Below are 144,179 nucleotides of genomic sequence, written 5' to 3'. Positions count from 1 at the left end.
TCATACGTGGGACCTTTCAATTTTGTATTTTTATGTTGTAAGTAATGTATAATATTTAAATTTTTTTAATTGATTTCAAATTCAATGCCTTTGATGTTGATCTGTAACTCATAATTTGGTTATGTCAATTATATATGTTTTTTTACACCGTTGTTAATACTGATTCTCCATATTTTGTATTCTACAAGTTTTTGGGGCAGATCGGCTCAAGACCACATTCATATTATTTAAATTTCTCACCATTAGATTAGATTTAATGACTTATATATTTTTTCTTTTTAAAAGATGTTATGAAATTTCCACCATCGTATAATTGTAATCAATGTTCTTCGAAGAATGGAACACATAAAATAAGTCTTTTTCTCCGAACTGAATTTTTCAAGTCAATATTCGAACTCGTTGACCAACTAAACCAATCAATTGTTGGTTATAAATCAATCAATTGTTGGTTATAATTATATATGTTTCTTTGGGTTGTTCAGGACAAAAATGCGCTTATGTTCAATCTGGCTTCTCAATTGAAACTTGGCACATGGCTTAGCTGGTTATGTCATCAATCCCTCAATGACTTTGATTATGTTCAAACCTCAAGCTGTTTTTTGAATATTGTCTTAGAAGGAATGTTTTTATTTACAAAAACTTAACCAAATTCGGTATACATATCATATATCTCAACAATAAGAAAATTATTTTAGAAGTGGAAGTTATTTCTATTAGACTTTCTATTAGATTAGAAACAACCGTCAAAATTAATTCCTCGAATTTTGTAGGACACATAATAAGAAAAGATAAAAAGTTTATAATAAAAGAATGTGTATTTAATTTTTGTAATTTATGATTGGACTTCCTATCAACTTTTTACTGTTTTGACTGATTATCATGGATTTTGAATATTGAAACACATAATTTCTGATTCAACGGACCTGTCTAATTATCAAAGGGAATTTTTCACAAAGTTAGTAGTGTTAGAATTAGAGATACACAAATAGGAAAAGAGAAAGACGGCTAGAGTTTCAATAGAATATCAATAGCTTGACATTACAAAAAGGTTACTAGAGAATATATAATAAAACCTAATGGACTCTAAACTAACAGGCCCAATAACATAAACTATTATTTTATTATCTAACACCTACTCTCAAACTCATGATGCATCAACAAGAAGCATTATGAGTTTGTCAAACAAAATACGAAAATAAAATAAACTACCAAATAAAATAAACTTCTAACGTCACCCCTCGAGCTAAAGCTTACTAAGCTTTAAGCTTGTTACAAATTAGCCCCGACAACAAATCAATCCAATTAAGATCACGATCAACTAAGAGGAGAGAACCAAACCAAATTAATCCAACATCCAATCCAATGCAGTCCAAGCTAACCAAAAACCAAATCAATCGAACAAATTCAAACTAAACCAATCATAAGAATCAATAGGGAGAAGTGCAATCAATCAGAAGAAGTGCAATAGGGAGAAGTGCAATGCAATCAGAAGAGAAGTGCAATAGGGGGAGAAGTGCAATGCAATCAGAAGAAGTGCAATAGGGGGAGAAATGCAATACAATCAGAAAAGAAGTGCAATAGGGGGAGAAATGCAATGCAATCAGAAGAAGTGCAATAGGGAGAAGTGCAATGCAATCAGAACAGAAGTGCAATACGAGGGAGAAGTGCAATGCAATCAGAAGTGCAATAGGGGGAGAAGTGCAATACAATCAGAAAAGAAGTGCAATAGGGGGAGAAGTGCAATACGATCAGAAGAAGTGCAACAGAGAGAAGTGCAATGCAATCAGAAGTGCAATGAGGAGAAGTGCAATAGAATCAATCAAGCAAAACAAAGGGAACTAGACAAATCAAAACCAAACTAACTGTAACCAAAGAAACCAATTTAAACATAACCAACAAAATACCAATACTATGCACATAAATATTCCATCAACATTATGTGCCACCGTCTTCTTCATGACCATATACATGAATTCCAAAGAACTTAGATATTATGGCCTTTAAATTCCAACTCAGAGCCTTCCAAATGCCACCAAGAACCAAGAGTTCATAATAATTTTTTTTTTAATAATTCAAAAACTAACAATTTGCCAAACAAACCAAGCCACCGATATAGAGAAAAGCAACAGTATGAGATGAGAAACAATTTCTTTTTCATCAGATTCTCAACAACAACAAAAATTCCAAAAGCAGCCATAAACCAAAACAAAAGAAACAAATTCCCAATTCCCAAATCAAACTAATTTTGACAACTAACCCTAACTCAAAAATCCACAAACTCGATTCACGATTTCGTTCCCAAATTTTTGAGAACTCGATAGCGGAAGCAACAAACAGTTCAAGGAGGATCGAACCCTGCTCTTGATGCCATGTTAGAATTAGAGATACACAAATAGGAAAAGAGAAAGACGGCTAGGGTTTCAATAGAATACCAATAGCTTGACATTACAAAAAGGTTACTAGAGAATATATAATAAAACCTAATGGACTCTAAACTAACAGCCCCAATAACATAAACTATTATTTTATTATCTAACAAGTAGTTTTGTAAGCATCCTACAACATAATAGGATGTTGAATGAAAGGACCACCAACACATTTTAAATGTGGCTAAAGTACTACTTTTTGAATCATGTTTACCTAAGTTCTGGAACTATGCAAGTTTTTATATTGCACACTGAATTAATCAAAGTCTCTCCAAAAATTGAATACAAGACTTTTATTTAAGAAACCTGATTTTCCAAATATATCAGTGCAGTGGCGTCTGACATGTGTGTTTTATCGCCTTAACCGGCTTAGGGTTGAGGACTTGATGTAACCGGTCAAATATACGAAGACTGCTCTTTCGCCTTAACCAGCTTGCAGCCGAAAGTATCAATGTGAACCATCAAGGTACTAGAATATTTTGACTGCAAAATGAGTGATTTCCATTTTCTTTCCTCATTGCTAGGCTGTCGTCAATCAATGAAATACTCCCTCTCATTTCGAATATAAGCAATAAAAATGTAATTCACCGTTATTGAAAAATATTAAGTAATTTCATTTAACTTTCTTGGTGTAAAATAATAATAGTATGATCTAAAATATCTTTTATAGAAACTTGTTTAATAAGAATAAGAGGTTATTGAAGAATAAAATCTAAATTAGGTGAAGGGTATTTTCAGAATGATATTATCAATCATTGAATAGAATATAACTAATTGAAAGATATTCTTGTTGTTTATATTCGAAATCAGATGGAGTAATTAAAAGTCACGGCTAAAATTCGATCATTTATGGATACTAATGCGGACTGTTCTATACCCGCAGCTTCTACTGCTGCTAGCTTACCATCATCATCTACCACTATCAGATGTCCCTCTCTTTGAACTAAACACTACAGTAAAATGATTAATATAGTTAACATGATTGTCAATAATATACTAAATCCTTTAAAGGATGTAAAAATAAGTGTGTGTATATATACCTCTATAATTGCTTTAATCACGTTAACTTCTTGCGCTGGCTCCTCTGTAGATCTGTATTTATTTTTCTCATTTTGCAGTTCCACATACCATTTGATCAAATCTCGTCGTCTCATCTGTGCCAAATCAGTTCCTGCAAAACAAAGCCACAGAAAATCAACCTTTCAATATGTGGTCACATATGATGCTACGTAGTATCCCAGAAAAATGTTCATATAAATTAATCTTAGTCTACTCAAGAGACAAAAGGTATTCAACCTTCAGAACCTCAACAGTATATATTACCTTCTTGCATCACAGTCTCTTTGTGCTGTCTAGGGGGCACACCACACAGTCTCTTGATTCTGTCTAGGCCGTACCATAGTCTCTTCCTTCTTCCTAAGGTGCTCCACAGTCTCTTCGTGTTGTCTAAGGCGCACCACAAGTTCACACCATTGTGTTTTTGAGGTATGTCCGCTATGGACCTTGTTTGAACCCTCACGGTTTTGTCTTTTGTTGTTTCTGAGGTATGTCCGCTTTGAACCTGGTTTGAACCCTCACGGTTTTGTCTTTTGTAAAAGACATCTTGGTGTTTAGAAGAGTGTGAGTGTCATTTATAATAAATTACCTTTAATCTCAAAGTAAGTGACTAACTAAGGTGATTAAGACTTAATAACAGAATAGTGAATTAAACTAGAGTAGTTTAATCTAACATCTCTCCTCAAGTTGTACTGTGTATGGTACATAGGCCTAACTTGGACAAAATATTAGAGAATGATCGAGAATGTAGAGTGTAACATCTCAAACAGCTTTCAGGATAACCGACTGACCCCACAAACCAACACAAGTCTTTTCAGCGTGCTTTTGTCCTCACTCGCACGCTTTCCGGGAAACTTCCCAGAAGGTCACCCATCCAAAGACTACTCCAAGTCAAGCACGCTTAACTATGGAGTTCTTATCGAATGAGCTACCAAAAAGAAGATGCATCTTGTTGGTATAGGTAGTACCCATCAATCCTTATAAGCCTTCCTTCCACCATGCAATCTGAAACCTGCACAACATCAGGATCCCTCTCATTTCGATGTGATTCGTTTTTTGCCTAGAAGCTGCCAGGAGCCGCTAATTGTCATGCCTCATGCACCGACAACCACTCCCCGCCCTCATCAGCTTTTGGGTGGACAAGTGGTGTGTCTCTCACAAAGGTGTGTTACTCAAACAAAAATAGCGCCACATTTTCTAACTAAATATGATTTTTAAGAAATATCTTGGATAAAAATCCGGGATGTTACATTTGGTATCAGAGCAATGATCCTCGGACAAATTTTTGGGGTGGGAGCGATGTTTTATTTTTACGACGCATGATTTGATTGTTGTGTGGCCTATGTCTGACTTTGTTAATATTGATGTTTCTTAGTGTGATTTGTTTGAGATGATTGCGTGAATTCTTTTGTTTAAAGGAATGTCTTTTTATTGTTGGAAACACTATATTTTTGCAAACCGTTTCAAATTGTTACTCTTTCTACCCCCTTATTTTAAAGGTTCTTCAAGTTTATTTTATTTTATTTTTATAAAAAAAATGATTCTCTATCTATAGATGACGTATTTATTTGAAATCAGAGTGCGCAGCGAAACGATATTCTACTTCATTCTTAGATGCTCTTATATTTTTATATTTATTTAAAGAAGTACGAGTTTTTGAAAATTATACCTCCAATTTTTTCTATTGTCTTGTTTCGGGGACGAAACAAAATTTTTGATGGGTAGATTGTAAGACCCGAGAAATTTATTTTAATATATAGATAACTATTTTATTTACGTGTCGAAATAGTTTAACTTCGTTCTTTACAACAAGTTGTTTATACTATGATTTTATTGATGATGAGAACTTTACTCTAATATTTTTATTTTTCTAGTTTCGAGAACGAAACTATTTTTAAGGGAGTAATAATGTAACACCCCAATATTTTATATATGCATTTTATTGATTTATTATTTGATAAATAATTTCTATAGTAATATTAATTATTTTATATTCTATTTATTTTATTATTTGACGAGGTAATGGCTATTTCAATTATTATTTTGATAAGTCAAAATTGAACTATTTTGGTGCTACCAAGTGTATCAGACGTGAATGCCTAATAACATGACTACCTTCCTTCTATGTTACCAAAATGCACATGATGATCTCTTCTCCCTCTTTGATATGTTATTAAATATGCCTAATATTTCCAAATCATTTCCTAATGTTTTGGTCTAAAAATAATTGAGAAGATAATTTCCTTTAATTGTCTTCAATGCTAATACCCCATTATTTATTTGATCAAAATTATGATCATCTCTCAATATACACACAAAAATATATTCTCTCTTTACTTTCATGATGTTGATGAGATGATACTTACCCATCGTTCCATCTCTATTTCAATCCATTTCAACCTCATTTTTAAATTTGGAATATGTTCCACCTCTATTGGCCAACTTTATTGCAAGATATTAATTCTTTATTATTGACAATTATTTTCATTTAGTGATGATTGACCATTTCTTTTCAATCTCTTTCTTAATATCACATAAACCCCTCCCACACTATTATACTTTGTTCTAAGCCATCTCTCAAGTATATTTCTTTATTATTGACTATTATACCAAAGTCAGTGAAGCAACAAACGCCTACCCAGCCTAGAAACGTTTTACGGTCCTTGCTGGTACGAGCAACTTCTTCCCCTATTATTTAAGTGATCATCAAGTTTTGTTATAAGTCTCATTCTCCTCTAATTTTATTTGCGTAAGTTCTTGTCGATGAGCCTTTCTATACTATTTTCTATTTGTTTCATGAAAACTCCAATAATAGTTATATTCGTTTCCCTAGAGCCGTCACCGTAAAATTGTGATTGCGTCGTCGTTAACTGATGGATCGTTGAAACGAACTTTGGAGCGTGAGATATAGTGTGTGCATTGTAGCTGCGAACTTAGTCTATTATTGTGCTTGGAATGAAAGCGACTAAGGTAAGGGCTCTTTCCCCATACATTCATGCTACATAGGAATTTGTTGTGAGATAATGGTAGAACCTTTATCACTTAAAACAAACCGAATGAATCAACTTTATGAACATAAATAAATAGATAAATAAAATTATTGGAAATAATCACAAGACACAAAAGAAAATTAAAAGGGGCGAGGAATTAAATAGGTTCGGTTGATATATGATAGTGTTAATTGTAATGTTATATATTTACTTGTATGCTTATCGTAGTTTTGTGATTATGCTAATTGTTACATGTATCGTATACTTGCTTTCATGCTAGCCCATGTTTTCAAGTCTGTGTTGATTTCTTTGTTATATAAGCTACATATAAATGAATAATTTAACCGTTTGATATTCATATAACTATACTGTTGGTTTCATTACTTTTTGGTATAACTAAGAGCAGTGGCGACTCCAAGAATAATATTAAGCCTGGGCACAATTTTAACCACAAATATACAAATGTTTATTGGTTTAAAGTTTTCCGATCGGAATTCAACCGGATCGGACCGTTTCTAACTAATAAAATATATATTATTTATATACTGAAATTATAATAAAAATAATTAATTTTAAGGAATTAATCTAAATATTTGATAGTCATAAACAAATAAAGAAAATAAAAACAAAAAAGGAAAGAAAATAAATGAGTGAGGTGGGAGTTGAACACAAGTCCCCCATGTGAGAAACAAATCACAGTGCCACTGGGCCAGGTTACACGTTCTGTTTAAAATCATGCTTCCTTAATATATATAGGCTTTTATTAAAATAACCTTAAAAACTACTGTTCATCATCTTCAACCTCTAGACCAAAATAAAAAAACGATATTTTTCATTCTTGCACCAAACTGGACAAGTAAATATACCATTTTGCTCAGAATTTCATGAGGATTATGAATATGCACTTAAATTTTATTAATTCTTACTCAAACATTCGAATTTTCAGATTAAAGTAAGAACCCTAAAAAAAAAATTATATAATTGGGAGCCCAGGCACGTGCTGGGCATGCCTGGCGGCATAATCGCCCCTGACTAAGAGGAAATATAAATAAAAGTGTATGGAAGGCTAGTTAATTATGTCGCAGGTGAGTTAGGTCGAAGAAAGTGGAGTTTCATGCATCATATAGGATGTGTATAGTAGAGTTTCTATAGGTAGCCTTTGTGGCTTGGTTTATTTTTAGGGCCTGTGTGGCAGAACTTATTTTTAGCCTGTGTGGCAGAACTTATTTTTTAGCCTGTGTGGCAGGAGCCTGTGTGGCAGAATCTACTTTTAGCCTGTGTGGCAGAACTTACTATTTAGCCTGTGTGGCAGATTTTCTTATCCGGATCATTGTCTCATATAGGATTTGTCTTAGTTACATTGCATTGCATATAGAGAGGAAGAAAATTAACAATAGTAGATAATTATTCTGGACATAAAAGAACCAACGTAAAAAGGAAGAAAAATAGAAATGGTATAGTTGTCCGTAGTAAAACTGTGATCGTTGCTTCTCCTCGTTCATTTGATTTTGCCGTGCAATTTGTAATATGTGTAATTATGTTGTCTTGTTTATTACTGTCGTTTAACAATTATATGCTGCCTATGTTTGTATATGTGTATCACCAAAAGTTTTTATAATAAACTAATAATTATATTTTTCATAAGGTGAAGTGTTTTGTTATTGTTTTATGACATTTTCTTGTGGTGAGTATGATTCAATATGGATAAAGAAATTGACCCTTACAACCAACATTTTAGGTACTCAAGGAGAAAGACATGTTTGAATGTGATGCTTGAAGCGCGTACGTACGGGGAAAATTGGGTTTTGTAATTTGTGAATTTTTATGTAATAAATAATTCGTCGTTGTATTTTCTTCCGCTGGAAATTTTCAAACAATAATTCATTTTTAATTAAGTTTATATTACTCATCCAATTATCTTTGTAACCATTTTATTTTAAAAAGAAGAAAAAAATAGAGCCACATTTTCTAACTAAATATGATTTTTAAGAAATATCTTGGATAAAAATCCGGGATGTTACGTAGAGGCTTGGTAAAACCATCAGCTAACTGAGAGCTACTTGGAACAGGAAGAAGATGAATGAGTTTTGTTTGGAGCTTTTCACGAATCACACGGCAATCTATTTCAATGTGTTCCCTTCGTTCATGAAAGGTGGGATTATGAGCAAGAAATTGCAGATTTACCATCACAGAAAACTGAAGCCGGTTGAGCAAAACTGATATTAAGTTCTTTGAACAAGTCAACCACTGAATTTCACATGTAAGGGAAGCTAAAGCCCAATATTCTGCTTCAGTTGAAGATTTGGAAACCGTGTTTTGCTTCTTGGACTTCCAAGAAATAGACTTTCTAGTGTTAGGGCATCTTGCCCAATCCGAATCAGCAAAACCATTTAACACAAGGGAACAAGAACTATAGAATAAAATACCCTTTGCTGGAAATGTCTTCAAGTATCTTAGAATTCTGGTTGCAGCTTGATAGTGTGGTACCAAAGGATTGGCTACATATTGACTAAAATGTTGCACTGGGTACGAGATTTTATATTATTTCTAACACACCCCATCACGCAAGAGCTCACTTGGGCTTGAAGCGTGGATAATGCATAGGCCCACCTACCATATGCTTAAATTCCACTTTTTAATTAGAAAGTGAGTGGAGTGGGGATCGAACTCTAGACAACTTAGTCATAGAGGCTCTGATACGATGTCAAATAACCGATTATTTCAAAAACTTAAGCTGTTAGGATAGAGCCACATCAATGGTTTTATATTATTTCTAACAATATCATTGGTACTTAGGGACGGATCCAGAAATTGAAGAGACAGGGGGCCGAAAAATGTAATATTAAATGTTAAATAAGTAAAGTCTGAATTCAGTAGCAAGATGATTAAGTAAAGTCTGACAAAAAAAATTTCCTTCAAAAAATTGATAGCATAATTTTAAAAGTAGTGTATTCCATTTTTATTTCCTTAATCATTGCTACTGACCTTAAATATGACTAAGAAAGAAGGGAGTATAATTCTTTTATTCAATATGACTACACATATACTGGATTATTATTAGTATTGTAAGACAATGAACATGAGGGAGGGAGGGGCCCAAGCCCCTGCTTGCCCCCGCCCAAGTCCGTCCCTGTTGGTACTAGCTTGCTTCAGGCCATATAGAGACGTATGAAGTTTATAAACCATCGAAGGGTCATTGGAATAACCAGGAGCTAAGGACATGGATACTTCTTCATTAAGGTCTCCGTGCAAAAATGCATTATTGATTTCCAATTGTTCAAGATGACATCCCTTTATAGCTTCTAAAACTCTAAGGGTCCGTTTGGTGCGCAGGATAGGATAGTGATAGGATATGATATAAAACAGGATAAGGATAGGATATCAGCAGGATAACAGTTATCCTCAGTTATCCTATCTTGTGTTTGGTGTACACAGGATAACAAACATAATAACTATTATATCATGTTTTTAATACATATTTGCTCATAATAATATGATAAGATATATAAATTATTTAAATGACAAAATTACCCTTGTAATCAATTGTTATTTTTTAAAAATTATTTTGTAATACTTTGAATTTTTTAAATAAAAAATATAAATAAGTAATCAAATAACTTTATATAGTTTTAAATAAAAAACATGAGAAAATAATAAAGTTTAATTTTTTATATGAATCATGATCAAATAAATAACCCAATGATATATACATGTTAGATGAGCTAAATAAATATATGATATATCTCATACGTAAATGATAAAAATACCATTGCAAAATAATTATATTTAATTTCTTATAAAATTTAAATTAATATCCATATTTTACGATTTTTTAATAATTAGTTTACTTTAAAATATTGTAATTTTAGTATAATTTTGATTTTTTTAGATTATGTAAATTACAAAATTATCCTTGTGAGATGTATATTTAAAAATTAATTATTTTATTATTAATTTACTATCAAATTATTTTATTATTTATATTTTATTAATTTTCATTATTTTATTTTAAAATATATTTTATAGAATAAATCGGTAAAAAAAATAATTTATCCTATCCTGCTAATAACCCAGCTCAAATTCAGGATAAGAATTTTAACTAGAAAGACAGGATAGGATAAGCTACAGGATTAGCTTATCATATCCTGCTGTGTCACCAAACACTGGACTGAAACAGAATATGATACAATTATCATATCATGTCTCTTATCATGTGCACCAAACGGACCCTATCTGTTATAATTTTTGCCACCGGAGAAAAAGTGGCAAAGTAATCAATGCCCTCCGTTTGAGTGTATCCTTTGGCATCTAGACGGGATTTATACCTCTCAATAGAACCATTAGCATTGTACTTGACTTTATAGACCCACTTGCAACCAACTGGAACCTTGCGTTTAGGCAAATGAACTATTGACCATGTTTGATTTTCATTAAGGGCAATTAATTCAGCATCCATTTCCTTTTTCCAACAATCAAATTGTGAGGCTTGTTTATAAGTTTTTGGTTCTATAGTGGCTGATATGGAGCTACAGAATTTTTTGTATGTAGGAGAACATGTTTCATAAGACAAAACAGATGACAAAGAGTATTGAATATTTGAGGAACATGGAGAGACACAATCAGAGTATAATAGCAATGATAATCTTTCAAATAGCTAGGGCAGACAACAATTCTAGTAGATTTTCTGAGAACAATTTCAGTGGTGGAATCAGAAGGAATTGACTTAGAATTGCATCTCATATTTCATTTTATAGTGGCAATTTACATTTTAGAATTGCATTCATCTCTTATATTATGAATCAATTTCATATCAATATCTCATTATATTATGAATCAATTTCATATCAATATCTCATTTACATCAGCATCCAACTTTTACATTATGAGCAAGATATTCATGTTTCCTTTAGGGTCAAAATCAGGCATACCAACATTTCAAAAATTCATGGAACAAATAATATAAATGATTCATTTAAAATCATCGAGACATCTCATGTTTTGTCTCAAACTACAATTCTCAATCTAAGATTGTATAAGAATCAGAAAGCACAATAGATTCATCGATCCATTATTATATTTTAAAGGAATAAAATTTCACATGTCAAAATACCATTTAAGATAGCATCCAACTTTAAAATTATGAGTGTAGTGTTCACAATGTTTTCTTTAGGGTCATCAAAGCATCCAAATAATTGAAACGTTTATAGAATAAATAATATCCATAATTCAGTTTGGGTCATCGAGACATCCCATATTCCATCTATATGAATCAGAAGTAGAACAAATCCATCCCTTCAATGAATAAAATTCAATGCATATAATATAACATTGAAGGCATCAGGCAACGTTTAAATTATAAGTAAATTGAAAACTTCCTTTAGTGTCGTTGAAGCAGACAAATACTTGTAACATTTATAAAACAAATAATATCATTGATTCATCGAGTCATCGAGGAATCCCATATTTTATCTCACGGCGGCAGTTCACATTCTATTATTTCATTTAGGGTCATTAGATTAGATCTCAACGAATTCATCTCTTATATTATGAATGAATCAAATTCAATTCATATCAACATTGCATTGAAGGCACCATGCAATTTTTACATTATAAGTAAAAAGTTCATAATGTTTCTTTCCAGTCATTGAGTCATCCAAATATTAGCAACAATTTATATAGCAAATAATATTCATTGATTCTTTTCGGGTCATCGAGACATCCAATAATCCATCCCTTATATTTTAAATGAATCAAATTCAATTCATATCAACATAGCATTGAAGGCATCATGCAATTTTTACATTATGAGTAAAGACTTCATAATGTTTCTTTACAGTCATGAGACATCCAAATATTAGCAACAATTTAAATAGCAAATAATATTCAAAGATTCCTTTCGGGTCATCAAGACATCCAATAATCCATCCCTTATATTTTGAATGAATCAAATTCAATTCATATCAATGTTGGTTTGGTCACTGTTAAATATCAATTTTAATAACAGTTATGATATAAAATTTATTCATTATTGGATTTTCTACATGCTTGACAAGGCAAATAATAAGACCCTAATATATGGAGGGCTAGAAACATTAAGATTTTTGAAGAAAAGGACATACCAGTTCAAGAGATTATTGAAGCTGTTTCCCAGTGCGAAAGTAAACTAGAAGCAATCTTAAACCCAGCAAACAATTGCAGAATGGCGCATCAACAACATACATCGCCGGCAACAGGAAATAATTTGAAAAAGTCTCCAATCGGTTAGTTCAAGGCAAACAGTGATGCATCTTTGACCCCTGATGGATGGTGGGGGCTTGGCGTGGTTGTCCGTGATGAGAACGGAAAAATTATTGTTGCAGCGAACTGGAAAACTATCGAGCAGCAAGAGATATCTACACAGTGCTTGTTCAAAAAAAAGATATCTACAGTGTCAGCATCCATCCCTTATATTATATAACAATTAATATTCATCCCTTATATTAAGGATGAATCAAATTCAATTAATATCGATATCGCAAACGAAGGCATCAGCCAACTTTTAAATTACGAGTAAAGTGTTCAAAACGTTTTTTTACGATCAATGAGGCTTCCAAATACTAGCAACAATTTATATAACAAATAATATTATTCATCGATATCGGGTCATCGAGGCAGCCTATAGTCTCAAAATTTTGGCTCATATTTCTATTCACTGATTCCTTTCGGGTCATTGAGGCATCCAATCCATCCCTTATCCCTTATAATATGAATGAATCAAATTCAATTCATATTGATATCACATCGAAGGCATCAGACAACTTTTACATTATTATGAGTAAAGTGTTCATAATGTTTTTTAGGGTCAATGGGGCTTCCAAATACTAGCAACAGTTTATAAAAGAAATATTATTCATCGATTCCTTTCGGGTCATCGAGGCAGCCTATAGTCTCAAAATTTTGGCTCAAATTTCTATTCATTGATTCCTTTCGGGTCATTGAGGCATCCAATCCATCCCTTATAATATGAATGAATCAAATTCAATTCATATTAATATCACATCAAAGGCATCAGACAACTTTTACATTATGAGTAAATTGTTCATAATGTTTTTTAGGGTCAATGGGGCTTCCAAATACCAGCAACAGTTTATATGACAAATATTATTCATCGATTCCTATTGGGTCATCAATGCAGCCTATAGTCTCAAAATTTTGGCTCATATTTCTATTCATTGATTCCTTTCGGGTCGTTGAGGCATCCAATTCATCCTTTATATTATGGATGAATCAAATTCAATTCATATTAATATCACATCAAAGGCATCAGACAACTTTTACATTATGAGTAAACTGTTCATAATGTTTTTTACGGTCAATGAGGCTTGCAAATACTAGCAACAGTTTTATATAACAAATAATATTCATCGATTCCTTTCGGGTCATCGAGGCAGCCTATAGTCTCAAAATTTCGGCTCATATTTGTATTCATTGATTCCTTTCGGGTCATCAAAGCATCCAATCCATCCTTTATATTATGAATGAATCAAATTCAATTCATATCGATATCAAATCAAAGGCATCAGACAACTTTTACAATTCACGGCAAAGAATTCCATGATATTTCCATGAATTTCATTTTATCACGTTTCACAATATTACAGGAATTTCCAACTATAAATCGAAGGGGCAAATACGAAATTCCAATATTACAATTAAAAGATCGAAATTGTATTACCTGAGAAGATGAATAAATTGCTTTTGGAAACTCAGCGAACCCTAGCTTGAAGAAAACAAGATTCCTTCAACGAAACAAACCGAACACTTAGCGCTGCAATCTTCGAAGAGGAACGCAAATTTGTGACATTGCAAGAATTTGAAGAGAGATGATCGAGAAACACCAGATTTAGGGTTTAGAGATGATTGAGAGAAGAGAACCATCGTAACCTGTATTGTATTGTTCCAACCATCGTAAATCTAATCGCGTTTCTCTTCGCAACTATACTGGGCTTTTTCTATTTATAGACTTTTTATATTGGGCTTTTTTATTTTAATGGAATGGTTGTTCTCCGGGCCCAAATATCGTCTTTTTTGTTTTCTTTTGAAATTGTGAAGTTTCGGGTTGGAACTCAGGTCATTGTATTTTACCTTATAATTTCGTCATTTTTATTATTTGAATTCAGACTTATGGACGAGTCCAAATATCGTTTAATCCCACTATTTCTTAACCCATGGCTAAATGTTTGTGGCATTTATCTGCTTCTACTATAATAAAATTGATTACCTTCCAATTTACTAATTTATCCTTATTAGTTTTAACCACATTGCTAGTTTTGTATCGTTCATTGTAGTTTCATTAAAAAAACATAAAAAAATACAATAAAAAGAAGATATACTTAAAAATAGGAAGAAAACAAATTATACATAGTAACAAAACAGTCTATACATAAAAATAAGAAGAAAAAAAAGATTATAGAAATTTAGTTAATAAAAAAAATCATACAAAGAACTAGCGGCCAGACAGGGGGCGTTTTACGTCTGTCTGTGTCTATTATATAAATTTATGTAAAAAAAAATGTCTTATGTTATGGGAAGTTTGTTAATGAAATTTTTTTGTTGCTAAAAAAACATATCTTATGTTATGGTGAATTTGTTAATAAAAGATATTTGCTGCTAAAAAAAAAAATCAAAGGTATTGTTGGTATTATGAATAGTCCACACCCAAATTTTTTGTGTCATCTTTGTACAGAGACTAGCGACCAGACAAGGCGCGTTCCGCGCTTGTCTGTGTCTATTATGCAAACTTATGTCAAAAAAATAAAAAATACAAAAAAAATGTCTTATGTTATGGTGAATTTGTTAATAAAAATTTTTTGCTGCTAAAAAAAAGTCAAGGGTATTGTTGGTATTATGAAAAGTCCACACCAAAAATATTTGTATCTTTTTTATATATAAAGTACTCCCTCCGTTCCTTTTTACTTGTCGTTTTAGAAAAAAACAATAAATTAAGAAAGTTTATTTTTGCACTTTATCTTCCTATTATACCCTTATTTTAATTCACCAGTATTTTGTTTTTGCACACACATTTTCTTTCCAATAAATTTAATATATTATGTACCAAAAAAAAATTAATATGTTATGTATCAAAAAAAATTTAAAAAAACATTAGTTTTCATATATATTAAATCTTTTACGATTTCAACAACTACTCCTAAATATTTGGAATTTTCATGAGGGTATAATAGGCAAAATATAACCTTAAATTATCAAAACGACAAGTAATTTGAAACAATTTTTTTTTTAAAAACGACAAGTAATTTGAAATCAATATTTTTTTCTAAAACGACAAGTAAAAAAGGAACGGAGGGAGTATAGAAAAATAGATATAGAAGATATAGAGGTATAGATATAGAAAAAATAAGAAGAAACCGTATAAAAATAGGAATATATAAATAAATAAATAAATAAATAAATAAAACCATACTCTCTAAAAGAGAAAATCTTAGGTGAAGTCGAATCTAAGACAACAACATTAGGTAAATCGAATGACAATATGTCACCTCATTAAAAAATTAAAATCTATAATTAATATGGAAACAATTAATCTCCTATTTACCATTCAAAAAAAAAACTAATCTCCTATTTAAGTAAAAAAAAAACTAATCTCCTATATTTTTGCTAAAAAAAACCAACATACTCACATTTTTTTATTGCACCACTCACACAACACAGAACACAACCACTTGAAATCAATTTCCACAGAACCACACCAACCCATTAAGCAAATTGTCACAACCCTGGATCGAACCTCCATTGTCATTTGCAACAACCCACCAAACTTTTTTTTTTTGACACACAACCCACCAAACTTTAGAAGCCAAAACAAATGAGAATAATTTTTTATTTGTATTGCATTTAAAGTGTATTTTATTGGTCACTGTTCTTACCAAATCAATTTTTCATTTTGATGGTTTCATTTTTTAATGCATGATTTCCATTTTATTTTAATTAAAAATAAAATAAAAAGATGATGATTTAACGAAAATAACATAAGAAGAAATGTTATAGAAAGTTTATGGGATGCAATTTCAAATTCAAGTAACAGAAACAAAGGAATGGTGGTTGTGTGTGAGTGATTCGAAAAACATAAACAATATATTTCATCAAAAAAGAAAAGAAACATAAACAATATTACTACATTAACTATATAAAAAAATAAAATAAATAAACAATATTACCACCAAGTTTACTACTAATCATTAATAATAATATAATAAAATTAACTAATGTCAAACTTACTAAATTACCCAAAATATTCCTAATAATTTTTTTCATTTTTTATTAAAAAATATACACTGGACCATTATTTGTCACTGAAACATAAAAAATTGAATAATAAGTTTACAATAATTCGGCTTATATTTTAATTTTTAACAATATTACATAACAAATTTTTAAAAATTTATTCTAAATAAATTTTCTATATTAATATAGTGACAAACTTAAATATCAAATATTTATTAAAAAAAAACTTAAACATCAAATAAAAGTCAATGGTCACGTAACTCTATTTGCTTCTCGATATACATGTCGGACTATAACATTCCACCATCTTAAAATAAACTATGTATATGACAAATTAAACTCCTTCGTCCACTACTACCAAGTCTATCACCTCCAAGATTCCTCACCAATGTCGAGGAATCTATTTGAAGCTCTATATCGATGAGGTCTCTCTTTCTTGCCAGGCGTAACCCAATAAGCGTAACCCAATAACCCATCATATACTTCTCATGGTTCAACATTAAAGGCATCAGTGGTACCTATATTTTTGGAAAATCATGTAATCCAATTTCCATGGTGGACACACAAGACATCGCAACTTGCTTAGCATCATCTGTGTTTAAACTTGTTTTTTCAACAGAAAAATCATCTGTGTTAACTTATCCGATCATTTCTCGGTGCTTCTCATCTGACATTGATAGTAATTTTAGGCTTATCCATAATGAATAAAAAACATCGTTTTGCACTGTTATGATTTTCAACATATTGCTGGATAGATGGTTATGTTTTGTTCCAATCTATAGTATGTTTTGTTTTTATTTTTAAGCAAATCACCTTGCAACGTGGTTAAAAGTAATAATGATAAATTAGTAACTTTGGTGGTAATCGAAATATACTCCACCAATCCCAAAATATAAATAAAAGTAGGTCAACAAAAAGTAAATGTATTTGGTCCAAATCTTTAACCAAACACATTAAGTTTTTTTAATCCATATTTTCTTATAATTTGAGACAGAAAAAATATAGTAGTCAATCAAATTACCTCTGACGTGGACTCTGATGATAGGTAGTGTCGGGGGCAATTTGATTAACTTTTTGAAATAATCAAATATGAGTGTATAAAAGATTTTTAGCGGCTCCCAAAGGGACACAGTAGGAGCGGGGGTGATCAATTAGATCCGCACGAACGCTTGGCCGATTTCCCCGATTCACCAGTTCTGTTCTATGAGTATGACCATGGCCGCGTCTGCTGCTACCACCGCTCGTCCTCTTTATCTAATCAAATTCCCTAAACGCCCTCACCTTTTATCAGATTCACAATTTCGCCCTCGGCTACTCAGTTCCCAAACCCAAAGAACCACTATTCGTGCTACATCGGCTGTTGTTGTGGAGTCGGTATTGTTTTCATTTTCTCTATTTAATTTAACGTTTAACTTAAACTTGCCTTTGAACTTTACACTTTTAGAATTAAGGAGTTAACATTTATTGCTATTTTCATTCAATTAAGCTTATATTTATGATCATAGCTGAATTTTTTAGTTTATCCCTTCTGTTAAAAAAAATTAGTTTATCAGTAATCGTTCTGTTATTGCTTAGGAAATTTTGGTGTTTCTTTTTGCGCCCCCGACTTTCGCCCCCTGAAATTCCAAAAATATCTGCTCTGGCGAGTGTTAAAGGGGCGCAAAATCTGGGAAAACACACTTCCCTACTTAAAGTGCATACCATTCCTTCATCCTTGTGAAAACATTTTTACAAGGTTCATTAGTTGAAGTGCGGACTGTGTTTTTCAAGATAAGCCAGAGGGCGCGAAAAGAATCACCCTAAAAATTAATTTTTCTTTTGTAGGATAGAAAGTTTAGAATGAGGGGATGATATGTTGATTGTATAATTATTAGTACCATTTAAAAAAAAGAAGGTATAATTATTAGTATATCATATGTATACCCCTCATGTGTACTGACTCTGTATACCCTCTCACGTACCAAATTCTTGGTAGATTGCGAACTGCGTTCCGATTATTTGTACCACGTACCAAGCAAATTGCGAACCTGGTTACTATGACACAGACATTCGACTCAGACATTGACTATCATGTCAACACTGGTAATAACTTGATAAAATGACATAAGTGAATAGAATCACATTTGTCGGTTTTCGGACACCAAACACAACTTCAATCGGGAGTGACAGTGTTACAGAGCACTCCGGCCCAAGCCAGGGAAAGCTTCTGGCTTAGTGAGCACTTACAAAGGGAATCACGTTTATGTCATTCCATGGGGATCATTGGAGACTTGAATTAAATCCACAACATGTTGGATGTAAGTCCGGTTATGCTCCACTAGGCCAACCCCTTGGGGTTAAAGATTTAGATTTGTTAGTTTTATTCATGATTTGCTTTTTCTATGCATTGTCTTTAAGTATATAGATCTTTTTAAGTTGAAAGAAATGAAGATTTTGATAATGCAGTAAATTCAACAAGTTATATCTGTTTTACATATTATGGCCATTAACAAAACAAGCCCAATTTTTCCTTCAGGATTTAAGTACAAAGCAGGATCAGGGAACAGACGTTGATTTATTTGCATGCCCGATATGTTATGAACCATTGATAAGAAAAGGTCCTGTTGGCCTGAACTTGTAAGTTGGATTGATTTGTACGAGGGAAAGTGTATTTAATTCATTATTATGTATTTAAATTTCTTATAATAATTTATTTAATGGTTTTGCAACTTCAGATCAGCAATCTACAGGTCTGGTTTCAAGTGTAAGAGATGTCAAAAATCATACACTAGCAAAGACGGGTATTTGGACCTGACAGTGACTTCTGGGTTGAGAGATTACATTGAAGTTCAACCGGTTAGGACTGAACTTTTTAGGTATAAATGGGAAATTTATTAGTGGTTTAATTCCAATTTCATGGCATTATATCGTCATGTATGTGATGATCTCATGGTACTATATATATTTTTATGTTAGTTATATTCATTTGCAGAAAATCTATTATAACATGAGGCACATACCACTATTTTTCCATTATCCTCTTAAATATCCATTTATTTCTTTAGTTGAGGAAACACTTCTATTTATGTATATGAACTATTGTTTAAACCTATATTACACAAGTTGTAATTTAGCTGAGTTTTCTTTGTGGTCCAATCATATGGAAAAGTTCTTAAATTCTCATTATTTTTAAACCTTTTTTAGGAGTCCCCTTGTTTCATTCTTATATGAAAGAGGTTGGCGCCAGAATTTTAGGCAAAGTGGCTTTCCTGGTCTGGATGAAGAGGTACGCTTTCTGTTCCTGTACTGCAGTTGTAATGTGCTAGCAATACTTGAGCAGTTAGGGAAGTTGAGTAGTTAGAGTGGATGTTTTGTATGTATAGGGGAAATAAGGCATATAGTGATAGAAACTTGAATGATGAAGTGGGCCTTGTCTTTGGCCCAAGCCTAAGGTGTGGAAAGGAAGGGAAAAAGGAATGATAGGGTGCTGACGTGGCTACTTAGTGCGTGAACTTCATGGGATAGTTACTATATAATAGGAAGGAGGGAGAGAGAATAAACTACCTAAGAATTCTGTTAGAAAATTGGGGAATCACCATCTTGGTGATTTTGGGAAGCCTTTGAGCTTTGGGGGCTGATAGCTACTGTTATCAGTTTTGTTACCTCTTACTTTTGCCATTTCTCTCTTGTAATTGTTAAGCTCCATTAATACAATTGCAGTTTCCTCACTATTCTATTCCATTTATACTGTTTTATCCGTTTAATTCATACACATATCCATCATATAGTGAGGGATCCTTTATACATAGGGGAAACCATGGATGAGAGATCTCTCCTCAATTTTAATCATTCATACAATAAAACTTATTTCTTATCGTTCGTTTCTGCCTCTTTTTTATTTTATTTTTTGAGATTCAAACAAAACCACTTTGTTTAACAAGAGACACACATCACAGAAAGGAAGATGAGGAAGTATTTTTTTATTTTTTTTTTTAACCTGATTTCATAAAATTTCAATATATTTTATGCTCTTCATCTTTTATTTATAATGCAGTTCAAAATGGCTCAAGAGTACTTTGAACCAGCTAAAGGTGGTCTGGTTGTGGATGTTAGCTGTGGAAGTGGTTTGTTTTCCCGAAAATTTGCAAAATCTGGAACCTATTCTGGAGTCATTGCACTAGATTATTCAGAAAATATGCTTCGTCAATGCTACAATTTCATTAAGAAAGATGACACACTTTCAACCACGTAATGTTTTCCTCCTCCGCTTGATTCTGAATTTATTGCAGCTAAAGCATTACAAATTGAATGTCTCCCCTTTGCATGAGGATACGTGGTTGTGCTTAACACAGATTCATTTCATTATTTGTAGTAATATTGCCCTTGTAAGGGCAGATGTTTCTAGGCTTCCCTTTGCGCCAGGTTCAGTTGATGCTGTTCATGCTGGTGCCGCTTTGCATTGCTGGCCATTTCCTTCAAACGCTGTAAGTGATATGTCTTTGTTTGATGAAAACTTCAGTGTTTGCATTGGGGGTAAACTTTTTAAAATAACCGATATCATTGTTTGTTGCCATGAACATTAAAATCTTGAAAACTCTTTGCACTCTTAAATTTTTAAAAACTGTCTCTGACAGCCTAGTTAGCATGATAGTTTAATATGGTCATCGTTGGTATATCCCATTGTCCTGCATTTCTTTGTCTGAATATGTAGAACTTTCTGCAGGCTTGTCATATAAGGCTACAAATTAATATTTTAATCTGATTCTTACAAAATAAAATCAATTTGTAATTTGGTTTCTCTGAAATTATATGTTAGGTGGGTTTTAGTCTTAGACCAACAAATAGGCCAAATAGAGGATTGGTTACAGTTTGCTTATGTGGCAAATCTGATAGAGAGGAAAGGTAGTTTATATTAAGGAGACAATTAGCAAGGGGAGAGATATGGAGTATCATTCTGTTAGATACCATATTGTTTGGACAGAGAAATATCTCTTCTCTGAGTAGCATAAAAGCATTTGCTCTGGATTTATCTTCTATAATATATATTTCCTTTTTCGATCAATAATTAAATTTGATTGTCTCTCTTAATCTGCATTCTGATACGAACCAGAATATAGCAAAAGTAATGTAACAGTAAAAGAAAAGCAGAACAGAGGAATAGAGCTTATTATATTGATTGCAAAGGAAATCAAATACAGAAAGAGGAATTACAATCCCTAGATCTGACAAGAGCAGAGCTCCTAATAGAGAGTCAATACTCTCTACCCATTCTCATGATAATAACAAAATATCAAGATAAGATCTACATTCCCTCACTGACTCCTTATATTATGGAAAGTAAAACAAAGATGCTCCCCTCACTCCTAGACACGTCACCTCTATCGTAACTAACTAGCCACCAATACCCTTTCTGCCCTTCCTTCTAGAATAAACCAGTAGAGCTTTGGGTCCACCTGCTGCATTATGAATCAGCTGTTCACGTGGCAATTCTTCTTCTGCTGGTTGGGTCCTATCAATACCTTCTTCTTCAACATTGGCCTTGCCCTCAAGGCCAAATTTTGGAAATTGACTCCTCATCATTATTTCATCCTCCCAAGTTGCCTCTTCTGCAGTTTTACCTCTCCACTGAATCAAAACTTGTTTGATCACCTCTCCTTGTTGTTTCAACTTTCTAGTGGCCAAAACTGCTTCAGGTTCAAACACATCAATTGGTTCTTCTAACAGTTCTGGTAGTTCTTCTTCCTCATGGTACTTTCCCACAGCTTTCTTCAACAAGGACACATGAAACACAGGGTGTACTCTAGACCCTTCAGGCAGTTTCAATTTATATGCAACAGCTCCTATTTTCTCAACAATAGGATAAGGACCATAATATCTTGCTGCTAATTTTGCATTGATTCGAGTGACTACTGATTGTTGTCTGTGAGCTCTCAACTTGACAAACACCCACTCTCCACATATAAAACTTCTATCAGTTCTCCTCTTGTCAGCTTGACTCTTCATCTTCTCTTGTGCTCTTAGTAGTTGACTTTTTAGCTGCCTCAAAGCCTCGTCTCTGTCTAATAAATCTCTTTGCACTGATTCTACTCTCGTTTCACCTTGAACCCATCTAGATAGTAATGGAGGTGGTCTTCCATAGACTATCTCAAAAGGAGTTTTTTCTGCAGTGCTATGAAATGTAGTGTTAAACCAGTACTCAGCCCAATGTACCCATGACACCCATGTTCTGGGCTGGTCAGCAATAAAACATCTTAAATATGTCTCTAAACACCTGTTCACAACCTCAGTTTGGCCGTCCGATTCAGGGTGATAAGCTGTGCTCATTTTAAGTTTCGTTCCCTGTAACTTAAACAACTCCTTCCAAAAACTACTAATGAAAATTGGATCTCTGTCACTAACTATGGACAGTGGTATGCCGTGGAGTTTGACTATCTCTTTACAAAAAACATCAGCAATACTCTTGGCTGTGTATGGATGTTTTAAAGGAATAAAGTGAGAGTACTTAGATAACCTGTCCACTACTACAAAAATAGCCTCAAATCCTTTAGACTTTGGCAATCCTGTAATAAAGTCGATGGATATATCTTCCCAAATTTGGTTAGGAACAGGTAAAGGTTGCAGTAAACCTCCAGGAGATGTTGCCATGTATTTCTGTCTTTGGCAAATATCACATTTCCTCACAAACTCTTGGATAGTTCCCTTCATCCCTATCCAATACACATTTGCAGCGATTCTCCTATAGGTTTTGTAAAAACCAGAATGTCCTCCATTTGGAGTGGAATGGAATTCTTCTAACATTGTGGGAATCAATAATGATTTTTGTGAAAGTACTAACCTGCCTTCATACAACAATACACCATTTTTGTAGTCATAACCAGGCCATGCTTCTGAATTTTGTTGCACTTCTGTCATGATCTTCTGTAACTTCTCATCCTGCTTATTTTCGGCTTTGACTTGCTCTTCTTGGAGCCATATTAACTGAGAACTCATGGCGTTGATTTCCCCTCCTTCATGAATCCTTGATAGTGCATCTGCTCCCTTGTTTAGTTTACCCTGTTTGTACACAATTTCAAAGTCATAACCAAGGAGTTTAGCAGTCCAATTTTGTTGTTCCGCGGTCACTATCCTTTGTTGCAGCAACTGTTTGAGAGATTTTTGATCTGTGGACACCAGAAATTTTCTTCCCAATAAATATGGCCGCCAATGTTGCACTGCTAACACAACCGCCATTAATTCTTTCTCGTATGCAGACTTGGTCAAATTCCTCACCCCAATTGCTTTGCTGAAATAAGCTATGGGTTTCTTATCTTGCATCAAAATAGCCCCTATACCTTCTCCTGAAGCATCACATTCTATCACAAAACTTTTGGTAAAATCAGGTAAAGCCAATACTGGAGCTGAAGTGAGCTTTCTTTTTAGTTCCTCAAAAGCCCGTTGTGCCTTCTCTCCCCATTTAAATCCATCTTTCTTAGTGAGCTCTGTTAAAGGTCTTGCAAGCTTACCATAGTCCCTTATGAACTTTCTGTAATAGCCTGTAAGTCCTAAAAACCCCCTCACACCTTTCACATTCTTTGGTTGAGGCCAATGTAGCACACTTCTCACCTTCCCAGGATCTACAGCCACTCCCTCTTCTGTGATCAAGTGACCCAAATAATCAACTTTTTTCTGCCCAAAAAAACATTTCTTTTTGTTTGCCACCAAACTATGTGCAGATAATAAATCCAATACTTCACCCAATTGAATCAGATGAGTCTCCCAATCCTTGCTATATACAAGAATATCATCAAAAAACACAAGTACATTCTTTCTCAGCAAAGGACGAAAAATATCATTCATAAGACTTTGGAAGGTTGAGGGTGCGTTCATCAGTCCAAAGGGCATCACGAGGAATTCATAATGTCCTTCGTGTGTCCTGAACGCAGTCTTACAAACATCGGACTCTTTTACACGCACCTGATGGTACCCAGATTTTAAATCTAATTTGGAAAAAAATCTAGCTCCATGTAATTCATCCAACAGCTCTTCAATTACAGGAATTGGGAACTTATCAGGAACAGTTACCTTATTTAAAGCCCGATAATCGATACACATCCTCCAAGTTTCGTCCTTCTTCTTCACAAGGATCACCGGACTTGAAAACGCACTCGTACTGTGGCGAATAACTCCTGTGGCTAACATCTCTTTAATTTGTTTCTCGATTTCGTTCTTGTGGTGGTGGGGATAACGATATGGTCTCACGTTTACAGCCCCTTGCCCTTCTATGAGGTTGATTGCATGATCTTTGCTGCGTTTAGGAGGAAGCCCAGAAGGTGTTTGGAAAACGGAATCATATTTGAGTAGTAACGCGTCTATTTCTTTTTGTTGTTGCACAGACAATTCACTTTCACCCCCTCCTTTTGTTTTTACTTCATTCAACTCCCACATCATGTTTTGAGTATTGGGCCTGGCCTTACTTAAGATACTTTGTAAGGACACTGTTGACTGTCTACACCCCCCTGTCCCTTGAAGAGTCATCCACTTCTTATCTTGCCAAAAACTCATAGTTTGTTGCTTCCAATTTATAATTGTATCACCTAAGGTTTTTAGCCATTCAATGCCTAAGACCACATCAATTCCTCCTAACTCAAAAAGATGCATTGTTGGTTTCAATTTAAAATCTCCAATACACATCTCTACCTTCCTACACACCCCTTGTGTTGCTACTTGCAACCCATTTCCCAACTTGACATTCATTTGGGTTGTGGTCTCTACTGGCCAATCCATGTGATGCACCAACTTTTGAGAAATAAAGTTGTGTGTTGCACCACTATCTACTAAAATCAACACCTCCACACCATGTATTGTTCCTTGAAATTTCATAGTATGATGAGTTTCATGAGCAATATGGTGCAAGTTTAGAATACTCATTTCTCCTTTCTCTTCATCTTCTCCTTCTTCTACTTCCACAGCCAATATCCTCCCTTCTTCCTCCTCATCTTCTTCATCATCCACCACCAACACTCTAAGTTGTTTATCGGGACATTGATGCATTGGATGGAATGGACCCCCGCATTTGAAACACAACCCCTTTCTACTCCTCTCCATCAACTCATTGTATGGTAAATGAGTAAATCCTCTGTCACGAGGCCCATGACGCCTCTTATCACTTTGGGCTTGTTTATCATTCCTGAGCCCACCAGCTCCACTCTTCATACCCCCACTGTTACTAGAATCTCTACCTCTTATCATCACCCAGTCAGACCCATCTTTCTTAGGCCCATGTGACCCATAAGGTTGCAGCCCATTTCTAAACTTGGACCCACGATTGTGATTTGACCCATTTCCACCTCTTACTTCCTTCTCCACAGCTCTGGTAACTTGTAACAATTTTGTTCTACTCATTTCACCTAAAGCTGCAAAACTTCTCACCTTCCCCCTAATCTCCGTTTTCAATCCATGGATGAAGTACCCCTGAAATTGTTTTTCTGGTAATTTAGGGATTTGAGCGATCAAATACTCAAATTCCGTGATATATTCTTCCACCGTTCCTTCTTGCTTCAGCTCCGTGAGTTGTTCATACACATCCCCTTCTCCACGACCTCCGTATCGTTCCAGCAAAGCTTCCTTCAACCCTTCCCATGTCAGATCTTCATCCTCTCTGAGCAGCGAATTAAAGAAATGGATTGTTGCACCATCCATACAAAGCTGAGCTAAACTCACCTTTACTTCAGGCATTGTTCCTTGTACTCGAAAATACACTTCGGCACGTGAAATCCACCCTGCAGGGTCTTCTCCATCAAACGAAGGTAACTCCACCCGTTTTACAGAGTGACGAAACTCTGTCAACGCTTCTCCGTGTAAACCTCCGGAGCTCATACCCTTCTCCTTTCCCGATGAGATCTGGTTCGCCGGTATCGTTTTGGCGACGATACTAGCACTACCTTCGTCTACCACTGTCGATTTCCCTAAGCACCTTTCCATCATAGCGATGAGATTTGCGTGACTCTCCTTCATCGTTTTCTGAACATCAACCAGAGTGGATCGAATCTCAGTAATCTCCCCTTCGAGATTTTCAACTCTCGCTTCCATCTTAGAAAACGCAGCAGGAGTGATTTTCTTAGAAGGCATTCACTGGCTCCACCGTCGTTAATCCGGCAGGTCGGACCACTTGATACGAACCAGAATATAGCAAAAGTAATGTAACAGTAAAAGAAAAGCAGAACAGAGGAATAGAGCTTATTATATTGATTGCAAAGGAAATCAAATACAGAAAGAGGAATTACAATCCCTAGATCTGACAAGAGCAGAGCTCCTAATAGAGAGTCAATACTCTCTACCCATTCTCATGATAATAACAAAATATCAAGATAAGATCTACATTCCCTCACTGACTCCTTATATTATGGAAAGTAAAACAAAGATGCTCCCCTCACTCCTAGACACGTCACCACTATCGTAACTAACTAGCCACCAATACCCTTTCTGCCCTTCCTTCTAGAATAAACCAGTAGAGCTTTGGGTCCACCTGCTGCATTATGAATCAGCTGTTCACGTGGCAATTCTTCTTCTGCTGGTTGGGTCCTATCACATTCCCAACCATTGGTCCAAAAGGTTTTTCCGACAATGCAATGTCGATTGAAGCACCTAGAGACCAAGAATCAATTCTGTTGCCAGTTGCCACAACGTTTTTCCCTTTGTCACCAGAGCGGCCGCCATGTTGTCATTTTTCTAGAATTTTGGTTGTTGATGCTTTCAGCTTCTAATTCATTTTGATCCTTTTCATCTTTTTGACCAAGTGCTCAAACGAACTTATCAAAGTGACTTTTGGTCCACAATATCTAGTCCAACAAAAACCCCACTAGCATCGATGAACCTTCTTATGATAGCCTGGGGAAATAATTCCCAGTCTGCATCAAGGTTCTCTTATCACCAACAGTGTAACCAAATCATTGCTTCTTCACCCTTATCATATGGGTGTGAATTTCGTTCTCCCACGTGAATATTGACACTCATTTTCATCAATGTTGAGGAGTTCCTACATACATAGTTTCGACATTCGTTACAGATCTCTGTTGAGGCTAGTTTCCAGTTTTGGATTGTCACTTGGTGCCTTGCATTAGCATTATGCTTCCAAAAATGTGATCCTGGAGGAGGGAATCCGTTAGTGACTAGAGATTCAGGGTCGAATATTATTGATGTATTGAAGGGAAATTGCAGGAAACAAATTCACTGCCACTGGGCAACGCCTCCAGATAGAGCTCAAGCTCTCCATTCTCTACCAAACTGTAAAAGTAAATGTAGGATAAAAGCTGCAAATGAGAGTCGCAACTCCCTTTATTACAAACTGACCCGAAACAAATTCGTAACAGAAAAATATTCATTCCCGTCTAGAAGCTGCCAGCTCATCAAGAGTCACTCCTTATTAACTCCTTTCTTTCCTCGATGTGTATAAACTCTCCAAACCATTGGACCTGGGCCTGTTGTGTAGATCAACATGTCACTAACCTGAGGGAAGTGCTAGAAGTGTTTGAGAAGCAAGGGTTGTTTGCAAACACGAAGAAATGCACATTTGTGACAACTACTTTTTTGTGATTATAGATGGACATGTAAGTCTAAAGATAGCTAGTAGTCTAACAAAATGAGTCTAAAGATAGCTAGTAATCTGACTCACCCCGATCTTCATATGATAGTTCTGTTTGTATTTACCCTAATTTGTTTAAACATGAGTCATGGGATGCTATTTCCTAATTATATAGATTTGAGATATCTTTTGGTCAATATGGTTTGCCTTATTCATGTGATTTGCATGTTCTTCTACATTTCTATTTCACACTATTTTATTTAAATGAGTGTAATTTGCATAATGATAACAAATATATACTTCTTAAAGGTTGCTGAAATCACCCGTGTACTAAGAAGCGGTGGAGTATTTGTCGGAACCACTTTTCTTCGTTATTCTTCATCGACTCCCTGGATTATACGACCCTTCAGAGAGGTAAACTCTTGATATTAATTACCTTTCATCTTGTTATAATAAACTTTTGCATTCTGAAGATGTTCATTGATGAGGGACTAAACTAGTAAAAATTATAAAGGGTGGTGAAAATTAAAACATGTACTTTCTTCGGTTTGTTTGAAGTCATAAACTCGCCTTAGTTAAACTAAGGCCCCGTTTGGCCCTACTTATTTTCTACTTTTCTAATTCTCCTTAAAAGAAATAGAGAAGTAGAAAATTGTATTTGACCCTATTTCTCCTTAAAAGAATTAGAGAAATAAAGTAAAGAAGTAGAAAATAAGGAGAACTTGGGTCAAACACAATTTTTTACTTCTTTACTACTTTTAGGGAGAAGAAAAAAAGTAGGAAAAAAAGTAGGGCCAAACGGACCCTTAAACACATATATAAATGTTCATGAGATTAACTTCTATGCACCGACGGTGTAAAACATTTTTACACATGTATCCAATTAAATTACACCTAATGGATATTCTAAGAATGGACATAAAAGGTGACATTATGATTTTATTAATAACCGCGATGCCTTATTTTTATGATTTTTTTTTCTACGCAAGCAAACTCAAGGCATTTCATTCATAATAATAGTAGCAATACAATTTGGAATAACATCAAAAGTACTGCGAGAAGCATGTGATAAAGCTGCTCGTGCTAAATCAGGAGCAATACCATTTGTTTGCCGCCTGGTAAAGACAACTTTAAAGTCGTTATAGAGATTGAGTAGGTTCTTACAATCTCAAATAATTGAACCATACTCGGAATGGTTAGGATAGTTTTTATGAATATCATCCAATACCATCTTGCAATCCAACTCAAACACCAACTTATAATAACCAAAGCTTGTAATCCATTTGATACTTTGATACAAGCCTCATGCTTCACCTTCAGCTGCTGTCATAACTGCATCCATGTTTGTTGTCATACCTGCAATAAAATGTCCTTCCTCATCCCGGAGATAAGCACCCATACCAACCTTTTCTTCAGTGTCGAAAATCACCGCATCAATGTTGCTTTTAACAACACCTGCTGGTGGAGGATGCCATGCGACATGTTGAACCTGTTGCTGTCTTCTGTTTGCTGCATCTGTTGTGCGAGTGTGCTGCCATGCTTGAAGCATGCCTTGCGCGCGCCCTATTACCTGTTGCACTGTCTCTTTCTTATCCTCCCATAGCTGTATGTTTCGCTTTCTCCAAAATACTCCATGTAGTCATTGCAAACGTAACAAGTTGTGGCACATTGAGCTCTTGCCATAATCTTATGAATACATCATGGAAGCTTTCTGCATTGATCATTAGTTGCTCTAAGACAACCCATAAATTCAATTTCTTCCAACACTCAATACTATCAGCACAATCAAGAAACAAGTGCCAATTATATTCAGTGTATCTATGACAAACAACAAAATTAGAGTCACCGTTGATACCTTTACTCATTAACCTCCGCCTATTAGGAAGGTTCCATAATTGATTCCAATTCCCTTCCACTTTCCATTCATCTCTATTAATCATCACATCGACACAAACATGATAAGCACTTTTAATTCATTTTAAGGATTTCTTTTACATCTCTATCACACATATTCTCCCTCACACGTTGCCTATCCCAACAGCCCAAGCTTGCATTATTAACCTTGGTGCCATCCTCTTCAAAAGTTTAGTCATTCTGTTTATTTGCTTTCCGGAAGTGGCTGCAGCATGAAAAAATTTAGAGTTCATATCACCATCTCCAATCCAAAAAGTTTTGGCTTGTTGCTTCCAAAAAGTTTTCTCTTGCAACAACAAATAATTCAACTTTTCTTTCAAAGACACCACCTCTTTATCAGCCTCAATGGTAGCAAGGACCTGTACCTCTTCAATTTTTTTTTTACATTTCTCAATTTCATCTATGTATCGACGTTGGGGAGTCCGACCACAACTGTCAAGCTCCTCAGTGCGCGTCAGCCTATCAAGCAGTGGGTCAGTGGTGTTAATAAAAGATGCAATAATTAAAGATGCTTTTGAAAGAATCAAATTTATAATGCATAACAATTGATGCAATAATTAATTTCACTTTAAAGTAAATGATGTATGTTGCAGTTCAATTAACATATAGTATGCATTTTCATAATTTTTTGTTTGCAGAGAAATTCTCAAGGCTATGGGTTTTTAATAGAGGAAGAAATCAAAGACCTTTGCACCTCTTGTGGTCTTGCAAATTACTCATGCAAAATTGAGAAGTCTTTTATTATGTTTACGGCTCAGAAACCATAAAACTATATATGATCCATTTGTAAAATTTATTCTCCTACATTATTAATATAATAATTATACATCAGTATTTGTTGTATTATTTGTTCTATCTGTAAAGAAATTGTAAATATACCGGAAATAGAAAGGTGAAAACCGGAGGAGTCTCTTGTAAATGTTCACAGGTTAGTAATTGTATCATATTTTGATTTTGATGATACTTATCTCATCTGCATTCAGAATTCCAATTTATGAAGAACATCTAGTCATCTATACTGTGTTAAGTTCATGTAAATATTTGAAAAACTGGATAGTCATCTCTCTCTCTCTCTCTCTCTCACACTTCTTCTAGACTCTTAAACTTATTTCGAAAAATGTTTTCCAATGCGCAAATATTTTTCGGAAAACATTTTTCCCACTATACTTTCACTTTTTTCTGACTCAATCTCAAGGGCAACGAAAAAGCTTGGATTTTTTTGTTGGTTTTGCGTCTACAATCAACGTTGAAGCATTGACAAAAGTTTTCTGCACTCATTTTGTGTGAGACACTATAATACCATGCAAAATATCCATGAGAATTATTCCATCTGTTGACCATCACTTGCCCCTTATATTTTAGTCAATCACACGCAATTCCATTTATTCATGAAATACCAATATCCCGCTTTTGAAACTTCTGGTTTGATAGACTTTACCGCTAACGAGCATCGATAAGCTGTTGCAAACAGTCAAAGCGTTTTCCTTCCTTATTCTAATAAAAAAAGGTAATTCGGGTCCTCCCCCTGTCTACAACTATGCATATCACTGCTAAGGTCAGGTTTTTTTTTTGCGTACATGGAAAAGTATGTCCTTGGCCTATCATGTACTAAATTTCAGCAATTATCGAGAATTTATGTGTAACAACTTGTGCCTGAATATGCTTAATTCTTCACAAAATGTACGTAATTATAGTGTCACAAAATGAAAGAGTTTCAACTTCTAACCAATATGATTATGATGCCATTTATTAACAAGATATTGAACCCTTGCCTCTGTCTCATCCTCTTACTGCCGGTTAAGACGCTTTTCGACATTGTTATCTCACTACAGTCCAAGAATATTGGTGTCTTATGACATATTATGAATCTAGCACAGTGATGTTGCAAAACTAAAAATTAACATAATTTGACATATCCTACCTATACATATATAATAATATAATGATTGAAGAATTTGAATTAGAGTCGACATTGACAATAAAAGTAAATTTCTTCAGACACAAATGCATAAAGATTTTAGATTTGCGAATCTGGCTTTGTCACTGTCATATTCACCCATTAGAAATATATGAACATGCTCTACTCTAATTAAGATTTTCTCATTGGAAATACGATTGAGTGATTCGATATTTCCACTATCTCAGCTTTTAAATTGCTACAATTATTATTATTATTATAGCACCAAGACTTTATATTTTGTTCAGATGCATTGCACCCGAATTTAATAATAATCTTTCTATAAAAAGAATTAGATTAAACAAATTGATAATAAGGCTTTATACAAATTAAGAATTTAACTTTTTATAATAATATTTTTTTGACGCAACTTTTTATAATAATATTGAAAATAACAGAAAAGGTACAAGACTCAGCATATAATACAATTTGGAAAGCATATAATACAGCATTGCAGATCTATTGAAGATATAAAAAATTACTAAAATTTTAGCATATACCCCTTGCTTTGGTTCAGATAGAGAGCCTTTGATATAAAGAGTCACGTCATGCATTAAGCTCCAATATTTCTGCTTTATTCTTGGGAAAAAGCACCTCACTTCCCTCCTTCTTATTGGTTGATTTTAATTTTATTTATTAATTTATTTTTTTATTCCTAATGGGCATGGCAAAGGCAAATGTACTGTTCTTTTTCCTCCTCATGTTGTGAACACATTTAACATGTAATGCTTTATCTTTATCTAATCTAACAATGTGTTTCTCCTACCAGGGTGTTCTAAAGAGGTTTTCACTTTCCACTAATGAAAACTTTTTGAGTTGAACGTGATTCGTAAAATGGCAAGAACTGGACAAAACAGTATAAGACAGAACAATATAATACATGACAAGATAAAATTGTACCAGAAAGATATAAGACGACAATATTTTTATATTCGAAAATAAAATGGATATTTTCATATTTTTTATAGTTGTACTGTGGACAAAAAATTGTTCCGTAATTTAGTGCGAAACAAAAAATTGTTTTTGTCCTGTCCCTTGCTACCCAATTTGTTCTGTCTCATAACCAAAAAATAATGTTGTCTTGTTTGTAGTATTAAGGTGTTGCTAACCAATGTTTTTGAAACATATTTTAATATTTAAAATATTAAATATTTTAATTTTTAATATATTGAATTTACATATTTTTATAAAGATTAATTTTTTAAGATCAGTAATACATCGAAAGCACTAGTTAGTTTTTTTTTCTTTCGGAAATTAGCATTATTTATTTATTTATTTATTTATTATTATGCACCTTTTAATTATAAGATTAGATTAGTATGACCTTTTTAGTCATTGCCCATCACTCGGCTAGCTAGGCCAAGTACCATGTTAGCTATCTTTTTGAGAAAAAGTTTCATGCATGTTAGCCGAAACCTATGTTCCACGGGTACTCCGTTTTACACAAAGTACTGGTACTGAGTATCGGGTACCGGTATGCATATGGTACTCCCATGATACGTACTCTCAAAGTATTGAGCTTTTTTTTTTTGTTTTTCATGCGGGTACACACGTGGTACTTCTGGGGTACGCGCGTGGTACTCCCACAGTACACATGTGGTACATATTTCATCAAAAACTATTCTCATTTTTTTTTCAACACTTTTCAATTCCATTTTTTTTTATTTGTTTATTTTTTTTAATAAAGATTCACTTTAGTTTAAAATTAGAATCGATTCAGTCCCCTTCCTTTTTTATTTATTTTTAAAGATTGCTATTTTTTATGTTTAATTATTTGTTTTAAGAATATAATTTTATTATTTTAACTATATAACTATATTAAAAAAAATTATACAAGCGTACCCATACCTTAGTTTTTTTTAAAATGTCGTACCACGTACCGGTACCGGATATCAGTACCGTATCCGCACCTATGCAATATAGGCTGGAACCACCTGATTTGGATCATGCATTTTGACCACACGCTGTAAGTATACTTAGACCAATCAGATAGTCTATATTTCAAATTTGGATTTATTTATTTTTTATAAGTATTAAATTCAAATTAAATTTTAAGCTGAATAGTTGATCGATATCAATTTCACGATACAAATCTAGTTGTTGTTAGAATTTATTCTATATTTTGTGGGTTACAATCAATTGTAGTTTTGCTTTTATAAAAACGGGTTTGATGTTATTTAATGTGATTTATACGATGATACTTAAGCCTGACAAACGTGATCAACAATAATGGGTTTCAGACACTGATTCAGATTTGTGTAGAATAAAGTGTAGACTCAACTCTAGGGTTCATGATGAGTGATACTAGGGTTGCGATCTATTATATATAAGATTGGCTAGGTCCCTTTGCGTCACACACATAACACGTATGCTTATTTGTGATTTTACCCATCAAAGACTAGAGATCTGATAGACAAAGGAAGACCCTAGTTTAACATATCAATGATTTATGATATTGACATTTTCGATAACGATTTCATCTCAACAAGTAAGTTTGTTCTAATTTCATATAATTTTTATTCTTACAGTCGTCTCTGGTACCATTATAGAGTAGTGACACTGCACACAACACATGGTTGTGTTGTGTGATTTCCTTAGAATATTGGTCCACCAAAATATGTTTTATAATATTATTAGAATATAGTTAATTTTCAATTGTTACCACACAACTTTTAACAATTGCAAATACACACATGTTCCAATTCATGTTTTCTATCCTTCTCTTCCATTTTTTTTGTGCTTATTATTCATCGTTCTCTTCCATCTTCTTCCTCTTGATATGCATCTTAAGGATTCTCAAAATTCTCTTTTTACTTCTTCTTCTCTAAATGCATCTCTTTCTTCTTACCAAAATTTTTCTCTTTTATAATGGGTAATATGATTTAGGTATCAAATCTTGGTATTTTCTTCAACAAATTTGAGTAGTTCTTTAGCAAATATGGGTTTTTGTTCTTCATATTTTTTCAGATTTTGATTTTTAGTATTTGATTTAACACATTTTTAATTGAAATTAAAATCAGAAATATATTAGAAATGATTTGTATGATGTGGGTTCAAGCCTTGTTGAAGGCAATTTTTTTATGCCAACTTTATTTTCTTTTAAACTATTGGCTTTGGGTTCAATCCTTTTTTTTTGTATTCCTTTGGGTTCAATCCTTTGGTTAAACCTTTTTTTTTGTTCAATTTTATTAATCTATTTATTAAAAACTAATTAGATTTGTTCCTTTTTTTTTTATAAAAAAAAAGCTAATTTGGACTGTCCATAAATTATAGTTCAACTGACAGAAATGTCGAGATTGCTAGTGTCGGACACTATAATCGATGTTTGAACTTCGGTCCCTCCACTTTATGTGTGTGAGTTTCCGATAGTTTACCATTTCTTCTATCACCAAAAAAAACACTAACTAACTTGGACTAACAATTAATTATAAATTCGAATTTTAAATTAACGAGATTGAAATGTCCGATTGTCGAAATTCAAATATTTTCAATTGTTTGTCCGTTTAAGTAATATATTAAACGGTCTAGATCGTCTCATGAATTTTTTTGAATTTCTTTATCATAGTAAAGTTTCATAGTAAAGTTAGTTTAGTCTATGCATAAAATTATAACAAAACAAAAACAATAAAAATATTTTAAAAAGTTTAGTCAATAAAAATATTTAAAAATATGAATCTATGCATAAAAAAATATAGAAAAAAAATAAACATTAAAAAGATTATAGAAAGTTTATTAAAATAAATTATCAAAAAAAAAAAACAAGATTATATATGAATCTATGCTTAAAAAATAAAAATAAAAACACAACAAAAAATATTATAGAAAGCTTAGTAAATAAATCTAAAATTATAGAAAGAAAAAATTATAGAAACAATAACATGAATACGTCTAATGTAACACCCAAACCCATTATTTAATAAAATTCTACCATTATAAATCTTTTCAAAATACGCGGCGGAAAATCAAAGTTTATTATTATAAAAGTCATGGTTCGAGCATTACACTCTTCAATCAAAATAATACTAATGTAGTTAATTAGTAAAAATACTTGTTTATACAAATCTTAAATCAAATAATGTATTTATTAACTATACAAAACAACCTAGATAAGGAGACTCTATATATATATAAAACCCCTTTTTCCCGTGTCACAATCAGAGCGGAGCTTCATCGACGACTCGACCTCGATAACCACAAAACTTGTGAATCTGGACCCCCAACGGTCCAGCACATAACACATAAAAGAGAGTTAGACAACATACTCAAAATATACAAGTGTAAGTAAATGGTACTTAAACACTTCTTCATAAAACATGCATAATCATACATTATACACATACATCATCATCTATCATTCAATTATAAGTTCTAGATCATTATAATCAAGCATCACTTCATCGGAAAGAAATAAGCACACTTAGCAAAATATGTGTCACATAACAATTATCACATAAATGCAAACATATGTGTCACATATCAAATATTAAATAATGTACACATATCCTAATGCAATCTAATGCCACAATCTTCATGCTATGTCCCCTAGACATATCTAATGCATGTGGTACCATCGTCTTTATTAGAGTATCTCACCTCTAATATCCTTCTTTATCGGATAAATATAATCTGATATCCTTCTTTATTGGAATATCCAATATCCCTAATATAATTCATGAATGCATGTATGTTTTCATGAATATTCTCACATCAACAATCACATTTAGCATTAAGCTCGTCATTTATAAATGTGGAACACTATCCAACATTTCGTCTTTATTAAGATAACACTATACCTTAATATACGTCTTTATCGAATAACATAATTCGATATCCTTCTTTATTAGAATAACATAATCCTAATATCCTTCTTTATTAAGTTGATTAACACCTTAATATACTTCTTTGACATTTAAATAAACATCATCAACACAATCAACAACAATTATATTCCACACATATAATCAACAATGTTGGGTTTTTGTAAGTTGGCTACATTTTGCAAAAACATATTTTAGCCAAGTGTTGAGACAAATGTGCTGACCCCAAGTGTTGTGACAAATGTTGGGACACTTTGGAACAACACCTGACTCTGTTCTGCGCGTGCCAGCTAGATGTTATTATTTTCTACTCAATCTTTTGAAGATCTGTTTGAAGAATTGTTTCAAGGTTTCTTACAGAGGAAGGCGCACGTGTTTAATGTGTTTCATGAGGCAGCCAAACCCTAGTTTTATTTTCCAAAGGAATTATATTTTTGGAAAATATATTTTTGCGTTTCAAAAATATAACTATTGTTTTCAAAAATATATCACAGCTGCCGCAATTCTAGAAGCCCTAATTTTGTCTTGAAGCCCAAGTCGTTCTACTACTATAAATACGAAGGCAAGCATATGGTTTCAAGCATCTAAAATCGTGTTATTACAAAGCGTGAGTTTTAGGGATTTTAGAGTGTTAATTGTGAGCCTTTCTTATGTCTTATTGATGCAAGCTTAGGACCTGAGTGTTATTGAGTTGTAAGTGTGAACTTCTCCTAAGCTTTGAAGTACGGAGATTGTTCTATTGTGTTGTGTGGTTTACTCGCAAGCTTTTAAGCAAGAGTGAATCCTAGTTTCTTAGGAGTGTGTCTCCACCTGTTGTGATTGTGAAATTGAATAACAACGCTGTCTGTGTTGTTAAGGTGGGAATTGGGACGGGGTCTCATATCTAGGAGTTCCTAGGTAGAAGTGTCATTGGGTAGTGATTAAGTGAGAAGTTGTAAACGGGTGAGTTTAGCTTCGAAGTAATACTGCTGATAGTGGACTTCATTCCTAGATTGGTATCCCCCAGAGTAGGCTTTAGGCTGAACTGGGTTTTTTTTTTTGAAACACTCTGAACTGGGTTAACAACTCTCTTGTGTTATTTACTTTACTGTTCGTATTGTTTTATGTTATTTGCTCTGTTTATAGACAAGTGTTGGCGCACCTGTAACAACATCTGTCTACAACAGACAAGTGTTGATACACTTTGATCAACACCTGTCCACTGTGTGCCAGGAATTTCAAACAATTATCATCACATACAATACATTTACTCACATTTTTAACACAATACTAATAATATAAGTGAAGTGTATTAGCATGCATTTTATCATAAAACAAACTCCGGAATCGGAATCTACGCGAAAAACTGGGTAAAATACATAATATAACATGTTAGAACCCTCAAAGCCATTCAAAGTTCAAAACAGCAAAGTGTTGTGCTGTCACGGTGGCTTAGCGAGCCATAGCGAGCTATAGCGAACGTGTTCGCTGAGCGAAGGCCTAGCGAGCATCAGTGAACCACACCAGTGGGACACTGACTCCTGGCGAGCTGTAGCGAGCAGCAGCGAGCTGTTCGCTGAGCGAAGGCCTAGCGAGCGCCTTCTGTCAGGACAACTCAAAACCTGCGTTTTCCACACCAAATCACCCAAAAATCCCATTTTTCATGTTATAAACCCCAAATGAGTTTGTATTCAAGTGCAACAAACATATCTAAACACAAAAGGACGGTTCATTTCACTGATCTACCATTTTTACTACGAAAAAGTAGAGATTTAACACTTTTACTCAAAACTCTCAAGAACACAAAGTTCTTGAGTTTAATCATCTATAAACTTCGTTTTTAACCATTAAATTCATTCATTCATCATGTTAAAAGCATGTTAAGCATGTTAAGAACCTTAGGAACGATTTCCATCAAGAAAATCCATTCCAAGCTAAAACGAAAATGGGGTGGAGGAAGTTCGGGTGAGGAGAAATCGACATTCTCCCCTTCCTCGAGTCACCCACGAATATGAAATCTACTCTCTTACCTTAATCCGATGAAAGCTCAACGATTGCTCCTCGAATCCCTCCTCCAAGCTCTTGCCCTAGCTCTCCTCTTGCTCTCCCTTCTCTCTACTTCTCCCAAAAACAAGAAAGAATGAATTCTTTCTCTCTCTAAGGGCCTCATATAGCGCCCCCCACCTTAAGTCCAAGGCCCATTGGGCCAAAAGCCCAATTGCTCAGATCAACTCGCGTTAACTCTCACTAACTCGCGCGTTAACTAAATCTCTCGATAAATAACTTAAAGTTACTATCTTACTTAAAAACCACGTCACCAAATAATTAAACACTTACATAGTGAATAATAAATTTGGGTCGTTACATCTAAGATTTTGGTTTCAATCCATAGGTTTCGATCTTATCTATATCCTCGTGATTGATCGGACTGCTTGTGTTGTCTCACAATTATCAAAATTTAATTTAATTAAGATTGAAGACCCATTTTGATCCATCACAAATTTCTGACGGAAAAATTTAGTCCCTGACATTTTCACATTAGGGATAAATTTGTTTTATATTTGTTATAACCGAAGGACTAATATGTCCCCGATATAAAAATGTCAGAGACTAATTTGAATTTTATTTTTATCAAGTATTTTTTTAAACATTTTTTATTAGACATTAAATTATCTCGTAAAAAAGTGATTTTGTTTGCTTATAATATGGAACGGAGTGAGTACTACCAAAGTAGTAGTAGGTAGTATGACGGTCGACTCTGCAAGTGCACATAATCGCTACCAAGTAATAAAGTGATAAGTTTATCGTTCTCCACATGGATTGTGCCAAAATTACTAGTTTCACTTAGGCAAATGGATAGTTGTCTTCGCTTTGTTTGTTTGAAAGGTATCTTTGCGGGTAATAGTAAATGACAGGAAATTAAAGACAGAAAATAAATGACAAGAAAAGTAAATATTGTGTGTGTGACCACACGGGGTGGTTAAGTGTGGTCGGATCCCTCCCTTACTCCTGCTTGGTGGTTATTCCCTTTTCTCACTCTATTAGGAATTAGACTATTAAAAATAGGTTCAAAAACAATCGTTCCTTATTTTTATTACAAACTGTTAAGAGCCTAATTAGTGGTTACCCTTACTCTATTTAAGTTTCATCGCCCCAGTTTCCACTTTTTTGTTAAAAACGTTGGTATCATTACCTTAGTGGCTCCATGTGTCATAAGCCGTCATGTGTGCCTCTAACTAGTCCTAACTCTGCCTCAGGTAGAAATTATCGTTCTTTTTAATCCTTTACTAAGACCTCAGATACTAAATTTAATGGTCTCATGTTAGACCTTAGCACACCATCCTTCGTTCGGGATTACTAGCTTCGTTTCCTATGCGATATCCATTAAGTCCTTAGATTTTATTCTAATGTGATCAATATTAAAATAAATATAAAATCAGACGATAAAGGAGTTTGAAAACAGAAACAATTGAATTTATACCCAAATTGTACAAAATACAAAACCAAACATTCGTAAGGGAGTTCCTCGACTCCACCTAACCTAGGAAAAATAAATTACAAAGACAAAAAGGAAAGAACCTTATTGGTCTTGGAGTTCCTTGGCCTCCTCTTTAGAATTCTCCTAACTCTCTTGTGAATATTCAATGTCTCTGAATATTTCTGAATGAATAATAGTGAAGGAGGAAGACTCTATTTATAATTTTACAACTGGGTTTGGGCATTTTCTGCGCGTCCATCGCACCCATCGTGGACAGAGAGGTACAAATCTAATTAGTTTTTAATAAAATCTAATGTGTAAAAAAAAGGAACAAATCTAATTACTTTTTAAAAAAGAAATTAAAAATTGAAAAGAAAAAAAAAAAGTTTTAACCAAAGGATTGAACTCAAAGCAAATAGTTGAAAATAAAATAATGTTACTATAAAAAAATTGCCATCAACAAGACTTGAACCAACAACCCATTAATTGCATAAGGCAATCAGTAACCACTACGCCAAGCATCCTTGTTATGCGTTTCATTAGTTTGCTATTATATATATACATTATAAGCAACAACAGAACAAAAAAACACTGTTGATCTTCAACCTCTAGCGCCACAGATTTAGATCCAGTTATTGCAGGCCAATTTTATCATAAAAAACCACAATTAATAACTCAGAAACATCATACAAATCATTTCTAATATATTTCTGATTTTAATTTCAAATTAAAATGTATTAAATCAAATACTTAAAAATCAAAATCTGACAAAATATGAAGAACAAAATACTCAAATTTGATACATGAATCATATTACCCATTATGCAAGAGAAAAATTTTGGTAAGAAGAAAAAGATGCATTTAGAGAAGAAGAAGTAAAAAGAGATTTTTGAGAATCCTTAAGATGCATATCAAGTGTATTGGTAACAATTGAAAATTAACTATATTCTAATAATATTATAAAACATATTTTGGTGGACCAATACACTTAAGACACTTAGGATGAGCTACCTAACCCAATCTTATAGAATGGGTAGCAAGTTCGCACCTAAAAACAAACATATAACTATTCATGCACTCTACCATTAGGCAAGACACATTTTTGACTCATGCCTCCTTAGTAGTAGTAACTTGTTGGACTCTTATGTGCTATATTAGTCTTTAAAGACAGGCTCCTGACTTGGAGATAGGTTCTGATGAGACAAATATTCCTCTGAGAAATATTCTCATGTGAAGTAGCTTGTAGACTGATGTGACTCTTACTGTCAGGTGTCTTTTAGGTTTCTCTTATGGTTTCTTCACTAGGATTATCTGAAGACTCAATCTCCATTGAATTTTCTTTAAAATTGATTTTTGTGAATTGTTGTTCAATATTCATCTGAAAGTTAAGAAGTGGGTGATTTAAGTAGCGGAGCACATTTAGAGGGCGTCCCTTTGTTATCCCATATTTTAGCTCGAGCTAAAATATGTTTTTATCTCTGGTTCCAAGGACATTAATTCTTTTAAAGCATGTTAATTATGACTCTAATAGTGCAGGGCTTTAAATGTCTTCAAGAACAAGAGAGATTATCTTTAATCATCTCATTTATGAAGGTTAAGGGTAATGTCTTTAAGAACAAGAGAGTTCTAATGGAAAGTATTCTTGAAAGAATGGATTCATTGTCCAGTCTAAGTCTACAAGGTGAAAGAATTAGTTTAATTTCCTTTGTTATAAGGAAATTGTGCCTTTCGATCAAACGGTGATTCGATTGCAGTTAAAGAATCGAAATACTTATGATTGTGGACTTAGAATATTTTCCATCTTTCAAATATGATTCGATTTCGACAGTTGCAGCGTTTCAAGACTTTGTTTTATTTCAAATGAAGAAGGACGCGTGGCAGAAGACTATTAGTTTAACGTTAAGTAGCAGTTACTTAGTTTTGTCTATAAATAGTAGTTTGTAAGTCGAAATAAGGGTCACAATTCACTTACACAAATTCTCAAACATTCAAAGTATCCATGCTACAGCGAGAAAAGAGTACTTCGAGAAAGATGTATGAATCAGTGAACCACTTTATTATCTCTGTAATCTTTTACAATTCAAATGCAATTTAATCTTTTCAAAGTCTTTACTTTCGAAGCATTTATCTTTTGCATTTATATGGTTCTCTCATTCGAGTGAACTTCTTTGTTATTTTCTCTTTGATTTGTGATTCACATTTCTTGTGTTTCATGAACTTTGTTTTACAAGTTACTTATTTTGAAACCTTTTGCTTTAAATATTGTTTTATTGCAAATTGATGTTACATTCAATGAAGAACATTCAAAACTCTTTTAATCCAACGCACAAACACTTGTCCCGAGATTTACTAGTTGATCTCTCAAGTAATTAATTTAAACTATCGGTTGTTTACCAAAAATCAGTGTAAACAAATTGGCACGCCTAGTGGGATGGGTTGTTTGTGCAGTTATTAGTTTTAAAAGTAGTTTGTTTTTCTAAAATCTGTGTCGAATACTAAATAATTGATATTCAGACGTTGTATGTTTTGATTTTGCATGCATTTGAGAAGTGGTAACTCTTTACCAAATTTGACTAACGTTAAATCTCGATAAAAAATGGTTCGACCACCCAATAGTAATCAAAACAACAATAATAATGTCTCAAACCCTGAGGGACAACCAACACAAGCGTCTAATAATAACGCTACTGTTGTTGCTAGTAGTTCTGGGACGTCTGGTTCGAGTGGACCCTCAGTGAACTTTGGTAATATAGGAGTAACTGTTGGAACAAAATTGATTTGAAAATCATTGCCCCTAAATCTATTAAGGTTTTGATGATAACAAAGTATTAATGTACAATTGGAGATACTAAAAATTTATTTTAAGTGTGCAGAACTTAGATACAGACAAGCTCTGAAGAAGGCTCAGAAGTTAAGTTCTCAGAGTTTCGCAAGAACTCAGAAGATAAGAATCTTCATAAGTTATATGCGTCAGAGGATGAAGACATCAGAACTTGTTAAAGTCTGAAGTTAATCAAACTTTGATGTATATCTTGGATTATGTGAAGATTCGTATTTGAAGGTCAACTCTCTTACCAATGAAGAAAAGGACCTCTCAACCTTGATCAGAACAGCTACTTACATTTTGTCTGTCCATAAGGGAGAACGTGACTTGTCTGACTTCTTAGCTGAATAAGGAAAGTCTTCTCTACACATGGTCAAAGTTGCTGAAACTCTTACTCAGTTTTAGAAACGACCAAACTGCATTAAGACAGATGCATGAAGACAAAAGGTTATCTTTAACAACGGTCATCTTTGCAACGACTCTTTCTCAGTTATATATACTAGAAGAATCAGATTGCAAACTACAACAATTACAACACGCGCTCGAACAATTTCTCATTTGTGAATACAAGCTCCGAACCTCTGAACTCGTGATTTTCACTCTTAGTCCAAATACTCTGTAGTTTTATTTACTCACTGTATTTGATCTTAAAGGTTCTCTTAAGAGCATTTGTATTAAAATCAACGAACTTTATTTAATTTGTTAGATTGAGAAGTCTCTTGCTGTGTGCTTGAGCATTGTGGTGAAGTCTCTTGCTTGTGTGCTTGAGCATTTGTAATCTTGTGTGATTATAGTGAAATCCCTTGGAAGTGCAAGGGGACTGGACTACTCTCGTTTTGTGAGAGGAACCAGTATAAATCTGTTGTGTGCTTTTCTCTCTCCTTGATCTTGTTTATTGTTGTGCTTTTATCCGCTGCGAACTTAGTTGAGTTAAGAACTTTGAAAAAGTTTTAACTTAGCTAAAACACAATTCAACCCCCCACCCCTTCTTGTGTTTTCACACCTTCAGTAACAGCCCCTTCGACGAGTTCGACCTTATCTGGATTGATAACTTCGTTAGTATCACATAATGTGGGAAATAGTCAATTGGGTCCTGACGAACAAAGGAGCCCAATTCGCTCCTTTTTGCTGAACCAATCAGGGTTGGGAATGCCAGCATCTTTGATGGCAGACTTACATAATTCTAACGCCAATCCTGAGGGGGCTACCATGTTTTCCCCTTCAGCCTCTGTTGTGGGAAATAGGGCTAGAGACATTGCCCAACAAAATTTGACAAATGTAACCATGATGTCGTTTAGACAACAAATGGATGAAAGTAACCATGAAATGGTTAACACCCTAACTTCACAATTAGGCACCATCTTAAATCCTTTAATCAATAATACAAATATCAATTATCAATTGTTAGCCCATCAGATGGGGCGAATTGCAGATTTCTTTGGTACTCCTGCAATGCCTAACCAAAACCTTCAACCTATTCAAAACCAAGCGCATGTTCAGAACCAAGGTTTGCCCATTAATGTTGGGGCTCCTATAAATCAAGTGCCACAAGTGGTGCAAGAGGAACCACAAGTCCAAGTGGTAAATCAGGTTCAAGATCCAGGAATAGTGTTGGTTAATAGAAATCAAAATGCTGACGAAGTAGTCAGAGATGTGCAACGAAACAATTTTGCACAACAAAATAATTTGGCAAATTTAGTCGAAACAATATTGACCCAGAATGGGTTTAATGTAGGCTTACACATGCCAAATTTCGTTTCACCTTTGTCTGAGTATGTACTCCAGACTGAATTGCCAAGGGGATGGAAAATCCCCAAATTCACAAAGTTTGCTGGGGATACAACTGAATCAACAGTAGAGCATGTTGCAAGGTTTTTTACTAAAGCAGGGAATTTGGCAGATAATGAGAATTTAAGAATGAAATACTTCCCAAATTCTCTTACAAAAAATGCTTTTACTTGGTTCACAACACTTCCCCCACATTCGATTCATCATTGGGCTCAGTTAGAAAGGGTTTTCCATGAACAATTCTACATGGGCCAATCTAAGATTAGTTTGAAAGAATTGGCCAGTGTTAGAAGGAAAACACCAGAGTCTGTAGATGATTATCTGAACCGATTTAGGTTACTCAAGGCTAGATGCTTTACCCAAGTGCCTGAACATGAGTTAGTCGAAATGGCTGCTGGAGGCCTAGACTATTCGATTCGAAAGAAATTAGATACTCAACATTTAAGAGATATGGCACAATTAGCAGATAGAGTAAGACAGGTCGAACGCCTTAAGGCTGAAAAGGCTAGATCATCTAAGTTTCACAAAATGGAGAAAATAGCCTATGTCGAAACAATAGATGATGAAGATAAGGCAATATTTACAACCACTATGACAAGTATACCAATTGTGATTAAAATTATGTGCAATAATTGATAAGCACCATCAATTTTAAAAGTATATCATATCAAAATTATTGTTGACTATATTATTCATCACGAAATATTTTTATGTCTTTCGTGATCAATGGTTTTTTTCTACTGGATCATAAATTTAAAGAAATTATCATGTGAGATTTGGAAAGTTATTATCACGTGTGATTTAGAAAGTTATATATATATATATATATATATATATATATATATATATATATATATATATATATATATATATATATATATATATATATATATATATTCTCATACTATACCACCTTCAACAATATTGAAATCTATTAAAAAAACATCTTTCACATTTCAATGTCTCATGTAATGCTTATATCACTTTTTAAATTATTTATTATGCAGTTTATTAAATTGTAGTTTTTTAAAATTGGAAAAAGAATTTTGTCAAAAAAAAATAATGGAAAAATAATTGATATTTTTTATAAATACGCTTTATTTTTACGTTAATGTATCCAAACATAAATCAATTCTGTTTAACTCACTTTTAACCAAAATCAAATCTATCAAACTCAATTCTGCTAAATCAATTTTTTTTGCAATACAACCAAACACAACCATAGTCATGTCACTAATCACATTCATTATTTTGATTTTAACATTGTAGATTTAATATTAACCGGTGATCAATTGATACAATATGCACTAGCAGATATTGAGATGATGTTACGTAGTTGTGAGAAGAGTTTAAAAGATTATCCTCCAATGCTTGGAGCAGACACATCATTAGTTCCTGATATACAAAATAGTTTAATACACGACGAATTGAATTATAACAAACAATCATTAGCTGAGGAACATGTTAGATTGATGTCAACTATGACTTCAGAGCAACGTAAAGTATATGACACAATCATGACAAGAGTTAACGAAAACAAACCTGGTGTGTTTTTTCTTTATGGTTATGGCGGTACAGGGAAGACATTTATCTGGAGGGCCATGTCAGCAGCATTATGCTCAAAAGGTGAGATAGTTTTAACAGTTGTCTCAAGTGGGATCGCTGCATTGCTTATACCTGACGGTAGAACAGCACATTCAAGGTTTTGTATTCCTCTAAAGGTTGACGAGTTTTCAATATGTACCATAGTTCATAAAAGCCCTTTGGCGCTATTAATACAAAAAGCAAAGCTCATTAAATGGAATGAAGCACCAATGATGCACAAACACTGTTTTGAAGCTGTTGATCGAACTTTAAAAGATATTCTCAAGTCTGTTGATAAAAAAATAAACACATTCCCTTCGCTGAAAAAGTTGTTGTTTTTGGCAGAGATTTTAGACGAATTCTACCAGTAATACCCGAAGGTACAAGGCCAGAAGTTGTTCATGCTACTATTAATTCTTCGGTTCTTTGGAATTTTTGTGAAGTTTTAACATTGAGTAAAAACATGAGGCTTCTCGGTGGTGCTTCAAGTGCAGACGTTGAACAAAGAAGATTGTTTTCTGAAAGGGTTTTGGGTGTTGGCGATGGAGAAATTGGAGATGACAACGACGGATATTTAGAACTTGACATTCCATCAGATTTATTGATTCCAAATTCAAGTGATCCTCTTGCTTCTATCGTTGAAAGCACTTATCCACAACTTTTACAAAACATGAACGATATAACGTATTTTCAAAATAGAGCTATACTAGCTCCTAAAAATTCAATAGTCGACACAATAAATGATTATATGTTAGATTTAATTCCTGGTGAAGAAAAAACATATTTGAGTTATGATACTCCACTCACACAAAATATAGACGGTCAAACATGAAGTAGCAATAAATGTCACAAGAAAGGGGGGGTTTGAATTGTGACCCTTTTTTAAAAATCTTTTAAGTTAGTTTAATATAACTCAAGACAATATTTCTCTTAATTGGTTAGTTAACAATTAACAATATAAAGAGAAATATAGTTAGCAACAATAAAATATAACTGAACAATATAAATACTGAGTTAGTTGCTGAATAGATAAATGTTTAAGGCCCAGAGCACTCTGGTATTACTCAGTTAGTTAGTTTAGTATGTTTTAAGGATTTTAGAGTCCAAGAGAAAAACACACAAAAGTTATCCTGGTTCACCCAACTTGGGCTAGTCCAGTCCTCATAGTCCTTGTGAGATTGTCCACTAAAAATGCTAAGATCAGAACCTTCTGCTTCGCATCAAAAACTTGATCACAACTGGATCAATACAATCTGCTTTTCTTCACTCGAAAAGACTTTTACACAAATGCTTTTCTTCACTCGAAAAGACTTTCACTCAAAATGCTTTTCTTCACTCGAAAAGACTTTCTCACAAACACTCAATCTAACATGAAAGAAAGACTTGAGAGGGTTACAATATTTGTGGGGAATATGGGTTAAATCAACTCAAGTGAGAGATTGATAATAGCAAGCTTTGTCTATTTGTTTTTCACAAATTTATGATATAACTTTGATGATTTGCTTTGCTTTTGAAGAGTTTATGACTTGTTGATTTTTGCTTCAACTAAGTATATGATTTGATTCTTTTTGAAACTCTTAATCTTCTCTTCATGTAGCTCCATTGTATTTATAGGCAAATATAACCTTGGAGGAGCGTATGAGAGAGGGATTTGAAATTCAAATCCAACTTGACATGTCACAATGTTGTGCTGTCAATTTGCTGTGAATAGTGCGTTATCGTTGCTTCAGTAACATTACCGTTATGGCAATCTGCACTACACTTTTAATCCAATGACAACCACTGCATTTACGTGGCCCATATATGTCCATAAGAAGGAATCTTTCCTAATTTAGGGTTGGACAACTTGTATGCAAGTGGGAAAAAATATCATGTAATTATTGTACTTTGTTTTGGTGACTCATTGTCCTTTGTTGTTTCCTTGTCCCCTTTATGTTCCCTTGAAGAGAATGAGGCATGCTACAACTTGGCTTATGGTGTGACTTCACCTTGTTGGCCAATTTTCGTCCAAGCCATCATTGTATGATGTGGCTTTCATTTGAAATTCAAATCTTCTTCAATCATTGATGGAAACTTCTTTTGTTTGTTCATGGGGCTTTTATTACTTTAGTCCAAAAAGGCTTTATGGCCCATGATTCAATTTATGCCATGTTTGGCATATTCCTTACATATGTGTTTCCTTAAAATACTACCACTTTTGATGAGGCAAAGGAATAATATCTTTGTGAAGCACTTCATCATTTAAGCCAAGACTTTAAGATGCTTCTGTTGTTTCTACTCATTGCTTATATGTTTTGCTTGTCCATTGGTTGTTCATCCATAACGTTACCGTTGACAGATGATATCATTATCGTTGAAACATTTCTCACAAAACACATCAGTAGATAACAAGATAATAATAATTAAAATTAATTAATATGTTTGTTATCTTTAAAACATCAAATAAGGATTTTGTCCTCAACAATCTCCCCCTTTTTGATGATGACAAACATTTAACTTAATTTTGATTTTGAGTTTTTGATAAAAAGATTTTGATAATCTTTTGCATTTGATTTGTCAATAACTCCCCCTCAATTTAAGCATTCTATTTTCAATAGCAAATTGAGTTTAAACTTTTGATTAAAAATAATATGACAAATTTTAATAAGTCATTCTTTTACCAAAGTGAATGTTTATGGTTATGATGGTTTTGCTCAAAATTTGAATGAGTTTCATATCAGAGTTTTTAAGGATATTTTTGAAAAACATTTGTATGTTTTGATTTAGAGCATTACTTATCCTTTTGGTTGAATATATTTTACCTGCCTTCAATGCATAAACATATCATGAATTAAAAACTTAGCATGTTTCAGAGAATCAAACAATATGAAATTTATCACATATTTCAATCATGAATCCTGAAACTGTCTCTTGACAGAAAAAAAAGAGATCATGATAAAATTTTGAGATATCTCTCAATTGTATAATTTCTCAAAGCATAGCTTTGTTTTCTTGTGATCAAATTAATGACTCACACACCTGCTTATAACATAACATATAAACCATTCATTTCATAGCAGTAGCAAGAGTTTTTTCATATATGGATTCAAAATAAACTTGCAGATGCATGCTATCATAGCATAACATATTGGCGCACTAGTTCAAAATACAAATGCATCACAATGCAAAATAATTAAAACAGAACAATAATAGAGAGAAATCAAAAGAGGTGCGCTCCTTTTGTTGTGCTAGCATCTGCAGTTTTCTTCTTTGTTCTTTTCTCCCCCTTTGTCACATCAAAAAGTGAGCTAAGGCGCAGGCCTGGATGGTGATGAGCCATCTGATGATGATGATGTGGAAGGTTGGGGCATGACATGAACAGGAATGGGATATGGATTGACTGGAGGTTTTGGAAGATTGAACCTTTCACAGAAAACATTAGAGATCCAATCCCTCATGATGGAGTTCTCAAGAGTGATATAGGTTAGATGAGAATCAAGAAGTTTCACAGCTTGGAACAATTTTTTCACATCACTCCTAGTTTTGGAGGTGTTTCTATCAACTTTGGATCTTGGTAATTTTGGTGGAGGCCTAGGTGTAGTGTTTGATGGTCCAGCATTGAAGTTTGAGATGTTTGGGAGATTCAAAGTTGGTGAAAGAATGGAAATGTTTTGGGTGAAGAAGGATTGAGAAAAAGGGTTCTGAGGTGGTGAAAAATTAAAAAAGTGTCTGTTAAAGCTCTCATTAAACATAAGTGAAAGGTTGAAGCTTGGTGGAGAAGAAAACAATGGAGCACTACTAGTGGATGAGGAAGTGAGATGGTTTAACACAGAGTCAGGGTCAGGTTGGTTCACAAATTGATTGACTGCTAAATTTGGAGTAATTTGTGGCTCAGGTTGAGGTGCAGCTGCAATTGGTGATTCATTTTGTGGATAGGCTAGAGGGATGTTCAAGTTAATCTCAGCTCTAGGACCTAGCATTTGTGATGAGGATGGAGAAATAAAAGCCTCATTTTGAGGAATTTCTGTTTCAACAGAGTATGGCGCAAAAGGTGGATTTGAAACAAGTTCATCTTCAACAAAAGGTTCAGGTATTTGTTGAGATTGTGCAGTGTCATCATACTGCTCATTCCTTTTTCTCTTGGCTCTAGTGTAAACCTTTACAGGAGCTTGGGAGATAGGTTCATTCTTGAAGTGTTTGAGGTTTTTTAAGGAAAACTTCTTGTGTTCAGTTTCAGCAATTTCCCCCTCAAAAGGTACTTTGAAATGATCAAAGATTTTGGTTAAAGCCATGCCATACGAGACACAAATTTTTTTGTTATTCCTATTAGCTATATCCATCATAAAATTGATCATTAGGAATGGAAGGTTTAGCTTTTTCCTTTCAAACAGGTGATGAATGACCATGAGTTCATTATCATCTAGCTCAGCATATTTTCCTTGTCTTGGCAAAACACTTCCTTGAGTTATGATATGAAAAACTTTGGATAAAAAGTTTAGGTCAGAGGTTTTGCGAGAGTCTTTTGGAGATTCTAAAGTGAAAATAGGGATTCTAACTTCTTCAAATGTGGTTTTAGCTAGGCTATACCAGTTTCTTCCATAAGACATAAATCCATCATTTGGGATTTTAAAGACATCAGCAATAACATCAGGGTTAAGTTCAAATTCTACTCCCTTAACAATGGTTTTAATGGTGCAATTTTCACGATCACACTTAGCCTTAAAGTAAAAGGCTTGAACTAACCTAGGGTAATAGGTTTCTCTAAGAGATAGAAAAGAGGACCAACCTTGAAAGTCAGTGTAGGCTTTTATCTCAAGAGGATGTGATTGAAGAGCTTCAAAGTTGAAGAACCGTCCTGGAGCTATTGGCTTGGTTCTCCATTTTTCTTGAAAAACTTTTTCCTCAGATTTTGATGAAAACAGAGGGGTTTCTTCTTGAAACATAGTATTAAGGGATTTTTTCTTTTCAACTCTCTGTTTTGGTTTAGAGGAAGTTTCACAAACTTTCTCTTTTCCCTTTTTAGTTTGAGGTTGAGTGGGAATGGTGGAATCTGACTTGGTTTCCTCGCTTGAGGATTTTGATGAAGGGTTTGAGTAGGATTTTGAAGGAGGAACAAAGGTTTCTTCCTCATCAGTTTCTTCTTCATCTGATGATTCAATATCCACGAAGATTTTTTCAACATTGCTCTGAGTCTTTTGATTTGCAAAGTTCTCCCTTATTCTCTGAGAACGACGAGGAGGAGCAGAGAAAGATGGTTTCTTTTTCTTTGTTTTTGGTTTGAGATGAAATGGTGTTTGGTTTTGATTTTGAGATGGTTCAACTGGATTTGGTGGTGGTTGACCATAGTAAGGAGGGAAGAGTGTTTGAAGAGGTTTTAGGTTTAAAGGGAAAGATGAAGATGGTGGTGGTGATGATGGATTGCGGAACCGTGGTGGTGAATGGTTGAAGTTGAACGGAGGAGCTCGCCTTGCTGTTTGTTTGGTTCTCATGGTGGTGCTGTGAAGAAGATGAAGGAAGAAGAAAGGTTTTGCAGATGATGATGATGATGAGTACGGTGGGAGAGTGAGAAGAGTAAATGAAGTGAGGAAAATGAAAGGTTGGAGTTTTTTGGTTAGGAAATCGATAAAGGAAGAGTGAAGTGATTAGATGTGTAATCTTTGGAAAGATACACTTTTCTTAGATGTAATGATCACACTTGGGTGACTTAAATGAGAAGTTTTAAACTAATCATAAATGAGCTGTCTTAACTTTTAGGTTTTTTAGATAGTCATTATTAAGTAGGATTTTGAATTATTTTTAGCTTTTCTTTTAACACATTAAAACGATCTTCGACTAAAGGTTTAGTGAAGATATCAGCTAGTTGATTATCAGTGTCAACAAAAATTAATTCAATTTCTTTTTTATTAACATGATCCCTAATAAAATGATGTTTTATCTCAATATGCTTGGATCTTGAATGTTGAATGGGATTTTTTGACAAATTAATTGCACTTGTATTATCACAATAAATAGGTACATTTTCGTACCTTATGGAGAAATCTTCAAGCTGATTTTTGATCCATAAAACTTGAGAACAACAGCTTGCAGCTGACACATACTCAGCTTCAGTGGTAGATAATGCTATCGTGTTTTGTTTTCTGCATGACCAGCTTATGAGTGCTTTTCCAAGAAATTGGCATGCACCACTTGTACTTTTTCTTTCAATTTTGTCTCCAGCGTAGTCAGCGTCACAATAAGCTATTAAATCAAAAATAGAATCTTTGCTATACCAAAGACCAAGATTAGTAGTACCGACAAGATATCTGAAAATTCTTTTAACAGCAGTTAGGTGCGATTCTCTAGGAGAAGTTTGAAAACGTGCACATAAACCTACTGCAAAAACTATGTCTGGTCTACTTGCAGTTAAGTACAATAGAGATCCAATCATACCTCTATATTCCTTTTCAGGAACAATTTTTCCTTCCTCATCTTTATCCAAATTTGTAGATGGATGCATGGGAGTTGCCATAATTTTGGCTTCATTCATTTTATATTTTTTGAGAAGATCTTTAATATATTTTTCTTGACAAATAAAAATTCCATTCATTTCTTGTTTAATTTGTAAACCAAGAAAATATCTCAGTTCTCCCATCATGCTCATCTCAAATTCATTTTGCATGAGATGGGAAAAATCTTCACATAATTTTTCATTTGTTGATCCAAAAATAATATCATCAACATAGACTTGAACAATTAATAAATCCAATTTATCAATTTTTGTAAAAAGAGTTGTGTCAATTTTTCCTCTAGAAAAATTGTTCTTTATTAAGAATGCACTTAATCTGTCATACCAAGCTCTTGGAGCTTGTTTTAGACCATACAAAGCTTTTGAAAGTTTGAACACATGATCTTTTTTCTTTTCATTTTCAAAACCAGGAGGTTCATGAACATACACCTCTTCATTTAGAAAACCATTCAAAAAAGCACTTTTAACATCCATTTGAAATAATTTAATATTTTTATGTGATGCATATGCTAAAAGAATTCTTATTGCTTCTAACCTGGCAACTGGAGCAAAAGTTTCATCGTAATCAATACCTTCTTGCTGGTTATATCCTTGAGCAACAAGTCTTGCCTTGTTTCTAATAACCTTACCTTCTTCATCTAGCTTGTTTCGAAAAACCCATCTTGTTCCTATGATTGAATGATCTGTAGGAGATGGAACAAGTAACCAAACTTGATTTTTCTCAAACTGAAGAAGTTCTTCTCTCATTGCTTCTACCCATGAATTATCAATAATGGCTTCGCCAATGGATTTTGGCTCTATCTGAGAGATCACTGCCATGTTGTTATCATTGTCTTTGAATGATAGTCTTGTTCTTATTCCATCAGTGGAACTTCCAATGATTTGATCTTGAGGATGATTCCCAACAATTCTTAAGGTTTTTGGAGGAAGAAAAGGATCATCTTCCTTCTTTTGATTTGGAACATCCTGAGAAGTTAGTCTTTCTTGCTCATCATCAATTGATGGCATTATAAGATCATCAAATTCATCAAAGATAATATTCATGCTTATTTCCATGGTTTGAGTTTTCAAGTTATAAATTCTATATCCTTTAGAATTAGTAGCATAACCTAAGAAAATAGCTTTATCTGATTTTGAATCAAATTTACCAAGATTATCTTTTGTGTTTAAGATATAACAAAAACATCCAAAAATATGAAAATATGATATGTTTGGTTTTCTATTTTTCCAAAGTTCATATGGAGTTTTGTCTAGAATTTTTCTTATTGAAACTCTATTTAAAATATAGCAAGAAGTACTTATGGCTTCAGCCAAAAAATATTTTTCAACATTTGATTCATTTAACATTGTTCTTGCCATTTCTTGTAAAGTTCTATTTTTCCTTTCAACAACTCCATTTTGCTGAGGAGTTCTTGCACAAGAAAAATTATGAGAAATACCATTTTCATCAAAGAATGATTTAAAAGATGAATTTTCAAATTCTCCTCCATGATCACTTCTGACAGAGATGATATTTGAGCTTTGTTCATTTTGAACAAGTTTACAAAAGTTTTGGAAAGCATCACAAGATTCATCTTTATTTTTCGAAAACAAAACCCATGTGTATCTGGAGAAATCATCAACTATAACAAAACCATATTGTTTTCCACCAAGACTAGTGGTGTTGACAGGACCAAATAAATCAATGTGAAGTAGTTCTAGAGGTTTTTTAGTTGAAATAAAATCTTTTGGATAAAAACTACTTTTGACTTGCTTTCCTCTTACACAAGCTTCACAGATTTTATCTTTGTCAAACTTAATTTTTGGAAGACCTCTTACTAGATCAAGTTGAGATAATTTTGAAATTGTTTTCATGCTTATATGACCAGCTCTTTTGTGCCAAATCCATTTATCTTTTTCGATAGACATAAAACATGATTCAGCTGGAATGTCATCTAAGTATAAAACATACAAATTTTTCTTTCTTGATCCGGAAAAGAAAACTTTTCCTGATGAAGTATGTTTGACTTCACAAATATTTGGTTTAAAAATAACTTCAAAACCACTATCACATAATTGACTAATACTAAGTAAATTATGTTTTAGACCTTCTACATATTGAACATCTTCAATTTTTGCAGAATCATTATTACCTATAATACCTTTTCCTTTTATTTGTGCAGTATTATTATTACCAAACGTAACTGACCCTCCTTCTTTTTTGATGAAGGAGAGAAAACACCTTTTATCTCCTGTCATGTGTTTTGAACAGCCACTGTCCAAAAACCATGGCTTTTTCTTTACACCTTGATAGTATCCCTGCATTTTGAGATTTTCGTTTAGGTGCCCATAATGACTTGGGTCCTTGAGGGTTAGTTTTCACAGTTTGTTTATTCTTAAAATAGCATTCTTTTTCAAGATGCCCAAAGTTTTTGCAAAATGAACAATGTTTATTTTTTCTCTCCAAGTGACGATAACGTTTTGGTTCATAGTAAAAACTTTCATAACTTTCTTTTTGATAGCAAATTGATTCATGATGACCATTTTTCTTACAAAATGAACATCTCAACTTAAAATCTCTATTTGCTGGCAAAAGAACATTTTCAAAAATTTTGTTTTTAACTTCATTAAAACCTAAGCCATTTTTGTTAAGAGCTTGAGATTGTGATCCCATAATGTTTTGAAAAGTTTCAGTTGATTTTATAAACCCAGTGAGATCATTTCTCAGTTCTTTTATTTCATTTTTCAACACAACATTTTCATCTATTTTCTTAGATAAAACACTAGAGCAAACATGTTTTTCTTTTGACTCAATTAAGTCTTTGTTAATTTTTTCAAAATTAAGAATATCAATTTGAAGTTTTTTCTTTTCTTCTTTTAGTTCAGAAACTTCTTTTTGTAATAAAAAACATTGTTTGGATAAGAATTCAGAATCATGTAATAAACTATCAAAATTAGTTTCTAATTCTTCATAAGGATGAGTTTTATCAAAGAGAAATACCTCATCATTTTCTGAATCTGCCATTAGACAGATGTTGGCTTCTTCTTCTTCTTTATTTGTTTCAAATTCATCATCATCATCCAGGTAGCTAACATGGATTTTTTCTTGAAGGGAAAATTTCTGGGTGATTTGTTTAAGGGACATTCTGATTTGTAATGTCCAAGTTTGTTGCAACCAAAGCAGGTCACTTGACTTTTGTCAAAGTCATTTTTCTGCATATCTTTTCCTGAAGAAAAGTTTCTTCTAATTTGATCTCTTCTTCTTAACATACGTTGGATTTTGCCAGAAATGAGAGCTAGTTCTCCTTCTGCCTCTTCTTGGGTAGATTCTAATTCCTTAGAGTCATCTTCTAAAAAACTTATATCTTTTTGAGAAGCTTTTAAAGCAATGGTTTTTTCCTTTTTTAAAGGTTTATCTCCTTGAAGAATAACTTCATGAGCTTTTAAAGTACCAATAAGATCTTCTATGGGAAGTGTTTTCAAATCTTTAGTTTGAGTAATGGCAGTAACCATTGGTCTCCAAGTGACTGGAAGACATCTCAAAAGTTTTCTAATTCTATCATTAGTTGAAAAAGTTTTTCCAAGAGATCTTAATTCATTTATGATAGTAGTAAATCTTGAAAACATTTCATCAATAGTTTCGTTTTCAATCATTTCAAAAGTTTCAAATTTATTAGTTCCTATGTCTATTCTTGTTTCTTTTACATGACTAGTTCCTTCATGGTGAACTTGTAAAGTGTCCCAAACCATTTTAGCAGTATCACATTCATCTACTCTTTCACTTTCTTCCATGCTTAGAGCACAGGATAGAAATAAATGAGCTTTAGAGTTTAGGAGTACCTTTTGTTGTTCTGCAGTTGTCCATGCATCTTCAGGTTTGTCTGAAATGACTCCCTCAGCAGAAGTTACAGTAGGAACATAATCTCCTTCTGTGACTATGCGCCACATTCCTACTTCTTGAGATTTTAAAAACAATTGCATTTTGTTTTTCCAAAAATAGTAATTTTTTCCAGTGAACAAAGGTGGTCTTGAAGCAGATCCTCCTTCTGGAATGTATCTTTCTTTTGACATTTTTCTTCCTGAATCTTTTTCCTCTAACACTTGTTAAGTGTATAAACCTGTAGAGACAGGCTCTGATGCCAATTGAAGTAGCAATAAATGTCACAAGAAAGGGGGGGTTTGAATTGTGACCCTTTTTTAAAAATCTTTTAAGTTAGTTTAATATAACTCAAGACAATATTTCTCTTAATTGGTTAGTTAACAATTAACAATATAAAGAGAAATATAGTTAGCAACAATAAAATATAACTGAACAATATAAATACTGAGTTAGTTGCTGAATAGATAAATGTTTAAGGCCCAGAGCACTCTGGTATTACTCAGTTAGTTAGTTTAGTATGTTTTAAGGATTTTAGAGTCCAAGAGAAAAACACACAAAAGTTATCCTGGTTCACCCAACTTGGGCTAGTCCAGTCCTCACAGTCCTTGTGAGATTGTCCACTAAAAATGCTAAGATCAGAACCTTCTGCTTCGCATCAAAAACTTGATCACAACTAGATCAATACAATCTGCTTTTCTTCACTCGAAAAGACTTTTACACAAATGCTTTTCTTCACTCGAAAAGACTTTCACTCAAAATGCTTTTCTTCACTCGAAAAGACTTTCTCACAAACACTCAATCTAACATGAAAGAAAGACTTGAGAGGGTTACAATATTTGTGGGGAATATGGGTTAAATCAACTCAAGTGAGAGATTGATAATAGTAAGCTTTGTCTATTTGTTTTTCACAAATTTATGATATAACTTTGATGATTTGCTTTGCTTTTGAAGAGTTTATGACTTGTTGATTTTTGCTTCAACTAAGTATATGATTTGATTCTTTTTGCAAACTCTTAATCTTCTCTTCATGTAGCTCCATTGTATTTATAGGCAAATATAACCTTGGAGGAGCGTATGAGAGAGGGATTTGAAATTCAAATCCAACTTGACATGTCACAATGTTGTGCTGTCAATTTGCTGTGAATAGTGCGTTATCGTTGCTTCAGTAACATTACCGTTATGGCAATCTGCACTACACTTTTAATCCAATGACAACCACTGCATTTACGTGGCCCATATATGTCCATAAGAAGGAATCTTTCCTAATTTAGGGTTGGACAACTTGTATGCAAGTGGGAAAAAATATCATGTAATTATTGTACTTTGTTTTGGTGACTCATTGTCCTTTGTTGTTTCCTTGTCCCCTCTATGTTCCCTTGAAGAGAATGAGGCATGCTACAACTTGGCTTATGGTGTGACTTCACCTTGTTGGCCAATTTTCGTCCAAGCCATCATTGTATGATGTGGCTTTCATTTGAAATTCAAATCTTCTTCAATCATTGATGGAAACTTCTTTTGTTTGTTCATGGGGCTTTTATTACTTTAGTCCAAAAAGGCTTTATGGCCCATGATTCAATTTATGCCATGTTTGGCATATTCCTTACATATGTGTTTCCTTAAAATACTACCACTTTTGATGAGGCAAAGGAATAATATCTTTGTGAAGCACTTCATCATTTAAGCCAAGACTTTAAGATGCTTCTGTTGTTTCTACTCATTGCTTATATGTTTTGCTTGTCCATTGGTTGTTCATCCATAACGTTACCGTTGACAGATGATATCATTATCGTTGAAACATTTCTCACAAAACACATTAGTAGATAACAAGATAATCATAATTAAAATTAATTAATATGTTTGTTATCTTTAAAACATCAAATAAGGATTTTGTCCTCAACAAAACAGTGGATGATGTTCATACTCCCGAATTTTTGAACACGATTTCTACGTCGGGACTTCCAATTCACAAGTTGAGACTTAAAGTTGGAGTTCCAGTTATGCTATTAAGGAATTTGAACAAAAAATTAGGATTATGCAATGGAACAAGACTTATTATTACGAGATTGAGAAAACGTGCTCTTGATGGAAAATTTATTTCAGGAAGTAATATTGGTGATCAGGTTTTCATACCTAGATTTTCTCTGACACCATCTGACGTGAGAATTTCTTTTAAATTTCAACGAAATCAATTTCCTATAATGATTTCTTTTGTGATGACTATTAATAAGAGTCAGGGACAATCTTTAAAGCATGTTGCGATATATCTTCCGTCGCCAGTGTTTTCACATGGTCAATTGTATGTTGCAATTTCAAGAGTTACTTCTAGAAAAGGATTAAAAATATTGATCATCGATGACGACGGTGAAGATATGACTAAGACTTCAAATATGGTCTATAAGGAAGTCTTCCGTAATATAACATAATTTTCTTTGTATGAATATTTATCCAAAATTATTGTTGAACTATCGTTTAATGTTACTCAACTTTTTTCATATACCTTACATTATTGGAATTATCATATCTTATTTAATCATTATATATCTTACCGCTAATCAGACCCGTGCACCGCACGGGTCGATGTTCTAGTATGTATATAAGAGAAAACTATGGGTGACCGATGACTTGTAGACTTGTAGAGAGAAAAATAGAGGAAGATGATGTGTGTGTTGATATGCGTCGAGATTGCAAGAAGAAAAAAATTTGCATACGTGTAGTGATGAAAAAGTAGTACGAAGGTGGTTTGACAGAGAATTTGATACTTGAAATGAGTAAGAGATACATACACATAGAGAATTTGATCATTGATACTTACATATCATTGTATCAATTCATCAATCATCAACCATATCAAATATCATTGTACCAAAATTCACAATTGATACTTGATATAATTATATGTTCTCCGAGAGAGAATAAGCAACAGGCAAAAGCAAAACTAAGAATTTCGTACATATTTTTTATTGGACCTTTTAGTCCCCTGAGAAAATTAATTTGGGACCCAAAATTTTGACTTATTTTTATGACTTAGGGCGGTCGCCTCTTCGCTGTCCCTCAAATACAGCACTGACAGAAAATACCCTTCTCTTTATTTTTATTTTATTTTTTATTTTTTTTTTGTTTTTCCCCTTCTCTTTATTTATTAAGTATAATACTATAATAACATAAACTCAGAGTCAGGGAGGCAAATATGCAGAATTATACCAAATTATTATTATTATTTTTTTTTATATTAGAATTATACCAAATTCAAAACTCGACAACTCAGTATCCCAAAAAAAACTCAGTATCCCAAAAAAATAAAAATCGACGACTCACATCTACTAAAAATATTAAGACGATTGCGTCAAAAAAATAATAATATTAAGACGACATCAATAGGACAAATCATCATTATTTTTTATTTAGCTTAGTTTCGTTACAAAAACAAAGAAGTTGACACGAGAAACCAAGAAGCAAACACGTAGCAGAATCTCACAACTAAGATCGCGGATAATTCAAACTGTTGAATGTGGGTTGTTTATTATTAGTAATAATAATAATTTAGATTAGATTTAGATTTTGTCGTGTTTGGACAAGCTTGCAAGGCAGCTATGTACTCCTATAGTATAAACAATACTGTATTTTTTTGGCTTTCATTACATTAATCTACACAGAATACATTACGGGAAGTGTACTTGGTAATTTTTTTTTAAGAATGTTTTCATTTAATTAATAAATATATATAATTACATATAAATAAAAGTCAAAGGAGAATAAAATGTGCCGCTAACTATTTTTGAATAGCAACTTTGGCAAACTATCTAGCGTATTACTCTGCCTGTTCAGCAGAAAGTGGAAGCGCAAATTCGATGGAATAGACCAGAAGGAAATTGGATTAAATTAAATACTGATGGGGCAAGTTGCCGTAATGACTCAGCCGGGCAGTGGCTTGGTGGTTTTTCGCAGCATTTGGGGCGATGTAATGCTTATCTTGCGGAGCTTTGGAGAGTTCTTGATGGCCTTAAGTTTGCTTATGAAAAAGGTTTTAAAAAGATTGAGCTACATATTGATTCTAATAATGTAGTGGTGCAGACACTACATAGTGCGAGAGATGAAAGTGTTGTTGGGTGGAGAATTATTCAAGAAATTTGTCGTCTACTTGCAATGGATTGAGAAGTTGAGATTTGCCACTCTTATCGTGAGACGAATGCTTGTGCTGATGCCCTTGCTAATTTGGGTTGTGATCATGATCCGGGGTTATGTGTGTATGAGCAATGTCCGCCTAGAGTGAGTTCATTGATCTTAGCTGATGTTATGGAGATAACTACTCCTAGAATCATCTCTTTGTAGTTGTTTCTTTTTTCGGGCTTTGACCCCTTTTTATATCCAAAAAAAATCAATTCTCTTAAAAACAACATAAAAGGATATTCTCTCCCCACCAAAAAATAATAATAAAAAAAGGATATTCTCTTAATTAATTGAAATGTGGGTTCAACCAGTTGATAAATATAAAATGACATAAAAAGATATTCTTAATTAATCATAAAATTTATATCAATATCTTTAAGATAATAATTTAAATTTATTAAAGTAATATGGATCAAATTATACCGGTGTAACATTTGAGGAATGTTACACCACTCAATAACACTTTAACGAATACAAATTTTACAAAATTCACCGTTTGATTGAAATTTTATGTCGTATAAATCATCTATGTTAAATTTTACAAAAATCTAAAGTCGTTTGATATGTTATTGAGACCGATAAAGATTAATGATTTATGCGTTTTTGTTGAATACCGTTAATCTTGATCTATCTCAAAAACATATCAAACGATTTTAGATTTTTTTATAAAATTTAACATATATGATTTATACGATATAAGTTTTCAATCCAACAGTCTATTTTGTAAAATTTGTCTTGATTAAAGCGTTATTCAGCGGTGTAACATTACTCAAATGTTACACCGATATAATTTGATCACTTCCTCTATATATATATATATATATATATATATATATATATATATATATTATGTGTTATTATTAAATTAATTTTTATATATTAAATTTTTATTTTAATATATTATATATATTTCATGTCGTAGTGCACATGTATATTAGTAATAATAAAAAAATAAAAAAGTAATTGAAGTCGGTAATGTGAATCAATAATTGATAATTGATGAGTAAGAGAAAAATAATAGAAGGGCATTTTAGTAAAGACATATATTTTGAGTTAGCGACAAATGCTATATAGAGTGAGTGAGTCCCTATTAAGGAAAGACAGATCGATCTAAACTAAGGTATGTGTTTGTTTGTTGTTGCTGCTGCTGAGTAGTGTAATGTAAATTAATAATAATGTGAATCATCATCATAAAATAAAATCAAATGCCTAATATCTGTCATCAATCAAATAATAAATCACCAACCTTCTCTCTTTCTCTGCCACCCATTCTATTCCTCTGTTCCTCTATTGAAAATCAAAAACTCTGGGGTAACTGCAAGAAAAAACACAAACCTAAAACCCAATCACATTCTTAAACAAAAACAAAAACAAAAACCCCCCCACCATTATGCCATGCTTCACATCAAACCCTTCTTTTTTCTTCCTTCTTTTATCTATCTCCCTTTTCTTTCTCTCCACCAATTCAAAAACCCCTCATTTTTCAGGTACGTTTTCTTTTTCAATTTTTATTTATTTATTAAGTTTTCCAAATTTCTATTATTTGAAATGGGTATGTGATATTTTTAGATGATGGTGAGAGAAACCATAACGATAACGAGGAGGTGTTACCATGGAAAACGAGGAGATCTATGGCGGAAAGTGCTGCTGTTTTGCCAAAAGCGTCGTTAATATTGGCTCAAGAACGGACAACAAGAAAGGACCCTCTTGATCATTTCAACATTTACAATGGAGGTTGGAATATCAGCAATCAACATTACATAGCCGTAAGAGTCTTTTCACCTTTTTCATAATTTTGGTTGCACCTTTTATTTCTTCTTCTAATGTTGTGTGTTCTAAATTTGCTCTCTGCAACCACAATTGTTGCTATCATATGATATAAAGTTTTTTTAAAAGTTCTGCTACGAAACCTACATGCCTAGTATTGAATTTTGAATGTTTAGAACCATAGTGGTTGTATTGTGATGTTTTTTAGATGCTTTGGAAATATTAATATTTGGCTAACTTGTTGCTTTTTTGTTGTTGTTGGTGCAGTCTGTAGTTTTTACTGCAGTTCCATTCTTTATTGTTGCTGCAGTATGGTTCGTGATTTTTGGGCTTACTTTGTGCATCATATGTTTGTGTTACTGCTGTTGTCGTAGAGAGTCTTATGGCTATTCACGTTTGGCCTATGCTTTGTCCTTGATCTTCCTCATTCTCTTCACCCTTGCAGCAATGTATTGTATCTCTCTTCATTCTCCTCTTGTTTTTTTCTTTGAATGAACCTTTTCAGTTTAGTATCTGAATATCATTCTCTCATCATATTAGATTTTTAAGTATGTAAACAATAATAAGTAGTCACTCACTCTGTCATTTTAGTCTCTAAAATATATAAAAATCAATCATGTTGGTCCATAAGATCATAATAATTGGGACTAAAGTGACAAATTTTATATAATGTAGAGACTAAAAATGACAGATTTCAATACTTTAGGGAAACTTATTATTTTTATATACTCTAGGGACTAAATTGGAGAGACATTATACGTTAGGGACTAAATCACTAAATGATTGTTTTTTCATGTTCCTTTTACTCCGAAAATCTTTTATTGTTGGAATTTTCTTAATTTTGTTAGAGCTGGATGCATTGTACTTTACACTGCTCAAGGGAAGTTTCATGTAAGCACCTCAAAAACACTGGAATATGTTGTCAGTCAAGCTGACTTCACTGCCGAAAACCTCAGGAATGTGTCAGATTATCTCGATGCAGCGAAGAATGTTGGAGTAGATGCTATATTTTTACCCACTGATGTTCAGAAGAACATAGATACCATAAAAACCAAGATTAATTCTTCTGCCATTGAACTTTCCACCAAGGCTCATGAAAATGCGGAGCAAATACAAGATGGCATAGATGGAATGTAAGTTCCGGTAGAAATCTTCAGTTTTGATTATGTTTTTTTTTTTTTAATTCTGTTTTTTCTAACCACCATCTTTTGTTCGCTGTAGGAGATTGGCTCTGGTTATTCTTGCTGCTGTTATGCTCTTTATTTCTTTTCTCGGATTCTGTAAGTTTTCGTTTTTTGTAATACATTTCATGATTTTTTTTTGCTTTGTTATATATTTTTCCAGTAATATTGTTGTCTCATTCTTGTGTTTGGTGATCAAAATTTTCTGCAGTATTTTCGATATTTGGGCTACAAGGTCTTGTATACTTGTAAGTTAAATGAATAAATTGATTTGTCCATTTTCTGTTTTTAATTCCTGCAATTTATTAATGATGTGTTTCCCGTTGCTTCAGTTTGGTATTTTTCGGATGGTTTCTTGTTGCGGGCACATTTATACTTTGTGGTGTATTTCTTTTTCTTCACAAGTAAGTTCCTGTTTGTGTGTTGAATTTATTTTATATATTTCACCTCAATGATATTTTCGATATTTTAATGTCTGTTATCAACTGAGTTATATTGTTTTTCAACTTGGGACATATATGAGGTCTGAGGATTTATTCTTAGGTACTGATAGGGTAGCCTTGATAGTACTTTGTAAAGATTGATTTAATAAAGGCAAAATACATTCCATGGTACTTTAAGTTTAATTATACCAGATTAGTCCTTCAAGTTATTTTTGTTTCACATAGATCCTTTAAGTCCTATAATGTATATGTATACCGTTACCATTTTTCAAATATTCTATTACAAAAATACATAGGTGTCGCAACTATGGAGTTTAGCTTACTTTTAAGCCTAATGTACATAGAATGCATCTTTCCTTCTACTTTGTTTTGTTTGTTCAGTTGAAATTGGATGTATTAACATTTGATTAAGATTATTATTATTGTCTTCTGAATTGATTTATTCTCCAGTAGATTATTTAGATGGATTACGTTGTGTTTTGACAAAACAAATTTTATTCTTGAAGGAAACATGCCTGAAATGTGACAAAGAATTAGTTGAAACTCCAGCTGTTTATGTTAACATAGAGCTTAATTACTGATGTTAACTTTGTTTCTATATCATATTCATTGTTACAATAATCACTTATGTTGCATTATAAAGAGTGAAATAATTACTCTATCTTTGTTGCATATTTGTACTTGTACCAGTGCCGTTGCAGATACATGTGTTGCCATGGATGAGTGGGTTCAGAACCCTACTGCACATACAGCCTTAGATGAAATTCTTCCATGTGTGGATAATGCAACTGCCCAGCAAACCCTTAAACAAAGCAGGGAAGTGACGAGCCAACTAGTTATGTTGGTTGACAAAGTCATTTCCGATGTCACCAATAAAAATTTTCCGCCTCAAGCTGGACCTGTGTATTACAATCAATCAGGCCCCCTCATGCCTCTTCTCTGCAATCCGTATAACCCTGACCTCACAATTCGGACATGTGGTTCAGGGGAGGTTGCACTGGACAATGCTACTGAGGTAAGACACATTTTAGTAAATTTATATCTAGGAAAGTAAAGCCTAGTTAAGGCATTTTCTTGATAGGTTTCCATGTTTTCAATTATTTTAGGCTACAATGATACTACTTAGCATTTCCTTTTATACCTGGTGGCATGTGTATATTGGGTTTATACTTATATAGTTACATCTTTCAAAGAAAGGTAAAAATAATTGTAGCTTCAGTTTGGGGTGGTGGGATATGTAAACCATGTGATTGTAACCAAGGTTTTGGATTATGGTTGCGGATGTAATTGCTGTTACAGATCTGTCGCAATATTGATAAAAATTAAAATGGTACTGATGTTACCTCAGCAGCAGTTGTGTTGTGGTGGCAAAGACAACACCTCGATGTTGTGGTCCAAAACGCTTTCCTAGGCCTATTTCTAATCCCAAATTGTAGCATTTGGTTGTAACATCTTATCTAAAACAGAATTGTATTCATATGCATATATCCCAGTATCCGGCCCCATTAGATCATGTTTTTTGCCCTGAATCATGTGATACTTCATACTTTTTTTACTACTTTGATTCAAACTGCTGCATGCTTCTGATATAACATGTGTAATATTTATGATTTGGTTTCAAACAGGTTTGGAAGAATTATACATGTGAGTTGTCTCCAGCAGGCTTTTGTAAGACGCCTGGTCGGATGACCCCGGCTATTGCTTCCCAAATGGAAGCTGCAGTGAATGTAAGCTATGCCTTATATCACTATGTTCCTTTCTTGGTTGAGCTACAAGACTGCACTTTTGTTAGAAAAACATTCACAGATATAAGCAACAACTATTGTCCTGGTCTGCGCAATAACAGTCGATGGATTTATGTCGGATTAGTCGTAGTATCTGCTGGTGTCATGTTGTCTTTGATCCTTTGGGTCATTTATGCAAGAGAGCGGCGTCATCGTGTTTACGCTAAACAGTTCATTGCTGGATAAATATGTATATGTTGAGACTTAAAACAAACAATATGATTCTCTTGTACATTTGAGTTTAGATTGGTTTTCAAGATGAGTTTGGAATGTTATTTTATGTGATGTAGATGTTTGAAAAGGAGTAGATGTTATTTGCAAAGGCTGTGTTGCCATGGAGATGAGTTTTATGTATGCTGTCAATCACAATTTTCTAGTACCCTATGTATGAAAACTAGTACAACCAAGTTCCCAACTTATTGGAATTCACAGAGAAAATGGGACATGCTCTGTAAGTTGTGAGTTGTGACTGTTAAATTATTTTTACACTCGCAATCAATTACAATATGTCAACGCAACAAAGAAATACATATGTTTTTATTTAAGAACCGTCAAATAGTATGTGTTAAATTGTAGAGTTGTGAATTTTAGACATACACTGCTAGTGTAAATTTTTATTTTTTTGCGAGTCATTGCTAGTGTAAAATTTTATTCTTTTTGCGAGTAACTGATCACACATCCACTGTCACCATAATGCTAAAGATTGCAAGTATTTTTTATGATAAGTAATGTATCCCTTTATCTGAAATAGATAATCTAATAACTTATTGTGTGTATGAAATACTGTAGAACTGTCTACAATAACCTATAAATAAATCTGCTAATACTAACAGGATACATTGATGCAAGGTAGTGTTGTGTAGTACTAATTTTAGTTGCAAGAATTCATTCATATCACAAATATGGAACTTTGACACTTCAATGAAATCTTGCAAAATCTTCTGGAAGACTGAATTCCAATCAAGGGTCGGAGATATAATTCTCGTACGGTGTCTGACACATGTTAGTCTCTTCTATATGTAATTATGCACATGAAGTGTCGCACAAAGGCCGGTTGTAAGTAGCAGGAGTATGGAATAAGAAGTAGATGTGGCTATATTGGGGCTTCCTCCTGGTGGTGAACCATAGACCGATGATGATCCTCCATCAGGATCAGGCATTGTCATGCTTGGTGGTGTCATAAAACTTGGTGGGGTCATAGTTGTTGGTGAAGGTGGAGTCATTGTAGTAGGTGGACTTGGTGAATTTGGTGGGCTTATGCTGCAAAGACAATACATATTAGAGGTTCATGTTTTATGCACATATAATAAGGTGAATATGATTTAAGTGGTATAATTGAACTCTCACCTTGTTTTGGAGGATGAAAAATGGCAATTCCCATGACCTAAAACAATGTAGAGAAGAACATGTTACATACATGATTTATTGTTTTGTTTTGTCCTCAATGTTTGTTTGATGAATAGTATCTTACTTGGATCTTTGTTTGTAAGTGATGCTACTCCTCCAAATACACAGCTAGTTGGTGCAGGATTCTTTTGATAGTAATCATTGAATGCATAAGAAGCATGGTCTCTCAATGTATCTGGGTCAAAACAAACTCCTCCTTGTTGAATTTGAGAACAATCAGCACCATATCCACAAGCATAATCAAGAGCTACCTTTAAAGTAGTCTCTGCAGCTGATTGACTTGCAACACACCATTGACCACCACCACCACCACCACCAGATGATCCTCCTATTGGGCTTGTTGGAGTTGTAGTTGTTGGTGTTGTGGGAGTCACAGTTGGGCTTGTTGGGGTTGAGTATGGATTTGTTGGGCTTGTTGGGTTTGAATATGGATTAGTTGGGCTTGAGGTGTCTGGAGTTGGGGGGGTCTGTCCTGTACTTGTGTCAGGTGGTTGAGGAGATGTTGGGTTGATTGTTGGATAAGGATTTCCTGTTCCTGGTGTTGTAGGGTTCACAACTGGAATTGAATCCAATTGAGTACTACTAAATTCATATGGTGAATCTTCTCTTAATCTTATGGCTGTACCTAGACCTGTAAAATAAGATAAAGATCTTTCAAATCTTGTGCTGAACATTTATGAAATTAATTTGCATACATTGAATGAATGAATAACGGTATGTTTGTTTCAGTTTTAAAAAAAATAAGTTTTTTCTTTGTATTTTTTAAAATAGATTTTATAAAACCGTTCAATTTCTATATGACTATATCTATGCCTTCCAATAGCTACCTTAAATTCATCTAAACTCAACATATTCAATCGAATCAAGTTGTTTATAGTACTACAATTAATATTTTAAATCATGGTCATGATTGTTAATCTTGCAGGAGAATCGTAGTTAAATGCAGTTGATGCGATCTCAATCACAGTTGTGTTATAATATAGTATTGGAAACATAAAAAACCTTAATATCATACGGTTGCCCACTATGATTGTGGAATGGAAACCATCAACTATTCATAAATTCTGTTTTGGCTAATGAATCCAAATCTTGTCATTTTGGCCATTGCTCTTGTTTGTATTCACTTTTGGGAGAGTCAAAAGTGATTTTGAAGATTATAAATTAATTTTGGTATGTCCCTAGAATAGTTTCTATTTTAAAGACATGATTTATATGTGTTGCATATTTATGTTAAATTTTATAGTTCACATGCATGAATGATGCAGTGAAGCTATCCAAACATAAATTATTTAATTTTAAATCATTTTTAACTAAAGCTAGTTTTACAAAATTAATTCAATTTTTGCCAATCCTAAAACCAGACACACAAATTCTGTTTCAACATTGTATATATGATCCTAATTGAACATTGTTGTATTCTACAATTATTATTATTATTTTTTTTAGTAAAAACATTTTTGTTGGATACTCTATGTTCCTAATTATAACACACCTCGAGCATTCATGTTTATGTTGTTGAGAAATACAATATTTTGAAGGACCGAAATTCCAACAAAACGAGAAATCATACCTGAACAAAAGGAAAGACACAGAAAAAATAACACGAGGTGCCAACTTCTAGCTCCCATATTTTCAGCCTCCATGCGTTGCTTTTGATTTTTCTTTCAAGTTTATGAGAAATGTTTGAGATGCAAAGATTTATTAAACATAAGAAGTACTTCAAATGTTCTTGTGATGGAGAATTTAATCTTTTTCACATGCACCTTTCTTTTTTTTTTATATATAATAATAATAATAGAAACTAGAGAATCATAGCTTTCTTGGATCAAAGCGAGAAGGAAGAATATTAAGAAAACTTGAGAAAAGAGACATTGTATAGTTGGATTTAACAAGCAAGAGAAGGTTCAAAAAGAAAGGACAATACAAAGGGAAAAGTTGCATTATGGTAAACGGCCGGCAAAGTGGTCATCTTCTTAGTAATAAGGGTCCATTTACTACATATTATGTAAGAAAAATTGATATTCAATAATTTAGAGAATTTTTTATATATATGTTTTTAAGAAAATAAGTTATTTTTTACTCCCTCTCTTCCTTTTATAAATGTCCAAAAACGTCGGATTTAACGTTCCTATTTAACTGTCCATTTGGTGTTTTAAGGATATGATTTGTCAATTGTATATTACCCTTTTCAATTTACTCTTATCTTTTTCAATAAAACTAATTATGCTATATATTTGCAATATAAAAGATTTTTTTTTAATTTTTTTTGTACATAACATATTAAATTTTGTATTTTTACATAATATATTAAATTTATTTGGAAAGAGAAAGTGTGTGAAAAAAAAAAAAATTATTGGTGGATTAAAATTAGGGGATAATACTCCCTCCGTTCTTTTTAAGTGTCCATTTAAAATAGTAACAAATTAAGAAAGTGTATTTTTACACCTTATTTTTCTATCGTGGACAATGTCGTTGCTTTTTTGTGCTTCTTTCCCACTGTTTCACGGGACTGAGCCAAAAGCTAAAGATCATACAAACATGTACAGTGGTTTTGTAGTAATTGCTTTTTACAGTTTGTGATGATGAATGTTGTCTCATTTCTATTCTTTTCACCTCTAATGTTGCAATACCTAATAAGCAGATTTCTTTTTGTTTGAATAAAATATATTTCATGTGGAATACTTAGGAATCACGATTTCATCTTGAATGTGTCTTACCTAAGCTGCATTGTCTCCATGCTTTAATTATTTTTATCTTAAAAATTCTAGGTATCTATCTCAGGTAGATTGGACATGTTTTCTGCCTTTTTTCCTTTTCTTTTATTTTTAATAAACAATTATAAGAACTAATTGATCAAGAAGATTGCACAAAAATGGGTTTGATATCAAAAGAGCAACATCTAATGTTAGGACTTAAGCATATAAGGAGATTCTAACCTAAAAGACTAGTTCAAAATGTGAGAGAGCATCATAGTTTAAGTATTACATTGAGCACTTTGATCTATCAAATGTGGAAATCCTAATACTGTCACGCCATTTAAGAGCCGATCGACCTCCACGGCAGCTTTCACTCTTTTGGCATTGACTTGATGATAGCATTTTCCTTTTCGGCGGCTTCTGTTGGAACAAAATTGATTTAAAAATGTTTGCCCCTAAATCTATTAAGGTTTTGATGATAACAAAGTATTAATAAACAATTGGAAGGACTAAAAATTTAATTTAAGTGTGCAGGACTTAGATTCAATTAAGCTCTGATCAATGATCAGAAGATAAGGACTTCAGATGTTCGTAAGCGCTCAGAAGATCGTGAGACTCAGAAGTTGTAGACTTCAGACGATGAAGTCTTCAGAACCTCTTAAAGTCTTAGCTTCATCAAACTCTGATGATCTTCTTGAAGTTTGTAAAGATTCTCTTTTGCAAGTCAACTCTTCTACCAATGAAGAAAAGGACCTTTCAAGCCTGATCAGAACAGCTAATCTCTTTCTATCTGTCCTCTTTTGAGAACGTGGGTCATCAGTGGTGTTAGCTGAATAAGGAAAGTCTTCTCTGCAGTAGTCAAAGTACCTGAAACTCTTACTTAGTTTTGGATACAACCAAACTGCATCAAGACATGCTGCTTGAAGACAAAAGGTTATCTACTTCAACGGTCATCTTTGCAACGACTCTTTTCTAGTCGTATATATACTAAAGGAATCAGTTGTAATAAAATAAGAATCAAATCAAGGATTACTATCACGCACGAACAAACTCTGAATTCCTCATACAAAGCTCTGAACCTCTGAACTGTGTTGTTGCACTTTTAGTTCAAATATTTAGTATTTGTTCTTCTAGGTTATGTCTAAGAGCTATTGTATACTTTCCATTACTTTACTATATCGAGTACTTGAGATAACTTAAGCTTGTGTGCTTAAGTGTGAAGTCTTAAGCTTGTGTGCTTGAGCATTGTTGAGAAGTCTCTTGCTTGTGTGCTTGAGCAGTTGTAATCTTGTGTGATTATAGTGAAATCCCTTGGAAGTGCAAGGGGACTGGACTACTCTCGTTTTGTGAGAGGAACCAGTATAAATTGCTTGTGTGATCTCTCTCTCTCTCTTATCTTGTTTTATTGTGTTATTTATCCGCTGCTGTTGTAGTTAAGTTAAGAACTTGAAAAAGTTTTAAACTTGACTAAAACACAATTCAACCCCCCCCTTCTTGTGTTTTCACACCTTCAATTGGTATCTAGAGCTCTGGTCTGTTACTTTCACTTAACAGTGAGACAGTAAAGATCTTGTGAGAACACTATGTCTGGAGGAGACGATAGTAGCACTAGAACAACTGGTGAACCCAGTGATGCCAGTGGTGCTGGTGGTGGTCCTAGAAATGCTTTTGGTTTTGACTACTTAAGTAATGAATCACATGAACACAGTGGCAATAGGAAAGCCCCTATATTCAATGGTGATGCATCATTATTTGAGTGGTGGAAGGAAAGACTGTATATCAATATTACTGCTATTGATCATGAGTTGTGGGATTTGGTTGAGCTGGGAGTAACTTTTGAAAACTTAAATGAACATGGAAGATTGTCCATTGAGCATAGAAAGTTACTCACACCAGCTAACTTAAAAACCTACACTAAGCATCATAGAGTAAAGGACATTGTTGTTGGTGCTATTAGACATGAGGATTATGTCAGAATAGAAGACAAGTCTACTGCTAAATCTATCTTTGATTCTATGTGTGCTACCTATGATGGTAATGAAAAGGTTCAAGAGGCTAAGGCTAGTCTCTTGATAAGGCAATATGAACTATTCACTATGCAACAAGATGAAAACATTGAGACTATGTTTACAAGGTTTCAAATCCTTGTATCTGGTCTTAAAGCTCTTAAGAGAAGTTACTCCACCTATGACCATGTTCAGAAGATTCTGAGAAGTCTTCCTATTGCTTGGAGACCTAAGGTCACTGCAATAGAGGAAGCTCAAAATCTCAAGACTCTGAGTCTTGAGGCTCTGATAAGCAATCGCAGAAGCCATGAGATGGTTCTGAATGCTGATTCAGAAGCTAAGAAGAAGTCCAAGTCTGTGGCTTTACAGTCAACTAGGACTCCTTCTAAAGCTCTTAAGACTCAGCTTCTTGACATTGAAGAGGAATCTTCTGCAGATGGTCAAGAGGAGGAAATGGGTGAAGATGAGTTTGCGTTATTCACTAAGTTTCAGCAATGGAACAGATTTAACAAAAGAAATTTCAGAGGTAACAGCTCCAGAAATTTTGTCAGCAAAAAGGATGATCAGAAGAACTGCTTCAACTGTAAGAAGCCAGGACACTTTATTGCTGATTGTCCAGAAATGTCTGCTAAAGACAAAAGCAAAAGATACAGCTCAAAGAAGCAACAATTCAAGAGCAAATTGAAAAAGAGTCTGATGGCTACTTTTGAAGAGCTATTGATGACTAATTTCGCAAGTGCACGAAAGTCACGTAGTAATAAAAATATCGATCCACAGGGATTGTGTGATCAAGCTAGTCGAATTGTGTTCATAGACATTATACAGAAAATTACACATAAATTGGGGGTATGTTGAGTAATGAATGGCTAGAAAACGTGCTTTGATAATAAGGAAAAGCGAGGTAGAATCATCGGAATCATCTAGACTATAGCTAACCGCATACAACCTACAATGTCATAAGAACTACTCAAGTGTTCACAACTAGATCGACAAATTAGTGAATCGCAATCTCTTGTCAAAATCCACTCTATTCGTTGTCGATACTCCCCCGATCTCTCGGGCGGAAGCTACCTACAACGAATGATATTAACGCGCGTCAATCGTTCGCTACACTCTATGCCTCAATCTCTCGACCGGAGACACTCGAGTGCTCAATACAATTCAGTTCAGACATTAAATCAATACTCTCGCACGTGACTTAACTCAAAATCATTACAACACTAATGAAGGATTGTAAAGCATTAGAAACAGACTTGAATTGAATGAACACTGTAAAGAGAGTATGATCTTACACAATTGCAGGTTACATTTAGCTGAACTACATTCTAAACTACCCTAGATCCTACCTCCAAAGGAGTTTAGCTCCTCATCGTTCTTCGATTGCTTCCTCGCTTCATCGCCACGGCTTGTGAATCCATGATCTGATGCGCTTGGAGCTCCCACTGGAGTGTTGAATCACGATCTTCAAGTATCAAAACCAGAATGTAGTGAAAAGTGCAGAAATTTTCCAACCCTGAAACAGAATTCTGCAGAAAATATATATACAGAAGGCAACCACGCCGCGCGCCAGATCTATCACGCCGCGCGTGGTTGCAATTTCATCAACTACGCCGCGCGTGGTAACAGAATCACGCGGCGCGTGATCAAGTCAGAGAGCAATCTTCATCTTCAGCAAAGCTTCACGCCGCGCGTGGTAAGGCATCACGCGGCGCGTGATCAAAGTCAGAATCTTGGCTCTCTGTTAGCTCCATCACGCGGCGCGTGATGGCCTACGCCCCCAGCGTAGTGAAAATCATTCAAATCCTGCAATTTTTCCTGTTTTCTTGCAAATCAAGTAATCAAGCTATTGGTTAGATTTCTCTCATATTTATTGCTAAAAACCTACTAAAATGTACCTAATGTTGCTAAAATAGGCATGGATTAGATAGTGTGACGATTTGTCATCACAACCCCAAACTTAAACCTTTCCTTGTCCTCAAGGAAACAACTTTTACCTCAAGCTTTTTGTGTCAAGACCTTGGCATTTTCCTTAAATTCACTCGAATCATACATACGTGAGACTCACCTGATGATCAATGATCCACCTGCAAACAATGCTCAATTGCACAACCGTTCCCGCAAGACATTTTCAAGTAGTTCACACTTTTCGACCAAGGCTCTATGATTTCATCACACTACTCACATGCACTCTTCAGCTTTTGGTAATACACTCAAATCAACACATCAATGCAAGTCAACAATAATTTTGCAAGTAGTCTAAGAATTCATTCGGTTCCCTTTGTGCACACACATTAGAGGTCTTTTAGGGTTATAACGTGGCTTGGCTAGGGTGGATGGTGACATTTTTGGATAAGTAGTAGAAAAACTTGGAGTTAGATCCCCCTAAGGTCAAAAAAATCATAAACCAAACCCCTTTTGAACTAAAGTGGACTAGAGAACTTTTTCAATACATCAAACAAAGTTTTGCAATTCTTTGAATTCAAGGCTATCACTTCTTTTTGTACTTCTTTTCTATTTTTTTTTTTCACATTCATTTTTTTGTTTCATTTTTCTTTTTTCCTTGCCTTGCAATTTTTGAAATTTTTCTCAATTTTTCAATCAAAACATTTTGTAAGTTCTCTAGTACCCGCACCCCAAACTTTATTTGTTGCTAATTCCAAAGAGCAACCCCAAACTTAGTAGTGAGCAATGCGCATCACCCACTAATTAGGTGCCTAACCTCCAAGAAAGTCATTCCTTTTTTCATCAAAAATTTCTTAAGGTTTTGCAAAAAATAACATATTCTTTTTCAGCTCAAATTGGTTAAGCAAAGGATAATTATATATAAGGGTGGATAGAAAGGCTCAAAGGTACCAAGGAACATGCCTCGTGTGTGCTACAAAAGTACCAATCAAATAAAAAGACTACAAGCAAGATCGAGAGACAATACATGAGTGGATATCACACATAGAAGAAAAAGGAGTGTTTGGCTCAATACCTCTCGGTTTGGTCGAATCAAAGAACCGGTCAAAAAGTGTGCGTTCCCTTCCTTTGCCTCTTGATCACATGGGTGCAACAAGCTATTGCACTGCAAGTTTCACATATCACACACGGAGAAAATCAAGTAATTGATACTCAAGTAACTAGAAGGAACATGCCAAAATATTGAAACAAACTCTAGAAGTAAAAACCATTCCACAATTAAACAAAAGAAAGATTCAATTTCAGAGTACACATTTAAAATATCCAGCCAATATTCAAGCAACATCAGAATATTATTACAAACCAAGCAAATAAAAGACAATGAAGTAAAGATAGAGATAGAGTAGGAGAATAGTAGCAGCAGCAGCAGTAGAACAGCAGCACCAACAACGTCAAACCGCGTCATCCGGCTGGCCAGTGAAGTAGTTTGTGAACGGGCTATTCAAATTCAAATTCAGCCCATCCACATCCAGCATTTCCCTCTCCATCGCAGCAGCCTCATCCTGCTCAACCCGGCGTCGCCTTTCGATCTCCGCCAACTCAGAAGCTCTCAAACCAGAATTGTATGCTTGTCTGGCCTGAAATGAGTTCAGCTCCCTCGCCTGATGCGCCTCCCAATCAGTATCAACGGGATACAAGGTTCCAAAAGTAGGAGGAGGGAAGGTAGACCGGTAAGTCATCGCCTCGGTGTACATGGAAGAGGCGGTATCAAAGTAAAGGTTCGGCAGCCCGGAATATTGAGAAATTTCCATTTGATGCAACATAGACGCAAGCTGATTCATATCATGAGAGTAACGAGGAGGAGCATGTGCCGGTATTTCTTGAGACTCATATGCCGGATCCCCCTGTTGATCCGGATGATTACCTTCTTCAAACCGGTTAATCTCTTCTTCTTCTCTCAACGCTTCCTCCCTTGCAGCATTCCCCTCACCTCGGGGCACAATCGGACCTCTCTCAAACTTTTTGATGAAGTATGATAAAGACAATGGTCGGACGGGTGAAGATCACCTTCTTGCACATTCATGGGAACATTATTCGCCCTACACAAAGCAGCGATGAAATTGCAATGTCCTAAAGTAAAGGTCGGATTCGGATGATTGGCTATTTCATGAAGATCTTTTTGTAACCAATACCCGAGATTAATAAACTTCCCTTCAACCAACAATCGGACCGCGTGCGCATTGTCCAGCTGAATTTCTGAATTGTTGCCAACAACCCTCACATTTTTCAACCAAAATTCACCCCAAGCTCGGTGAACCGGATTAAAACTTGTTAAGCTCAACCTTCTAGGAAGAGAAGCTGCAGAGTGGGCTAGCCACATCGCTCCCGGACGACACACAATATTCTTTAGTTCCTCTCTAACTTCGATCCCACTCTTGTCAATCCTTTCTCTATCACGCAAGAGTTCACACACTCCTCCAGCAGCACAACCAAGCAGATTATTTATAGTTTCAAAAGAATAACTCACCTTAACACCCCTAACCACAGAAACATACTCCGGAAACATTGGTTGATCCGGTAAATAGGCATTTGCAAAGAATTCCCTAGCCCACATCTGATTTCCAGGATTCATTTCATCTTTAATCATCAATTTATTAAATCTCTCCCATCCCCTAGACCTTATCTCATTCCCTAACTCAGCCACACCCTTCAACAAGTCTTCACCAAAACCCTTCTCTTGATTAATAGTAAAAGTTCGAATCTGTGAGTACCTCTTCTCATGCACTTCACTAATGAAGTGAGGATGAACTTGCGGTCTGGTGACACTGCTCCGGCGAGGAGGGGATGCTTGAGCGGACCTAGAGGATTGGCCCTTGCTAGCACTCATCTTTGTTCTTGGTTTCTTCGGAGGCTCTTGTGTTGGATTAGCATCACTCTTCTTCTTTCCCTTTCCGGTTAGCCGTGTGAACATCCTGCTATTGTAAAGATTGAAATGGGTTAATTAGGTGAAATGGTGAGATGAGATGAAATGAGGGATTTGGAGTGGATTTAGGAGTGGGTAATATGGGTGTAATGTGAATGTGAATGAAATGGATGATTGGAGGTGATTAGGAGTGAAATTGGAGAAGTTTGAAGAGTGAAAATGGGTTGTTAATGGAGTTTTCCGTGTGGGAAACCGTGTGAATTGATGATGGGACGGATGGAGTGGTTGAGAAGATGAAGAAATTCAAATTTTACACGCTTTCCTGTGTAACCACGCCGCGCGTGACCCCTGCTACGCCGCGCGTAGTACCAATTGTAACGGTCAAGAACTTATTTCTTCAAGGCCACGCCGCGCGTAATCACCATCACGCGGCGCGTAATCACTAAGTCAGAGACTCCATATTTCTCCAGTTTTCACGCAGCGCGTGATGCACCCCTACGCCGCGCGTGATGCTTTCTGAAAACTCCTTCCTCTGTGATGAAGGATCACGCCGCGCGTGATCGTACTGCGCCCCCGGCGTAGTAGAATTCTGTTCTGCCCTGTTTTGCTTCCGTCCTTGCTTCTGCTGCACACCTTACCTACATACTTCAAAAGGAAACAAACTAAAACATTAGAAACCGTTGGGTTGCCTCCCAACCAGCGCTTGTTTAACGTCCCGATGCTTGACGTTCCATACCCCTAAGGGTTAAGGAAAAGAAGTGCCACCATGTGGCACGTAGTGTGCATTCCAAGGTAATTTAAGAGCATGTTTAACCATATGATCATAAACCTGGATTTTAAAGCATTGTGGGTCTCCATCATCACACTCCATCTTATCAAAGACATTGAATGTAACCTGCTGATCGTCAGTCCTTAGCATGAGTTCCCCCATCTCCACATCGATTAGGGCACGGCTGGTTGCTAAGAAGGGTCTACCAAGTAGCAAAGGTTCCCACTCCCTAGTCTCTTCTATGTCTAAGACCACAAAATCCGCGGGAAACACAAACCCAGCAACTTTAACCAACACATCATGGAGAATACCTTCCGGATGCACAATCGATCTATCCGCCAAAGAGAGACTCATCTTTGTCGGTTTTGCTACCGCTCCCGGTATCTTCTTCATCATTGATAACGGCATCAGATTAATGCTAGCACCCAAATCACACAAAGCTTTTTCAATAGTGAGCGTTCCAATAGAACAAGGAATCGTAAAGCTCCCCGGATCTTTCTTTTTCTGAGGTAGCTTCCGTTGAATGAGGGCGCTGCACTCTTCCGTCATACTCACCATTTCATCATCCAATGGTTTTCTTTTCTTTGTGAGCAGCTCCTTCAAAAACTTTGCATAACTTGGCATTTGCTCCAATGCCTCCACTAACGGTATAGCCATCTCAAGCTTGTTCAACACCTTCATAAACTTCTTGAACTCCTTCTCCCGTTCAAGATTCTTAACTTTCTTTCTCCTAGGAAAAGGCATCCTAGCATATGGCGATTCATCAACTCCTTTATCTTTCTCAACCTTCTTACTCTCTTTTCCTTTTATCTCCCTCTGTTTTTCAACTTCTTCTACTTCATCCTCACTAATCTCAACTTCCTTAGGCATATTTTCCTTTTCTACTTCTCCCTCATATCTCTTATTTTCAACTACATCCTCTTTCTTATTTTCAACTTCTCCCTCATTGACCTTTTTTTTCAAAAGCTTCTCCACAGCTGGCCTTTCCGGTATCTCTCTACTCCTCAAGGTGATTCCATTGCAAGTTTCATTTTTCGGATTGTCATGAGTGTTTCCACCGAACCCTCCTTGGTTTTGCAACATAGAGAACTGTCTTGACAGCTGGCCCATTTGCACCTCAAGATTCTTTATAGAAGCTTCATGATTCTTGTTAGAGGTCGCTTGACTCGATTTCATCGCTTCGAAGTTGCTTTGAGTCATGAGCATGAACTGATTTAGAGTCTCTTCCATCCTTGATGGAGGCCTTTGCTGCTGTTGCGGTGCACCTTGACTTTGCATACCATTCCCCCATCCGGAACCGTTGTTATTGTTGTACGGCTTCCGAAAATTGGCCAAGTAGCGGGCCTCCTCTGAACCTTCCGGAAAGCATCCGCCATTTGGGTGGTCCTGCAAACAAAAATCACAGCGCACATTGTCAATTTTACCTATCGGAGAAGTTTGGACTTGCGGATTGGACAGCAGCTTCATCATTGCTTCCATTTGGCTAGTAATGAGCTTTTGCTGTGCCAATAATGCAGTTTGAGTATCCAATTCCAACACTCCGCCTTTCTTTTTGGCTCCTCTATCATTAGTAGCTCTATACTCGTTTTGAGCCATGCTTTCCACCAATTTTCTTGCTTCAGTTTCGTCACGGTTCTTCAACGAACCACCGGCTGATGCATCAAGTATCATTCGCGTTTGAGCCCTCAAACCTTGGGTAAACATTTGCATCTGATTGTGGCCATCGAAACCGTGATTCGGGCACCTCTTAAGACAGACCTTGAACCTCTCCCAAGCATCATACAACGTCTCACCATCCGCTTGTTCGAAGTTGCTAATTTCAGCCCTTCTTTCTAGAAACTTATGAATAGGGAAGTAACGATCCAAGAACTTCCGCTCCAGCTGTCTCCAAGTTTCAATAATCCCGGCGGGTATCGTGTCTAACCAATCTTTAGCACGGCCGGTGAGAGAATGCTTGAATAACCTCAGCCTTTTGTCCGATTCGCTCACCCCCGGTGGATCGGTATAGTCGCAGGCTTCATAGAAATGAGACAAGTGTAAATTCGGGCATTGAGCTTCCGAACCTGAATACGGATTCTCTTTTAAGGCGGAAAGGACCGTGTTCTTGATGTCGAATGAGACAGGATTCGCCGGCTGAAATCCTTGATTTGCCAACGCGTCATTGTCTCTCCTCCCATAATCACCAAGGGTACGCCTTGGCGGTTGAGGAACCGGTGGAACATGGACCGGTGGAACCTGTTCTTCTTCCATCGTTGCTGAATTCTGTCCTTGACAGTCCGGTGTACCACCTAGCAAAACTATTCCCCTTGACGCTTGAGCTTCCCTTCTTGCCTTTCGAATTGCGCGAGCTGTCTTTTCAATCTCTGGATCAAATTGCAGCTCTTGAGGACCTGTTCTCCGCATGCACAATGAAACACACAAGTAGAACGCTCCGGGAAACAAATATAAAACAGAAAATACTTAAGAAAACACAGAAAATATGAACACTATTGCCTAGTTGAATCAATCACAATCCCCGGCAACGGCGCCAAAAACTTGATGACTAATTTCGCAAGTGCACGAAAGTCACGTAGTAATAAAAATATCGATCCACAGGGATTGTGTGATCAAGCTAGTCGAATTGTGTTCATAGACATTATACAGAAAATTACACATAAATTGGGGGTATGTTGAGTAATGAATGGCTAGAAAACGTGCTTTGATAATAAGGAAAAGCGAGGTAGAATCATCGGAATCATCTAGACTATAGCTAACCGCATACAACCTACAATGTCATAAGAACTACTCAAGTGTTCACAACTAGATCGACAAATTAGTGAATCGCAATCTCTTGTCAAAATCCACTCTATTCGTTGTCGATACTCCCCCGATCTCTCGGGCGGAAGCTACCTACAACGAATGATATTAACGCGCGTCAATCGTTCGCTACACTCTATGCCTCAATCTCTCGACCGGAGACACTCGAGTGCTCAATACAATTCAGTTCAGACATTAAATCAATACTCTCGCACGTGACTTAACTCAAAATCATTACAACACTAATGAAGGATTGTAAAGCATTAGAAACAGACTTGAATTGAATGAACACTGTAAAGAGAGTATGATCTTACACAATTGCAGGTTACATTTAGCTGAACTACATTCTAAACTACCCTAGATCCTACCTCCAAAGGAGTTTAGCTCCTCATCGTTCTTCGATTGCTTCCTCGCTTCATCGCCACGGCTTGTGAATCCATGATCTGATGCGCTTGGAGCTCCCACTGGAGTGTTGAATCACGATCTTCAAGTATCAAAACCAGAATGTAGTGAAAAGTGCAGAAATTTTCCAACCCTGAAACAGAATTCTGCAGAAAATATATATACAGAAGGCAACCACGCCGCGCGCCAGATCTATCACGCCGCGCGTGGTTGCAATTTCATCAACTACGCCGCGCGTGGTAACAGAATCACGCGGCGCGTGATCAAGTCAGAGAGCAATCTTCATCTTCAGCAAAGCTTCACGCCGCGCGTGGTAAGGCATCACGCGGCGCGTGATCAAAGTCAGAATCTTGGCTCTCTGTTAGCTCCATCACGCGGCGCGTGATGGCCTACGCCCCCAGCGTAGTGAAAATCATTCAAATCCTGCAATTTTTCCTGTTTTCTTGCAAATCAAGTAATCAAGCTATTGGTTAGATTTCTCTCATATTTATTGCTAAAAACCTACTAAAATGTACCTAATGTTGCTAAAATAGGCATGGATTAGATAGTGTGACGATTTGTCATCAGCTATCATCTGAGGAAGAAGTTGAGGAAGAAGAAGAGGCAAATCTAGCCCTGATGGCTTCAACTGACTCAGATGCAGACTCAGAGGATGAATCAGAATCAGATTCAGAAGTAACAGATGAGGTATTTTCTGACTGTTCTAAATCTCAACTTATAACTGCACTTAACAAGGTCATTGAGAAACATCTCAGAGTGTTAAGTAAACAAAAAGTTTTACAAGAAAAGCTTAACACTCTGACTGAGCAAGCAGAACATTTTCAAGGTCTGTATCAAGAAACTCTGAATAGAGTGAATGACTTTGAAAAGGGTTGTGCTGTTTGTCACAAACCTATTGATGAGCAGGAAATAGCTCTTCAACAGTTTGTGCATCTCAACCTTGGGAAGAGCAAAGCTGCTAATAGAATTTATAATGTTTTGAGACATAGAGGAGAAGGACCTGGCTATGAATATGGTAGAACATATTCAAAGCTAAAGACCTTTGCCAAAAAGGTTGGAAAATCTTGGGTTTATTATGTTGTTCCACCAAGTGAAGAGGGAAAGAATCCTGGTATTGTTGAAAATGACAATGATGATCTGAGTGATTTAGAAGCTGACAGCTCAGAGGAACCAAGTGCCTCAGGATCTGGAAAGAAAAGTTCAGAAGACAGAAGTTGTTCAGAACCTGAGAACATTAGTTCAGATGTTCTGAAAGCTTTAACATCTGAGACTTCAAATTCTGGATCCAAAGGAACTTCAGTACCTGAAGCTAGTCAATCTAAAAGATCAGAAGTTTTTAAAAGTAAAAATTCAAACTCTAAATCTCAGATGAAGTACAGGACTCAGATTATTTATGATTCTAGAGTCAGTAGATATAATCAATCAGAACATGGGATTGGTGATAAATACAAACCCTGGAATCATAAACAATCCAAATCCTGGAATAATAACAGATTTCAAAAAGGTTATTATTCCAAACCAAGATCTTTCTCTAACACTAGACAACATAGTAAGCATTTGTGGACTAACAATCGTGGACCCAGAAGATGGGTACCAAAAGCTGAAATAATGTATCATTCAGATTTACCAACTAGGAAAGGATATATCCTACCTAGAGTATGGAAACAAGTCCTATGCAAAGGAACAAGGGCTTATGTCCTAGACAAATGGCTGACAAGTTCTCAAGTTAACAATCAGAACTTGAAAAATGAAGAGGAAGAATACTGGGATGACTTTATCATTAACTGTGATGAAGAGTTCTACCGCAATGATTAAAGTTGTTTCTCATACAACCTGCCACTCAAAGAAGTATCATGAATCACTCATGGTATCTGGATAGTGGATGTTCAAGGCATATGAGTGGTGACAAACAACTATTTTCTAAGTTGACTATGAAAGAAGGAGGATCTGTTGGCTTTGGAGGTAATCAAAAAGGAAAGATAATAGGTACAGGTACAGTAGATGGACTCAAACATAACTTATTGAGCATAAGTCAATTTTGCGACAATGGTTATGTAGTTGTCTTTAATAAGGAATCATGTACTGTATCTAAACAATCTGATAACTCCATTATATTCAAAGGTCTGAGAAAGAACAATGTTTATAAAATTAATCTTTCTGATTTGAATGAACAAAAAGTGATGTGTCTTTTGACCTTGAGTGAAGAAAAATGGATCTGGCATAAGAGGTTAGGCCATGCTAACTGGAGGTTAATCTCTAAGCTTAGTAAGCTTGACCTTGTCAGAGGTTTACCTAAAATTAAATATCACTCAAACACACTTTGTGGTTCATGTCAAAAAGGAAAGATTACAAAATCATCTTTTAAACCTAAGAACATTGTTTCTACCTCAAGACCATTGGAACTTCTTCACATTGATCTTTTTGGGCCAGTTCACACTGCCTCTATCAATGGAAAGAAGTATGGATTAGTAATTGTTGATGATTACAATAGATGGACTTTGGTAAAATTCCTAAGAACAAAAGATGAAGCTTATGATGAGTTTAGCATCTTCTGCAAACAAATTCAAAATGAAAAAGGCTACACTATTTTAAAAGTTAGAAGTGATCATGGTGGAGAATTTGAAAATGAACCTTTTGAAAACTTTTGTGAAAAATATGGCATCTTGCATGAATTCTCTTCTCCTAGAACTCCTCAACAAAATGGGGTTGTAGAAAGGAAGAATAGAACTCTACAAGAAATGGCCAGAACCATGATGCATGAAACTAATGTAGCAAAATTTTTATGGGCAGAAGCTGTAAACACAGCATGTTATGTTCAAAATAGAATCTATATCAGATCTAAATTGAACAAAACTGCTTATGAACTGTTCAAAGGAAGAAAGCCTGACATTTCTTATTTTCATCAGTTTGGATGTACTTGTTATATCTTAAACAACAAAGTCCATCTAAAGAAATTTGATGCTAGAGGTTATAAGGGTATCTTTATAGGATATTCTGAACGCTCAAAAGCATACAGACTGTATATTTCTGAAACACACACTGTGGAAGAAACTATGTATTGGTGTTTTAAAGTTTGGCCTCATTTTGCTAAAACAAATGATCAAGCTAGATGTGGAGCAGAATGCTTCACCATCAAGTTCAAGCAAGATGTTGCGCAGAATGCTTCAACATTGGATACCACATCCAGTGGGCCGGGCCTGTTATCATTAAATCTCGCGCCTTATTCTATAAAAGGAATCCACGTGATTTTACTTGTATGGCAAGCAGCGCCTTTCCTAATGCTCCAGAAGGCGGCCATGACCTAGTTTTGTTTCAGAAAGAATCTCTTATTTATGGAAACAAAACATTTGCTCGAAGAATATTCCTTGAAGGAACTTTCGGACCTGATACAAGTTTGAAGCCCAATTCAAGACCTAGCCCATGTTAGTTGCTCAGGTTATTTATAGGGTGACTGAACCCTTGTGCAAATCACTGAAGCCGTCATTGAATTTCACAAAGCGTGTGTTTAGGTTTTAGTGTGTACTGTTTTTCTTGTGCTTGTATCACCCTGATGCAAGTCTGAGAATTGTGTTATTGTGTTGTAATATCTCTGGAGCTTCTAAGCAAGGAGATAGTGTGTCAAGTATTCCCAAGCTTTTAAGCACGGAATAGCTATGTTTAGGAAGTGTGACTTCATATCAATTATCTGTGTTGTGTAACGATCACAGAGTCTGTGGTCAAGAGGAGGTGAGCGGAGGTTCTCATACCTAGGTGTGTCTTAGGTAGAATATAGCACGGGTGGTGATTAGGTGAGAAGTCATAAACTGGAAGTTTAGTGAGGGCTTCAAACTAATACTGTCATAGTGGATTCACTCCTGGATTGGTATCCCCCAGAGTAGGCTTATGCTGAACTGGGTTAACAAATTACTGTGTTAATTTATTTTCAGTCTGTTAAGTTTTTTATTCATGTTGTATGCGCTGTTGGATGTTGGATCATTCACGCATTAAAAGTGTATTGCAGTGGTGAAGCATCGTTTTCAACATCGTGTTACTAGTGTGCCAGAATTTCAATTGGTATCAGAGCAGGCACCCTGCTCGAAACTCAGGGTGAGCTTCAGGGACGGAAATTTCTGGTGAGATGGACAAGGAAGGAGGAACGGTGTCTAAACCACCACTGTTAACTGGGCCTGAGAACTATGACTACTGGAAAGCTAAGATGATGGTTTTTCTTAAATCCATTGATAGCAGAACATGGAAAGCTGTAGAAAATGGATGGGAACCCCCAGTGGTCATTGATAAGGATGGAAAGGTAACCAGTGAAATCAAGCCTACAAAAGACTATTCTATGGGGTGGACATCAACATGTTCAGACTTGTCAAACGATGCACTGTGGCCAACATGTTCAAAAGCCTTAAATGCCATATTCAATGGGGTGGACATCAACATGTTCAGACTTGTCAAACGATGCACTGTGGCCAAACAGGCGTGGGAAATACTCAGGAAAGCACATGAAGGAACCAACAAGGTAAAGCTGTCCAAACTTCAGATACTTCGCACAAACTTTGAAAATCTGAGTATGAAGGAAGAAGAGACTATTCATGACTTTCACATGAATATTTTAGAATTTGCAAATTCATTTGATGCTTTGGGAGAACCCATATCAGATGAAAAGCTGGTGAGCAAAATCCTCAGATCTCTACCTAAGAGGTTTGACATGAAAGTAACAGCAATAGAAGAGTCTCAGGATCTGGCCAACATTCAAGTGGATGAACTAATAGGCTCACTTCAAACCTATGAGATGAGCATAAACTAAAGAAAAGAGAAGAAAAACAAAAGTTTGGCTTTTACTTCTAATACGGCAGAAGGTGAAGAGATAGATATGGAGAGTGATGAAAGTTTATCTGAAGCCATGGTGTTACTTGGGAGACAGTTCAATCGTATCATGAAGAGGATGGACAAAAGAAATAAATTCAATGGTCCAAGCACCAAATCTGACTTCAACAATAAGTTCAATGGTCCAAGCACCAAAACTGACTTCAACAAACCTGCATCTAGTCAAAGGAGGACCAGAAGTGATGACAAAAGTACTTCATCTAGAGGAGTTCAGTGTCATGAGTGCGAAGGATTTGGTCATATCAAATCTGAATGCCCTACTTTTCTGAAGAAGAAGAAGAGTCTTGCTGTCACTTGGTCAGATGAGGATTCAGAAGAAGAAGATGAAGGTGAATCTGCCAAACTTGTCAATGCATTGACAGGTGTTTATGAATCTGATGCTGAATCATGTGATGAAACATCCTATGAAGAACTACTGACTACCTATAAAGACCTATTCATCAGGAGCAATGAATTCTGCAAAGCCTTGGGAAAACAAAAGAAGGCGAATTGCCAACTACAGGCTGAGAAGAATGAATGTCTAGATATAATTAAGACTCTTAACAAAGAGATTGAGAAGCTGAATGAAGACTTGGAGCATGCTAGAAAACAAGTTAGAGTCTTTGCATCAGGAGAAGAAAAGTTTCAAGCCATGCTGTTAAAACAAAGTGCAGGTAAGAAACCTATTGGTTTTGACTATGAGATAGTGGATCAAGAAATGGGTTACAACAAAGCTACTATCACTACCCCCATTAATAAAACTTTTCATGTTAGTGGTGGGTTACTACCTCCTCATCCTCCCACACATCAGGGAACTGACACATGGTTGAAACCCAAGCAGCATGTCCAGACTAACTCGATGCCTCAACATCCGCCTCACCATCGATACAACAGGTCAAAATCTAGGACTAAAAGAAGGAATTGGAGGTGTCATTACTGTGGTAGGAAAGGGCACATCAGACCTTACTGCTACAAGCTGTATGGCTATCCACAGAATTCACGATCACTTGAACCCAAATCTGAGAACGTGAATGTCAAGAAAGAGTGGAAAAAGAAGGAAGATGGTGTAAGCCTGATAGCCCATACATCACTGCGGGCATCATCCAGACAAGATTGGTATTTTGACAGTGGATGCTCTAGACACATGACTGGAGTGGAAGGGTATCTAGCCAATCTAAGATCCTATGCCACAAGTTTTGTAACTTTTGGAGATGGAGCTAAGGGAGAAATAAAAGGAATTGGGAATCTAATTGACAATGGGTTACCAAACTTGGACAATGTTCTGTTAGTAAAAGGTCTTACAGCCAATTTGATTAGCATCAGTCAATTGTGTGACCAAGGCATGAAGGTGAACTTCACACAATCAGAATGTCTTGTTACGGATGGAGAAGGAAGACTGATAATGAAGGGAGCAAGGTCCAAAGACAATTGTTACTTGTGGGTATCTGAAGAAGGAAATTATATGTCTACTTGCCTCATAAGCAAAAATGATGAAGTCAAACTCTGGCATCAAAAGTTAGGCCATCTACATCTAAGAGGAATGAAAAAGGCCATAGCTGAAGAAGCAATCAGAGGATTACCCAAGCTAAAGATAGACGAAGGAACAATATGTGGAGAATGTCAGATAGGCAAACAAACCAAGGTGGCGCATCCAAGGCTTCAACATCAAACTACTACCAGAACACTTGAATTATTACATATGGACTTGATGGGACCTATGCAGACTGAAAGTCTTGGAGGAAAAAGGTATGCTTTTGTTATGGTGGATGATTTCTCTAGATTTACATGGATAGATTTCCTTAAAGAAAAATCAGATAGTTTTGAAACATTTAGAAACTTATGTGTACAACTTCAAAGAGAAAAGGAGTCTGTTATCATAAGGGTCAGAAGCGATCATGGGAAGGAATTTGAAAACAGCAAATTCTATGATTTCTGTGCATCAGAAGGTATCCAACATGAATTCTCTGCCCCCATAACACCACAACAAAATGGTGTAGTAGAGAGAAAGAATAGAACCATTCAAGAGTCTGCTAGGGTTATGCTTCATGCCAAGGGTCTTCCATATCAATTCTGGGCAGAGGCTATGAGTACAGCATGCTACATACACAACCGTGTAACACTTAAAAAGGGAACATCTGCAACCTTATATGAGTTATGGAAGGGAAGAAAGCCAACTGTGAAACACTTTCACATTTTTGGGAGTAAATGCTACATTCTTGCTGACAGAGAACCAAGACGAAAACTTGATCCTAAAAGTGAAGAAGGTATATTTCTGGGATACTCTTTAAATAGCAGAGCCTACAGGGTCTACAACTCAAAAACCAAAGTCATTATGGAAACGATCAATGTTGTAATTGATGATGCACCATCCACTCAAACACAGGATGTGGAAACAGATGTTGAACCATCCCTTGACAATTCTGATGAGATGACACAAAGTGAAAAGTCTGAATTAAAAGGTGAGGAATCTGATCAAGACTCTGTACCTGTCCCAGTAAAAGCACCATCTATTAGGACACAGAAGAATCATCCTAAAGATTTGATCATAGGTGATCCTGACCAGGGCATTACTACCAGAAGAAAAATTGATGCTATCTCAAACACTTGCTTTGTATCAAAATTTGAGCCTAAGAACATAAAAGAGGCTCTTACTGATGAGTTCTGGATTGTAGCAATGCAGGAAGAATTGAATCAATTCAAGAGAAATGAAGCCTGGGATCTTGTTCCAAGACCACATGGAGTAAATGTCATAGGTACTAAATGGATATACAAGAATAAATCTGATGAGAAGGGCACAGTAACAAGGAATAAGGCAAGACTGGTAGCTCAAGGCTACACTCAGGTAGAGGGAATCGACTTTGATGAGACCTTTGCCCCCGTAGCAAGACTAGAATCCATAAGGCTGCTTCTTGGTGTAGCTTGCATCCTCAAACTCAAACTATACCAAATGGATGTCAAGAGCGCTTTTCTAAATGGGTATCTTCGTGAAGAAGTGTTTGTTGAACAGCCCAAAGGTTTTACAGATCCAAATTATCCGGATCATGTCTACAAACTAAAAAAGGCTTTGTATGGCTTGAAACAAGCACCAAGGGCTTGGTATGAGAGGCTAACTGAATTCCTGATCAACCAAGGATACAAGAAAGGTGGAAATGACAAGACCTTGTTTGTCAAAGAAATGAATGGAAACTTGTTGATAGCACAGATATATGTTGATGACATAGTCTTTGGTGGGATGGCAGAACCGATGGTCCAACACTTTGTGAGACAAATGCAGTCTGAATTTGAGATGAGCTTGGTAGGTGAACTAACCTATTTTCTTGGATTACAGGTAAAACAGATGGAAGACACAATATTTGTGTCTCAAAGCAAGTATGCTAAAAATATCATAAAGAAATTTGGCATGGAAAATGCAGTTCACAAAAGAACACCTGCTGCCACACATCTGAAATTAACCAAGGATGAGAAAGGTGTAGATGTAGACCAAAGCCTGTACAGAAGCATGATAGGAAGCCTACTATACCTCACAGCAAGCAGACCTGACATCACCTTTGCTGTTGGTGTATGTGCAAGGTACCAAGCTGAGCCAAAAATGAGCCATCTTACACAAGTAAAAAGAATTCTGAAGTATGTCAATGGAACCTCTGATTATGGATTAATGTATTCCCACACCAACAATGCTAGGTTGATGGGATATTGTGATGCAGATTGGGCTGGATGTGCTGATGACAGAAAAAGCACCTCTGGTGGATGTTTTTACCTAGGAGAGAATCTTATCTCATGGTTTAGCAAGAAACAAAACTGTGTTTCTCTATCCACTGCAGAGGCTGAGTACATTGCAGCTGGGAGTAGTTGCTCTCAACTATTGTGGATGAAGCAGATGCTTAAGGAATACAATGTTGAACAGGATGCTCTAACACTGTACTGTGACAACATGAGCGCCATAAATATTTCGAAAAACCCAATACAGCACAGTAGAACAAAGCATATTGACATTCGTCATCACTTCATCAGGGATTTAGTAGAAGAAAATATTGTGAAGTTGGAGCATGTTGCTATAGAGGAACAGGTGGCTGACATTTTCACTAAAGCATTGGATGCAACACAATTTGAAAGGCTCAGGGGCAAATTAGGAATTTGCCTGCATGAGGAGTTATAGCAGTTAGAGCACTATATGCGTGCAACCGCTCTTCTATCTTCTCTTCAACTAGTGGAGCACGCAAATCTAGGAAAGACATCAAACACTTTCCATAACCACCTCATTACACGCATTCATCTCTCCATCAATTGTGTTTTCTCTCTCAAACTCTCAACTTCCCTATCAACTCTATCACATTCTTGGAAACTAGGATCATCTCGTTCATCACCCTCAATCACCAAAATTCACAAAAATCTCATCACCATGTCTCAACAATCTGATCCTTCCCAAATCAAGAACACCACTGATGATACTGTGAAAACTCGCTCCAAAGCAAAAGGTTCTACTGTTGTCATTGATGCTGAACCCATCACGACTGTGCTTTCAACTAAATCAAAGAAGAAATCGTCAAAATCGAAGGCTAGCGACAAAAAGGAGAAACCTACTAAAGTAAGTGAATCCTCTCCGTCTCTCTCGAACAAGTCTATTTCTAGTAAATCTGAGAAGAAAAAGGGTGAATTGTCTGTTAAAAAGGGTTTGAACATGTTTGATTTGTACTTGAACAAAAATCCCTTTGATACTGCCAATGTTGAATCGCATGTTGACACCTCTGTCAAATTAGCGACTGAATCAAATGTTGAATCATCCAGTAAGGTTCATAGTGAAACTGAGAAATCTGAAGTTGAAAAGGTTGTTGGAGAAAAACCTACTCTGTCGGTTAACCCCAAATCTGCTGAAACCCTAGAAACATCTAGGTCTGTTACTGTTGAACCAGTTGTTGGTCAAACCTCTTTGGCTGAGAAAGAGGAAGAAATTGTTTCTGATAATGTCACCCCTGCGGTTGGTGACAAAACTGTGAAAGAAAAGGATTCTATTCCTGATGATGTGTTGGAAGCTGGAGCATCCGAGAAACTGATTGATGCTGCAAAGGATGTTGAACCATCCAAAACTCGTCAAAACTCCAATGATACTGCCTTCACTGATTCATTTGGTAGTAGTTCTGATACAGAAGCCTCTACTGACGAAGAGATAACTAACGATGGAGGTACTCCTGTGATTGTGGCTGACTCTGAGCCTGAGAAAGAAAAAGAGAAAGAAGCTACTGGGAACAATGATGCTACTGGTTCTGAGAAAACGGGTACTGAAGGCAAGAATATGGTGGATTTGGATGACATTGAAACTGATGAAGACCAACAGGCCAAACCTGTTCAGAAAGGTGTTGGCAGAAGACTGAGAAGCAGGACAACAAAACCTGTACCTGTTATTGAAACCACCCCTGTTGTGACCAAGAAGACTAGGGATTCTACCCTAAAACCTGTCAAATATGGTCCTAAGAAATCTTGGAGAAAGTCTGTACCTCTCTCTGAGAAGAAGAAGAATGTGCTGAAAAGGAAGAGTGCACCATCCAGTGACTCTGATTTTGATGCTGAAAAGGATGCTTCAAGCATCAAGCCTCCTACGAAGAAGGCCATGTCTGCAAGAAAAGCTGCCTCTGTTCCTGCTGAGATTGAAGATTTTCCTTGTGATAATGTGTCATTCCATCTTCCATCATATGCCCAAAGATGGGGTCTTATCTGCAAAAGGAGACTTGCCTTGGAAAGAGAATTAGGCAAAGATATCTTGGAGTGTGAAGAAGTAGTGAACTTGATGATCAAGACTGTGAGGGGTTTAGGCTCCTGTTATGAGAAGCTGGTAAGGGAGTTTGTGGTCAACATCCCTGCAGGATGTGACAATCCTCTGGATAGAGAATACCAGAAGGTTTATGTGCGTGGAAAGTGTGTGGAATTCTCCCCTGCTGTTATCAACAAGGCTCTTGATAACCCTGATGTGACTCATCCTGACTTTGGGGTATCTAATAATGTGATCTGCAAAACCATTACTGCTAACCAGGTGAAGATTTGGCCAAGGAAGGCAAAGGTGCCTGCTGTAAAGCTGACCTTGAAGTATGCTATCCTGAATCGCATTGCTTCAGTCAACTGGGTTCCCACAACCCACTCCTCTGATGTTGCTACTGGGCTAGGTAAATTGATCTACATGATTGGCACAGGTACAAAATTTAATGCTGGTCTTTATATCTTCAATCAAATTGTACAACATGCCAAGACCTCTGTTACAAAGCAACCCATTGCTTTCCCTACTTTGCTCTGTGATATCATATTTTCTCAGCACCCTAGCATTAGACATGAGGGTGAGTCTGCAAAGACAAGAGCAGAACCTCTCTCTATTCATCAGAAATTGTATAGCCAACAGCATGCTCCAGACATTGTTGGCTCATCAACTGCTGCTACAGATGCTCCCATGACAAGGAAGGAGATAATTGCTATGCTGGAAGCAAATTGCAAGGAGCTGGATGAAAAGAAGCTGCAATTTGAAAGGATGATTCATGCTCTGAAGCTTGAAGAAGCTGCAGCTGCTGATATGGATGAGCAAATGGCTGATGCTGTTAGTGAGGAAGAGGAAGCTGGTTCAGATAAGGAAGAAGAAAGTGACTCTAGTGCTAGTGCCTCTGTGTAACTTTCTTTATTTCACTTTTGCATTTGATCTTTTGAATTTGGCACCAAGTGTGCATGGTCTGTAATAATTTCTGGTACTCTCTGCACTTTATATTCTGGTACTCTGGATATTTTTCTTTATGCTCTATGAAGACCATGTTTGTCTAATTTCTGGCTAAAAAGGGGGAGTAGTGTATCTGATATCAGATAAATATATGCTCTCTGATATGATGTGATGTGCCATGAGGATGTGCTACCTGATGTTGCATCATCAAGCTACAGGTAGTAATGCGGGAGTTGAGGGGGAGTAAAAGTTCTGATATACTATGCATATGTGTTTATCTGGTATGCATGTTTTTAGGGGGAGTAAAAATTACTTGTTTAAAATATTTACTCGTCTCTGATATTAAGGGGGAGCAGCAAGTGCTTTACTCACACCATGCAAGGTGCTAATGAATGTTGAAGCATCAATATTCCTGAGAATTTATTTTTCTCAGCGTTGAGGGAATTTATTTTTCCCCAGTGTCTCTTTCATGAGAATCTATATACTCTCTATTGGCGTATATCCTGTGAGGCTAGTTGTGCTCATTATTCCGCTGTGTATGTCTCTGATACTCTAGTGCGATACTTCTATATTTGATTGCGTTTTTCATATGAGGAGCATTTGAAAATGCATTTGAAGATTGTTCTACTTTACTTCATGACTGTGTGCCTATGTTGAGTTGAAGAAAGGTAGTTATTGTATCTCTCTAGATTGGTTGAAATAATCACAAATTGTTTTAGCCAAAAATTGCCAAAGGGGGAGATTGTTGGTGTTTTAAAGTTTGGCCTCATTTTGCTAAAACAAATGATCAAGCCAGATGTGGAGCAGAATGCTTCACCATCAAGTTCAAGCAAGATGTTGCGCAGAATGCTTCAACATTGGATACCACATCCAGTGGGCCGGGCCTGTTATCATTAAATCTCGCGCCTTATTCTATAAAAGGAATCCACGTGATTTTACTTGTATGGCAAGCAGCGCCTTTCCTAATGCTCCAGAAGGCGGCCATGACCTAGTTTTGTTTCAGAAAGAATCTCTTATTTATGGAAACAAAACATTTGCTCGAAGAATATTCCTTGAAGGAACTTTCGGACCTGATACAAGTTTGAAGCCCAATTCAAGACCTAGCCCATGTTAGTTGCTCAGGTTATTTATAGGGTGACTGAACCCTTGTGCAAATAACTGAAGCCGTCATTGAATTTCACAAAGCGTGTGTTTAGGTTTTAGTGTGTACTGTTTTTCTTGTGCTTGTATCACCCTGATGCAAGTCTGAGAATTGTGTTATTGTGTTGTAATATCTCTGGAGCTTCTAAGCAAGGAGATAGTGTGTCAAGTATTCCCAAGCTTTTAAGCACGGAATAGCTATGTTTAGGAAGTGTGACTTCATATCAATTATCTGTGTTGTGTAACGATCACAGAGTCTGTGGTCAAGAGGAGGTGAGCGGAGGTTCTCATACCTAGGTGTGTCTTAGGTAGAATATAGCACGGGTGGTGATTAGGTGAGAAGTCATAAACTGGAAGTTTAGTGAGGGCTTCAAACTAATACTGTCATAGTGGATTCACTCCTGGATTGGTATCCCCCAGAGTAGGCTTATGCTGAACTGGGTTAACAAATTACTGTGTTAATTTATTTTCAGTCTGTTAAGTTTTTTATTCATGTTGTATGCGCTGTTGGATGTTGGATCATTCACGCATTAAAAGTGTATTGCAGTGGTGAAGCATCGTTTTCAACATCGTGTTACTAGTGTGCCAGAATTTCACTATGCATGTCAAATTTGATGACAAAGAGCCTGACCAAGTGTCAGAGCTTGTGGAAGGTTTGTCTAGATTTCAGGTATCAGAGGATCAATATTCAGATATTCCAAACTACTCAGAACATCCATTCTCTGAAGAACCTCTGAACATAACAGTTCCTACAGACTCTGAACAACAAAGAACTGAAGCAATTGCTGAACCTGATGTTAATGAGTCTGAAGATGATGAGCCCCCAAGAAACACTTTCAAATACAAATCATCACATCCAGAGGAACTGATCTTAGGCAACAAAGATAGTCCAATGAAGACAAGATCTCAACTGAGAAATGAGGAATCTTTAGTTGGTCTTATCTCAATGATGGAACCTTCAAAGATTGATGAAGCTCTAAAAGATGATGCTTGGATTGTAGCAATGCAAGAAGAGCTGAATCAATTTCAAAGGAATGATGTATGGACTTTAGTGCCCAAACCTTCACACAAGAACATTATTGGAACAAAATGGGTATTCAGAAACAAGCTGAATGAACAAGGTGAAGTGGTAAGAAACAAGGCTAGATTGGTTGCACAAGGTTATAGTCAGCAAGAGGGGATTGACTATACTGAAACATTTGCACCAGTTGCTAGACTTGAAGCAATCAGGTTACTTCTATCTTATGCTGTTAATCATGGAATAACTTTGTATCAGATGGATGTTAAGAGTGCCTTCTTAAATGGTTTTATTTCTAAAGAAGTGTATGTTAAGCAACCTCCTGGTTTTGAAGATGTCTCAAACCCAGAACATGTTTTCAAATTGAAGAAATCACTGTATGGTCTGAAACAAGCTCCAAGAGCTTGGTATGATAGACTCAGTAATTTCCTTCTTGAAAAGGGTTTTGAGAAAGGGAAGGTTGACTGCACACTCTTTAGAAAAACAACCAAAGAAGACATTTTAATCATTCAAATTTATGTTGATGATATTATCTTTGGTTCAACTAATGCTTCCTTGTGCAAGAATTTTTCTAAGATAATGCAGGATGAATTTGAAATGAGCATGATGGGAGAATTGAAATTCTTTCTTGGAATTCAAATCAATCAGAAGAAGGAAGGAACTTATGTTCATCAATCAAAATATACCAAGGAACTTCTGAAGAAATTCAATCTAGATGACTGCAAGATAATGAACACTCCTATGCATTCAACTACCAACATGAGCAAGTCAGACAATGAAGGAAAAATAGATCAAAAGGTCTACAGAGGTATGATTGGTTCCTTACTCTATCTGACAGCCTCTAGACCAGATATTTTATTCAGTGTTTGCTTATGTGCAAGATTCCAGTCAGATCCTAGAGAATCTCATCTTACTGCTGTAAAGAGAATCTTTAGGTATCTGAAAGGAACAACTAATCTTGGACTTCTCTATAAGAAATCCAATGATTATGTGCTAAATGGATTCTGTGATGCTGACTATGCTGGAGATAAACTTGAAAGAAAATCCACAAGTGGCAATTGTCAATTTGTTGGTGAAAACCTTATCTCCTGGGCTAGTAAGAGACAAACTACTATAGCTTTGTCTACAGCAGAAGCAGAATACATTTCAGCAGCTAAGTGTTGCACACAACTACTCTGGCTAAAATATCAGTTAGAAGATTATCAGGTAAGCAGTCACAATATTCCTTTATATTGTGATAATACTGCAGCCATTCATTTATCTAATAATCCTATCCTACACTCTAGAGCCAAACATATTGAAATAAAACACCATTTTATCAGAGATTATGTTCAGAGAGGCATTATAGATATTAAGTTTGTTGATACTGAAAATCAATGGGCTGACATATTTACTAAAGCCTTACCTGTTGAAAGATTTGATTTTATAAAGAAACATCTGAACATGTTTTCAATCTCTGAATGAAATTTTTTTTTGGCATTTAAAGTGTAAGAGGTTATGTATATCAGAACTTATGATTCAGAACATCTGAAACACAAGCTCTGAAGTACTTAACTCTGATAGAGAATTTTAAATAACTCAGAGGCTCTGAACTATTTAAGTGGGAAACGTTTAGTATTCGCTGCTGAACAGTTGTCCATTAAAATAGAAGTTACCGAGTAAATTTCTGCACGTGGTCTACGTGTGTCAGGTAGTGGGTGGTTAATGATGATTTTTGGTATTCAACTTTCTGTCAATTAGCGTAACTTCCCAAATTTGCTATTTTCGTGTTAACTGTGTGCATTTAAATAAAACTTACACAATACACTTGCACACTTCTCACTTTCACAACCTACACTTTCTTTTCTCTCTAAACCTTCAACAAAATTTTTCTTTCTCTCTCATTAGTTCCTACCCTTACCTAAACTCCATCATGGATGGTACTTCATCTTCTTCAACAACAAAGATCCCTCCGTTTATGTTCAGACACCTTCAGATTGTTGGGAACGAGATGGAATTCCCAGAATCTCAACTGACGTTACTACCTGAGAAGATGGTCGATTTTGAAAGTCTAAAGGAAAATGGGTATGATGTGAAGCCGTACTTCTCTGCTCAAGGATGGAATAAGTACTTTGATATGCTAAATGGTCCCATTTATCCAGATCTTTTGAAGAAATTCTGGATGAAAACAAGAGTTTTTACAAAGTTTGAAGCAAAGCAAGAAGAACTTGCAGCAATCGAAAGAGATCCTAGTCTGAAAGGAAAAACTAGGAAGGAGATGGGTCTTTTGGAGTTCACTGGTACACAGATTAGGTCTAATATCTGTGGTATCAATCTTACCTTCACTCCAATTCACTTCAATGCTTTGTTGGGTTTGGACAACTCTGGTTTGGTTCTAGATGATTTTGAGAAGGATACAAGATTCAGAGACGAACTTCTGCACAGGATGTGCATTGACATGAAGTTGAAAGGAAAGGTTAAAGGATTGACAGATGAGTGCAGGGTTCTTTTCAAGATTATTTTGTCAACTATCAGTCCAAGAGTTGGTGGTACTGATACTATCTCATGGCCTCATCGTCATTTAATTTACTTTCTTCTGACTGAAAGGAAAGTAAATCTGGGTAAATACTTCTTTGAGAGGGTCTGTGAAGCCATCTTCGCAAGCAAGTCTCAGAGGAAAACAACCATTGTTTATCCTAGACTGCTTTCAGATCTTCTCTTCCAAGGTCACATTGTTCAGAATCTGAAGAAGTTCTATCCAGAACTTATGGCTCAGAAGCTCTCGCCAGAAGTTCTGAATGCAAGCTTCTTAACAAAGATGCACTTAATTGACACCAAGCTGGTTCAACCTAAACAAGCATTTAGAGTTAGTTTGGAAGATCGCTTGTATGTGGATGGATATCCAGTAATCTCTGAAATGGATGCTGAGCACATCATTCAAGATTATCTGAAAGTTCTTAAGGATGAAGGTTATAATGTTGATAGGAGTATGGTCCCTCCAGCTCCTGTAAACATGTATAATCCTAAGAGGAAACCTAAGAGGAAAGCTGTGCAAGGAAAATCAGATCTTCTTGCTCAGAAGAAGGTTAAAGTAGAAGAAGCTGCTGCTGAGCAAAGAACTAAAAGGAAACATGAAGCTTTGTTTGGAAAAGCTGCTGCAACTTCATCAAAGAAGCCAATTATTGTTGATGATGAAGAGGAAAGTGAAGAAAGTGACTCCTCTGAATCTCAGTCTGATTCAGAAACTGAGTCTGATGAAGAAACTCTGAGTACCAGGATGCATCAGAAACATGTCCCTGATCCTAAAGGTAAATCTCCTCAGTACATCTTTAATGAAGCTGAAATTGGAATAGGGTTTACCAAACCACTTAGAACTATTCTTCCCAACATTTCACCTTCTGATAACCCTCTTTCTGAACTAGAAAAACACCTCAGCCCTGACCCCCTAAATAATTAGCCTCATTCTCATGAAACCCACAAATCTAGCTCACCTCCTAAACCAAAATCACCTCTACCTCTACCTCAACCACAAAAACAATCACCTGACATTCCTCCATCTGAACCGCAACCAGATATTCCAACTGCTGAACAAACCTCTCCCACCAAACAACCCTCTCCAAATAAATCTCCTGAACCAATCCCTGAACAAATTGCTCCTGAACCAACCCCTGAACACAAATCTCCTGAACCATCACCTGAACACATTTATCCTGAATCAACATCTGACATCTCTTCCTCTGAATCAACTCCTGAACCTAATCCACGCATTCATACTTGTGCCCCTAAACCTTCAGAAGCAGAACCCTGCTAATGAATCCACAAAACACTCTACCATTCCCAATATCTTACCCTCATCCTTTGACCCTTTTGGTAACCTCTCCAATCAGCTTTATGATGATTTACTTCGGTTATCACACATTCAGGACAAGTTTTTGGTGTGTCCCTCTGATGTGGATATGGAGGTGTCACTAATCAAAGCTAGAATTTGCAAAGCTCTGGATGCTATGGGTGATGAAATCAAGACTGTGATTGGGCAACGGGATTTGGATTTGGTACATCTGCTGAAGGACAACTTAGCAAGAGCTAGCTTGAAACGCCTGACTGAGTTCAATCATGAAGAGCATGAGCGTGCTAAGCTTGCTGCTATTGCTGCTACTGCAAGGCATATGTCTGTGTTTAAGGAATGCTGGGTGGATTCTAAATTGTTCAAGAGTCTTGAGGATCAACGGATTGAGAATGAACGTCTAGCTGAAGCTGCTGCAAGACTTGCTGAAGAAATCCCTGAGCTGAACCAAGAGGATGCTCCAGTTGCTGATATTCTGATGATTGATTATCCAGAGGAAGGTGAACCCTCTTCTGATAAAGGAAAGGCACCTTTGGTTGAAGATCAAGCTCCTGTGGTTGTAGATCAGCTGCAGATATTTCAAGAAGCTCTGAGGGAACAACAAGAAGGTTTGGAAAGGCAAAGGACAGCTCATCTCAACCTGGAATCTAAAGTGGATGGTCTAGTTTCCAACGTGGGGTCTCTGAATGACAAATTTGACCAGCTCTTAGCCTTTCTTAAGAAACCTTAGGATTCTTTGCACTTTATGTCTCTTATGATTTTTTTTATCGTCTGAACTTGATATTCATATTTTCTTTACCTTATTTTTATAATTTCTGAACAATTTTTATTTTGGGATTTTAACTTAGTTATGTGATTTGTTATTTTTTTTGTGTGCTAATTTTCTTTGATAAACAAGAACATAAGAACACAAGATGATTTTAAAAGAAAATTTTCATTAATGATCTAACAATGTTGAGTACATTGGTAAAAGAAAGAAAAAGACAACCTAATCCTAGTCAGATGGATAATACTCAGAAGAAATCTCAGATTTCTCCTCAGCATCCTCTGATGAAATTTCTATGGGATCTGGGTTTTGCTCTTCTTCTTCTTCTTGTTCTTCTTCTGGAACATAGCCAGCCAAGAACTCAACATAGTCAGCATCATCTTCATTCTCTTCAGCTTCAGAATCTGATGAGATGATTATAATCTCAGCATCTTGTGGTTTCTTGTCGTCTTCTTTATCTTTCTCATCTTTTTCGCGTTTCTCTTCTTCTTTCTTTCTCCGAAATTCTGCGATACGTGAACTAAACCTTCTCATTCTTCTTGATTTTTCTTGAAATACTCGTTTCTTATTGTTTTTATGTGAAGCAGGCATGTTAACTCGTTCACCTTTTATAAACTTTTTAGCGCGTTGTTTTTTGTTTTTGAAATAAATTCACCTTTGTAACAACCACTCTTCTTCTTTGACTGTCTTGGTTATCTAAATTTTTTTTTACTTTTTGATAATGACAAAAGGGGGAGTAGTTACGCATTAATTGATAAGTGATAAGTTTCAAAGCTGAAACCACGCTCTCGTTTTTATCTATTAAGCTTACGCTTTTATCCATTAAGTTAAAAGTTGTTACTTTTAAGTTGTTTTACGTATTTCAATGTGGAGACTAAGTTAGTTGAAACTGAAATAAATTTCATAAGTAAGGATAAGTTAAGAGTGCAATTTTAACTTAGCCTTATGAGACTTAGGGGGAGAGCTTGCAAACCTCTCACTCTGAAGAAAGATATGAAAATTTATTTCATTCCAAATTATCTTAATCTTATACTAAATTAAAATATCATGGATAAAACTTAAAGCTTAGGCTTTAAGGAGTATCAATCTTAGGGGGAGCTTGCAAACCTCACAAACCTAAGAGAAACATGATAAGTTAATTTAACAACAATTGTCAATTAATACTTATGTTTGTCATCATCAAAAAGGGGGAGATTGTTGGAACAAAATTGATTTAAAAATGTTTGCCCCTAAATCTATTAAGGTTTTGATGATAACAAAGTATTAATAAACAATTGGAAGGACTAAAAATTTAATTTAAGTGTGCAGGACTTAGATTCAATTAAGCTCTGATCAATGATCAGAAGATAAGGACTTCAGATGTTCGTAAGCGCTCAGAAGATCGTGAGACTCAGAAGTTGTAGACTTCAGACGATGAAGTCTTCAGAACCTCTTAAAGTCTTAGCTTCATCAAACTCTGATGATCTTCTTGAAGTTTGTAAAGATTCTCTTTTGCAAGTCAACTCTTCTACCAATGAAGAAAAGGACCTTTCAAGCCTGATCAGAACAGCTAATCTCTTTCTGTCTGTCCTCTTTTGAGAACGTGGGTCATCAGTGGTGTTAGCTGAATAAGGAAAGTCTTCTCTGCAGTAGTCAAAGTACCTGAAACTCTTACTTAGTTTTGGATACAACCAAACTGCATCAAGACAGGCTGCTTGAAGACAAAAGGTTATCTACTTCAACGGTCATCTTTGCAACGACTCTTTTCTAGTCGTATATATACTAAAGGAATCAGTTGTAATAAAATAAGAATCAAATCAAGGATTACTATCACGCACGAACAAACTCTGAATTCCTCATACAAAGCTCTGAACCTCTGAACTGTGTTGTTGCACTTTTAGTTCAAATATTTAGTATTTGTTCTTCTAGGTTCTGTCTAAGAGCTATTGTATACTTTCCATTACTTTACTATATCGAGTACTTGAGATAACTTAAGCTTGTGTGCTTAAGTGTGAAGTCTTAAGCTTGTGTGCTTGAGCATTGTTGAGAAGTCTCTTGCTTGTGTGCTTGAGCAGTTGTAATCTTGTGTGATTATAGTGAAATCCCTTGGAAGTGCAAGGGGACTGGACTACTCTCGTTTTGTGAGAGGAACCAGTATAAATTGCTTGTGTGATCTCTCTCTCTCTCTTAACTTGTTTTATTGTGTTATTTATCCGCTGCTGTTGTAGTTAAGTTAAGAACTTGAAAAAGTTTTAAACTTGACTAAAACACAATTCAACCCCCCCCCCCCTTTCTTGTGTTTTCACACCTTCAGCTTCCACTCTTTCAGCATTGACCCAATGGTGGTAGCCATTTCCATTTCATCGGCTTTAACACTTACCTATCAATATTCAGTGGAACCTTAATCCAACATATAGAGCCCTTTTCATGGCTCAACTCTCGATGAAAGTATCTTTTGTTAGGACTTACACACATTAGGATAACTCATTCCAAAAGACTAGTCCAATCGATTATGGAGATGTCAAATTATGATTTAGCGAGGTGAAGAAGAATGCTCCGAACATACAACTCGTATCGGTTCATTATCCTATCAAAAAAATGTGCATCCATCTTCGGCCTCCACCTAAGCTAATGGACCTCTTTGCGTGCATCATAAGGATTCCAGCAAACCTTGTTAGAACATTTGTCGGGGTCTGCTGCAAATACTCGAAGAAGATGATGATGAAGAACATGATGAACATTGCACATAAATTCCAAAGCGTGTGTGAACACACTAAACTTTAGGTTGGATTCACCCTCACCATAAACTGGATGCAAAAGGGTTAACCGGCGAATCCCCTTCAAGATTGAAATTCTGGTATCACTAGAATGATGTTACCGAAGATGTCCCAACAACTACTTTATGAATAATGTTGTTTCTATTGTTGGCACATCTTATAACATATAAAAACTGACAGAAAATAAATAAATGACACAAGTAATTGTTAACCCAGTTCAGCCAACTGCCTACTCTGGGGGATACCAACCCAGGAAGGAAATCCACTAATAGCTCTAGTTACTAAGACCTCCAGCAAACCTTAGGATTTACGCCTCAAACTAAGACCTCCAGCAAACCCCTAGTTTACGCCTTATAACCTCGACACTACTCATGCAACTTCTGCCTAGGAACTCCTAGACATGAGATCCCATCTCACTTCCACTCACACAACACAACCTGTGTTGTTTAAACAATGTTAGGAATGATGTGGCGACAACTTGCCAAGACAACACTTCACTTTTGCTTAAAAGCTTCAAGTGAATCACACACGGTAAACTCCGTACTTCAAAGCTTAGGAGTCACCTTAAAATAATAAACTTACTTCTTAACTCGTGTTATAGAATCCACAAGCAAGAATTACAATCAAACAATAAAAGACTCAACAAAGACTCAATGTGTGTAACTAATACTTTTTCAAAATGAGATACATAGCCTTGAGCTTTGTCTTCGTATATATAGTATAGTAGCACGCTCTTCTAACTTCAGAAAGAATAGGACGCTCCATGTAGCTCATAAAAGATGATCTGATTCTCTTTTGATTTTCATCAAGAATGAATAGAAACTTTCCAAAAGTGTTTAAGGGACTTTCTAGGATAAGTGATCATACCGTTGTATCATTAAGTCTTATCTTATCCTTAAAATTCCTGATCAGATCAAATCTCCATTAAGCGTGCTCTTTAAGTGGATTTCCATAAATAGCAGATGCTCTCATAAATGCGCGAGATTTCCTTGAATAAATATGATGTTGTAACATGTTTTCCAACATCTTGTTAGTATATTTGTTTTAGCAAAATTAAGCCAATTCAAATATCCAACAATCTCCCCTTGGCAATTTTTGGCTAAAACAATTTCAGGCCATTACCTTTGAGAGATATAAAAAGCGCAATCCTACAAATCATCATGATCACACAAAAGAAGGAATGTTAGAGCATCATTTAAACAAAATTTCACATAGGTGCAAAATATATGCATCAGAGGCAGCAGCAGCGGAGTTATCATCAAATAGCCTCGAGCAAAATAAAACGTGGTATCAGAGCAAATGATTAATCATATCATATGTCATATGTCATCAAAGGTGTTGTGACATATGGGAGCACATCTTCTAGCACATGTTCGTCCAACCAGGGCAGCATCCATTCAGCAGCAAACTCCCCCTGACTTTATCAGCTTGTGCATCATCTCAGGGTAAAAAAAGAAATTTACTCCCCCTGAATACTTGCTTACTGCTACTTAAAACATGTCATAACAAAAGACATAACAACATGTAGCAGAAACAAACAAATCAAAATGCTACTCCCCCTTTTTAGCCACAAAATGTGCCAAAACAGGAAAGTATAGTATCCAAAGTGCAGAATTAAACACAATACAGACCATGCACTCAGAAGGTGCTAAAATCCAGGGCACAAAACCCACAAACCAAATAACAAAGTACAGTAAAACATTAAAAGGATTACAAAATCATTCATCATCACTGCTATCAGAGTCTTCATCCTCATCTGTAGCAGTATCATAGCCTTCATCCTCATCTGCATTATTTTGATCACCTGTAGCAGCCACATTTGCACTAGCTTTGACAGGTACCTCATCAGCTTCCAAGCCTTCAATCATCTTCATGAACACTTTCTTTCTTTCCTCAAGCTCAGCCTGCTGTTTATCAATGTCCTGACATTGAACCTTCAAACCAGCAATAATCTCCCTTTTGGTCATAACACCAGCTCCAGCAGCAGATGTTCCAACATGATCAGTAACATTGTGATTACCAAAAAGCTTGTGATGGAAAGTAAAACCAGATTCCCTCTTCTTAGGTGTGTCAGTCACAACCTTGATGTCTGGATATTGGGCCAAGATAATTCCACATAGCAAAGATGGAAATGCTATTGGCATCTTCACAGCGGTTGATCTAATATGCTTAATGGTTTGATCAAAAATAAAGGTCCCATAGTCATAGTCAACCTTGGTTCCTACAGTATATATAAATCTACCCAGATTGGTGGCAACATTGGTTGCATGCTTAGTTGGTACCCAATTGGTTGATCCTATCCTATTGAGGATGGCATACTTGACATTCAACTTACTAGTGGGTATCAGCTTCTTTTTGGGCCAGACCTTAACCTTACCAGCAGTTATTTCAGCACTCACAACATCATTTGCAACCTCTAATTCAGCCTTAGGTTCTACAGACCTACCTAAGTAATTATTTATGACAACAGGAGAAAAATTGATACATTTACCTCTGACAAAAACGTTGTGGTAGTCCTTGCTCAGTGGGTTATCACATTCCTCAGGGATGGTCACAAGAAATTCTTTCACCAGCAGCTCATAGCAGGGACTGAAGTCACAGACTGTCTTCATCAGACCAGCTTCCTTGATGTAGTCAAAGATGTCTTGACATTTCAGAGCATCTTTGGTCAATTCCCTTTCAACAGCTAATCTCCTCTGGTAGATGTAATCCCATCTTAGTGCAAAGGCAGCACGATGGAAAGAAATGTTGTCACAGGGGGCTTCTTCAACACCTTGAGGAGCCTTCTTTGCAGTAGACTTCTTAGGGTTGGGAGATGAGATTATGGTCACATCTTCAGCAGCATCATAGTCTGAGTCACTAGATGACTCCTTCTTCCTTTTCAGGGTCTCCTTCTTCATGTTGGGAGGAGAGAGAACTTTGCTCCAGCCTTTGACTGGTCCAACACCTTTTGTTTTTACCCTTGGTGCAGGAGCCTTGCTTGCAGTGGCCATAGCCTTCCCTGTACAGCTTCTCAACCTCTTTGTTATACCACCACTAGGTCTTTCAGCAGTCTTGGTGGTTTCATAATCATCAACATCTACTACATCCTTTTCTTTTTCCTTCTCAGCTTCTACAGGCTTGTCAGCTTCAACATCTTGCTCATCTGTGGGGATGGACTAGTTGCTTTCTTCAGACTGAGTGTCCCTTCCATCATCAGAAGTACCCTCATTAGCAGTTCCAGTTTCTTCTTCTGAGGACTCAGATGTTGTGTCAGTTGTTTCAACATCTTTTTCAGTAGCAACTTCCTTCACAGGTTCCTCCTCAACAGTTTCAACTTCTTCATTCTCATTCAAGGATGTCTCAACATCTTGCATGACGTCTTTTTCAGTTACCACTTGGGTTGATTTTTCAGCCACCATCTCAGCAATAGTTGGTGATTTATCAGCAATATCAGGCTCAACCTCTGTAGGGGTGTCTTCCATCTCAGTTTCAACAGGCATAGCATTAAGATCTCTCTTTTCAGCATCAGATCCCAATTTTTCTTGACTAGGGTTTGGAACGATTGTTTCAACAACTTCAGACACAGTTTTAGGGTTTTGAGATTTTACTTCAGTTGCTTTCTCAGATGTGTTAACATTTGATTCAAAGACCAAATCAGACATAGACAGCGAGAACTTAGATTTATAATCCCTTCTACTCCTCTTAGAAGATCCTTTACTAGATTTGTTACCAGAGGGAGAGATAGCATCACTTACTTTGATAATTTCTTTCTTTTTCTCAGCAGTTTTCTTCTTTTCCTTCTTCTCAGCAGCAGTGACAGGTCTGAGATTGCTGGGCTGAATGATAGTAACAGGGACGGCGTCCTTGATGATCTTCGAGGATTCGATCTTCTCTTTTGATCGAGTAGAACGACCGGACTTTGTAGTTTGTGAAGATTCAGACATGTTTGGATGATGATTTTTGAGGTTTAGGAAGTTGAATGGATGAAAGTTGAAGTTGGAAGTGGAAGAATAGGGTTTACGGACAAAAACTAGATTTTGGAAGAAAAGTAATTGAATGCGTGTGATGACATATTTAAGGGAAGTTTGTAATGATTTCCCTAAATTAGCGTGCATTGATTGATGGGAGAGAAAACGGTTTCCTTTTGCACGCCATAACTGCAGTAACTGCTATGCTTCTTCATGCAGGCAAATTCCTAATTTGCCCCTTAAAAACTCAAACTGATTTGCGTCAAGTGCCTTTGTAAAAATGTCAGCTAGCTGTTCACTTGTACCAATATGCTTAAGTTCCACGCAATTTTCTTCCACAAGGTCTCTAATGAAATGATGCCTGATGTCTATATGCTTGGTTCTTGAGTGTTGAACTGGATTTTTTTATATATTGATTGCACTCAAGTTGTCACAATATAATGTCATGACATCTTGGTTGACATTATATTCTTTCAGCATCTGTTTCATCCACATCAGCTGGGAACAACTGCTTCTTGCAGCTATGTATTCAGCCTCTGCAGTAGATAGAGACACACAATTCTGCTTCTTGCTGAACCATGAGATTAAATTATCACCCAAAAAGAAACAACCTCCTGAAGTGCTCTTTTTATCATCAGCACTTCCAGCCCAATCTGCATCACAATACCCTACCAAAGTTGAGTTCTTTGTCTGGGAGTACAGAATCCCATAATCACTGGTGCCCTTTATATACTTCAGAATCCTTTTGACTTGTACCAGATGGCTCATCTTTGGCTTGGCTTGATATCTTGCACAAACACCAACAGCAAAGGTGATGTCTGGTCTACTAGCTGTAAGATACAAGAGACTGCCAATCATGCTCCTGTATAGGCTTTGGTCAACATCAATGCCATTCTCATCTTTGGTTAGCTTCAGATGAGTAGCAGCTGGAGTTCTCTTGTGTGCTGCAGTGTCCATTCCAAACTTCTTGATCATATTCTTCGCATACTTGCTTTGAGAAACAAATATGGTGTCTTCAATTTGTTTGACTTGCAGACCAAGGAAGAATGTTAGCTCGCCTACCAAACTCATTTCAAACTCTGATTGCATCTGTTGTACAAAATGTTGCACCATCTTTTCAGACATACCTCCAAATACTATGTCATCAACATAAATTTGGGCAATCATCAGCTTCTCTTCCTGTTCTTTAACAAACAAGGTTTTGTCATGGCCTCCTTTTCTGTATCCTTGACTAACAAGAAAATTTGTCAGCCTCTCATACCAAGCCCTTGGAGCCTGTTTCAGTCCATAAAGAGCTTTCTTTAGCTTGTACACATGATCAAGATTGGTAGGATCTACAAAACCTTTTGGCTGCTCCACATAAACTTCTTCATGTAAGTACCCATTTAGAAAGGCACTCTTGACATCCATTTGGTACAGCTTAAATTTAAAGATACATGCTATACCAAGAAGTAGCCTAATAGATTCCAGTCTTGCAACTGGCGCAAATGTTTCATCAAAGTCAAGTCCTTCAACCTGAGTGTACCCTTGAGCCACTAACCTTGCCTTGTTTCTTGTTACAATACCATTTTCATCTGACTTGTTCTTAAACACCCATTTTGTGCCTATGACATTAACACCATTGGGTCTAGGAACAAGATCCCATACATCACTTCTTCTAAACTGAGTTAATTCATCTTGCATGGCTTCTATCCAAAACTCATCAGTGAGAGCCTCTTTTACATTTTTAGGCTCAACTTATGAGACAAAACATGAATTAGTAACCACTTCATTTGTCCTTCTTGTAGCAATTCCCTGGTTAGGATTTCCTATGATGAGATCCTTGGGATGGTTCTTCTGTATTCTTATTGAAGGAACTTTGCTCACAGGACGAGGTGTAGGAATGGTTGATTCATCATCTGAATCTGATTCCTTTTCTGCTACAGCTTCTTCAGATGTTGGCAAAGTTGTTGCAACATCATCTTCAGTGTCAGATGTTTTAGCAGATGTCAAATCATCTATCACAACATTGATAGATTCTACTATTACCTTGGTTCTCTGGTTGTAAACTCTATAGGCCCTGCTGTTTGTTGAATATCCAAGAAACAATCCTTCTTCACTTTTAGGATCCATTTTTCTTCTGTGCTCTCTATCAGATAGGATATAGCACTTACTTCCAAACACATGAAAGTGTTTGACAGTTGGTTTTCTGCCTTTCCACAGTTCATATAGTGTAGTAGAAGTTCCAGTTCTGAGTGTGACACGATTGTGAATATAACAAGCAGTATGCATAGCCTCAGCCCAGAATTGATATGGAAGATGTTTTGCATGCAACATCACTCTGGCTGACTCTTGTATTGTCCTGTTCTTCCTCTCAACAACACCATTTTGTTGAGGTGTGATTGGAGCTGAGAATTCATGCTTGATTCCTTCAGAGATGCAGAATTCAAGAAAGCTTGCATTCTCAAACTCTTTACCATGATCACTTTGTATCCTTACAATAGCAGAGTTCTTTTCTCTTTGGAGTTGAAGACAAAGTTCTTTGAATGCATCAAAACTTTCAGATTTGTCTTTTAGAAATTCAATCCATGTGAACCTTGAAAAGTCATCTACCATGACGAACGCGTACCTTTTTCCTCCAAGGCTCTCTACTTGCATTGGCCCCATCAGGTCTATGTGCAGCAATTCTAGTACCCTTGTTGTGGTAAGATGTTGCAACTTTGGATGCGACATCTTTGTCTGCTTCCCTATTTGACATTCTCCACATATACTTCCTTCCTCAATTCTGAGTTTTGGAAGACCTCTGATTGCCTCTTTAGCTATTGCCTTTTTCATGCCCTTGAGGTGCAGGTGACCAAGTTTTTGGTGCCACAACTTTACCTCATCTTCTTTGCTAATAAGACATGTGGATAAATCTTCTTCTTTAGGTATCCAAAGATAACAGTTGTCTCTTGACCTTACTCCTTTCATCAACAGCTCTCCTTGCTCGTTTGTAACTAGACATTCAGTTTTTGTGAAGTTAACTTTCATGCCTTGATCACAAAGTTGGCTTATGCTGATTAGATTTGCTTTAAGCCCTTTTACAAGCAGCACATTATCTAGCTTTGGTAGGCCATGGTTTGCAAGTTTACCAACTCCCTTGATCTCTCCTTTGGCTCCATCTTCAAAGGTCACAAAGCTGGTAGCATATGACTTCAAGTCTTCAAGATAGTGTTCAACACCTGTCATGTGTCTAGAACAGCCACTATCAAAGTACCAGGTTTCTCTTGACGAAGCTCTCAAGGATGTATGAGCTATCAGACCTGTGATCTTCTTCTTTTCTCTCCATTCCTGTCTTGTTGTAACATTAGGAAAGACAGGAGTATAGAGTTCTTGATGAACTCTCCTTGGATATCCGTACAACCTATAGCAGAAAGGCCTAATATGTCCTTTCCTTCCACAATGATGACATGTCCAGTTATAGAACCTGGGCACAGGATGTTCCATCAGATGTTGCGACAATCCTCCTGACACAAACGTGTTGTTGATTGGAGTATGTATAGTGGCATTGTTGAACTTCATCTGCTGCTTTACTCTTTCATGTTCAAAACCAATGGGCTTAGGTTTCCCGTAGTTTTCTCTTTGTAACATTTCCTCAAAGGCATCAGTACCTTTGGTCATCATTTTAGCCACTTTTGTGACTTGATCCAAGTCAGCATTTAGCTTGGTGACTTCTTCTCTTTGTTCAGCAATCTTACTTAGAAGTTTGGATTTTTCAATCTCCAACTGATGAATTTGACTACTCTGATATTCAACCTTAATGTTGAGATTATCAATGTTTGTGAGTAACTCATTTCTTTCAGTTTGCAGTTTGCCATTGATTTTCTTCTGTTTCTCCAATGCTTTGCAAACTTCTATGCTTCTATTATGAAGATCTTTGTAAGTAGCAGCTAGTTCTTCATAAGTTACCTCATCATTACATGATTCTGAGTCAGATACACAAACTCCTGTTAATGCATTAACAAACTTAGCAGACTCTTCCTCCTCTGAATCTGTATCAGACCATGAAACCACAAGGCTTTTCTTTTGCCTTTTTAGAAAGGTTGGACATTCTTTTCTGATATGGCCAAAACCTTCACATTCATGGCATCTTACTCCTCTTTCATCTTCATTTGTCTTTTTCTGAAAGCTGGACTGTTTGTTGTTGTTGAATCGACCATTTGACTTAGGCCTTTGGTCCACTTTCTTCATCAACTTGTTGAACTGTCTCCCAAGCATAGCCATAGACTCAGCTAAGCTTTCTTCTCCTTCAGATTCAATTTGTAAGTCATCAGCAACACTCTTTGAAGCAAAGGCTAGATTCTTATCTTTCTTTTCATTCCTCCTGTTTAGGCCAATTTCATAGGTCTGAAGTGATCCTATGAGTTCATCCAAATTTAGACTTGAAAGATCATGAGCCTCCTCAATAGCTGTCACCTTCATATCAAATCTTTTAGGCAGAGATCTGAGAATTTTTCCAACTAGCTCCTCATCAGAGATAGGTTTTCCAAGTGCATCAAACGAATTTGCAAAGTCAAGCACATTCATATGAAAGTCATGAATGGTTTCTTCCTCCTTCATTCTGAGATTCTGAAAATTTGTTTTGAGCATCTGAAGCTTAGATAGCTTCACTTTCGATGTTCCTTCATGAGCTTTTCTCAGAATCTCCCAGGCATGCTTAGCAGTAATACATCTTTTGACAAGCCTGAACATGTTAGCATCCACACCATTGAAAATTGCATACAAGGCTTTGGAGTTGCCAAGTGCCAGATCATCCTCATCTTTAGTCCATTCATCATGTGGCTTCTTAACATCAGTTTTATTGCCATCTTTGTCAAGAACCATTGGTGGTTCCCATCCACGTAACACAGCCTTCCATGTCCTGCTGTCAATTGATTTTATGAAAGCCTCCATACGAGATTTCCAATAATCATAGTTCTCAGGACCTGTCAGTAAAGGAGGTTTAGACACTGACCCTCCTTCTTTATCCATTGTACCAGAAAGTACTCTCCCTGGAGCTCACCCAAAATAACAGAACAGAGTGCCTGCTCTGATGCCAATTGAAATTCTGGTATCACTAGAATGATGTTACCGAAGATGTCCCAACAACTACTTTATGAATAATGTTGTTTCTATTGTTGGCACATCTTATAACATATAAAAACTGACAGAAAATAAATAAATGACACAAGTAATTGTTAACCCAGTTCAGCCAACTGCCTACTCTGGGGGATACCAATCCAGGAAGGAAATCCACTAATAGCTCTAGTTACTAAGACCTCCAGCAAACCTTAGGATTTACGCCTTAAACTAAGACCTCCAGCAAACCCCTAGTTTACGCCTTATAACCTCGACACTACTCATGCAACTTCTGCCTAGGAACTCCTAGACATGAGATCCCATCTCACTTCCACTCACACAACACAACCTGTGTTGTTTAAACAATGTTAGGAATGATGTGGCGACAACTTGCCAAGACAACACTTCACTTTTGCTTAAAAGCTTCAAGTGAATCACACACGGTAAACTCCGTACTTCAAAGCTTAGGAGTCACCTTAAAATAATAAACTTACTTCTTAACTCGTGTTATAGAATCCACAAGCAAGAATTACAATCAAACAATAAAAGACTCAACAAAGACTCAATGTGTGTAACTAATACTTTTTCAAAATGAGATACATAGCCTTGAGCTTTGTCTTCGTATATATAGTATAGTAGCACGCTCTTCTAACTTCAGAAAGAATAGGACGCTCCTTGTAGCTCATAAAAGATGATCTGATTCTCTTTTGATTTTCATCAAGAATGAATAGAAACTTTCCAAAAGTGTTTAAGGGACTTTCTAGGATAAGTGATCATACCGTTGTATCATTAAGTCTTATCTTATCCTTAAAATTTCTGATCAGATCAAATCTCCATTAAGCGTGCTCTTTAAGTGGATTTCCATAAATAGCAGATGCTCTCATAAATGCGCGAGATTTCCTTGAATAAATATGATGTTGTAACATGTTTTCCAACATCTTGTTAGTATATTTGTTTTAGCAAAATTAAGCCAATTCAAATATCCAACAAGGATACTTTGGAAACCTTGACATGGATTGCATACACATATCAAGCATATCGATCAATGATATTTTACAGAATAAAGTTCCTTACAATTCCTCTCGCGCACTAGAGAAACGAAGAAATATTTAGAATTATTTTTTAGACTGACTCATGGAAACATAATTTATGTTGTATGTTTTATGCCTCCTAAGTGTCTCTATTTATAGAGAAACTTATGCCAAATGATGAAGGGACACAACCTTTGAAAGGATTTCGAAAATGTAAATTTGAATTTCAAATTAACCATTGTAACCTTTCAAATATATTTTCGAAAATATCCAACAACCCCCCACCATTTTCAAAATATATCTAAATCCATTATTCCGGAAATCTCATTGTTTCAATAAAGGTATCTCACGATTTGAACCATTACTTAGTAAGTTAAGTTTCCACTCATCCCCGATTAGATTGGTAGACAAGCTTTGAACCAATTATTCATCAGAACAAGTGTTCATAACTCACACATGAAATCTCGGTACCATTGATCCAATTATCAAAATGACACATTTGTTAAGGCCTTGTGTCTCATATCATTTTCATGAGAATTTAAGAGTCAAGCCCTTGAACTCTATGAAGCGGCCTCACTTCATTCTCATATAGGTAGACTATATCGTGAATGCACCCATAATTATGCATTCAAGTAAACATATGTTATATGTCTATTAAGAGAAAAATCTCATCCTACCACTTTTTCTTTTATGGTCCAAGTACTTTTACCCCTTGGGATGTATTTATTCTTGTCAAGTACTTCAATCACTCTAATAGTGTACTTTCAACATTGAACTCAGGACTTGATGTTATTCAAGTGTGAGTTGAGTTTCCACCATTGGTAATCAATTAGATATGGGCTTGTACCACATACCTAATGATGTTTTCAATGACTTAACCATCATTAATTATCCGAAAAACATCATACCCTTGTCAACTCTTTCGTAAAAGAATTGCAAGATTTTTCAACTTTTTTAAGTTTGATTTTGAATATTCAATCAACCACATAACTATGTCTTTTAAAAAAATTTGAGTATTCCTGGCAATAGTGTTTATATTTTCTGTGTTTTCTTTGATTTTTCTGTTTTTACATTTTTCTGTCGAGAGCATTCTACTTGTTTGTTTTCTTGTGCATGCGGAGAACAGGTCCAATTGAGCTGGAATTCGATTCTTAGATTGAGAAAACAGCACGAGCAAATCGTAAAGCGGAAGGAAGACATGTTTGAATCATACAATCAAGAGGCACTCTTAACTAGTTGCAAGTTCAATAATGTCTTTCTACAAATCATTACCAAACAACTAGAAGCTCAATGTATGGTGCAAGCAACCTCTCAAAATAATCCTCATTTCAACACCTTCAATCTTGGAGTGAAGAATCACATGAATTGTTCTTATGGAGCTAATCCGAATCAAGCATTTCCTCAAGATCAACATTTTGAAGATCACCTTGAATCTTTTGATGATACTCTTATCTTAGCCATGAAGATGACTCAAGGAAATTTTGAGGTGATGAAGGCAAACCAAGAAGTGTCAAGCGAACGTCATGAAGCCTCCATCAAAAATCTCGAAAACCAAATGGGTCAATTAGCAAGGCAAGTCTCTTCTCTACAAACTCAAAGTGGTTTTTGTGAAAACACCACGGATCCTCGTAATGAAAGTTGTAGTTCCATTAATTTGAGGAGTAGAGAAGTTTCATCACAAAAAGTAGTGGAGAATCCTAAGAAGGATGAGAGTAAAAATGGTGTAGTTGAAAAGATGGGGGATGGTGTAGTTGAAAATAGAAGAGAAAATAAGAAAGAAGAAAAAAATAAGGAAGAAAAAGCTTATGAGGGTGAAGTTGAAAAGAGAGTGGAGAATGAGTCTAGTGCCAAGAAAGGCAAGAAACCTATTGTGAAGGACCCCAAGTTTCAAGTTCCTTCACCATATGCTAGAATGCCTTATCCTAGGATGAAGAGGGTCAAGAACCAAGACCTTGAATTTTGTGGAGTGGTATCCGAATGTTTCAAAGTGGAAGTGCTAGAGGAAGTGGTAAAAGATGGGAAAGAAGAAGAGTGAGATCATGAGATTGAAATTTTTCTTCAAAACTTGGATAACCCCCTAGAAGAGGAGAAAGAGCCAAAGGCAATAAAAAAGCCACCAGAATTGAAAGAACTTCCTCCTAAATGGAAGTATGTGTTTTTGGGTGGCGACTCTAGGAAACCCATGATCATAAGTGATTTGCTCACTCCACTAGAAGAGAATGACTTGTTAAAAGAAGCGGAGAAAGTGAATGACGACCTAGGATGGGACTTGGATGGTGTGGTTCCTATCTATTGTTTGTACAAGGTGGCCAAAGAAGAAGAGCCCAATCCGGTTGTTAATCCTCAAAAGTCTTCCACTTCAACATTGAAAGCTTCGGTGAAGAAAGGTTCTAAGAAATCTCCATCACGGTCTAGTAAGAAGGAAAGAACCAATTTGAAGGCCAAATGGGAAGGTCTCAAGAGTGATTCGGGAAGTGTGAAATCATTACTATTTGATATTAATATTGCTCCTTTGAATGAAGAGAACAAGAGGAGCCGGGTTGAATCAAAGTTGAAGTATCCTCCCTAACTTGTGATGATGAAGCGTCAAGCTAATGACGAGAAAGAAGCGCTTCATGGGAGGCAACCCATGAGTTTACGGTCCTTTCTTCCCTTTCACTCTTATGCTATTTTATGAATAATTGTTTGATGTTCCTTTGAATACTGCTTGGATGATTGTACAATTAACTCTGAATTTGAATCTTTTTATGTTTGATTGTGGAATTTCTTTTACCTTTGGAATTTGTTTTGATATCTTGGCATGTTCCTTCTAGTACTTGAGTATCAATTGCTTGATTGTCTCCGTGTGTAATTTGTGAAACTTGCAGTGCAATAGCTTATTGCACTCATGTGATCAAGAGGCAAAGGAATGGAACACACACTTTTTGACCGGTTCTTTGATTCGACCCAACCGAGAGGTATTGAGCCAAACACTCCTTTTCCTTCTATGTATGATATCCACTCATGTATTGTCTCTCGATTTTGCTTGTCGTCTTTTTATTTGATTGGTACTTTTGTAGCACACACGAGGCATGTTCCTTGGTACCTTTGAGCTTTTCTATCCACCCTTACATATAATTATCCTTTGCTTAACCAATTTGAGCTGAAAAAGAAAATGTTATTTTGCACAACCTTAAGAAATTTTTGATGATAAAAGGAATGACTTTCTTGGAGGTTAGACACCTAATTAGTGGTTGATGCGCATTGCTCACCACTAAGTTTGGGGTTGCTCTTTGGAATTAGCAACAAATAAAGTTTGGGGTGAGGGTACTAGAGAACTTATACAAAGTTTTGTTTGAAAAAATTTCAAAAATTTGCAAGGCTTTAGTCATGAGAAAGATAGAAGAAAAGTATGAAAAAAAAAAAAAAACAAATGATGAAAACATCAAAATGAAAAAAAAAAAAAAGAAAAGAAATATTGAAAAAGAAGTACAAAAAGAAGTGATAGCCTTGATTTCAAAAGAATTACAAAACTTTATTTGATGAATTGAAAAAGAAGTTCTCTAGTCCACTATAGTTCAAAAGAAAAAAAAAAAAAAGGGGGTTTGGTTTATGAAAATTTTTGACCTTAGGGGGATCTAACTCCAAGTTTTTCTACTACTTATCCCAAAATGTCACCATCCACCCTAGCCAAGCCACGTTATAACCCTAAAAGACCTCTAAAGTGTGTGCACAAAGTGAACCGAATGAATTTTTAGACTACTTGCAAAATTATTGTTGACTTGCATTGATGTGTTGATTTGAGTGAATTACCAAAAACTGAAGAGTGTATGTGAGTAGTGTGATGGGATCATAGAGCCTTGGTTGAAAAGTGTGAATTACTTGAAAATGTCTTGCGGGAACGATTGTGCAATTGAGCATTGTTTGCAGGTGGATCATTGATCATCAGGTGATTCTCACGTATGTATGATTCGAGTGAATCTAAGGAAAATGCCAAGGTCTTGACACAAAAGCTTGAGGTAAAAGTTGTTTCCTTGAGGACAAGGAAAGGTTTAAGTTTGGGGTTGTGATGACGGATCGTCACACTCTCTAATCCATGCCTATTTTAGCAACATTAAATGCATTTTAGTAGGTTTTAAGCCATAAATGTAAGAGAAATCTATTCATAAGCTTGATTACTTGTTTTGCAAGAAAACAGGAAAAATTGAAGGAAATTGCTGATTTTCACTACGCTGGGGGCGTAGCCCATCACGCGCCGCGTGATGGAGATCATAGGGAGCCAAGTTTTTCACTTTGATCACGCGCGGCGTGATGCCTACCACGCGCGGCATGAAGCTTTGATCAGAATTGGATTGCTCTCTGACTTGGTCACGCGTGGCGTAGCACTGACCACGCGCGGCGTGAAGAAAAGAAGGACAACTGCGCCGGGGGCGTGGAGCTATCACGCGCGGCGTGAAGATGGCAGAGTTGAAGATCAGAGACCTCAGATTTGATCACGCGCCGCGTGATACCGTTACACGCGCAGCGTAGTTGAAGAAATTGCAACCACGCGCGGCGTGATAGGATAGCTTCAAGCTCCTCAATAGCATGGATTCTCAAGCCATGAAGTTGAAGCTAGGACGCGATCGAAGCAACATGAGGAGCTAAACTCCTTGTGGAGGTAGGATCTAGGATAGCTTAGGATGTAGTTGAATTTCATGTAATCTGCTTAATTGTAAGGATTTACTCTGTTAACAGTGTTTACTTAATGCAATTCGTCTCTTAATGCTTTATGATCCTTCATTAGTGTTGTAATGATTTTGAGTTAAGTCACGTATGAGAATATTGATTTAATGTCTGAACTGAATTGCATTGAGCACTCGAGTGTTTCCGGTCGAGAGATTGACACATAGAGTGCAGCGAACGATCGACGCGCTTTCATATCATTCGTTGTAGGTAGCTTCCGCCCGAGAGATCGGGGGAGTATCGACAACGAATAGAGTGGATTTTGACAAGAGATTGCGATTCACTAATTTGTTGATCCAGTTGTGAACACTTGAGTAAATTCGTATGATACGGTAGATTGCATGTGATTTAGCTATAGACTAGGTGATTCCGATGATTCTACCTCGCTTTTCCATTTATCACAAAGCACGTTTTCTAACAGTTCATCACTCAACATACCCCCAATTTATGTGTATTTCTTGCATAATGTTTATGAACACTTGATGGATAATTTTCGCAAGTGAACCAATTACCACGTAGTAATAAAAATATCGATCCACAGGGATTGTGTGATTAAACTAGTCGAATAGTGCTCATAGACATTATGCAAGAAATACACATAAATTGGGGGTATGTTGAGTGATGATTTGTTAGAAAACGTGCTTTGATATAATGGAAAAGCAAGGTAGAATCGTCGGAATCGCTTAGTCTATAGCTAAACCACATACAATCTACTATATCATAGGAATCTACTCAAGTGTTAACAACTAGATCGACAAATTAGTGAATCGCAATCTCTTGTCAAAATCCACTCTATTCGTTGTCGATACTCCCCCGATCTCTCGGGCGGAAGCTACCTACAACGAATGATATTAACGCGCGTCAATCGTTCGCTACACTCTATGCCTCAATCTCTCGACCGGAGACACTCGAGCGCTTAATGCAATTCAGTTCAGAAATTAAATCAATACTCTCGCACGTGACTTAACTCGAAATCATTACAACACTAATGAAGGATTATAAAGCATTAAACATCGAATTGCATTAAATCAACACTATGAAAAGAGTAGATTCTTACACATATAGCAGATTACAACTGATCTATCTACATCCTAGACTATCCTAGATCCTACCTCCAAAGAGCTTAGCTCCTCATCTCCCTTTGTTCGCGTCCGAGCTTCAATGTCATGGCTTGTGAATCCATGCTATCGATGTGCTTGGAGCTATCCTTCGGAGTCTTGAATCCCAATCTTCAAGTTCCAAACCCAGAATGTAGATCAAATTTGCAGAATTTTCCAACCCGAAAATAGAATTATGCAGAAACTATATATACAGAAGGCAACCACGCCGCGCGTCAGATCTATCACGCCGCGCGTGGTTGCAAATCCATCAACTACGCCGCGCGTGGTAACAGAATCACGCGGCGCGTGATCAAGTCAGAGAGCAATCTTCTTCTTCAACAAGGCTTCACGCCGCGCGTGGTAAGGCATCACGCCGCGCGTGATCAGAGTAAAAATCTTGGCTCCCTGTGAGCTCCATCACGCGGCGCGTGATGGGCTACGCCCCCAGCGTAGTGAAAATCCTCCATTTCCTGCAATTTTTCCTGTTTTCTTGCAAAACAAGTAATCAAGCTTATGGTTAGATTTCTCTTATATTTATTGCTAAAAACCTACTAAAATGTATCCAATGTTGCTAAAATAGGCCTGGATTAGAGAGTGTGACGATTCGTCATCACAACCCCAAACTTAAACTTTTCCTTGTCCTCAAGGAAACAACTTTTACCTCAAGCTTTTGTGTCAAGACCTTGGCATTTTCCTTAAATTCACTCGAATCATACATACGTGAGAATCACTTGATGATCAATGATCCACCTGCAAACAATGCTCAATTGCACAATCGTTCCCGCAAGACATTTTCAAGTAGTTCACACTTTCCGACCACGGTTCTATGATTCCATCACACTACTCACATGCACTCTTCAGTTTGGGTAATTCACTCAAATCAACACATCAATGCAAGTCAACAATAATTTTGCAAGTAGTCTAAGAATTCATTCGGTTCACTTTGTGCACACACATTAGAGGTCTTTTAGGGTTATAACGTGGCTTGGCTAGGGTGGATGGTGACATTTTTGGATAAGTAGTAGAAAAACTTGGAGTTAGATCCCCCTATTAGTCAAAGAAAATTTTCATAAACCAACCCTTATTCTTTTGAAACCATAGTGGACTAGAGAACTTTTTCACATCATTAAACAAAGTTTTGCAATTCTTTAGAATTCAAGGCTATCACTTCTTTTCTATATTTTTTTCTTTTTTTTTTTAATTTTTCACCTTCATTCATCTCTTTTTCATTTTTCATTTTCTTTCTTATCTCTTCTTCTTTGCCTTGCAACTTTTGAAATTTTTTTTGAAAAATCATTCAATCAAAACTTTTATAAGTTCTCTAGTACCCACACCCCAAACTTTATTTGTTGCTAATTCCAAAGAGCAACCCCAAACTTAGTGGTGAGCAATGCGCATCAACCACTAATTAGGTGCCTAACCTCCAAGAAAGTCATTCCTTTTTTCATCAAAAATTTCTTAAGGTTTTGCAAAAATAACATATTCTTTTCCAGCTCAAATTGGTTAAGCAAAGGATAATTATAAGTAAGGGTGGATAGAAAGGCTCAAAGGTACCAAGGAACATGCCTCGTGTGTGCTACAAAAGTACCAATCAAATACAAAGACGACACGCAAAATCGAGAGACAATACATGAGTGGATATCACACATAGAAGGAAAAGAAGTGTTTGGCTCAATACCTCTCGGTTGGGTCGAATCAAAGAACCGGTCAAAAAGTGTGCATTCCCTTCCTTTGCCTCTTGATCACATGAGTGCAACAAGCTATTGCACTGCAGGTTTCACAAATCACACACGGAGAAAATCAAGCAATTGATACTCAAGTAACTAGAAGGAACATGCCAAAGTATTGAAACAAACTCTAAAAGTAAAAACCATTCCACAATTATACAAAGGAAGATTCAAATTCAGAGTACACAGATAAAACATCCAGCCAATAACCAAGCAACATCAAATATTATTACAAACCAACGAAAGTAAAAGACAATTAAGTAAAGATAGAGTAGTAGAGCAGTAGCAACAGCAGCAGCAAATCATCACCAACAATGTCAAACAGCGTCATCCGGCTGGCCAGTGAAGTAGTTTGTGAACGGGCTATTCAAGTTCAGATTCAGCCCATCCACATCCAGCATCTCCCTCTCCATAGCAGCAGCCTCATCCTGCTCAACCCGGCGTTGCCTCTCGATCTCGGCCAACTCAGAAGTTCTCAGACCCGAATTGTACGCTTGTCTGGCCTGAAAAGATGTCAGTTCCCTCGCCTGATGCGCCTCCCAATCAGCATCAACGGGATACATAGTCCCAAAAGTAGGAGGAGGGAAAGTAGACCGGTAAGTCATCGCCTCGGTGTACATGGAAGAGGCGGTATCAAAGTAGAGATTCGGCAGCCCCGAATATTGAGAAATCTCCATCTGATGCAACATGGAAGCAAGCTGATTCAAATCATGAGAGTAACGAGGAGGGTCCTGAGCTGGTATCTCTTGAGACTCATATACCGGATCCCCCTATTGATCCGGATGATTACCTTCTTCAAACCGATTAATCTCTTCTTCTTCCCTCAACGCTTCTTCACAGCTGGCCGTTCCGGTATCTCTCTACTCCTCAAAGTGATTCCATTGCAAGTTTCATTTTTCGGATTATCATGAATGTTTCCACCGAAACCTCCTTGATTTTGCAACATAGAAAACTGTCTTGACAGCTGACCCATTTGCACCTCAAGATTCTTTATAGAAGCTTCGTGATTCTTGTTAGAGGTTGCTTGACTCGATTTCATCGCTTCAAAGTTGCTTTGGGTCATGAGCATGAACTGATTTAGAGTCTCTTCCATCCTTGATGGCGGCCTTTGCTGCTGTTGCGGTGCACCTTGACCTTGCATACCGTTCCCCCACCCGGAACCGTTGTTATTGTTGTTGTACGGCTTCCGGAAATTGGCTAAGTAGCGAGCCTCCTCTGAACCCTCCGGGAAGCATCCGCCATTTGGGTGGTCCTGCACACAAAAATCACAGCGCACATTGTCAATTTTACCTATTGGAGAAGATTGAACTTGTGGATTGGACAGCAGCTTCATCATTGCTTCCATTTGGCTAGTCATGAGCTTTTGTTGAGCCAATAGCGCTGTTTGAGTATCCAATTCCAACACTCCGCCTTTCTTCTTGGCTCCTCTATCATTAGTAGCTCTATACTCGTTTTGAGCCATGCTTTCCACCAATTCTCTTGCTTCAGTTTCGTCACGGTTCTTCAACGAACCACCGGCTAATGCGTCAAGTATCATTCGCGTTTGAGCCCTCAAACCTTGGGTAAACATTTGCATCTGATTGTGGCCATCGAAACCGTGATTCGGACACCTTTTAAGACAAACTTTGAACCTCTCCCAAGCATCATACAACGTCTCCCCATCCGCTTGTTCGAAGTTGCTAATTTCAGCCCTTCTTTCTAGAAACTTGTGAATGGGAAAGTAACGATCTAAGAACTTCCGCTCCAGCTGTCTCCAAGTCTCAATAGTTCCGGCGGGTATCGTGTCCAACCAATCTTTAGCACGGCCGGTGAGAGAATGCTTGAATAACCTCAGTCTTTTGTCCGATTCGCTCACCCCCGGTGGATCGGTATAGTCGCAGGCTTCATAGAAGTGAGACAAGTGTAAGTTCGGGCATTGAGCTTCCGATCCGGAATAAGGGTTCTCTTTTAGGGCGGAGAGGACCGTGTTCTTGATGTCGAATGAGACAGGATTCGCCGGCTGAAAGCCTTGATTTGCCAACGCGTCATTGTCTCTCCTCCCATAATCACCAAGGGTACGCCTTGGCGGTTGAGGAACCGGTGGAACCTGTTCTTCTTCCATTGTGGCTGAAGTCTGTCCTTGACAGTCCGGTGTATCTCTTAGCAAAGCTGTTCCTCTTGAAGCTTGGGCTTCCCTTGTTGCCTTCCGAATTGCGCGAGCTGTCTTTTCAATTTCGGGATCGAAATGTAGCTCAACTGGACCTGTTCTCCGCATGCACAAGGAAACACACAAGTAGAACGCTCCGGTAGAAAAATATCAAACAGAAAAATAAAGAAAACACAGAAAATATGAACACTATCGCCTTGTCGAATCAATCACAATCCCCGGCAACGGCGCCAAAAACTTGATGGATAATTTTCGCAAGTGAACGAATTACCACGTAGTAATAAAAATATCGATCCACAGGGATTGTGTGATTAAACTAGTCGAATAGTGCTCATAGACATTATGCAAGAAATACACATAAATTGGGGGTATGTTGAGTGATGATTTGTTAGAAAACGTGCTTTGATATAATGGAAAAGCGAGGTAGAATCGTCGGAATCGCCTAGTCTATAGCTAAACCACATACAATCTACTATATCATAGGAATCTACTCAAGTGTTAACAACTAGATCGACAAATTAGTGAATCGCAATCTCTTGTCAAAATCCACTCTATTCGTTGTCGATACTCCCCCGATCTCTCGGGCGGAAGCTACCTACAACGAATGATATTAACGCGCGTCAATCGTTCGCTACACTCTATGCCTCAATCTCTCGACCGGAGACACTCGAGCGCTTAATGCAATTCAGTTCAGAAATTAAATCAATACTCTCGCACGTGACTTAACTCGAAATCATTACAACACTAATGAAGGATTATAAAGCATTAAACATCGAATTGCATTAAATCAACACTATGAAAAGAGTAGATTCTTACACATATAGCAGATTACAACTGATCTATCTACATCCTAGACTATCCTAGATCCTACCTCCAAAGAGCTTAGCTCCTCATTTCCCTTTGTTCGCGTCCGAGCTTCAATGTCATGGCTTGTGAATCCATGCTATCGATGTGCTTGGAGCTATCCTTCGGAGTCTTGAATCCCAATCTTCAAGTTCCAAACCCAGAATGTAGATCAAATTTGCAGAATTTTCCAACCCGAAAACAGAATTATGCAGAAACTATATATACAGAAGGCAACCACGCCGCGCGTCAGATCTATCACGCCGCGCGTGGTTGCAAATCCATCAACTACGCCGCGCGTGGTAACAGAATCACGCGGCGCGTGATCAAGTCAGAGAGCAATCTTCTTCTTCAACAAGGCTTCACGCCGCGCGTGGTAAGGCATCACGCCGCGCGTGATCAGAGTAAAAATCTTGGCTCCCTGTGAGCTCCATCACGCGGCGCGTGATGGGCTACGCCCCCAGCGTAGTGAAAATCCTCCATTTCCTGCAATTTTTCCTGTTTTCTTGCAAAACAAGTAATCAAGCTTATGGTTAGATTTCTCTTATATTTATTGCTAAAAACCTACTAAAATGTATCCAATGTTGCTAAAATAGGCCTGGATTAGAGAGTGTGACGATTCGTCATCAACACTATTAGACTAGTTTAATCACACAATCCCTGTGGATCGATATTTTTATTACTACGTGGTATTTCGTTCACTTGCGAAAATTATCCATCACCAATCCAGGAGTGAATCCACTATGATAGTATTAGTTCAAAGCTAAACTCGCCCGTTTACAACTTATCACCTAATCACCACACGTGCTATATTCTACCTAAGTCACACCTAGGTATGAGAACCTCCGCTCAACTCCTCTTAATCACAGCCACTGTGATCGTACAAATAACAACTTGCAGATGAAGACACACTTCTTAAACATTCACCAATTCCGTACTTCAAAGCTTAGGAATGGTTCACACACACTATCTCTTTGCTTAGAAGCTCTAGAGATATTACAACACTCTACTCATTACCTAAAGGTTTCTGAGTGAGGACATAGTGACCATCTCACAACCCGAGTGATTCACTTACACCAACTCTCCTAGAGAGTGGCTACATGACACGAAACCCTATAAGACTACATCGTTGTAAATATTGATTTCAGTTTCGGTGAGCTGAACAATGGTGACAGCTTCCTTTAAATAACCTGCGCTAGCATGGGCTAGGTCTTGAATTGGGCTTCGAAAACTCAGCAGGATCAAAAGTTCCAGCAAGGAAGATTCTTGTATCAAATGTTTTGTTTCCTAAAATAGTTGATTTGTTGAGAAACAAAACTAGGTCATGGCCGCCTTCTAGAACATCAGAAAAGGCGCTACTTAGTGCACAATACTTCAGCTCAAAGCAACCTTGTAGAAAAAATATATTTTCCACAAATATATTTTCACCAAATATTTATTCCTTCCATAAATATATTTATTGTCCATAAATATATTTTCAGTAACAATCTCCTTGAATATATTTTTAATAATAATCTCCTTGAACCATAAAGATTTATTTGAAATAAATCTTTTATATTTCTACAACAATCTTCACAAAATATATTTTAGAATCAAATCTTTTATCTCTTAATATTGAGGAACAAATAACACATAAATCGCTTTCTGAAGATTCTGGAAACACCTCTGTGTTGGCACACAAATTAAAAGGCGTGGATTAATCTTCAATCAAATCTTTCAAAGATCTCACGCAAAAATATATCATTCGCGAAAACAGAGCGCACTGGATGTGGTATCCAATGTTGAAGCATTCTATCCAACACCTTGCTTGTATCCGATGTTGAAACATTCAGTTCAACATCTAACTTGAATATTTGTTTTAGCAAAATGAGGCCAACATAAAACACCAACAATCTCCCCCTTTGGCAAATTTTTGGCGAAAACAATCTTAGACCATTTAACCATTCCAGAGAGATACAAACACATACAAACACATACATTCCATAAACACCAGAGGTATGCAACAGCGGAATACGAACACACCTGGCTTCACATAATACTTCAGCAGAGAGATATAAACTCTCACAGTAGAACCACACAAGGAGAAATAAACTCCTTCAAATAGAGAAATATAATTTCTCTATAAGAACACATCATCCGGATGTTTCAACATTTGGTAGGTCATCACCACACCTAGACATACATTAAGCGCATACAAGCAGAGCACTACATCACTGTACTACTCTTCACAGATTCATCAGGCACAATTCTCTCCCCCTTTTTAGACACAAAATATGCCAAACAGAAACTTCATGCATTAAGAGCAATAGTTATGAACATCACATAAATCCATAATGCAGAGTATCAGAGCGTAACAGATCACATACCATACTTGTAGAGCACATTCAGAATATATGCAGAGCACATATATCAGATACTATACATTATATATGAAGTGGAAGAAATAGTCACAAGAAAAGGGGGTTTGAATTGTGACCCTTTTAAAAATTTAATCCTGCACTACAAAATTGATCTCAAGTGTATACTTGGATAAATGTTAGTTAAATATAAAACAGCTTGTTCAGAGAATGTTCTCTGCTGTGTTCGGAGAACGTTCTCTGCTGTGTTCGGAGAACGTTCTCTGCTATGTTTGGAGAATGTTCTCTGCTATGTGAGAATTCAAAGTGAATGTAAATTAAGTGCTTTGTGTGATGTGTGTTTACTGAAAATAAATAGTTAAAGGTAAGAGAGATTCACACACAAAATTTTATACTGGTTCACCCGAATCCTAGGCTAGTCCAGTCCCCACGCCTGTGAGTTTTCCACTATAATCTAGATCCAGATTACAGAAACTTCCCTTTGATCTAAGCCCAGATCAAAGACCCTTTATGATCTAAAACCAAGATCACAAAGTATCCAGCTATATCCAGCTGATCTACCTATACAAGGTAACCTCAATCAATTATACCCAATTGACTTGAGAGAATCCTAAGGATTTTTCAATGATGTCTTTTGGATCTAAGATTATACACCTAACCGGTTGTGAAGCTTACAAATTGATACACTCAAAGTACTCTATAAAATATGATCCTAGATTTCTAGAGAGCTTTAGAGTATGAGTGAAAAAGAAGAGACAAAGATACAACCACTTAAAAGTGAGTTGTGTAGCAAAGTGGTCTCTTGAGATATTTGCTTTGTTGAAACTCAAAGGTTAGTCTGAGAAGCAAATAAAAACACTCAATATACCAGAAGTATAGATGAGAATGAAGATCTTTGAGTGTGAGTGATAAAAGAAGAGTTTTATGACTTGTTGACAAAAACAAGTATTGATGATTTGTAGCTTGAACTCTTGCTCTTCTTGTGCAACCAACCATGCTATTTATAGATGGAGATGTCCCTCTGTAGTTTGAACATCAATTATAACCGTTGAGAGTATAGAAATAGCTGTTGTGAGAGAAACAAAACAGTCCATGTGAATCTGTCCTTTACATGCTTCAGGAGATCATTCTTCCGATGGTCTCTGATTGTCACATTGTACTTGATGGCAGAAATATTCTTTAGCCAACTGTCAATGAGTTGTTTCTGAGTATATATCCGTTGCAAACATATTCCCCATGTGTGGAAATCAGATTGGGATGCCTTTGGATAAGATTGCCACATAAGTGCAAAAATCTGGGAGACCATTCTTCCGATGGTCTCTGACTGTGACATAGTACTAGATGGCAGAGATATTCGTTTTGCCAACTATAAATGAGTTGTTTCTGACATATATCCATTGCAAATATATTCCCCATGTGTGGAAATAAGATTGGGATGCTTTGGATAAGATTGCTACATAAGTGCAAAAATCTGGGAGACCATTCTCCAGAATTCTGGAGATCATTCTTTGTACTGGTGTACATAATCCCCATGTGCTTAATGAGCTGTTACAAGTTGTCAAACAGCTGTAAACACTCAACAAAGGCATAGAGTAGCAACTGTTCACTTGTCCTTCAAAGGACACATGAATAGTAAAGGAATTATTCTTTTATGGGAGAATGTAGCAACCCATGTCATAGTCTTTGTACTTGATTCAGTATTGAAGCTTCCTTGCAAGTTGTATGTACTCTTTGTTGCTGCAGTTTCATTGGTCTAAATAACAGCACCAGTTGTCCATGAGGGAATCATAAACCTTGGCAAGAGATATGTTCATGTAACTCCTTGAATATGACAACAAGAGAATGTTCAGTGACCATAAAAGTTTAAAGTACCTCTTCGATCAAAAGGAATTAAATATGAGGCAAAGGAGGTGGATGGAGACGCTTAAGGATTTTGACTTCACATTAGAATATCACCCCGGAAAAGCTAATGTGGTGGCAGATGCTTTGAGTAGAAAAAGTGTGTCGGCATGTTCAGCGGTAATGGCTAGTCAACATGAATTGTTGAAGATGTTTCGAGATTTGCACCTCACGGTAAAGTTTGCACCGGGCGCTTTGAAATTGGGAATGATTACTATTTCTAGTGGGTTGTTGGAAGAAATTGCAAATTGTCAAGATGATGAATTGCTTATGGCAAAGAGAGACTTGATAATTCGAGGAACGACCACCGAATTCAAAGTGGGGGCGGATAATATTTTGAGATGTAATGGAAGGGTGTGTGTGCCGGATGTTAAAAATTTGAGGAACACAATCCTTGAGGAAGCTCACAAAAGTAAATTGAGTATCCACCCCGGAGCCACTAAAATGTATCAAGACTTGAGAAAAGATTTTTGGTGGCCGGGTATGAAAAGAAATGTGGCGGAATATGTGGCGGCGTGTTTGACATGTCAAAAAGCGAAGGTGGAGCATCAAAAACCGGCGGGAATGTTGCATCCGTTGGATATACCGGAGTGGAAGTGGGATAGTATATCCATGGACTTTATCACGGGATTGCCCAAGACAAGAAAAAGGAAGGATTCAATTTGGGTGATAGTGGATAGATTGACAAAATCCGCTCACTTTTTAGCGGTTAAAGTTGCCGACACCGCGGAGAAGTTAACCGACATTTATATTGCGGAGATTGTGAAATTGCATGGAATACCTTCTAGTATTGTTTCGGATCAAGATCCAAAATTCACTTCACATTTTTGGAAAACACTCCATGATGCTTTGGGAACGAAGTTGAAAATGAGTTCGGCTTATCATCCACAAACGGACGGCCAAACCGAAAGAACAAATCAATCATTGGAGGATTTGTTAAGAGCATGTGTGCTAGATGATCGGGGAAGTTGGGATGATGTGTTGCCTTTGGTGGAATTTACGTATAATAATAGTCATCATGCAAGCATCGGAATGGCTTCATTTGAGGCACTTTACGGGAGAAGATGTCAGACTCCTTTGTGTTGGTATCAAGATGGTGAAAGCATAATTGTAGGGCCTGAAATGGTGCAACAAACAACGGATAAAGTTAAGCAAATCCTGGCAAGATTGAAAGCTACACAAGATAGGCAAAAGAGTTATGCGGATAAGCATCGTAGGCCTTTGGAATTTGAAGCGGGTGATCATGTATTTCTTAGAGTTACACCGACCACGGGTGTTGGAAGAGTTTTGAAAGCTAAGAAATTAACTCCGAAGTTTATTGGACCGTATCAAATTACGGAAAGGATAGGAAAGGTAGCTTATCGTATCGCGTTACCACCGGTACTATCTCGGATTCATGATGTGTTCCATGTTTCTCAGTTGAGAAAATATACTCCCGACCCTTCACATGTGATTAAGCCGGATGACATTCAATTAAAAGAGAATTTGTCATTTGAGGTTCCGCCGATCAAGATTACGGATAGGAAGATGAAGCTTTTGAGGACAAAAGAAATACCTTTGGTTAAGGTAATTTGGAACGAAGCTACCGGAGATGCAACACGGGAACTTGAAAACAAAATAAAAGAGCAATATCCGGAGTTATTCCACGACGTTTAAGTTTCGAGGACGAAACTTCTTTTTTGTTGGGTAGTAATGTAAGACCCATAATTTCATTGTACATTAAGGATATTAAGTGTTCGTTGTATTTGGAATAAAATGAATGTTTGGTTGAAGTCAATTGAGTCGTTTTTCAAATTCGTAAGCACGTTGCGTTGAAAACAAGTGTAGAAAAACTGTTTTGTGTGAAGTCTGAACGTATACGTGCCTTTTTGCCCCCTTTGCGTTTTGATTTGGTTTTTATGGTCAACATGAAAGTTGTAGATCTCGTCGTTAGCTTTCCAACGATTATTGGTGCGTCTCAATTGGACAATCGGAACTCAAGTTATGATCGTTTCCGTAAGAGGAGGATTCGCAGAAATCGTGCTTGTTTCGCGCTCGAGTGTCGGAATAGCTTGAGGTTGGTTTCATTAGTCTTCTTTTATGGATGAGGTTGTTCCTGCGACTTTAGAGATCCATTTTTCGAGTTGTTCTAGTTTTCGAGAAAACGGGCAATATTTTACCCGCTGTCGTAAAATTTTACGGTTTCGGAATTCAGTAAAATTTCAGATAGAAGGTTTATATATCTGCGCGAGTTAGGATATGTCCTGAGATTAATTTTCGAGAGCGTGGAAGAAAATTACAGTCGCGAAAAAAAGATTCGGCGATAAGTTTTGGAAATATTTTGAGACGGACGTTCGTTCCGTAAGTTTTCTGTTTTTACGAATTTTGCTCGTCGCGGCGCGCGAAGGTTGTGGGGCGTGTTAGAAATATCTAGATATTTGTGTAAGGGAATTGGAGGGCTAGGATTGGCCAAGGGAAAGTGCTTTTGATCAAGTGGTCATGGTGGAGCAAGACCACTTGTCATAGGTTTTGTTTGGTAGACTTTTGGGACTTAGAAAAAATTGTGAAACCTCTCCTTCTCTTCTCTCACAAACCGTCCTTCTCTCCCTCTCACACAAAGCTTCATTGATTTTTCATTTCTCACCCATTCAAGCTAGGAATTGTCTTGTTGGATCAAGGAACTTGCAAGGATATCACTACTCATAAGGTAACTAACCAATTCCTTACCTTTGTTGCTCTAATTCTCCTAGTTTTAGAAATTGTTCTTGAGCATGATTCTTGAGAATTTTCTAGGATGTTAGTTTTGGTTGATTGTGGTTTTAGGGAAGTGTTTAAGATTTGTATATAAGCTTGTTTAAGCTTGGAAAGTTTGGATTCTCATGGTGATTGAAAGTTTCACAAAATTTTGTTAGGTTTTGAAGAAATAATTTTGAAATGGTCATAACTTTGTGAAATTTTGTTGTGCTTTTATTTTTGAGGTTGTATTTGAGCTTTGTGGCAAAATGGATATTGGATTATGGTCTTGGTTTGGTGATACAAGAAAAATAATTTTTTGGTGTGTGTTCTTGAGGCATAATGAACATATTTTCTTAGAAACTTTTGTTTTGATGCTAAGTGGTTCAATTGATCAATGTAATGGCTTTGTGAACTAATAGAGGATTGCTAGGATGTGGCATTGTAAAAAAATTTGAGTGTTGGCCTAGTTTTCAAAACTTTTGCCATGAGGAAAATTTTGAAAAGTGAGGAGGAGTTTTCAAAAATTGTTACGGCTTTGGGGGAGGCACGATTGTGGCCTAGGGCGAATTACCATGCAAAAAGATTTGGGTAAAAATGGTTTTGGTGTGGGTTGTGTCTCAAAGAACCAAAAATTTAAAATGTCGTAATTAGAGGTTTTGCCCGGAAAATTTTTGGGTGCTTGGATTAGTGACTCGGGGGTATTATGGGATATTACCAAGCTCTCGGAAGCGGAAAATTTTGAGCGGAAGTGTGATTTTGGTTTTTGGGGGCAGCCCCTAAAAGGAAAAAAAAATGGGATTGTATTTGGAAAAAAATGATCATGTTTTTGATGAATGATCTTAGGTGTCTAAAATTATGATTATAGGATTGTATTTGGAAAGAAAAACTTGAAACTTGCGACGCAAGAAAAACTCGATTATTTTGTCGAGACATTTTCGTAAATTTTTTAGGTTGTTTTCAAGTGTTTTGGTAGTGTGTGAAAGTGTCCTTTGAAGTTTAAAACCATAGAGAGCAATGGTATGCTTTGAAAACGAAAATGTGTTTGTTTTGTGAAAAATAGTGTATTTAACTTCGGGAATTTTTAATCACCATGGGGAGGACTCGAATATAATATCCGAGAGTGTTAGGAAGTGCCTTAGATGCCTCTAGACCTTTGTTGATAGGTTTAGTTTCATTATAATACTTTGGGCGTGACTTATGGATTGTACGCTCCACTATTTTAGGGCGCACGAATTGTTGCATAACTCGGAATCGTTTGTAATTGGAAGTTTCGCCGAAGTAAGGGCACCTTTTTATTTCCGTCAATAGCATTAGGGTATGCTTATGGTTATGCTTGTTGTGGTTCCATGCTTGTGTGCTTGGTTGTTTTCGATGTTATTTGTCTTACGTATAGGTGGGAAGTATATGTGTTGACATGTGGTTATGAATATGTGTATGTTTGTTGCATTAGTATATGTAGGGACGTATGCTCATGCAAACATTGTCGGTATTTGATCTGGGTGATTGTACCGGGTGATACTTCCGCCTTTAACGGAGACGGTATTTGATCTGGGTGATTGTACCGCCGTTAACGGAGCCGGTATTTGATCTGGGTGATTGTACTCTGGAGTATCCACCAATTGAGTTGGCATTTGATCTGGGTGATTGTGCCGGGTGTAATCCACCTTTTTCCGGAATTCATGCATGTGGCATTCGATCTGGGTGATTGTGCCACGACCATTCATTAGAGGTCTTGCATTAGGGTATGTGTGCACTTTATTTATTCTTCTTGGTGTGAGGATGTGATAAGTGTTTACCGCTTTCTATTCTGGTATGTGTATTCGGTATTTTATTACTAGTTTCCAGTTGGTGACCCTTATTTTGCATGCCATATCGCGGGCTCCTCCCACCCCCAGACGATGGAGTGCCATCTGAGACCGTAGGCCGTGTGGACGGCGAGTGTAACACCCAAACCCCTTAAACGCGAATTCATTAAATATAAATAAATAAAACACTTAAGACAATCCAGGCGTCACATGTTAATAATACAAAATCACGTCATAATTAAAATCATGCTAGCACAGCGGAATTAAAAGCGAATAATTACCACAATGTATATCATACAATGGTCATAGTTGTTCACACAATATCCCTAGGCTCTAGGCCATATCAACAAGGATATTATGTTTACAACCCAAAAGATAGGAATAGCAAAGTTAAATATGCCATCACGGGCTTAATACAATTCAAACGAATAACCCGACCCGGTAAATACCTAATCAGAGCAATTCTATACAACCCGGTCAAAAGATATACAAAATATATCTAAGGAGTAGTCTAAGCTAAACTCCTCACCAAAAAGCGCACTACCACGAGCACGAGCAACTCCTCTAACTCTGATCGGGATCCTCAACCTGAGAATCTGAACCCCCAACGGTCCAGCACATAACACAAAGCATGAGAGTTAGATCACATAATCAAAATACAAGTGCAAGCAAAAGGGTACTTAAACACTTCTTCAATAATCATGCATATATCATACATTCATGCATATTCATCAACATTCTACCATCCAATTATAAGTACATAAACACATATAATCGGACACTCACACAATCAATTATCATTTATTACCATTAGCCAAGTATGTGTCACATATCACTTATCACATAAATGTACACATAACCTAATGCATTCTAATGCGTCAACTTCATGCAATGTCACCCTAGACATATCTAATGCATGTGGTACCGTTTCGTCTTTATTAGAGTATCTCACCTCTAATATTCGTCTTTATCGGATAAATATAATCCGATATCCGTCTTTATTGGAATATCCAATATACAACAACAATTCATGAATGCATGTGTATGTTTTTCATGAATTCATCCACAATTATTTAGCATAAGCTCGTCATTTACTATGTGGAACACTATCCAACATACGTCATTATTAAGATCAACAAAACCTCAATATTCGTCATTTACAACTTCATACATGATTAACAATCATTATAAGCATCAACAATCATGTAAGAATATCATTAAACCAAGTTACAAATGCCTACCCACACTGTAAAACATCAACAAAAGTTGCAGAATCAGTACTGTTCGCTAAGCGAACCAGTAGCGAATGGATAGCGAACCAAGTCCGGGTAGTTCAAGCTCGTGGCGAACCATCAGCGAGCAGCCAGCGAACAATTCGCTAAGCGAATCTCAGTTTGCTGCAGCGAACTAAGTCAGAGCATCACAAGGCATAGCGAACAGGCAGCGAGCTTGTGGCGAGTCATTCGCCACTCTATTCGCTGAGCGAAGACCTAGCGAAGGCCTCCTGTCAGGACAGTTCAAACCTTGCGATTTCCATCTCAAATCACCCAAAAATCCCATTTTCATGTTATAAATCCCAAATGAGTTCATATACAAGTGTAACAAACATGTTTAAGCATAAAAGGACGGTTAGTTTTCCCGATCTACATCGTTAACATCGAAAAAGTAAGGATTTACACCATTTCATCAAAACTCTCAAGAACACTAAGTTCTTGAGTTTAATCCATTAGAAAACTCGTTTTTAGCAAATATTTCCGTTCATTAATCATGTTACAAGCATGTTAAACACAACAAGAACCTTAGGAACGAATTTCATCAAGAAAATCCATTCCTATCTAAAACGAAAATGGGGTGGAGGAAGTTCGGGTGAGGAGAAATCGACATTCTCCCCTTCCTCGGATCACCCATGATTAAGGAATCTACTCTCATACCTGGATTCGAAGAAAACTCGACGAAGATCTCGGATCTCTAGCTTTTCTTCTTGCCCTAGCTCCTAAGCTCTCCTCTCTTCTCTCAAGAACACAAACTATGAGAAAAATGAAATGTTCTCACCCTTCCCTTCATGCCATATGGCCGCCCCACTCTAGCTTACTCGGCCCATTGGGCCTCAAGCCCATTGGCTTGGCCCAATTCGAGTTAACTCTCACTACTCGCCTAATAACTAAAGTACTCGATAAATAACTCTAGTTATTAACTTAATTAAAATGCCACGTTAAATAAAATATTTTAACTCATTAAAATTAATAATTTGAAAATTGGGTCGTTACAGCGAGGACTTCGTGGACTATCCCGGAGTGTAGAGAGTAGCGCTTGTTAGGCTACATTTTGGTAGGCTTAGGGCCTAGGTTATATTTTGGGATGACTGTATGTTTTATACATTATACTCAGACATGTTAGTGCCGTTGGGCCTTGTGATATATTCGGTTCATGACTCGTGTCTTTTTGGTTGATGAACTTGCTATATCCGTTGTATGTAAATTATTCAGGTACACACTTTGCTTCGAGGAAGCCCTGTAATATAATGTGTTGATGTTATATTTATTTTCTATTGAATGACGAATTGCCGAGATAGCTGCGGGCGTTCACGCGCGCCATTTTATTTAAGCGTGTTGATTTTAAAAAAAAATATAATACCCCTTTTTATGCTTTGAAAAACGGGGTGTTACATTTTGGTATCAGAGCTCGGCAGTAGATCTTCAAAGGGAAAGTGTGTACATGGGTTAACAGTCTGAGGACAGTCGGTTAAGTTTAGAGTCGCGTAAGTTTAGTGATTCGTTAGCGGGTAGTGGTGAGTTTTGTTGATAGTTAGTAATGCATTAACTCGTTTCGTTAATGTATATCTTCAACCAACCATGTCGTAACCACTTTAATTCATATGCGTTGGACGTGGGAAATTCTGTGGAATTGGAAAAGGTTGTAATTAAAAGAATTGGTTTTGCAGGAAAATTATGCCTCCGAGACGGGCACCTGCTGCTCCTGCTACTGAAGATGACCGGGTTGAGCGTATGGCCAACTCGATGAATGTGATGGCGACTGCCATAACCGCTCAGGCCCAAGCTAAGACCCAAAGAGACCTGGAAAAGCGGGAAAGAGAAATCCAAGCTGCTGGGGCTCGGGTTCTTACTAGTTTCAATAATCAGAGTCCACCAAAGTTTCGTGGTGAAGGTGGTCCTACAGCTGCGGATCTATGGCTCCAAGCAATGGAGAAAATCTTGGGAGCAATTCATTGTCCCGAGGGGGAAATGGTAACCTTGGCCACTTATCAGCTGCTGGGCGATGCGGAGTATTGGTGGGGAAATACAAGCTTGTTAATGGAAGCTAACTTTGAGGAATTTACTTGGGAGAATTTCAAAAGAAAATTTTTGGCCAAGTATTTTCCGGAGACCGCAAGAGAACGTTATGGTGAAGAATTCCTGAAGCTGACTCAGGGAGGAATGAGTGTGGAGGCATCTGCCAAAAAGTTTGAATCTTTGAAAAACGGGGTGTTACAATGTTGTTCTATCTGCTTGTAGAAAGGAATTTATTGATGTTGAACCTGTGTTGGCTGAGGCACTTGGTGTGAGATGGTGCCTCCAAAAAGCTATTGAAGCTAACATGAAAGATATTGTGATTGTTTCTGATGCTGCCACTGTGGTAAATTGTATCAACTCAAACCAGTCTATAGATATGATAGAAATTGTTATCCAAGATTGTAAATTACTCATTGAACAATTAGATAGCGTAGTTGTGACACATGTTAGGCGTCACTTAAATTCGGTTGCTCATGGTTTAGCAAAATTCTCTAATGTAGTTGGTACTAAAACGTGGATGGGAGTAGTTCCAAATTCCCTTGCTGCAGCTGTGTGTAATTTATATGGTGTTTCATCACCTTCTAGTTGAATGAAAGTTGTCTTAACTTCAAAAAAAAAAAAAACTTTGACAAATAATTATTAGATGTTATTTTATTTATTAATTGGCTTTTATTATTTTAGTGGGCGACGAATAATTATTTAGTCGAGCGTAAGTTATCAGACGCGAGAACCTTTTTTTTGGGCTTAAAGGGCGTGAGAGGCAATGGGCCTAAGCCATTTGGGCTTGGTTCATGACAATGGGAAGTAGTATAGATAGCAAGTCAAACACATGAATAGTTTCATAACTTCATTTCTTTGAGTTTGAGTGAGTAAGAGCAAGAACAAAGCTAAGCTAGGGTTTTGGCTAGGAGAATCACGAGCAAGAGAAGAGAGGAAAGGCTTGGATCATCATCTTTGCTTAAGGTAAGAGATTAGAATTCATGATTCTTGAGTGGCAAGGAGAGGGGAGATTGTCTATGTCTCCGTTCCCGAACTCTCCCACTCAATTTCTTTTAGACTTTTGATTAAGCTTTTGTATGTATGCGTGATGTTCTTCATCATCACTTTGTACGTGTTAATCAATAGCTTGATTCCATGAAAAATATGTATGTGTTTAGATCATATTGAAAAAGTTTAAGAAAGTTACTTAAAACCCAAGAAATTGACATGATTATGATTTTGTGAGGTATTTGGAGGTTTGTAAGAGATGATTAATGTTCCTTGATACCATATATGCTTGGAATTGCTGTTTATACGAATTTATAACATGTTTGAATGAATTTTTGAGTTGATTTAGTGTTAAACCGCCTTAGATAACTCAAGAACAGACATTTCTTTTCTGGTGTAGTTCGCTTAGCGAAAAGGAGTTCGCTATAGCGAACATGTTCGCCACAAGCTCGCTACCTGTTCGCCATGTACCTGTAATTCTCAGACGAAGTTCGCTACAGCGAACTGATATTCGCTTAGCGAATAGTTCACTACCTGTTCGCTTTTGATTCGCTTAGCGAACAGTACTGAACCTGCAACTTTTGTTAATGTTTGTAAGTGTGATTAGGCACTTGTAACATGGTTTAAGGGTATCCTTACATGATTGTTGATACATGTTGATACTGTTAATGCTTATTGTTAATCGTTATATGATTGATAAACGTGTATGCAATAAGTTGTAGCTTAAAGTGAGCAATGTTATGTTTTGGCGTTAAATTGCAATGTTAAGCGAATGTGTTAGGATTGTGTTCCCGCATTCATAAAAGAGTAGCTTCGAGCTAGAGAATATCATATGGTTGATATGTGTATACATACATGCATTCATGATTGTATGTGAACATTGGAAACTTGGGTTCCAATAACGAAAATGGATTATGTGTCCATAATGAAGCCGAGGATCGGATTAGATGAATCCATGAGTCCGGAGTTGCTATCCAACAGGATATAAAACTGTGTTGGCTTATCCAAGGGAGATAAGATGGTTCGGTAAGTTCCGACATATCCAGCATGATATAAAACTGTTCTTGGTCCACCGTTGGTGAGACATCTTGGTACCACATGCATTTAGTTATGTCTAGGGATGGCATGACAGTGAATTAATTGGCATTAGATACCTTAGGGTAAATGCGCATATACTTGATAAATGGTATGTGACATCATTTGGTTGAATTGTGCTGAACTTTATTAATTGATAATTGTTTAGTGCGATGTTTTGGCGTGAGTTAGAATATGTATGATAGTTCGAAAGTGTAAGACCTTTCTTATACTCGTATGATATGCGATTATGTTTTTCTAACTCTCTGCTTTGTGTTATTTGCTGGACCTTTGAGGGTTCAGATATTCAGGCTGAGGACTGTGCCGACGTTTAGACTGCTGTTTTAGCGTGGTGTTGAAGTACCTTTTGGTGAGGAGACTTAGCATAGATTACTCCTCTTAGTACTAGCTTTTGATTAGAGTTTGTAAATAGTGAATGCTCTGGTAATGTAACATCGAGTCGGGGATTACGCTTGGATTTCATCGTATATCGGTGTTACCTTTTGATATGCTAGTTCTTGTATAAGTGACATCCTTAGGGATGAATATGGCTTATGTATATATATATGTATACATATGCATGCTTGGTTTGATTTGAATCCGCTGTTGCTTTTCATGTTAAATTTCATGACGCTCTGTGTGTATGCTTGTGTTTTAATTACCGCGTGGCACTCTGCCTTTACACTTGTTGAAAAGTTTTTAAAATTACGTTTTTAAGGGTAGTATGGGTTAGGGTGTTACAATAGTGGTATCAGAGCAGGTCGGTTCGTGTGAACCAATTAGGACTTTTCTTTTCCCCGTATGAGCATGTGTAGGGAACACTGTTAGTACTTTCTAACGTCTAGTTGTGATTCGTTCAGGAATCATGGCTGCTGCGAGAACGAATGCTCAGATTGCGGAGGCTTTGGCCGCACTCACCAACATTGTGGTTAGAGATCATCAACCTGGAAGAGAGGTAGAGATGAGGTTGGAAAGGTTCATGAAGCAGAAACCGCCAACATTTACCGGAGGTTACAACCCGGATGGAGCTCACAAGTGGCTGGAGGAACTTGAAATAATTTTTGAAGCAATGGATTGTTCCGAGGAAGGGAAGACAACCCTTGGAACATATGTGTTGCGCGAGGAAGCGAATGTGTGGTGGAGGAACGCCAAGTTGAGGCTAGGACCCGGTGGTAGGGCTATACCATGGGCAATGTTTAAAAGAGAATTTTTGGTTAAGTATTTTCCTGTGGATGTGAAGAATAAGACGGTGGTGGAATTCATGGAGTTGAAACAGGGAAATATGACGGTAGCTGACTATGCCGTCAAGTTTGAGACTTTGTGTGCGTTTAGTCCGCATTACAACACTTTGGAAGCGGAGAACGACAAGTGCGTGAAGTTTGAAAGTGGTCTACGTCCAGACATTAAGCATATGATTGGATTTTCACAGATAAGGGATTTTGCGACCCTTGTGAACAAGAGTAGGATTTGTGATGAAGATGGTAGGGCAAAGGTGAACTACTACAAGGCCGTGAATGACCGAAAAGGGAAAGGACAAGAGCGCGGAAAACCTTATGACAACCGCGGTAAGGGGAATACAAGTGGTGGTAAGAAGCCGGTGAATGGGAATTGTTACAACTGTGGAGAAAGGGGTCATATGTCTTATGATTGCCCGAAGAAGGGAGATAGGTGTAAGAATTGTGGAAGGCTGGGCCACAAGACCGAAGTGTGTAGGACAAAAGTGGTGTGTTTCAATTGTGGTGAAGAAGGCCACAAGAGTCCGACTTGTAAGAAGCCCAAGAAGGTGATGGGCAAGGTGTTTGCTTTGAGTGGAGAGGATGCTAGCCTTGAGGACAATCTCATTAGAGGTACGTGTTTCATCTATGACACTCCTTTAATTGCGATTATAGATACGGGAGCGACGCATTCTTTTATTTCTTTGGATTGTGCGAAGCGTCTTAGTATTCCTTTAACGGATATGATGGGTAGGATGGAAATAGAAACTCCTGCTAATGGTTCAGTGATTACCCGACAAGTATGTCGTAATTGCCCCGTAACCATTTTTGATAGGCACTTTGGAATGGATTTAGTGTGTATTCCACTTAGTGGTATGGATGTAATTTTTGGTATGAATTGGTTAATCTTCAACCGAATTCATATCAACTGTCGTGAGAAGGCCGTTGTTTTTCAGAAGCCGGAGGAGAACTTGCATTTGATGAGCGGGAAGGAAGTATCGGAAGCGTTGAAAGAACATGCCGAGATGTTCATGATGTTTGCATCATTGAAACTCGAAGGAGGAGTTAAGGTAGAAGAGTTACCGACCGTTTGTGAATTCCCAGATGTGTTTCCGGATGATATATCTGACGTGCCTCCAAAGCGAGAGGTAGAGTTTTCTATCGACCTAGTACCTGGAACTAGTCCGATATCGATGGCGCCGTATCGAATGTCAGCGTCAGAATTGAATGAATTGAAGAAGCAACTTGAAGAGCTGCTTGAGAAGAGGTTTGTTCGACCGAGTGTTTCGCCATGGGGAGCGCCGGTATTGCTTGTGAAGAAGAAAGATGGAAGCATGAGATTATGTATAGACTATCGTCAGTTGAACAAAGTGACGATCAAGAATAAATATCCACTTCCGAGAATAGATGATTTGATGGATCAACTAGTTGGAGCTTGCGTGTTTAGTAAGATCGATTTGAGATCAGGATACCATCAGATTAGAGTGAAGACGGAAGACATACCTAAGACTGCATTTAGGACGAGGTATGGGCACTACGAGTATTTAGTTATGCCGTTTGGTGTGACCAATGCACCTGGAGTTTTCATGGAGTATATGAACCGAATTTTCCATTCATTTTTGGATAGATTCGTGGTGGTATTCATCGACGACATTTTGATTTACTCAAAATCCTAGGAAGAGCACGAAGAGCACTTGAGGATTGTTTTGCAAGTCTTGAAGGAGAAGAAGTTGTATGCCAAGTTGTCAAAGTGTGAATTTTGGATGAAAGAGGTGAGTTTCCTAGGGCATATAATTTCAAGTGGAGGAATCGCGGTAGATCCTGCGAAGGTTGAAGCTGTGTCACAGTGGGGAACGCCGGAATCTGTTTCAGAGATTAGAAGTTTCCTTGGTTTAGCCGGTTATTATAGAAGATTCATCGAAGGTTTTTCGAAGTTGGCTTTGCCGTTAACCAGGTTGACGAGGAAAGATCAAGCGTTTGTTTGGGATAGTATTTGTGAGAAGAGTTTCCAAGAGCTCAAGAGAAGATTGACTACTGCACCCGTGTTGATTTTACCCGATGCCAAAGAGTCGTTCGTCGTGTATTGCGATGCTTCGAAGTTAGGACTTGGTGGAGTGCTTATGCAAGGGGGTAATGTGGTAGCTTATGTTTCAAGACAACTGAAGGTTCACGAGAGGAACTATCCGACGCATGATTTGGAGTTAGCCGCAGTGGTGTTTGCTTTGAAAGTGTGGAGACACTACTTGTATGGATCGAGGTTTGAAGTTTTCAGTGATCACAAGAGTCTGAAGTACTTATTCGACCAGAAGGAGTTGAATATGAGGCAACGAAGATGGCTCAAATTCTTAAAGGACTACGATTTTTAATTGAGTTATCACCCCGGAAAGGCCAATGTGGTGGCCGATGCATTAAGTAGGAAAACTTTGCATATGTCATCATTGATGGTGAAAGAGTTAGAGTTGATTGAAGAATTCCGAGACTTGAGTCTTGTGTGTGAGGTTACTTCTTCAAGTGTGAAGCTTGGAATGTTAAGATTGACGAATCCTTTTCTTGAAGATATTAAAGAACGTCAGAAATCGGATAAGAAATTGATGGAGAAGATGGTACTCATCAATGAAGGCAAGGAGACCAATATCAAGATTGACGAGAGTGGAGTCATGAGATTTCACGGAAGAGTTTGTGTACCGGATGTACCCGAATTAAAGAGAATGATCATGGAAGAAGGTCACAGAAGTGGTTTGAGTATTCATCCTGGAGTAACCAAGATGTATCAGGATTTGAGGAAGTTATTTTGGTGGCCGGGAATGAAGAGACAAATTTCTGAATTTGTTTATTCATGCTTAACTTGTCAGAAATCGAAGATCGAACATCAGAAGCCGTTTGGTTTGTTACAACCAATGTTTATACCCGAATGGAAATGGGATAGCATTGCAATGGATTTTGTGGGAGGTTTACCGAAGACCAAGAAATGTAACGAGGTGATTTGGGTAGTGGTAGATCGTCTGACGAAGTGTGCTCACTTCATTGCTATCAGGAAAGGTACCTTGGTGCCTAAGTTGGCCGAGATTTATGTGGAGCAGATTGTGAAGCTACATAGTATTCCAACAAGTATTATTTCGGATAGAGATCCGAGATTTACTTCCAGATTTTGGGAAAGCTTGCAAGAAGCTTTAGGAACGAAGTTGAGGTTGAGTTCAGCTTATCATCCTCAGACAGATGGTCAGTCGGAGAGGACGATACAATCCTTAGAGGATTTGTTGAGGGCTTGTGTTTTGGAGCAAAACGTGAATTGGGATTCTTGTTTACCGTTGGTAGAGTTTACATACAACAACAGTTACCATTCTAGTATCGGAATGGCACTATTTGAGGCTTTGTATGGGAGAAGGTGTAGAACACCTCTGTGCTGGTATGAAACTGGAGAAGGTGCAATTCTTGGACCAGAGATTGTACAAGAAACAACAGAGAAGATTCGGATGATTCGTGAGAAGATGAAAGCGTCTCAGAGTCGACAGAAGAGTTATCACGATAAGAGGAGGAAGGACATTGAATTCCAAGAAGGGGATCATGTATTCCTACGAGTTACATCGACTACCGGAGTAGGACGTGCGTTGAAGTCAAGGAAGTTGACATCGAGGTTTATTGGACCGTTTGAGATTTTGAAGCGAGTTGGGAAAGTTGCGTATAGGATTGCATTACCGCCATCATTGGCGAATTTGCACGATGTTTTCCATGTATCACAATTGCGCAAGTATGTGTCCGATCCGACACACGTGATTGAATCGGACGATGTTCAAGTGAGGGATGACTTGACCATCGAGACTGTGCCTTTGAGAATCGAAGGAAGAGAAGTGAAGAGGTTGAGAAACAAAGAGATTGCATCCGTGAAGGTCGTGTGGGGAGGACCGGCTGGTGAGAATGCGACGTGGGAGTTGGAAAGCAAGATGAGAGATTCTTATCCCGATCTGTTTCTAGGTAATTTCGAGGGCGAAATTCTTTTAAGGGGGGTAGGATTGTAACGACCCATTTTTCATATTCGTATATTTTATTAGATGTTATTTTATTTATTAATTGGCTTTTATTATTTTAGTGGGCGACGAATAATTATTTAGTCGAGCGTAAGTTATCAGACGCGAGAACCTTTGTTTTGGGCTTAAAGGGCGTGAGAGGCAATGGGCCTAAGCCATTTGGGCTTGGTTCATGACAATGGGAAGTAGTATAGATAGCAAGTCAAACACATGAATAGTTTCATAACTTCATTTCTTTGAGTTTGAGTGAGTAAGAGCAAGAACAAAGCTAAGCTAGGGTTTTGGCTAGGAGAATCACGAGCAAGAGAAGAGAGGAAAGGCTTGGATCATCATCTTTGCTTAAGGTAAGAGATTAGAATTCATGATTCTTGAGTGGCAAGGAGAGGGGAGATTGTCTATGTCTCCGTTCCCGAACTCTCCCACTCAATTTCTTTTAGACTTTTGATTAAGCTTTTGTATGTATGCGTGATGTTCTTCATCATCACTTTGTACGTGTTAATCAATAGCTTGATTCCATGAAAAATATGTATGTGTTTAGATCATATTGAAAAAGTTTAAGAAAGTTACTTAAAACCCAAGAAATTGACATGATTATGATTTTGTGAGGTATTTGGAGGTTTGTAAGAGATGATTAATGTTCCTTGATACCATATATGCTTGGAATTGCTGTTTATACGAATTTATAACATGTTTGAATGAATTTTTGAGTTGATTTAGTGTTAAACCGCCTTAGATAACTCAAGAACAGACATTTCTTTTCTGGTGTAGTTCGCTTAGCGAAAAGGAGTTCGCTATAGCGAACATGTTCGCCACAAGCTCGCTACCTGTTCGCCATGTACCTGTAATTCTCAGACGTAGTTCGCTACAGCGAACTGATATTCGCTTAGCGAATAGTTCACTACCTGTTCGCTTTTGATTCGCTTAGCGAACAGTACTGAACCTGCAACTTTTGTTAATGTTTGTAAGTGTGATTAGGCACTTGTAACATGGTTTAAGGGTATCCTTACATGATTGTTGATACATGTTGATACTGTTAATGCTTATTGTTAATCGTTATATGATTGATAAACGTGTATGCAATAAGTTGTAGCTTAAAGTGAGCAATGTTATGTTTTGGCGTTAAATTGCAATGTTAAGCGAATGTGTTAGGATTGTGTTCCCGCATTCATAAAAGAGTAGCTTCGAGCTAGAGAATATCATATGGTTGATATGTGTATACATACATGCATTCATGATTGTATGTGAACATTGGAAACTTGGGTTCCAATAACGAAAATGGATTATGTGTCCATAATGAAGCCGAGGATCGGATTAGATGAATCCATGAGTCCGGAGTTGCTATCCAACAGGATATAAAACTGTGTTGGCTTATCCAAGGGAGATAAGATGGTTCGGTAAGTTCCGACATATCCAGCATGATATAAAACTGTTCTTGGTCCACCGTTGGTGAGACATCTTGGTACCACATGCATTTAGTTATGTCTAGGGATGGCATGACAGTGAATTAATTGGCATTAGATACCTTAGGGTAAATGCGCATATACTTGATAAATGGTATGTGACATCATTTGGTTGAATTGTGCTGAACTTTATTAATTGATAATTGTTTAGTGCGATGTTTTGGCGTGAGTTAGAGTATGTATGATAGTTCGAAAGTGTAAGACCTTTCTTATACTCGTATGATATGCGATTATGTTTTTCTAACTCTCTGCTTTGTGTTATTTGCTGGACCTTTGGGGGTTCAGATATTCAGGCTGAGGACTGTGCCGACGTTTAGACTGCTGTTTTAGCGTTGTGTTGAAGTACCTTTTGGTGAGGAGACTTAGCATAGATTACTCCTCTTAGTACTAGCTTTTGATTAGAGTTTGTAAATAGTGAATGCTCTGGTAATGTAACATCGAGTCGGGGATTACGCTTGGATTTCATCGTATATCGGTGTTACCTTTTGATATGCTAGTTCTTGTATAAGTGA

At 36.5% G+C, this 144,179-nt stretch overlaps 6 protein-coding genes, 1 long non-coding RNA gene and 1 pseudogene across 10 annotated transcripts; 5 read left to right on the top strand and 3 right to left on the bottom strand.

The window, feature by feature from the left end:
• Positions 1-2,547: 2,547 nt before the first annotated feature.
• Positions 2,548-4,227, bottom strand: LOC123885306 (DNA replication licensing factor MCM6-like). The gene is made up of 3 exons (XM_045934585.1): positions 3,750-4,227; positions 3,467-3,597; positions 2,548-3,376 (listed from the first exon to the last, which is right to left on the bottom strand). Exons 1-3 carry the CDS (start codon positions 3,757-3,759, stop codon positions 3,233-3,235), a joined length of 285 nt encoding a protein of 94 aa, XP_045790541.1. The 5' UTR covers positions 3,760-4,227; the 3' UTR covers positions 2,548-3,232.
• A 1,879-nt stretch (positions 4,228-6,106) lies between these two features.
• LOC123887017 lies at positions 6,107-8,329 on the top strand. The gene is made up of 3 exons (XR_006801315.1): positions 6,107-6,231; positions 6,316-6,452; positions 8,211-8,329. It is a non-coding gene; the product is annotated as an uncharacterized LOC123887017 (long non-coding RNA).
• A 9,476-nt stretch (positions 8,330-17,805) lies between these two features.
• LOC123884618 (uncharacterized methyltransferase At2g41040, chloroplastic) lies at positions 17,806-31,173 on the top strand. The gene is made up of 8 exons (XM_045933754.1): positions 17,806-18,127; positions 19,269-19,369; positions 19,468-19,608; positions 19,937-20,018; positions 20,787-20,980; positions 21,105-21,216; positions 28,602-28,706; positions 30,845-31,173. Exons 1-8 carry the CDS (start codon positions 17,957-17,959, stop codon positions 30,971-30,973), a joined length of 1,035 nt encoding a protein of 344 aa, XP_045789710.1. The 5' UTR covers positions 17,806-17,956; the 3' UTR covers positions 30,974-31,173.
• Positions 31,174-55,341: 24,168 nt separating this feature from the next.
• Positions 55,342-57,288, bottom strand: LOC123886482 (annotated as a pseudogene).
• Positions 57,289-62,241: 4,953 nt separating this feature from the next.
• On the top strand, positions 62,242-66,780 carry LOC123884070. The gene is made up of 9 exons (XM_045933072.1): positions 62,242-62,630; positions 62,713-62,909; positions 63,178-63,359; positions 63,759-64,043; positions 64,132-64,190; positions 64,303-64,339; positions 64,424-64,495; positions 65,225-65,549; positions 66,160-66,780. The coding sequence occupies exons 1-9, from the start codon at positions 62,534-62,536 to the stop codon at positions 66,502-66,504; spliced, it is 1,599 nt and encodes a 532-aa protein (XP_045789028.1). The 5' UTR covers positions 62,242-62,533; the 3' UTR covers positions 66,505-66,780.
• A 76-nt stretch (positions 66,781-66,856) lies between these two features.
• Positions 66,857-69,699, bottom strand: LOC123884071 (PLASMODESMATA CALLOSE-BINDING PROTEIN 1-like). Its single transcript, XM_045933073.1, has 4 exons — positions 69,296-69,699; positions 67,790-68,356; positions 67,666-67,702; positions 66,857-67,578 (listed from the first exon to the last, which is right to left on the bottom strand). The coding sequence occupies exons 1-4, from the start codon at positions 69,366-69,368 to the stop codon at positions 67,332-67,334; spliced, it is 924 nt and encodes a 307-aa protein (XP_045789029.1). The 5' UTR covers positions 69,369-69,699; the 3' UTR covers positions 66,857-67,331.
• Positions 69,700-90,241: 20,542 nt separating this feature from the next.
• Positions 90,242-92,719, top strand: LOC123886481. Its single transcript, XM_045935799.1, has one exon. It carries the CDS (start codon positions 90,242-90,244, stop codon positions 92,717-92,719), a length of 2,478 nt encoding a protein of 825 aa, XP_045791755.1.
• A 36,441-nt stretch (positions 92,720-129,160) lies between these two features.
• On the top strand, positions 129,161-135,511 carry LOC123883015. 4 transcript variants are annotated; one of them, XR_006800099.1, is made up of 2 exons: positions 129,161-129,783; positions 131,658-131,715. XR_006800099.1 is itself a non-coding variant. In XM_045931694.1 (2 exons), exon 2 carries the CDS (start codon positions 134,566-134,568, stop codon positions 135,127-135,129), a length of 564 nt encoding a protein of 187 aa, XP_045787650.1. In that variant the 5' UTR covers positions 129,161-129,783; positions 134,559-134,565; the 3' UTR covers positions 135,130-135,511. The 4 variants fall into 4 exon arrangements, 1 of the variants encoding a protein (XP_045787650.1); XR_006800100.1 differs by lacking the exon at positions 131,658-131,715 and adding an exon at positions 131,263-131,651; XR_006800098.1 differs by lacking the exon at positions 131,658-131,715 and adding an exon at positions 131,036-131,255.
• Positions 135,512-144,179: the final 8,668 nt, after the last annotated feature.

Source organism: Trifolium pratense, linkage group LG5 (genome assembly GCF_020283565.1).
Source record: "Trifolium pratense cultivar HEN17-A07 linkage group LG5, ARS_RC_1.1, whole genome shotgun sequence".
In the NCBI taxonomy this organism is placed as follows: domain Eukaryota; kingdom Viridiplantae; phylum Streptophyta; class Magnoliopsida; order Fabales; family Fabaceae; genus Trifolium; species Trifolium pratense.
This window is presented reverse-complemented; position numbering and strand designations above follow the sequence as displayed.

What these genes read in the sequence shown, in the direction of transcription:
- LOC123886481 (XM_045935799.1), top strand. Translation starts at nt 90,242, where the DNA reads ATGCGTGCAACCGCTCTTCTATCTTCTCTTCAACTAGTGGAGCACGCA.
- LOC123883015 (XM_045931694.1), top strand. Translation starts at nt 134,566, where the DNA reads ATGCCTCCGAGACGGGCACCTGCTGCTCCTGCTACTGAAGATGACCGG.
- LOC123884618 (XM_045933754.1), top strand. Translation starts at nt 17,957, where the DNA reads ATGAGTATGACCATGGCCGCGTCTGCTGCTACCACCGCTCGTCCTCTT. An exon ending in GGTCCTGTTGGCCTGAACTT is followed by an intron (nt 19,370 to 19,467) that starts GTAAGTTGGATT and finishes TTGCAACTTCAG; the next exon opens with ATCAGCAATCTACAGGTCTG. An exon ending in GATGACACACTTTCAACCAC is followed by an intron (nt 20,981 to 21,104) that starts GTAATGTTTTCC and finishes CATTATTTGTAG; the next exon opens with TAATATTGCCCTTGTAAGGG.
- LOC123885306 (XM_045934585.1), bottom strand. An exon ending in TGATTAAAGCAATTATAGAG is followed by an intron (nt 3,377 to 3,466) that starts GTATATATACAC and finishes ATTTTACTGTAG; the next exon opens with TGTTTAGTTCAAAGAGAGGG.
- LOC123884071 (XM_045933073.1), bottom strand. Translation starts at nt 69,368, where the DNA reads ATGGAGGCTGAAAATATGGGAGCTAGAAGTTGGCACCTCGTGTTATTT. An exon ending in ACTTACAAACAAAGATCCAA is followed by an intron (nt 67,703 to 67,789) that starts GTAAGATACTAT and finishes ACATTGTTTTAG; the next exon opens with GTCATGGGAATTGCCATTTT. An exon ending in TTTTCATCCTCCAAAACAAG is followed by an intron (nt 67,579 to 67,665) that starts GTGAGAGTTCAA and finishes TTGTCTTTGCAG; the next exon opens with CATAAGCCCACCAAATTCAC.
- LOC123884070 (XM_045933072.1), top strand. Translation starts at nt 62,534, where the DNA reads ATGCCATGCTTCACATCAAACCCTTCTTTTTTCTTCCTTCTTTTATCT. An exon ending in CAAGATGGCATAGATGGAAT is followed by an intron (nt 64,044 to 64,131) that starts GTAAGTTCCGGT and finishes TGTTCGCTGTAG; the next exon opens with GAGATTGGCTCTGGTTATTC. An exon ending in TATTTCTTTTCTCGGATTCT is followed by an intron (nt 64,191 to 64,302) that starts GTAAGTTTTCGT and finishes AATTTTCTGCAG; the next exon opens with TATTTTCGATATTTGGGCTA.